Raw genomic sequence first — 117,683 nt, 5'->3', positions numbered from 1 at the left:
CCACACCTGGATCCATTTAGATTAAGTAAATAGACTGAGGCTCCAGAGTAAGGTCCTCAGGACCCAGACCTTAGTTATAGATTAAAGAAGTTAATCACTTATGTCTTTAGATGAATACACACTTACTTGTAGACATATAGCTTAGAAGGTACATAAGCTCTGGAAAACTTTGTAATATTGAGTTGGTCTGGTAGTAATTTCCAGGCCTTCTCCCTGTAATGGTTGCAGAAATAAAACCTCTCTTCCTCCCCACTTGATGTGCATCTCCTTACTGGGCCTAGAGAAATAGCAGCCCCACGCTCAGTTTGGTCCGGGTTCTTCCACTCTCTCTTGCCTGCTCTCTGTGGCCACTGCACTCACTGTTGCTGTTGCTGTTTTGGTCTCTGTGAGGTTCACCTAGTGGACTGGCTGGACATTTCTAGGGGGCACCTCAGATACCTCACCAACTTGCTGGGTCTGATCCTTTAGATTCATAAATTGTGCCAAAATACGAAGTGGCTAATTTACACAGTACTTAGCCAGATGACCGAAGGACTCAGTACCCGAGGGCCTCTAACAGAAAACACAGACTACATTTCCTTTACTCTGGCCCATTTCCTGGGAGTCCTTTCCATACCACTGACACTGTTCCTGTGTAGGCGGGGCTAGAGGGGAGACTAAGCCCTCGGAGTAGCTTTCGGATCAGAGGAAGTCCTGCTCTTACAGTTACAGGGGCTGAATTAAATTCCCAGGTTGGGGCCACCACTTTTTAGTCTGACCCCTGCAGCGCGAGTCTCCCAGAGCCCTTGGGAACTCGGCAGCGGAGAGAAGGCTGAGGGATTCCGCGGGCAGGGAGAAGGGAGAAGAGCTTTGCTCCATTAGGATCTGGCTGGTGTCTCAAGCGCACAGCCAAGTCGCTGTGGACCTAGTAAGGGCTGGATGGACTCGTGGAGCCTCAGGGCGGGGTAGGGAAGCTGGCAAGGCCTAGCCCCGCCTTGGGCTTCTGGGCGCCCGGACTTCGCTCCCGGAAGCCTCGCGCCTGGGAGGCGGGAGGGGGTCTTACTGAGTCCAGCCCCAGGCGCGATCTCCGGGGCCTCCAGAATGGCGCGTTTCGGGGGCGTGGCGGGCCGAGGGGCGGGGTCGCAGCAAGGCCCCGCCTCTCCCCTCTCTGGAGCTCTTAATAATCTTAGCCCCGCTCGGTTGAGGCCTGTCTGCAAAATCCGCACCAACCGGCACCATGCCCATGACACTGGGGTACTGGGACATCCGCGGGGTGAGCGAGGGTCCGCTGGACGGTGGGACGAAGGCGCGGGGGAGGGAAGTGCGGAGCAGCTGCGGGACGGGCTCTAGGAACCGTTCCTCTTCAGGGCGGCCCCCCTCAGAAGGGCCTGCGCATGACGCTGTGTGTGTGTTGAGGGTGGGGGGCGGGCAGAGGAGGCAACGGGTACGTGCAGTGTAAACTGGGGGCTTCCCTGGTGCAGACAAAGTCAAGGACCCTCCATCTCTGACACGACCTGCGGGCCATCTCTCCCAGCTGGCCCACGCCATCCGCCTGCTCCTGGAATACACAGACTCAAGCTATGAGGAAAAGAAGTACACGATGGGGGACGGTAATGGCACCCTCGTGTCCGGGCTCTGCCTCCTCACGCTAAGTTGGCACCAAGCAACCCATGGTGGCCACCTGTGGCTGCCTCTGCAGGCCTCCCCTGCTGGAGCTGCAGGCTGTCCCTTCCCTGAGCCCCGGTGAGGGAGCCCTCTGGCCTTGCATGGCAGAATGCTGGGGCGGGATGCTGGGCCCCGTGTCTAATTGGGATGGGTGTCCCTCAGGGCTTGCCTAAACCCTGGAAGCCTTAGCCGTGTGGGGTCCAGAGCCCTCACCGGGATTCTTTCTCTCTGAACCGTGGGATATGGGACTGAGTGGTCAGATTCTAGATCCACCTGTCTCAGGGGTCTTGCCACTGGCTCCTTGAGAGGGTCCCCGGGAAGGAGGGCTGGGCTCTGGGGAGGTTTGTTTTCATTTCATCTTCCCCACCGCAGCTCCTGACTATGACAGAAGCCAGTGGCTGAATGAAAAATTCAAGCTGGGCCTGGACTTTCCCAATGTAGGTGCAGGGGAAGGGGCGGTTTTGGGGGAAAGTGCAACGTGTCTCTGACTGCATCTCCTCTTCCCAGCTTAGAGGTGTTAAGATCAGGAGTCTTCTGCCCAATTCCTCTCACTCCTGGCTGTCTAAACAGTCCTTCCATGATGTTCTGTGTCCAACCTCATTCGTTCATGTGACAGTATTCTTATTTCAGGCCTGCCATGAGCAGGCACAGTGAGTGCCCGGTGTCCTCTCTGCCCTTGCTTATGGGAAGGGGATGCTGGGGAGCCTGGTGGCCCAACTGAGCTTCCCGGGTTTCCCATCCATCCAGCTGCCCTACTTGATTGATGGGGCTCACAAGATCACCCAGAGCAACGCCATCCTGCGCTACATTGCCCGCAAGCACAACCTGTGTGAGTGTGGTTGGCTGCAGTGTGTGGGGGGAAGGTGGCCCCCTCCTTGGCTGGATTGGGGTGTGATGCTCAGAGTGAGTCTGTGTTTTGTGGGTGGCAGGTGGGGAGACAGAAGAGGAGAAGATTCGTGTGGACATTTTGGAGAACCAGACCATGGACAACCATATGCAGCTGGCCATGATCTGCTACAACCCAGAATTTGTGAGTGTCCCCAGTGAACTGCACCTGGCAGAGTTTGGATTTGGGGCCAGGACTCTTGCATTCCTGCACACACTGGTCTTTTCTTAAGTCCCTGGTACCACTCATCCTCCAAGTGCTTTCCCATACTATCAGCAGTTATTCTCACGACTCCAGTGTCATGTCAACAAAAGCAGAGGCAATTCCCACCAACCTTAGGACACGATCCAGGCATCCCAGGGTAGAAATTCAATTGCTAGATGGTAAAGTTTGTGTTCAGAATCTCCTTCATCTCCTCTGGCCTCTGGCTTCTGTCATGGGTCATTTCTGTCAGGAGGTTCACATCACCTGCCTGCTCCTAGGATATGCAGACTCAAGTAGAAGACTGAGGAATGTAATGGCACCCTCCAATTGCATCTTCTCCTCTACAGTTTTCCGAGTGCTGTCATTGACATGCACAGGGATCCACGGATTTTCATAACAGACAGCTCAGAGGCAGCCAGAGGGCCTTTATTCCTCTCCCTCCTTCCTTTCAACCTGAACTTCTCATCTCCCTGGAAACTAGTCAATGTTCATTGTTTTCTTCTGCCACCGCATTAGAAGGAACTTTCTACTTTCCCTGAGCTCCCTTAGTTCTTTGCATCCTTGATTCTGCCGGTCTGGATCCAGAGGCTGCCAGGTGCTCGGGCGCTCCTGGGGCTGACCCAGAGGCTATTGGGAGGTCAGTGAGGACAGATTCAGGGACAGCATCTCATTCCTCTCTGCCTTCTGATCACTTCAGATAGGGTCTGGCACTCAGTCAGAGTCTAATAAATGCTGATGTATCCAAATGCGGCCTGGGCACTGCCCCAGTTCCAGCTTGGGGAAGATGGCTGCTTGCCCGTGGCCAGCCTGGGCCATCCACAGCCCTGGGGAGGCCACGTCTGTGCAGGGAGCTTTTGTCTGAGGGTGGTGACAGCTGTTTTCTGCCTCAGGAGAAACTGAAGCCAAAGTACTTGGAGGAACTCCCTGAAAAGCTAAAGCTCTACTCAGAGTTTCTGGGGAAGCGGCCATGGTTCGCAGGAAACAAGGTAAAGGAGGAGTGATATGGGGAATGAGATCTGTTTTTCTTCACGTGTTATGGAGGTTCCAGCCCACATATTCTTGGCCTTCTGCAGATCACTTTTGTAGATTTCCTCGTCTATGATGTCCTTGACTTCCACCGTATATTTGAGCCCAAGTGCTTGGACGCCTTTCCAAACCTGAAGGACTTCATCTCCCGATTTGAGGTGATGCCCCCATCCTCCTTTCTCTTTGATGCCCCTTGTTCCTTTCCCTCCTTTCAGATGCATTCCCTGTCCTGGAGCTACACATAGAATAACTCGCACTTATTGAGTACTGGCTTCATGTCACGAAGCGTGCCCAGCACATTATAACTATTGTGTGGAATTTGAATTTTATAACATTCCTACAGGGTGACAGAATTATCTTGCCCATTTTAGAGATAAGGAAACTGAGAATGAGAGGGTCAGTCCTTTGCTCAGGGTCCCAGAGCCAGTGGAGGCTGTGCTGGGCTCCCTGTGAGCCTCAGGATCTATGGGGGGCAGTCAGGGCTCTCCCGTTTGTGACAAAAGAAAAAGCCTTAGGCTTCGCCTAGCCTGGGTTTCACAGCCCAGGACACTTTGGAAGAGGCAAAGAACTTCATGACCACAGATGGTGCAGCAATAGTAGGACTGACACACGGTGACATTGATGTCTAGTACTAAACCCCCAGGCAATATTCATAGCTACCTCCAGAAGCTTTGTATGATTGGACCCCCGTGTGGGGAATTCTGAGAGCCAGGGCTGTGGCTGGAGCTGGATTAGGGTACATATTTGGGTGCCCCTGTTGAAGGAGTTTATGTTGAAATGCCCAGTGCTGGGGCACTTTCTCACTCTACCTCTCTTCCTTTTTTTTTTTTTTTTTTTTTTGAGACGGAGTCTTGCTCTGTCGCCAGGCTGGAGTGCAATGGAGTGATCTTGGCTTATTGCAACCTCCTCTGCCTCCTGGGTTCAAGCAATTCTCCTGCCTCAGCCTCCCGAGTAGCTGGGATTACAGGTGTGCACCACCATGTCCGGCTAATTTTTGTATCTTTAGTAGAGACGGGGTTTCGCCATGTTGGCCAGGCTGGTCTCAAACTCCTGACCTCAGGTGATCTGCCTGCTTTGGCCTCTCTAAGTGCTGGGATTACAGGCATGAGCCACTTCTCTTCCTCTCTTTTTTCCCTCCACTGTTCCACGTGTACCCCCTGTGAGATGAGTACCATGCTGATTTTACTCCTCTTCACCAATCTTCTCCTCTGCATGAGGCAGGGAGTGAAGCACAGTGGCAGACGCATAGATGACCACCCCATCCTGGAAATGAGTGCAGTGAGAGGCCTGCAGGTGGAGCAGCCTGTGAGGTGTGTGTGGCACCACCTGGGTACTGTGCCTGGGGCCTGCCCCTCACTCACGGGGAGCCATCCCTCATCCATGCTGAATTTGTTTGACAGCAGCAAACCCTACTTTAGTACAGATCTGGGAATTTGAGGCATTACTCCAATGGGCTTCTGAGACTAGAATCTGTTTCCCTTTCCCACTCCCCATCAAGAGATCTGCTTGCTCAGCTAGTTCCCATCAGCTTTGGTTCTGGTCCAGGCTTACTGGCCTTGGAGTTATGTAAGAGGTGGTGGGAAGGGAGGGGTGGAGGAGAACTGAGGTCTATGGCTTGTGAAATGCCAGGGTCAAGCAGTTTGAGAACAAGCAGTCCTGGAGCTTTTTTTTTTCTTTTTCTTTTTCATTTGAGATCATGTCTCGCTGTTGCCCAGGCTGGAGTGCAGTTGCGTGATCTCGGCTTACTGCAACCTCTGCCTCCCGGGTTCAAACAATTCTCTGCCTCAGCCTCCCAAGTAGCTGGGATTACAAGTGCCCACCACCACGCCCAGCTAATTTTTCTATTTTTAGTAGAGATGGGCTTTCACCATGTTGGCCAGGCTGGTCTTGAACTCCTGACCTCAGGTGATCCACCCACCTCGGCTTCCCAATGTGCTGGGATTACAGGTGTGAGCCGGATGTTTTTGAATACCTTATGTGGGCATTCAATCCTGGTAAGATCGTGCACAGCACATCTGAGTGTCATGTAGCCTGATCTGCAGCAGGGCTGGAGATGCCATGGGTTAGGGCACAGTGAGATTTTGCTCAGGTATTAGATGGAGAACTTTGGACTTTCTGCTTTAAGGGGAATGATTAGAGCCTAGTCTCGCCTTTCATTTTCTTGTACACTGCCACCCCCATTCCACTTTCATCCAGGTTTTACTGAGACACTCAGTGTCTTCTAAGCCCATTTGTTCTGCTGGAGGTCCCTTCTGTGTGTCTATACCCAGACAAGCCAAGAGCCTCCCTGTGGAAAAGGAGACTGTTTTTGTAGTCAAGGAGTGACAGGGCCTGGTGTGGGGAGTGGTGGGGCAGAAGAAGAGTATTTGGCAGAAAGAGGCCAGAACTGGAGAAAGAGGCCAGAACTGCAGAGAGACAGAACCAGGCTACATTGTAGCCCTGTTGTTCCCCTTACTAGGTATTTATTTATATATATATATATTTATTTATTTATTTATTGAGATGGAGTCTCGCTCTGTTGCCCAGGATGGAGTGCAGTGGCATGATCTGGGCTCACTGCAAGCTCTGCCTCCTGGGTTCACACCATTCTCATGCCTTAGCCTCCCAAGTAGCTGGGACTACAGGTGCCTGCCACCACGCCTGGCTAATTTTTTTGTATTTTTATTTATTTTTATTTTTTATTTTTATTTTTTTTTGAGATGGAGTCTCGCTCTGTCGCCCAGGCTGGAGTGCAGTGGCGCGATCTCGGCTCACTGCAAGCTCCGCCTCCTAGGTTCACGCCATTCTCCTGCCTCAGCCTCTCCGAGTAGCTGGGACTACAGGCATCCGCCACCATGCCCGGCTAATTTTTTTTGTATTTTTAGTAGAGGCGGGGTTTCACCGTGGTCTCGATCTCCTGACCTCGTGATCCGCCCGCCTCGGCCTCCCAAACTGCTGGGATTACAAGTGTGAGCCACCGCGCCCGGCCTTGTATTTTTATTAGAGACAGGGTTTCACCGTGTTAGCCAGGATGGTCTCGATCTCCTGACCTCGTGATCCGCCCGCCTCGGCCTCCCAAAGTGCTGGGATTATAGGCGTGAGCCACCGTGCCCGGCTCCCCTTACTAGGTATTTAAATGTGAGGTAGTTGCTGAACATCTGTTTCCCACATGAGAAATGGTAATAATAGATTCAGCCTTGCAGAGTAGTCAAGTGGATTTTCTAAGCTTATGTTGTAATTTCTCTTGGGTTCAGAGCACCCAGCACAGTGTAGAATCTTCATAAGTGTTAGCTGTTACTGTGGTACAACATTACTTAAAGGAAGTTGGAAGAGTTAACTCCGCAGATCTGGGGACCCTAAGAGGCTGTGTGATGCCTCAGCACTTCAGCCCGCGTGGAAAGGCTGTGGCCAGGGCCCTGACCTGCGGCGTCTGCAGTGGGGTTGTCCCAGCCCTCATGGGCAGCTGACCTTGAGTTCTGGCCTTATTTTCCCCCTTCCCAGGGCTTGGAGAAGATCTCTGCCTACATGAAGTCCAGCCGCTTCCTCCCAAGACCTGTGTTCACAAAGATGGCTGTCTGGGGCAACAAGTAGGGCCTTGAAGGCCAGGAGGTGGGAGTGAGGAGCCCATACTCAGCCTGCTGCCCAGGCTGTGGAGCGCAGCTGGACTCTGCATCCCAGCACCTGCCTCCTTGTTCCTTTCTCCTGTTTATTCCCATCTTTACCCCCAAGACTTTATTGGGCCTCTTCACTTCCCCTAAATCCCCTGTCCCATGCAGGCCCTTTGAAGCCTCAGCTACCCACTTACCTTCATGAACATCCCCCTCCCAACATTACCCTTCCCTGCACTAAAGTCAGCCTGACCTTCCATCCTGTTAGTGGTTGTATCTGCTTTGAAGGGCCTGCCTGGTCCCTCGCCTGTGGAGCTCGGCCCCGAGCTCTCCCTGTGCTGCATGAAAGAGCAGCATTGACTGGTTTACAGGCCCTGCTCTTGCAGTGTGGCCCCTGCCTTAGGCCTGCCTGATGGAAGTAAAGCCTCAACCACATTTGCTGTGTGTCTTGTCTTATTTGCTCCTGGCCATCTACCCAGACTGTCAGTCTGTCTGTCACTGCCTCTTTCAAGGGACTGGCTGGTGATCCTGGCAGTGGTTGGGTTCTAAAAGATTCTGCTGGGCATAGTAAGGTGCTTGAGATTTCTTGCTCCCATTTCTGACAGACTCAGAGCAGGAAGCCCCATGAGGCACTGTGGAAAGGATGTCTCTTTTTGGGCCTGGATCTCTTGATTCATTCATCCAGCCTTATTGAGTACTTTCCATAATTGCACAGAGCTTGTGTCTTATTGAATAGGGACCCCAAGGGGGTGGAATCTCCATCAGAGAGAACCAGGGTCCCTTTTACCTTCTCCACTATATGACTGCATCACTTCTGTTAGGTCTCCAGGACCCAATCTCTGTTGTTTTTCTCAGATGGCTTCCAGGTACCCTCTCCAGGCTTGCTGCACAGCTGTCATCAGGACGTTCTCTCTGGGTTTACTTCCTCTCTTTCCTGGGTACCTGTGAGAGAAATGTCTTTAGTCCTTGCATAACTGAAAGTGCCTTTACATGCTTACTAAATACTCTGGCTGGCGTTTTAGTCTGTTCTCACGTTGCTAACAAAGATATACCCGAGACTGGGTAATTGATAAAGGAAAGAGGTTTAATGGACTCATATTCCACAGGGCCTGGGAGGCCTCATAACCATGGCAGAAGGCGAATGAGGAGCAAAGTCACGTCTTACACAGCAGCAGGCAAGAGGGCCTTTGCAGGGAAACTCCCACTTATAAAACCATCAGATCTTGTGAGATTATTCACTACCATGAGAACAGTATGGGGGAAACTGCCCCCATGATTGAGTTTTTTCCACCTGGCCCCCACCCTTGACACCTGGGGATTGTTACACTTCAAGGTAAGATGTGGGTGGGGACACAGCCAAACCATATCAGCTGGGGATAGAATTCTATGATGAAAACCTTGAGAACTCTAATAGATTTACTCACTCTTTTCTAGAATTGAGCATTTCTGGTGAGTAGGTGGATGCCCATCTGACTGCATTCCTTGCTTTTTAAAAATTATTATTATTTTTTGAGAGGGAGTCTTACTCTGTCACCCAGGCTGGAGTGCAGTGGTGTGATCTCGGCTCACTGCAACCTCCCCTTCCCAGGTTCAAGCCATTCTCCTGCCTATGCCTCCTGAGTAGCTGGAACTACAGGCGGACACCACTGTGCCCAGCAAATTTTCGTATTTTTTTTTTTTTTTTTAGAGACAAGGTTTCACCATGTTGGCCAGGCTGGTCTTGAACTCTTGACCTCATGATGTGCCCACCTCAGCCTCCCATAGTGCTGGGATTACAGGTATGAGCCAGTGCACCTGGTCAGATCCTTTGCTTTTTTACTTAAGCTTTTTCTGTTTGTCATTCTGAGGTCTATAATTCCAAAGGCTGCTTGGGGATCTACAGGTTGATCTCTTCCTGACTCACATCCTTGCAGGAACTTTCTAAGCATAGGCTTCCTCCACCCTGACAGCAGTCCCATATGTTTATCTGCATTGCCTCTTCTTGAAGTAATTTAAAATCTCACTGGAGAGTGAACTGCTTCAGAGTAAGATTCTCATAGCTTAGCAGTTCCTAAGCTGTGATACCAGAAATAGTTGTTGAGTCTGTGGGTCAGGTATTCACGCAAGGCTCAGCAGAGAGAACTTGTTAGAAATCAACAAAGGCCTCTTCTCCAAAAACTATATACCAAAATTACAACTCGTTAAAAAATGAGTCAGAATTTCAGCAAGCATTTCCCAATAGTGAATATCCAAATGGCCACTAAGCTCGTGAGAAGGTGCTCAACATCATTAGACAGCAGAAAGTTAAAAACCCCTAAGATCCTACTGTATCCCCACTAGAATGGCTGACATTGAAAGGACTGACAATTGTTGGTGATTTATGGAGTAACTGGAACTGTCATGCATTGCTGGTGGGAAAGCCACTTTGGAATACTGGCACTGTCAACTAGAGCTAAACATACATCTACCCAGGACCCAGAAATCCCACCCTACAGGAATGAGTCCTAATGGATTCCAAGAGCCATGTATAATGATGCCAAAAGCAGCTTTATTTTAAATAGCCAATAACTGAAAACCATCCAAATTCCATGAATAGAAGAATGAACAAATAAACTGTGGCTTATCAACACAATTCCATCATTCGTATAATGGAATACTTACTCTGCTATAATGAAAATAAACGTGCTAACGCTATGTGCAAAAACATGGATGGGCCTCACAGACGTGTGGAGTGAAAGGATCCAGACAGGAGAAAGGACACACGACCTCATTCCACTTACACAAAAATCAGGAGAGGGAAATGAGTCCATGGTATCAGAGGTCAGATGACTGGTGACCTTGGTGAGAACTGGAAGGTTGCGTATTGAAGGGGCCTGGTGGAGTGCTGCAAGTTTTCTCTCTTTATCTGGGAGGTGATTCCAGAAGAGTATACAAGTGGAAAAGCCTACAGAATAGCACACTTAAATGGCCTGTGCACTGTATATATATTACACTTCAATGAAAAGCATGCATTAAGGCCTGTGCATTATATGTGTATTACACTTCAGTGAAAAGCATGCACATATGTCTTACATTATTTTTGTGCTTGTGTTTGTCTCCCTCATAAGATGTCAATGTCATAAGGGCATGTGTTTTTGTCTCTTCTCGTTCACTGATGTAACAGGTGTTTGCATATCACTTAGGACAGTCCCTGAGCATAGTAAGTGCTCACTGAATAATTATTAAGCAAATTATAGGTTCATCTTAATGGTGTCATTTCAAATTCTCTTTAGATTTTTATTCATGCCTACTTCTTCGGATAGGTGAGACTGGTGTGCGTGTATATGCTTAGATTCTACAGTTTTTTCTCTTTAACATTTTACTTCTTTTTTTTTGAGACAGAGTCTCACTCTGTTGCCCAGGCTGGAGCACAGTGGCTCAGTCTCAGCTGACTGCAACCTCCGCCTCCTGGGTTCAAGCGATTCTCATGCTTCAGCCTCCTGAGTAGCTGGGACTACAGGCATACACCTGGCTAATTTTTGTATTTTTAGTAGAGATGAGGTTTTGCCATGATGGCCAGGCTGGTCTCGAACTCCAGGCCTCAAGTTATCCGCCCACCTCTACCCCTCAAAGTGCTGGGATTAGAGGTGTGAGCCACCATGCCTGGCCTAACATTTTACTTAAAAATCTGTATATGGGCTGGGTGCGGTGGCTCATGAGTGTGATCCCAGCACTTTGGGAGGCCGAGGGGGCAGATCACGAGGTCAGGAGATTGAGACCATCCTGGCTAACACGGTGAAACCATATCTCTACTAAAAATACAAAAATTAGCCAGGCATGATGGAGCTTGCCTGTAGCCCCAGCTACTCAAGAGGCAGGACAATTGCTTGAACTCAGGAGGCGGAGGCTGCAGTGAGCCGAGATCATGCCACTCCACTCCAGCCTGGGCAACAGAACAAGACTCTGCCTCAAAATAAAAAACCTGTGTGTATTGGCAGTCTGTATGCATGCGTACTTCTTACACTAAATGGCCGCCTAACATTAGTTCCTGTGGATAGACTATAGTTTGCCTAGTCATTCTTATGCTATGGCATATGTGGATTTTTCTAACTTATTTATTTGTTTTTAGAGCAGGGTGATCATGTTTCGACTAATTCTTTCCCATTTTTGGTTACTTTGAATAGATCCCCAAAGCACTTACTACAAGGTAAAGCGTGAGACCGGTTTAATGGTATTACAACAGATAATTTGATTGCTCTCCAGAGAGAATAACTTAATTTATGGTGCCACCAGCAAGGTACACGGATCATTCTGCACTATTTTAGACACTTAGGAGATCGTGATTTCATCTTATGACTTTTTTTTTTTAAAAATAAGAACACCTTCACATTCTCTGGCTGGGCATGGTGGCTCATGCCCGTAATCCCAGCACTTTGGGAGGCCAAGGCGGGTGGATCACTTGTGGTCAGGAGTTTGAGACCAGCCTAGCCAATATGGTGAAACCGTGTCTCTACTGAAAACACAAAAATTAGCTGGGTGTGGTGGTGGGCACCTGTAGTACCAGCTATTCAGGAGGCTGAGGCACAAGAATCGCTTGAACCTGGGAGGCAGAATTTGCAGTGAGCCAAGGTCGTGCCATTGCACATTGCACTCCAGCTTGGGCGACAGAGTGAGATTCCATCTCAAAAAAAAAAGAAAAGAAAAGAAAAAAGAAAAGAATACCTTCAAGTTTTCTACCTTCACCTTTTTTGTTTATTGGTTGTACATGTTTCTGCCAATGAATCACAGTCTATGAATCTACTTGTTCGTGAATCTCCTGTATAAAACTCTCCACCCATTCTCTACCGGTGGCTTAGTCAACTCCTGGAGAAAGCTTAAAGAATGATCTTGTGGCAGTCAAGGCTTTTTCTCCCATAGGCACAATGTAATTAATTGTGATTTTGTTCTTGGTTTCCTGTGGCATAATGTGATGGTTAATTTTCTGCATCAACTTGACTGGGCTAAGGGATGCTCAGATGGCTGGTACAATTATTGTGTTTGTGAGGGTGTTTCCAGAAGAGATTCGCCTTTGAATGAGAAGACTGAACCAAGATTTCTCTCAGCAAATGAAGGAGGCATCAACCAAACTGTCAGGGCCCAGAGAGGAGAAAAAGACAGGAAGGGTGAATTTGATATCTCTGACTTGGACATCCATCTCTGCCTATCCTGGCACCTCCACACTCCTGGTTCTCTGGCCTTCAGACTTTATCAGGGCCTAACACCATCGCCTCCCACCCCCACCTTTGTTCTGAGGCCTTTAGACTCACAGTGAACGATACTGCTGGCTTTCCCGCTTCTCTGTCCTGCAGCCAGCTGATCATGGGACTTCACTCCAAAATTGTGTGAGCCAATTCCCACAAGAGATACATAAATTTATAAATAAACACACAAATTTCCTACGGGCTTATCTTAGTGGCGTCACTTCAAATTTTGAAGAACCTTGACTAGTACACATAGGAAAAAAATATACAAGTGGGTCACCATCATCAATAAGTAAGTTTTAAAAAATCAAACACAAGATAAAACGCTGCAGCCTATCTATTACCTGGGTTTTTTTCTATATGGAAAGCACTGTCTGAGATGCCTCGCAGTAAAATCCAAGGAGATTTTGAGGGAAGATACGCTCTTTTCTCCGGGTAAATCTCCTTGTTGATGATCATTATTTTAAAGTCTCCAAAGATGAAAACATCTGCTTGCACATTTTGCCAATTCATTTTAGGTGAGGGTCTCTGGCAGGCTTGGAAGGGTAGGTGAATAGTGGGAAGGGGGCTGCCTCTGGTGACTAGCATCACTCATATCCATGTCTGTGGCAGTCATCAGGTGCTTATTATATATTCAACTTTTGGCCACCCCTCTGGGGGTGTTAAATGCAGGGAGGGTCTAGTGAAGCCATTACAAGTTGGTAGTAACTTGTAGCAACTTTCTGCACACCCTTCTCAGTCAGGGTGGATACCTTTTGAAAATAAGTTCAGTTCATCCTGCCTAGCTTTGCCCCAGCAGCTCTAGAAGAATTACCCCATGGTGCTGGGCTCAGGCTGCCTGGCTCTGGAACAATGTGCTCAGAGCTGCAGGGGAGGCCTGCTGTCTGACTGGCAGAGAGAGTCCCACCACTCCCTACCCTGTACCCTGGAAGACCAGGCTGCCCAGCCTGTCCACCTGGTATTCCATTTCCCTGCCCAATTCTTCTCTCATTCCTGATGTGCAGCTTGATGCCTTCAGGGGCTGCGCCAGCTGAGATTGTCTCTAGGTCCTCCCTTCTGCCAGCTGGTGTCCAGGGAAGTGGGTCCTTTGGCCTCCTTCCTGCCAGCCAGAATTTTGAGGACCTTGTTTCTCCCCCTGCAGCTTTTGACCCTGTCCTGGGTCATAGACTAGAGTTTCTTAAGCTCAGCCGTACAGAGATTTGGAGGGCAGAATTCTTTGTTGGGGGGTGCTGTCCTGAGCATCGTAGGGTGCTCAGCATCCTACCCATCCTCTGCCCACTAATACCTTGGGTGCTTCCTGGTGTTTACAATGAACAAAGTCTCCAGACAGACCTACATGTCCCCTGAGGGGCAAAATAACCTTCACTTGAATCACATCCAGTGGTGTGCTGGATGGATACTAGCACTAAAGAAAAAAAAAAACTCATAATGTAACTCATGTAGTTAAGTCCTTTTTGAAGGAACATTAAGTTAATAATGTAAGTATTAATACTTAATAATGAGTGTATGTATATGTAATTTTTTTTTACCTTTTATATTGATCTAGTGTCAGAGTTTGAGAAATTTGTAGAAAGATTAGAAATGACTCTGATTACTCTAGATCATAACGTTTCCATGTGGGCTTTCTGCCCCCCAGAGTACCCTCTGCCCCTCCTTTTCCTGCCCAGACTTTCTGTCTCTCTCTCCCCCAGCAAGCTCCCTATGAGCACAACACCAATTATAAGAAAAACACCATTTTCTTTTCTCCGAGGTAGCATTCCTGACGTTTGGATTCAGGCTGATAAGTGACAGTGATTTATAATCATTCCCTGTGTTGTCCTTCCCAGGTTAGGTCATGCCTGTAGTTTATGACAATCTGTGTCATCCATGCCATTTTCAAAATTTTTGAAAACATATCCAGCCAAATGCTGAGGATAAAATGCCCTTTTGTGTTGTTGTTTTTCTTTATCACGCTTTTATTACTTCATTCAGAATCTTTAACTCTTAACATGTTTTGGCGTGTTTGTGTTTCTTCCACTTGGTGGTAACATCAGTTAACACAGAGTTTAGAAAAAATGTTTTCACAATTTAAAATATCACTTGTACTACATCTTCTTTCTTAGTTCTGATTTGTATTAACTCATAATTTTATTTTTTGTTTTTGTTGTACTAATGGTCTGTTAATTAGCTAACTTTCAAGAAAATAATCTATTATGTATAAAAGCAAATTGGTTAATGTTTCAATATTTTTCTTAAGGTAACTTCTTGCTTCCAGTTCTTTTACCATCTCTAACTTTGTTCCTGTTCTACGTTCTTGAAATTCTAGTTTGTTTGCCTTATTCTTGGTATCACAGACATGTTGGAAAAATGTTTTCTCAATTAAAATTTGGTAGCATCTTGGAAAAGGTGATTTTTATTTTCTTCTTTTCAGATTGAAGAAAAGATTCTCTTTATTTTGGATTTCCTAAGTTTACCCAAACAATATTTAAGACACTTTAATAGATTTCCATGAAGAAGGATACATTTTATTTTGTCTGTCAGTATTTGTTTCTAATAGATTGGTTTTCAAAATTCTGACAACATTTTACGTAGATTTTCTGTTAATTTGCCTTGAGAATGTAAGAATGTTGTCAGAGGAGACAGAAGGAATTATGAAATCTAGTCCAGTGGTCCCATTACAGGCCCTTGGTAAAATGGGACCCAGTGCATTTTGACTGTCTGGCACAGCGTTGTTTTAAAAATTAGAACTTGTCCACATACAAATCCAGAAGTCCTGGCCCTGTCAGGACTGAAGTTTCTGTATGGTGACAACTGGCTACACTTCCTTCAGAACACTTGCAGCTTCCCTCATCCCTGCTGCTCCCGATCCCCGTCCACAGACCCACTCCCCCGCTGGTGTGATCCTCGTGGCCACTGTGGCCCCTACTTTGGGGATCCTGCTGGTCCAGTCCTTCCCGCCTTCCGCAGAGCTGTACTCCTCCTTCTGAAGAAGCCACCTGGGGCCTGGGCCCCGTCTTCCTGGCTCCTCAGAGTCCTTGCAACAGCAGGCACTGCTTCTCTCTCCTGCACTCAACCCCTCTCCCACTCCACTGCCTCTCAGTGTGCAAATACACTAAGAAGTGTCCCGTATTTTCAAAATCTCTCCACTGAAGTTCCCACCTGATATGTAGTTGGAGATGGGCAAAGTACAGTGTCCTTGAAGCATTGTTTTATTCATAGTGCCTGGAATGTGGTAGGATCTCAACAACTGTTGTTTCAATAAAGGGATGACCAAATATGTGAATACTAATGTAACAGTACCGGTTCTATGTGTTTCAAAATTATTATTCTCATGAGTGTTAGCTTTCTTAAAAAATCGTTTCTTTCAGTTGGATCTAGACATTTTATCTTTCACAGCTCAAGATGGATTAACTCAGAATCATAAACTCTTAATGCATAATGAGAAATATAATGATTCCTAGGGCCAGGCACTTGTGTCTGTGCTGGTGCTGTTGCCTCAGTGCAGGAAAATCTACATGAGAATTCACTTTGAGGCCAAAACTGCTTCCTAAACATGGATACCTACCAGGTATCTGAGCTGGGAGTACTGCCCAGGTCTAGATGGCTGGGGAGTGTTTGCAACAAGGACTGTGCCTTGCCAGCCTCAGTGACACAGTGTCCAAGTGCCCCAACTTAGCAGCCACCTGCTGACCACCTGATTTCTGTGGCCTAATAGGGATGTGATGAAATCTACCTGTGCCACTCAACGCCAATCCACACATTATCCAGGTGGTTTAAAACTTTTTTGATATACTGGGTGTATCTTCTGGAGTCCTAACAATGTTTTAGCTAATTTCAAAAAAAAAATGATTTTGTAGCACAATAACCTTGTTGTTTACATTGTAAAATGATTTCTTCTTAAAGGTCTATCATCTGTTTTCATATATCCATTATTATTTGTAATATCCTTTAAACAAAGCAAAGTCAACCCTAGGCCAAACATTGCACAACTCTTTTGAAATAGTCTCCTTTCTACCTTGAAAGAAGAAAGTTGGCAGGTTGTACATTGTTTTTGTGGAGCTTGTACCACAGGTCACATATCACCGTGACTTCAAAGGCCACTGGTGCCACAGTCTCATACTGAAGAACGCACATGGGTCAGGAGCCAGGTCCAGGTCCAGAATAGTGGATCTGGAGAGGGGAGGGTCCCTGCCTGTGGTCCTGTGGGGCGCCCTCAGGCTCCTCTCTGGCCACCACCCTCTGACCTCCCTCCTTAGCTGGACAGGGTTCTGGCCTCTCTGATGACAGTTTCTATGGCAGGCCAGGTCTCACTAACACAGGCCTCCATAACAACTGTTTCAGTACTGACCGAGTGGTTAAATATTAAAAGCTGAAAAAAAAAAAAAAAAAGCCAGTGCCTTTATACAAAGGCTGGAGTGTAACAAAAGACCACCAAGAGTTTTGCTTAGGCCTTTCCTGGGCCTTAAAGCATGACAAAATAACGAAGGAATTCTTAACAAGACCCATTTAGGATTAAACAAGTTTTACTGTGGGTCTGAAGAAACTCCCCAGGCCTCCGTGATGTAGCAGGAGACAAGATAAGGGTAATCCCGCCCCCGCACCTGGACCCATTTAGATTAAGTAAATAGACTGAGGCTCCAGAGTAAGGTCTTCAGGACCCAGACCTTTGTTACAGATTAAAAGAAGTTAATCACTTATGTCTTTAGATGAATGCACACTTACTTGTAGACATATAGCTTAGAAGGTATATATGCTCTGGAAAACTGTAATTTTGTGGTGGTCTGGTGGTAATTTCCAGGCCTTCTCCCTGTAACGGTTGCAGAAATAAAACCTCTCTTCCTCTCTGGTTGATCTGCATCTCGTCATTGGACCTAGAGAAATAGCAGCCCGACCCTCAGTTTGGTCCGGGTTCTTCCACTCTCCCTTGCCTGCTCTCTGTGGCCACTGCACTCACTGTTGCTGTTGCTGTTTTGGTCTCTGTGAGGTTCACCTAGTGGACTGGCTGGACATTTCTAGGGGGCACCTCAGATACCTCACCAACTTGCTGGGTCTGATCCTTTAGATTCATAAATTGTGCCAAAATACGAAGTGGCTAATTTACACAGTACTTAGCCAGATGACCGAAGGACTCAGTACCCGAAGGCCCCTAAAGGAGAACACAGACCACATTTCCTTTACTCTGGCCCATTTCCTGGGGGTCCTTTCCATACCACTGACACTGTTCCTGTGTAGGCGGGGCTAGAGGGGAGACTAAGCCCTCGGAGTAGCTTTCGGATCAGAGGAAGTCCTGCTCTTCCAGTGACAGGGGCTGAATTAAATTCCCAGGTTGGGGCCACCACTTTTTAGTCTGATCCCTGCAGCCGGAGTCTCCCAGAGCCCTTGGGAACTCGGCAGCGGAGAGAAGGCTGAGGGATTCCGCGGGCAGGGAGGAGAAGGGAGAAGAGCTTTGCTCCATTAGGATCTGGCTGGTGTCTCAAGCGCACAGCCAAGTCGCTGTGGACCTAGTAAGGGCTGGATGGACTCGTGGAGCCTCAGGGCGGGGTAGGGAAGCTGGCGAGGCCGAGACCCGCCTTGGACTTCTGGGCGCCCTAACTTCGCTCTTGGAACCCTCGGGCCTGGGAGGCGGGAGGGAGTCTTACTGAGTGCAGCCCCGGGCGCGCGCTCCGGGGCCTCCAGAATGGTGCGTTTCGGGTCGTGGCGGGCCGAGGGGCGGGGTCGCAGCAAGGCCCCTCCTTTCCCCTCTCTGGAGCTCTTATAGTCTGAGCCCTGCTCGGTTGTGGCCTGTCTGCAGAATCCGCACCAACCGGCACCATGCCCATGACACTGGGGTACTGGGACATCCGCGGGTTGAGCGAGGGTCCGCTGGACGGTGGGACGAAGGCGGCGGGGAGGGAAGTGCGGAGCAGCTGCGGGACGGGCTCTAGGAACCGTTCCTCTTCAGGGCGGCCCCCCTCAGAAGGGCCTGTGCGTGACGCTGTGTGTGTGTGTTTGCGGGTGGGGGGTGGGGGTGGGTAGAGGAAGCGACGGGTGCGTGCAGTGTAGACTAGGGGTTTCCCTGGTGCAGACAAAGTCACCAAGTCAGGGGCCCTCTATCTCTGACACGACCTGCGGGCCATCTCTCCGAGCTGGTCCATGCCACCCGCCTGCTCCTGGAATACACAGACTCAAGCTATGAGGAAAAGAAGTACTCTAGGGAAGATGGTAATGACACCCTCGTGTCCGGGCCCTGCCTACTCCCGCTGAGTTGGCACCAAGCAACCCATGGTGGCCACCTGTGGCTGCCTCTGCAGACCTCCCCTGCTGGAGCTGCAGGCTGTCCCTTCCCTGAGCCCCGGTGAGGGAGCCCTCTGGCCTTGCAAGGCAGAATGCTGGGGCGGGATGCTGGGCCCTGTGTCTAATTGGGTTGGGTGTCTCCAGGGCTTGCCTAAACCCTGGAAGCCTTAGCCGTGTGGGGTCCAGAGCCCTCACCGGGATTCTTTCTCCTTGAACCCCGAGATGTGCGACTGAGTGGTCAGATTCTAGATCCACCTATCTCAGGGGTCTTGCCACTGGCTCCTTGAGAGGGTCCCCGGGAAGGAGGGCTGGGCTCTGGGGAGGTTTGTTTTCACTTCATCTTCCCCACCACAGCTCCTGACTATGACAGAAGCCAGTGGCTGAATGAAAAATTCAAGCTGGGCCTGGACTTTCCCAATGTAGGTGCAGGGGAAGGGGCGGTTTTGGGGAAAAGTGCAACGTGTCTCTGGCTGCATCTCCTCTGCCCAGCTTAGAGGTGTTCGGATCAGGAGTCTTCTGCCCAATTCCTGTCACTCCTGGCTGTCTACACAGCCCTTCCATGATGTTTTGTGTCCCAGCTCATTAGTCCATGTGACAGTATTTCTATCTCAGGCCTGCCATGAGTGGGCACAGTGAGTGCCCGGTGTCCTCTCTGCCCTTGCTTATGGGAAGGGGATGCTGGGGAGCCTGGTGGCCCAACTGAGCTTCCCGGGTTTCCCATCCATCCAGCTGCCCTACTTGATTGATGGGGCTCACAAGATCACCCAGAGCAACGCCATCCTGCGCTACATTGCCCGCAAGCACAATCTGTGTGAGTGTGGGTGGCTGCAGTGTGTGGGGGGAAGGTGGCCCCCTCCTTGGCTGGATTGGGGTGCTATGCTCAGAGTGAGTCTGTGTTTTGTGGGTGGCAGGTGGGGAGACAGAAGAGGAGAAGATTCGTGTGGACAGTTTGGAGAACCAGACCATGGACAACCATATGCAGCTGGCCATGATCTGCTACAACCCAGAATTTGTGAGTGTCCCCAGTGAACTGCACCTGGCAGAGTTTGGATTTAGGGCCAGAACTCTTGCATTCCTGCACACACTGGTCTTTTCTTAAGTCCCTGGTACCACTCATCCTCCAAGTGCTTTCCCATACTATCAGCAGTTATTCTTACGACTCTAATGTCACGTCAACAAAAGCAGAGGAAATTCCCACCAATCTTAGGACACCATCAAGACATCCCAGGGTAGAAATTCAATTGCTAGATGGTAAAGGTTGTGTTCAGAATCTCCTTCATCGCCTCTGGCCTCTGGCTTCTGTCCTGGGTCGTTTCTCTCAGACAGTTCACAAAATCTGCCTGCTCCTAGAATACACAGACCCAAGTACAAGACTGAGGAATGTAATGGCACCCTCGAATTGCATCTTCTCCTCTACAGTTTTCCAAATGCTGTCATTGACATGCATAGGGATCCACGGATTTTCATAACAGACAGGTCAGAGGCAGCCAGAGGGCCTTTATACCTCTCCCTCCTTCCTTTCAACCTGAACTTCTCATCTCCCTGGAAACTAGTCAATGTCCATTGTTTTCTTCTGTCACCCCATTAGGAGGAACTTTCTACTTCTTTCCCTGAGCTCCTTTAGTTCTTTGCATCCTTGATTCTGCCCGTGTCTGGGTTCAAAGGCTGCCAGGTGCTCGGGCGCTCCTGGGGCTGACCCAGAGGCTATTGGGAGGTCAGTGAGGACAGATTCAGGGACAGCATCTCATTCCTCTCTGCCTTCTGATCACTTCAGACAGGGTCTGGCACCCAGTCAGAGTCCAATAAATGCTGATTTATCCAACTGAGGCCTGGGCACTGCCCCAGTTCCAGCTTGGGGAAGATGGCTGCTTGCCTGTGGCCAGCCCGGGCCATCCACAGCCCTGGCGAGGCCACGTCTGTGCAGGGAGCTTTTGTCTGAGGGTGGTGACAGCTGTTTTCTGCCTCAGGAGAAACTGAAGCCAAAGTACTTGGAGGAACTCCCTGAAAAGCTAAAGCTCTACTCAGAGTTTCTGGGGAAGCGGCCATGGTTCGCAGGAAATGAGGTAAAGGAGGAGTGATATGGGGAATGAGATCTGTTTTTCTTCACATGTTATGGAGGTTCTAGCCCACATATTCTTGGCCTTCTTCAGATCACCTTTGTGGATTTCCTTGCCTATGATTGTCCTTGACATGAAGCGTATATTTGAGCCCAAGTGCTTGGACGCCTTCCCAAACTTGAAGGACTTCATCTCCCGATTTGAGGTGATGCCCTCATCCTCCTTTCTCTTTGATGCCCCTTGGTCCTTTCCTTCCTTTAAGATGCTTTCCCAGTCCTGGAGCTACACATAGAATAGCTCGCATGTATTGAGTACTGGCTTCATGCCACAAAGCGTGCCCAGCACATTATACCTATTGTGTGGAATTTGAACTTTACAAAATTCCTACAGGGTGACGGAATTATCTTGCCCAGTTTAGAGATAAGAAAACTTAGAATGAGAGGGTCAGTCCTTTGCTCAGGGTCCCAGAGCCAGTGGAGGCTGTGCTGGGTTCCCTGTGAGCCTCTGGATCTATGGGTGGCAGTCAGGGCTCTCCCATTTGTGACAAAAGGAGAAGACTCAGGCCTCATCCAGCCTGGGTTTCACAGCCCAGAACACTTTGAAAGAGGCAGAGCACTTCAGGACCACGGATGCAGCTGGCAATAGTAGGACTGACACACAGTGGCATTGATGTCGAGTACTAAACCCACAGGCAGTGTTCATACCTACCCCCAGAATCTTTGCATGATCGAATCCCCGCGTGGAAAATCCTGAGATCCAGAGCTGTGGCTGGAGCTGGATTAGGGTACATATGCGGGTGCCCCTGTTGAAGCAGTGTGTGTTGAAGTGCTCTGTGCTGGGGCACTCTCCTTCTTTATCTTTCTTCCCTCCAATGTTCCACGTCTTCCCCCTGTGAGATGAGTAGCACACTGATTTTACTCCTATTCACCGACCTTCTCCTCTGCATGAGGCAGGGTGTGAGGCACAGTGGGAGATGCATAGATGACTGCCCCATCCTGGAAATGAGTGCAGTGAGAGGCCTGCAGGCAGAGCAGCCTGTGAGGTGTGTGGCACCACCTGGGTACCAGGCCCGGGGCCTGCCCCTCACTCACGGGGAACCATCCCTCACCTGTGTTGAAGTTGAGAGCAGCAAATCCTACATTACTACAGATTTGGGAATTTGAGGCATTAGTCCAACAGGCTTCTGAGCCTAGAATTTGTTTCCCTTTCCCACTCCCCATCAAGAGATCTGCTTGCTCTGCTAGTTCCCATCAGCTCTGGTTCTGGCCCAGACTGAGCAGCCTTGGGGTTATGTAAGAGGTGGTGGGAGGGGAGTGGTGGGAAACAGCCGAGGACTGGGGCCTGGAGCTTGCCTGGGCCTGGCCCTGGCCCTTTAGGGAGAGGGAGCCCTGGATCTCTTTGGATTATTTAGAAGTTACATGGGCATTGAATCCTGGTAAGATTGTGTGCAGCACACCTGAGTGTCATGTGGCCTGGCTAGCAGTAGTAGGGCTGGAGATGTGGTGGGGGCACAGGGACACGGGGAGATTTAGCTCAGGTACCAGGTGGAGAAGTTTGGACTTTGTGCTTTAATGGGAATGATTAGAGCCTGGTCTGGCCTTCCTTTGGTGGTTCACCCTTACCGTATTCAGTTTCATCCAGGTTTTGCTAAGTCATTGGGTGAGATCTGTGCTCTCTTCTTGGCTGCACAGGTGTGTTCCGAGCCCCTTTGTTCTGCTGGAGGTCCTTTCTGTGTGTGCAGTCCTAGGCAAGCCAAGAACCTCCCTGTGAAAAAGGAGAATGTTTGTGCAGTCAAGGAGTGACAGGATCTGGCATGGGGTGTGGCTGGGTGGAAGAGGAGGAGAATTTGGCAAAAACATGCTAGAACTGAAGACAGAACCAGGCTATATTCCAGCCCTGTCCCACTTAGTAGCTATTTGAGTGTGAGGAAGTTGCTGAACTTCTGTTCTTCTATATGAGAAATGGTGAGAATAGAACTGACCTTGGAGAGTAGTTGAGTGGATTTTCTAAGCCTGTGTTGTAATTTCTTTTGGATATAAAGCACCCAGCACAGTATAGATCTTTTGTAAATCGTAGCTGTTATTATGGTATAACATTACTTAAAGGAAGTTGGAAGAATTAACTTAGAAGAGCCGGGGACCCTAAGAGACTGTGTGATGCTCCAGCACTTGAGCCCACATGGAAAGGCTGTGGACAGGGCCCTGACCTGCTGTGCCTGCAGCAAAGCTACTTGAGCCCTTCTAGACAGCAGACCTGGCTCTGGCCCCTTCTTCCCACCCTCAGGGTTTGAAGAAGATCTCTGCCTACATGAAGTCCAGCCAATTCTTCCGAGGTCTTTTGTTTGGAAAGTCAGCTACGTGGAACAGCAAATAGGGCCCTGTGATGCCAGAAGATGAGAGGGAGGAGCCGACCTTGCTGCCTGCGACCCTGGAGAACAGCCTGACTCCCTGGACCCGCTTCTTCCTTTTTCCTTCTTTCTGCTCTCTTCTCTTCCCCAAGGCCTCATTGGCTTCCTTTCTTCTAACATCATCCCTTCCCGCATCGAGGCTCTTTAAAGCTTCAGCTCCGCACTGTCCTCCATCAAAGTCCCCCTCCTAACATCTTCCTTTTCCTGCACTAACGCCAACCTGACTGCTTTTCCTGCCAGTGCTTTTCTCTTCTTTGAGAAGCCAGACTGATCTCTGAGTTCCCTAGCACTGTCCTCAAAGACGATCTGTATGCCCTGCTCCGTTTGCTGGGTCCCTACCCCAGCTGTGTGATGCCCAGTAAAGCCTGAACCGTGCCTGCCTTGTCTTGTCTTATTCCCTGAGGCTCCCTTGACTCAGGACTGTGCTTGAATTGTGGGTGGTTTTTTGTCTTCTGTTGTCCACAGCCAGAGCTTAGTGGATGGGGGTGTGTGTGTGTGTGTGTTAGGGGTGGTGATCAGGCAGGTTCATAAATTTCCTTGGTCATTTCTGCCCTCTAGCCACATCCCTCTGTTCCTCACTGTGGGGATTACTACAGAAAGGTGCTCTATGCCAAGTTCCTCACTCATTCAGCGCTCCTGTAGGCCGTCTAGAAGTGGCATGGTTCAAAGAGGGGCTAGGCTGATGGGGAAGGGGGCTGAGCAGCTCCCTGACAGACTGTCTTCTTTCACCCTGTCCTGATAGCCTTCCCTGATCTAGATATCCTTTGTCATGACACTTCTCAATAAAACATATCCCACCGTATTGTAACTCAATCATAAATTTATTGAAGAGAAAAGCCATGTCTTATTGAACTTTTTACCTCTAGTATCATTCACAGTTCCTGAAATATAGTAAATGTTTAATACATGTGAAAATTTGAAAGAATTCCCTCAAGGGAAGAGTCTGCCAACCTGTACAGTCACTATTGGGATTTAGAGCTCTGGATAATAGTTGCATTAACCAGAGAAGATATAGGATAACGTTCAGAAGATTTTACATGTACGTGTCTTAGAGAATGAGCTAGTAGCTCTCTGTAACTTCAGCTTTAACAGCTGCTAGCTGTCCTTTGAATAGCTTAACATGAGATGGGGAAGCCTGGTTTGTTGGGTCACACAGTAGCAATCTGTGTGGTCAGCAGGTGTCAGTATTTTATATGAAGTCATCCGCAAAGGAGCAGGACTCGTTGGATAACCATCTGATGAGCAGGTTCCTCCAACAGTGGCTGGATAGTGGAGTTGGGCCTTGGTAAGGCCCAGCCTTGAGACGTAGCCCAGAACAGGGAGATTTTGAGGAGAGTCTTGTGGGGCCGTTGTCCAGATGATCACTGCCTGCAGCTGCACTTTAAAAGGGAGCAATAGGTGTAATGTTAAGGTCATTAAGAAGTAAATGACTAATTTGCTGGGCACAGTGGCTGACTCCTGTAATCAATCCCAGCACTTTGGGAGGCCCATGCTGGTGGATCGCTTTAGTCTAGGAGTTCAAGACCAGCCTGGGCCACATGGCAAAACCCTATCGCTACAAAAAATACAAAAATTAGCTGGGCATGGTGGCGCTCACCCAGTTACTCAGGAGGCTGAGGTGGGAGGATCGCTTGACCCCGGGAAGTAAAGGCTGCAGTAAGCCAAGATCGCACCACTGTACTCCAGCCTAGGTGACAGTGAGCCCTTGTCTCAAAAAAAAAAAAAATTTGAGCAAAGTTAGAATCTTATGAAACTGGTGAGAAAAATTAGTTAAGCCAAATATTTATGAATGCTTAACTTCAATACAGAAGGGATAAAAATAAAAAGGAAAAAGTAATAGAAGTTAGGAGTTAATACGGTGATAAAAGATAAGTAGATAGTATGAAAATATTCAACAAGTAAAATAGACAGATCTAGAACAGACATCAGCAAACACTTTGCAAAGGGCTGGTAGTGAACATTTTAGGCTTTGCAGGCCAATGGGCTCTGTCATAATGACTCAGCCTTATCATCATAGTGTAAAAGCAGTCATAGACAATGCATAAATGAATGGTGGGACACTGCATTCCAATGGAACTTTATTTACAAACACAGGTGACTGCAACAAAACAAAAACTGAACAACCTGATTCAAAAGTGGGCAAAGGATTTGAATAGACATTGCTCCAGAGAAGATATAAAAATGTCCACTAAGCACATGAAAAAATGCTCACTATCACTCATCATTAGAGAAATGCAAATCCAAACTCTAACGAGATGCCACCTCACACCCATTAGGATGGTATCGAAAAGCAGAAAATCACAAGTGCTGGTGAGAATATGGAGATATTGGTGCACTGTTGTGCACTGTCGGTGAGAATGCAAAATGGTACAGCCACAGTGGAAAACAGTATGGCAGTTCCTCAAAAAATTAAACATGAAATTACTATATGATGCAGCAATTCAATTTCTGAGTACACACCCAAAAGAACTGAAAGCAAGCTCTTAGAGAGATACTTGTACACCCATGTTCACAATAGTATTACACAGCTAAAATGTGGAAGCAATCCAAGTGTGCATCAACAGAGGAATGAATAAATGAAATATCATGTATATATACAAAGGAATATTATTCAGCCTTCACAAAGAAAGGAAATTCTGACATATGCTACAACATGGGTGAGCCTTGAGGACATTATGCAAGATGAAAGAATCCAGTCACAAAAGGACAAAAACTTTATGATCTCACTTATGTGAGATAGTCAAAAAACATCTAAAGAGAAAGTAGGAAGCTGATTGTCAGTGGCTGAGAGAATAGGAAAATATTTTACGTGTATAGAGTTCCAGTTTTATAAGATGAAAGGAGTTATGGAGCTAGATAGTGGGGATAGTTGCATAACACTATGAATGCATTTAATGTCAGTGAATTGTTAACATGGTTAAGATGTTAATTTTATGTTATGTGTATTTTACCACAATAAAAAATAATAAAACCAAAACAGAACAAAAAACAGCAGGTGGTGGTAGTTTTCTGATTCCTGATTTAGAAGCTCAAAAGTGCATAGTTATATTAAAGGTAAAATATTACATTTGAGATTTGAAAGGTGATTATCAAAGAAAAACATTAACTCAATCCTTAAAAAAGAGGGAAGATGTGGTAAACAAAGAGAATTGCAAATGAAAATGATTTTCTAAACACCGTGGTCAAAATTATAAAAGATAAAAACATACATTTTAAAGTCAGAGACAGAAGTAGTATAACCCATAGACCTCACACTGAGCCACCAAAAAGGATAATCTAATGGTGGCTAGAACCTAGCAGAAGTCCTGGACCATGAGATTGTTCGGTGCCTCGTGGCAGTGCTCATACAGTGTTCAGTGTGTCTCCCCCTTCTATTAATAGAATAGAATCAGAAAATGAGATGTGCTCAGAAAACACAGCGGCCTGTGTTGGTGGCTTGTGCATTGATCTGTAATCATCGGTTGTTAATTACAAATTCTATGCCTTCTATGTACCCATTACCCTTGTGTTAGCAGAAAAAGATAAGCTGAAAGAGACCCCAAGACAGCAGCTTATAGAAAACAGTTGATTCTCCTTTTGTGTAACAGTTCTACAGGGAAGAGTCCAGGTTGTTGGGAAGCTGTCCTGCTTCGTGAAGTTACTCAGGGACTGGAGCTCCTTCCATCTCGTGCCTCTGTCATTCCTTAGGGTGCTTCCTTATCTCCTTGGTTGGAGCTGTATTGCCCAAGCCAAGGAAGCAACTTTCCATTACGCAAGTGAGGCCGAAGTTGCCCACATCACAACCATTCACATTCCATTGGTGAGATTCAGTTGTGTGGCTATATCTAGTTGCAAGGATAGATGCATATTATAATGGAACAATGGATTTTGGTAGCCACTTACATCTCTCCCACATCCAGAAAAGTAGAGATAAAGGTTAATTAAACCCAAGTTTAGGAGAAATCTTGGGTTTGAGCCAGTGTTTCAAAGCAGGTAGGATAGAGGCTAAGGTATTAAAGATAAGATCTTTATCTTCTGCTAGACCTGAGGTGCGTGGCATATCACTTAGAATTCCTTGTTGCTAAAACAGCAAAAGAATTTATTAGCCATATCAGGTAGCTCACTGAATCCCCGGGAGGGCCAGGGAGTTGGCCTTGGAAGCTGGGTAGCCAGGAAATATGCCTAATCATATGTGGGATTATTCTAGAGAAGGCACCACAGCCATTGCTGGGCACCAACACCAGAACCCCTACCCATGACATGTGGCGCTGGATACCAGTCTCACCACTGCTGTCTCCAAAATCCTGATCCCTCCACCACTGCCCTTCTCATAAGAAAACAAAGAAGCAGGGCTTGCTTCTTTAAAACTGAAGTCTTCCACCACTGTGTGCAATTAGCAGAGTGTGGGGCAGAGGCCTTTGCCTCAGCCACAAGGGAAGCTGGAAGATCAAGTGGATTAGTTCACATTAAGTTCTGCTATATATAGCCAAATAATAGCAGTGGCTTAAATAGGACAGACTTCTATTTCTCATGTAAAAAGGTGTTTTGAGGTGGACAGTTAAGTGCCACTAATGTCAGCTTCACAATGGCCTTAGTGACTTAGCTTCTTAACTTTATCTTCAGCATGTGGTTTCCCTTCTCCATGTCACCTCTTTGTCCAAAGTGGTTGCTAGAGTCCAACCATCACAGCTGCATTCCAAACAACAGGAGGGAAAAAGAGGAATGGGAGTTGCTCCTTCCCTTTTAAAGAAACTTCCTAGAAATAACATACACCATTTCTGCTTATCATCATTGGTTAGAACTTAGTCACATTGGAAATGACATCTTTTGTCTGGGAAGTAATGTGCCTGGGAGAAATGAAGATTCTATGACAAAAGAAGATAGGGAGAATGGATATTGGGAAAGCAGTCTTCTACCTCAGGAAGGTGGGACTTCTAATGTGAGAAATTCCCCACCTATAGGAAGAGTGTTAAAAAGACGCAGATGAGAGATACCTAACAAAAACATTGTTTTTCCACATGTACATTTCCATTTATTACCATAACAGTCACTACTATAAAATGCTCCTGCTTAACATATGCAACCATGCCTTGTACAAATGAAAACACATTCACCCTCTTTCTCCCAAAACAGAAACTAAGCAAAGTGTCATTTCCTGCATCCACTTCCAAGTTTGGAATCTGCGGGTAATGTTCATATTGATATTTTGAAAACGAGAGACTAAAGTGTAAAGTTAATAACCCCCAATTTGGGCAGGGTGTGGTGGTACAGGCCTGCAGTCCCAACTACTCTAGAGGTTGAGGTGGGAGGATCGCTTTAGGACAGAAATTTGCAGTGAGCTATGATTGCACCTGTGTATAATCAGTGCACTCCAGCCTGGGCAACATAGCGAGAGCTTGTCTCTAAAAAAAATAATAATAATAAAGGATGAAAGAAAGAGTAAAAACAGACCCCAATTCACCCTCTATAAAATAAATGAAATGGGAAGTGGAAAAAAGGGAAAAATTAGGTAAGCCTATATGATACAGTAGAAAACAGGCTGCACTCAGATTTGCAAACAAGCTGTTTTGCGTTTATTTACAATGCTTATAGAATGCACTTCTTCGGTGAAGGGACTCTGAAGAGATATTGTGTAATAAGACTTATATACTAAGCATTGATATGAACAACCCAAAGTCACTCCTTGGATTGGCTCTTGTCTCCATCCCTCTGTGACCCCACTCAGGTTTACTGTCATCCCACTTTGTTACCCTACATTTTTTTAGGCTCATGTGGCTTGTGTGGAATGGTGAGGGAAACTCTTACTGATGACAGAGACACAGAGACAGACTGGCCACTACCACATGGTAACCTAAGACTTGGAAGCAGTGAGTGAGAGTGGTCCATTCTGATGGGTTCCGGAACAACTCTCTCTGTAAATGTTAATTGTCATACTCCTTGTAAACAGATCTGGTTTTCCACAGAGGACTCCACCTTTTGGAATAGCCCCAACAAATCCTCTCAAAGCATATTATGTCCAAAAGGCCCAACAGACACCCTACATTCCCTGCATATCTTTAGTTCTCTTCCCAGTTGAAACAATTTTTTTTTTTTTTTTTTTAAGACAAGGTCTCACTCTGTCGCCCAAGCTGGAGTGCAGTAGTGCAATCATGGCTCACTGCAGCCTTGACTTCCTTGGGCTCAGATGATCCTTCCACCTCAGCGTCCTGGGTTGCTGGGACTACAGGCACATGCAACCATGCCTGGCTAATTTTTTTTCCTGTATTTTGTAGAGATGGAGTTTTGCCATGTTGCCCAGGCTGGTCTTGAACTCCTGGGCTCAAGTGATTCGCCTGCCTCTGCTTCCCTCCACCTCCCAAAGTGCTGGGATTACATGCATGAGCCACTGCGTGCGGCCTGAAACATAATTTTGGAAAGAAGCAGATAGGGTCTTGGTCACAGTTCAAAAAGAGTATCTGTTAATATAATTGAAAGTGTTGTACCACAGAAGATAAAGTACAGGCCTATTTAATAATTCTAATTTTCCTTCAAACTTCCAATACAACATGAACATTATTAGCTGGTGTGTTCTATTCCTATTATTTTGCATCATGGAAAACATCTCCTGTGAACACTAGGTTGGCCCGCTGTCTCCAAGTCAGGCCACACAGCAGCACCTATTCATTTAAAATTCAAATATACACACACCCATTTAATCTTTTCTTCCGGATTTAAGTCTCACGTGTCAGTTATCTGTAATTATTTCCATTGTAAACCCCATAAGAACATTAACAGCCAATCCCTGTTAGTTTTCAGAAATGTTTCATTCCAATTTAGCCTAAGCAAGGAAGAAATAAGCCAGACCATGAACTTGTAAACCCAGAAAATCTGAGAGAGGTCCAAGTTAAATCAGAAACTTTGCCAAGGTTGAGGATGTGCCCATGACACAGCCTCAGAAAGTCCTTGACAACATGTCCCCAAGGTGGTCGGGGCACAGCTTGGTTTGTAAATATATATAAAAGCTATGGCTTATCAATATATGTAAAAAGTACATTGGTTCCATCCAGAAAGGCTGGACAACTCGAAGCAGGTGGGGGCTTCAAGTTGTCCCACCTTTCCAGACCAAACCAATGTACTTCTTTATATATATTAATTGATGTTTCATGTCTCTCTAAAATGTATAAAATCAAGCTGTGCCCTGAACACCTGGGGCACATGTTGTCAGGACATCCTGAGACTGTGCCACCGGTACTCATCCTCAACCTTGGCAAAACAAACTTTCTAAATTAACTGAGACCTGGCTGGGTGTGGTGGCTCACACCTGTAATTTCAGCACTTTGAAAGGCCGAGGCAGGCGGATCACCTGAGATGAGGAGTTCAAGCCTAGCCTGGCCAACATGGCAAAACCTCATCTCTACTAAAAATACAAAACTTAGCTGGGCATGGTGGCAGGCGCTTGTAATCCCAGCTACTTGCTTGGTAGGCTGAGGCAGGAGAATCACTTGAACCTGGGAGGTGGAGATTAGAGTGAGTGGAGATTGTGTCATTGCACTCCAGTCTGGGCAACAGAGCAAAACTCCCTCTAAAAATAAATAAATAAATAAATAAAGACCTGTCTCGGATTTTCTGGAACTTGTCTCGCATTTTCTGGGTTCACAGGAGGAATCTCAGATAAAACTGTTTTAAAGCTGAGCTCAGCCATGGATTTGTGCCATCAAATACCTATGAGTTGGGTGATCCTCTCCCCTTGAGGTTCCAAGGTAAACTTGGGGCTCCTGGGCCTGTCAGAAAGTGACATTCTTTACCTACCACAGGTGGACAAATGTATGAGTCCAGTTTCCCAAGTGGCTTTATTGGCTCCATAAATCAAGTTTGATTCCTTAAAGAAAAGCATACCATTCAAGTTAAAGCTTTGGTAAAATAAGCAGTTTCTCCAACTGTGTCCTGTTACAAATGAAAACAGATTATTATTGTGTTGGGAGCCGAAAGCCTGAGGGTTTTGACCAACTCAGCATTCCACTGGAGGCTATATGATCAAACAGCAAACTGTTTATCATGAATACAGAATGTGAGCAAACTTGCATCCGTGCCTGCCGCCAGAAGGTATGCTGAGGGTAGTCACTCCCTGGTGCTGTGCTCCTTGAGGTTATCTACTGGGACATCTGGAGCCTACTGTTCAAATAATGCAGTCATGCAGGCCTGCACTAAGTCAAGCAGTTGACCACAACCATCCCTTTCTCCCTATCTCCTTTACTCAATAAATATGAAGGGCTCTAAAAGCTCAGGGCCCTTGTTCACTAGAAGCAAGGACCCCCCTGACCCCCTTCTTCCAAACATACACTTTAGTCTTTGTCTTTATTCCCGCTTTGGTCCTCCTTTGTTCAGTCCAGCAAGGTCCACAGCAAAGTGGTGCCTGAAAACAGGGATTTGAGGACATGAACAAAGAAGGTCTGCTGGAGCAGAGGAAGTGAAATTGACCAGATGAACAGGGACCCTGGGATGAATCTGCTGGCAGTGGATATAAGTCCAGTGCTCTAAAGAAGTACTGGGAACAGGAATTTTCTGAATCAGGGTAACATGGGGCAGAATTTGTCTTTTGAAGAAAAAAATTATGTGCAGTTGCTTAAAGTTCTGTTGAAACAGCCTGGAGCTCAAGTTAATTCGCAAACATTAACTAAGCTTCTGCAGGAGGTTATTATGCGTAACCCATGGTTTCTGCAGGCAGGCACTCTTGATGTGGAAAATTGGGACAGAGTAGGAGAAGGATTGAAACGGGCTCATCAAAAAGGTCTTAAAGTAGACCCTTCTGTTTTTTCTGCTTGGGGTTTGGTTTGCACAATCCTACTGCTGCTGTCTCCTTCTAATTCTGTCGGACAACAGGAGTCAGGTTCTGAGTCTCAAGAATTAAAAAGATTATTTATTCCTCTGACAGTGCCTATTGAAAATAATGAGCAAGAGAAAAGGGAGGAGATTTGGCCACTTGCTAAGCAGGAAAAAGGAGAGGAGAATTGGCCTCTGCCACCCTCTCCAATAACAGAAGTAGAAACCCCCATACAAATAATTTTGCGTGCTGCTGCTATGGCTGGTGAACCTTTAGGACCCTGTGCTTTTCCTGTTACTGTAAGGCCTGATCTGAATGACCCACAACATCTTTTACATGAACACACTCTTGTAGAGTTTCAATTATAAAAGATTTAAAAGCTAGTGTGGTTAATAATAGAGGGCAAAGCCCATTTACTATAGGGCAGTTAGAATCGGTGTTTGGAGCCATGTGCCTTCCACCCTTTGATATAAAATATTTGGCTCACACTTGCTTATCCGCCAGTGCATATCCGACATGGAGTTTAAATTGGCAAGAAATGTGTGCAGACCAGGCTAGGCAGAATCGCACCGCTGGTCAAGGACACATTACAGAGGAAATGCTAACATGTAGTGACCCCTTTTCAGATCTGGTATAACAATTAACACTCCCAGAGGCCACTTACCACCAGTCTGCCTTAGCCACCAAATGTGTTTGGAGCACAATTCCTGAAGAGAGAGTTCCAGTGCAGACTTTTCTACATGTTATGCAGGGATCACGGGAGCCTTATGCACAATTTATCACATGGCTGCAAGAGGCAGTGCAGTGTCAGAACAGGAGGACAGGGGATTGATCTCCCAAGGGAAGTCCCCCAATCCAAGTCACGGCACCAAATGTCATGCGCATCCATGTGAGGAGACCACCAAACAGGCTTTGTGTGAGCAATAAAGCTTTTTAATCACCTGGGTGCAGGTGGGCTGAGTCTGAAAAGAGAGTCAGCAAAGGGAGTTTAGGGTGGAGCAGTTTTATAGGATTTGGGTAGGTAGTGGAAAATTACAGTCAAAGGGGGTTGTTCGCTTGTAGGCAGGGGCGGGAGTCACAAGGTGCTCAGTGGGGGAGCTTCTGAGCCAGGAGAAGGAATTTCACAAGGTAATGTCATCAGTTAAGGCAGGAACCAGCCATTTTCACTTCTTTTGTGGTTCTTCAGTTGCCTCAGGCCATCTTGATGTATACGTGCAGGCTTGGGCTCAGAGGCCTGACAGTTTAAATAGCTAAATGTACATCATCAGGTACAAATAGAATGTCTGGTGAGCTAGAGGGAAATTAAAAATGGATTTATTTGCCAATTGAACATAAAATTATAGAAATTTATCATTGGATTGCCTAAGGAGACCAATTTTATTTAGATAGGAACTACCTATTTTTTTAACTGGATCTCTGAGTTCCGGGCAGAACCCACAATGAATCCTGGGTCTCCAAAAATGGAGAATTATTATGAGGCTAGAACATGTGATGCTTTTACTGTGCACTTAAAAATTTTTTTTTTAAACAAAGACATGTCTAAGTGTCTAAACTATATTCTTCCTTAACTCAAGAGTAGCCTCTGTTGCAATAAATATTTTAGTTAAAAAATCAGGTGAAAACAGAATTCAGTCAACTCAGAAGAAAAAAACTTTTGCTCAAAAAAATACAAGGTTCTAGAAGAGAAAAACAAAAACAAAAAGGCCTTTTAAATACGAATATGCACTTATGCACACACACATATCTTGGATGATAGCTTTTAATTAAGCTGACATTTAACCATTGAGCTCCTTTTTAAAAAAATATTTTTAAATCTCATTACTATATTTCAGCTAAGACAAATTGCTGCTATTTCAGAAGTACCAAGTATCAAACCAGCAAGGGCTTGATTTAGGAACCAAACGTGTCATAGTAGAAAAAAAGAAGGCAGAACCTTAGCTATTGAACTGCAGTGTGGGGAGCAGCCAATGCTTTCAATTTGGTCTGGCTGGCAAAAAGTGGCCTTGTTACATAATAAAGTCCCTTTAATAGTCAAAATAAAAAATCTTCCCTCTTTTTTTTGTTTCCTTTTCTCTTTCCTCTTTTTTGGTTTCCTTTTGCTGGCCATTTTTCTCCCCCCCACCATACCACCTTTTTTTTTTTTCTTTTTGAGATGGAGGCTCACTCTGTCACCAGACTGGAGTACAGTGGCGTGATCATGGCTTACTGCAACCTCTGCCTCCCAGATTCAAGCAATTCTCCTGCCTCAGCCTCCTGAGTAGCTAGGACTACAGGTGTGTGCCACCATACCCAGGTAATTTTTGTATTTTTAGAAGAGACAGGGTCTCACCATGTTGGCCAGGATGGTCTTGATCTCTTGACCTCGTGATCTGCCTGCCTCTGCCTCCCAAAGTGCTGGGATTACAGGTGTGAGCCATCATGCCCGGCCTATGCCACTTTTTTTTGTGTGTGTGTGGGTATTTTAGCCACTTCAGAGGCTTGTTACCCATAATTTAGAGTTCCCCTTTGGATTTGACCAAGTCAGGATGTGTGTTGGACCCAAAATGTGCTGCTTGCAGACCTAGCTTTTCAGGGCCGTTACACCCTGAACCAGTTTGGTCCACCTGTGTTGCAGCTACCTGGCACAGTGTGCCAGGGGCTCAAGGTGTGGGCGGAGCCAGCTCCTTATATGCACCTGCTGGCTGAGATTAGGCCCTAGGTATGTTCTCCTGAGGGGAAAACCTATTCAAAGCCGCTGCAGGTCTTAGGGACCTGTGTTCCTCCCAGACACCTTCACATGATTCTCAGTCACCTGAGAATGCCCCGAAAGGCCGGGAGCAAGGTGCTCTTATTTCTTCAGAGTGGAAGATTCCACACTCATGAGGTACAGGGTTTGGAGTTGGTCAAATCTGGTCAGGAAAGGACCAAAACACACACACACAAAACCCAACAAGACAGAAACAAACAACAAAATAGTTAAGCAAAACTAACAATGATCACACAAATTATATGATTTCTGAATGCTCTAAGTGTAAGCAGAAATTAACACCAGCTGGTTGTTAATGCTAACTTTAGTCATTTAAAAATAAGTTGCCAGACAGAATCCCAAACCAGTTTCTTACCTAGTGATGTGTCTCAGGCTGTAGACTGCTCTCTACAATCCTAGAAGCAGGAAAAAAAGCCTCATCTTCCCTGTTAGAAGCTAGCTCAAACTCCATTAAGGAGTTTCCTGCCTTCCATCATCATGGAAGCAGGAAAACTTGCCTTCCTTGTTGGAAGCAAGTAAAATTCCAAAGAAAAGAGGAGTTGTACAGGAAAATAAATTTTAGATCTCGACCAAATTTTTGGAAATCAGGGATTCTCTGCAGGGGGTGCTCTCAGACCTCAGCAAATTGTCCTGTTGGTTTGAGCCATAAAGTTAGCTCATGTTGGTACCAAGCACCAATAGGAGATTTGTCAAAGGTCAGGGGCATCTCCACCCAGAATCCCTTCATGGTTACCAAAATGTAAACCCAGAAAATCTGAGACAGGTCTCACTTAATTTAGAAAGTCTATTTTGCCAAGGTTGAGGGCACGTGTCTGTGATACAGCCTCAGGAAGTCCTGATGACATGTGCCCCAGGTGGTCGGGGCACAGCTTAGTTTTATACATTTTAGGGAGACATGAGATGTTAATCAATATATGTAAGTTGTACATTGGTTCCATCCAGAAAGGCAGGGACAACTCAAAGCAGGGGGGAGGGCGTTGGGCTTCCAGGTCACAGGTAAGTGAGAGACAGATGGTTTCCTTCTGTCTCTGATTTCTGAGGCCTTTCCAAAGGAGGCAATCAGAATATGCATCTATTTCAATGAGCAGAGGGATGGCTTTGAATAGAATGGGAGGTAGGTTTGTCCTGAGCAGTTTCCAGTTTGAATTTTCTTTTTAGCTTACTGATTTTGGGGGCTCAAGATATTTTCCTTTCACAAACTCATATAACCTACTCTCCAGCCTCAGTGCCTTGCTGATCCTCTGAGACCTCCCTGAACATGAACTTCAGTTCTGACTCCAGGTACTTCTACCTGAACTCTCTGTTTTAAGACAGGGCATTCTGTTTTTCTGGGTTCTGTCTCTCAGTCAAAACAAAGAGGAATTTTTTAAAGTTCCTTGAGGGCATTAGGCATTTACCTATCAAGCAAACTCTTCTTTTTTTCTTCCAATTCTCAGTAAATGACAGGAATCAGTGCACAGTTGTGAGTGCCTACTTTGTGTCAGGCTCTGTGCAAGCACTAAATATAAAATTTTGCATAAGAAATAGTCTCTGCTCTCAGGCAACTTATACTTTAGCAGCAGAGACTAACATCTAAATGAACAACTGGAGTTGTGTGTTAAGTCCTGATCGAGGAAAGCATTGTACCCTGTGGGAACAAAAATTTAAAATATGTGCATTTAAATTAGCCTGTGGGAGGTGGAGAAATGTCAGTCAGGATAAACCAAATCCTAGTGGGTTAATACACGCTTATTTCTTACTTACCCTTCATGCCGGATGTGATCAACAGGGGCCGTGCTCTTCGTAGTCTGTTAGAGACCTAGGCCGATGGAGGCTTTAACTTGGCACCTGTTCTGAGTCTAGACAACTGTGGTAGTCAGATATGGTGACTTACTCGCTGGCTTTTAAAACTTCTGCATGGAAAATGTGTGTAATTTCTACTTATGTTTAATTGGCCCAACAAGTCAGGAGACCATATTTAAGTTAAAGAGTGTCATGAAGCTTTCCCAATGGGAAAACAATCAGAAATCTTTGGTGACCATCACCACAGGGTTTATCAGATGTGACTTCAAATCTGATTTGAAGGCTAAGGGAGTTGGGGGAAAAGCAAGAGGCAGAGGGGACAGCATGTATTAAAGTGTGAAAATATAAAAGTGAATGTGGTGCGTTTTGGCAATTTATATTTATAAATTTATGTAACATTGATCTGTTTCAAGTGCTCTAAAATATTTTTTTTTGAGACAGAGTCTCGCTGTGTCACTTAGGCTGGAGTGCAGTGGCGTGATCTCAGCTCACAGCAATCTCTGCCTCCCAGATTCAAGTGATTCCCTTGTCTCAACCTCCCGAGTAGCTGGGATTATAGGCATGCATCACCATGCCTAGCTAATTTTTTTATTTTTAGTAGAGATGGGTTTTGCCATGTTGACCAGGCTGGACTTGAACCCCTGACCTCAAGTGATCCATCTGCCTCCACCTCCCAAAGTGCTAGGATTACAGGTGTGAGCTACCACGCCTGGCCCAAGTGCTCTAGAAATATTGACTTCATTCTCATTGTAGCAGGACGAGCCACAGACAAGAACCCCTCAGGCACTGAGTTGTGGAAGGAAAGGGCTTTATTCAGCTGGGAGCATTGGTGGACTCACATCACCAAAAACCGTGCTCCCTGAGTGAGCAATTCCTATCCCTTTTAAGGGTTTATGACTCTAAGGGGGTCCAGGTGAGAGGGTCATGATCGATTGGGCAAGCAGGGGATATGTGACTGGGGGCTGCAGGCACTGGTAATCAGAATGGAACAAAATAGGACAGGGATTTTCACAGTGCTTTTCCATACAATGTCTGGAATCTATAGATAACAGAACCAGTTAGGTCAGGGGTTGATCTTTAACTACCAGGCCTGGAATGCAGCACCAGGCTGTCTAACTACTGATTTCATTTCTGTCTTTTCTTTAACTCCTACTTTTTCTTTGAGGCAGAAATTGGACATAAGACAATATGAGGGGTGGTCTCCTCCCTTATTCCTCCTCTTTGAGAATCTCATTCATCAGTGGGAGTTCTCACTTTCATCCTCACTACCCACGTCTTCTTGCAAGACAGATCGATAGTGATTCATATAGTACACTTGTGCTGAAGCATTATGGTGAGCTAAGGTAGTGATGAAGCTTTTTATCATTTGAAGAAGTACAGGTAGCAAACAAGGGAGCAGTAAACAGGTTCCTATTACTATTATAACTCCTATTATAAGAGTTTTAAATCTTCCTAGTGCTGGGAACCATTTTCCAAACATGGCCTCAGGATCAAATCCATGCCACACTTGCGCGGGCACATGTGCCAGTTTTGTCATATCTCTAAATATGTCTTCAACTACTTGCCCTTAATCATCTATATGTAGACAGCAATTAGTAAGGCTAAATTTCCCACAGACCCCTCCTTCAGCTGCTAGCAAGTAGTCAAGAGACAATCTATTTTGATAGATAGCATTTCTCATCTGAGTTTCTTGCTGGGCCAGAATAGTCAAGGCTTTGCCGGTTTTATTAGTGATTATTTCTAAGACAGCTTGTAACCGTATGATTTGGTTGAGCATGTAAATGGGGGTCTGGCATCCCCATGAGACATCTTGTGCCCAAGTAGCAGGCCCATAATATGGTATGATTCTCTCAGGGGGCCATTCATCATCTTTCCAGTTTCCTATAGCTATGCTTCTCTTTTTGTGGGAAGCATAGACAGGGAAGCCCAGGAGCTCACCTGTTTTTACAGGCAGTAGGAGGAAAGATGGTTTAATATTGCCAATAACACAACTACTTGCCCACTTGTCGGGTAATTTGGCATAAGCTCTATCCAGTGTAATCCAGTGGGGGCTGTCCAGTCCCTATGGGACTCCAGTTGGGTCCACACGGTTTGCAACTTTGGGAATTTACTAAGTGGATTTCTTTCAGTGTGGTTTGAACTCCACCAGGTGGCCGTTTTTGTAGTACTATTATACAGTTTTTGCCCAAGGCAGCTGGGTCTTCCCACAGGAAGGGTGAAGTCCTTCCTCACTCTTGCAGTGCTGTCTAATAATTGAGGTTTTTCAGATCCCAGAAGTTGCCAGTCTCTTATTTTAAAAATGGTAGTCATAAGGGGCCCAGATGGATTATAGCACACATCAGGCTGGTCACTTCCTGGGCTATATACCTTGTATAGCATTATACAAATAAGTTCCTTTTAGAGTCCTGGTACGCTTATAATAACCATAAAATAATAGGACTGTAGCAACCTTTTGTTCTACCTCAGTGACTTGATGTATATACTGGAAGCAGTCCTCAGTCTGAGGAAGGTCAGTTGAAGTCTTTACTGTACAAATCCAAATTTTAAGGAAAGTGAGTCCCATGATGATTCTCCTCATGCTTCGGCAATGCGTAGACCAGTCAGCCTCCAGGTGTGACTGAAGCAGGGCTTGTCGTCCTCCTCAGAGTCACTTTGCAGGGGTTGTCCGGGCCTGTTTTGCCTCCCATGTTTCAGCCGCTACAGGTTTCACACAGCTGTGGTGCATCCAGGCTGGGATTCCTTCTACCTTTACAGCCGTGGGGGGTGGGGGTCAGGATGATGGTCTGAGGTCCTTTCCAGTGTGGCCGCAAAGGGGCTACGTTCCAGTCCCTGATCCACACGCGATCACCTGGAGAGAAAGGGTGAACTGGGGAGAATAAGCTGATGGGACCCCTCTCATTTACCCAAGTTGAGATTGTCTGTATAATTTTTCCCAAAGCCTGTAGCTGTCGCTGTAACTCAATTTCACCTGACTCTCAGGGAGTGCCTGGAAGTCCCCGTAGTATAGAAGGAGGCCTATGATACAGTATTTCATAAGGGGAGTATCCTGTTTTCTTAGAAGGGGTGCATCTAATTTTAAACAATACCATAGGAAGGGCCTGTATCCATTTTAATCCTTTTTCCTGATATACTTTCCCTAAACTATTTTTGATAGTTCGATTCATTTGCTCCACCTTTCTGGAACTCTGAGGTTGGTAGGCAGCATGTAGCTTCCAAGTGATTCCTAATGCCTTTGCTGTCTTCTATACCAAGTCAGCCACAAATGCTGGCCTGTTATCTGAGCCAATTCTTAAGGGCAGTCCAAACCTAGGAATAAGATCTTGGAGAAGCACATGGGTTACTTTGTAGGCCTTTTCAGTTTGTGTTGGATAAGCCTCCACCCACCCAGAGTAAGTACACACAAGAACCAGCAAATACTTGTTACCTCCACATTTCGGCATTTCTGTGAAATCCACCTGAAGATCCTCAAAAGGAGCCACCCCATCAGCTTGTATGCTGGGTGGAACAGTGGGGCCTTGCCTTGCATTGTGCTGTTGGTGAGTAATGCACCATTGTGCTAGTGCTGTGGCAAGGGCTGGCAAGTGTGAGATGTAGAAGTACCAGCCTAACAACTTTTCAAGTGACTCTTCACCTAGATGAGTGGTTTCGTGCGTGGCCAGTACGATTGTGGCTCCCAGCGACTGCAGCACAGCTACCCTCCCATCTGGCAGTCTGATCCATCCTTCTTTTATTACTTGCCCCACTTCTGCATGGAAAGTCTTTTCCTTCCTTACCATAGGTAGGTGCCAGGTCAGGTGTTTGAGGGAGTAAAGGGGCTGCTACCGATGCCTGGTAAGGGGTAGATGCTGCTTTCGGAGCTTCTGAATCAGCATGGGAATTTCCTAAGGCCACTGAGGTGGAGGCTCCCTGATGTCCCCTGCAGTGCATGACTGCCACCTTCTGAGATTTCCACACTGCCTCTAATAATTGTAGAATTTCTTGTTGATATTTTGTGTCCTTTCCCCCAGAGTTTAACAGGCCCTTTTCCTTAAATAATGCTCTGTGCACTTGGAGGGTTAGAAAGGCATATTGGGAATCAGTGTAGATGTTTACAGTCTTACCTTCACTGAGTTCTAGAGCCTGAGTTAAAGCAATGAGCTCAGCCTTCTAGGCTGAAGTGCCCTGTGGCAACGGTTTGGCTTCAATGACAGCATCCAAAGTTACCACCACATATCCTGCACGTCTTTCTCCTTGTGGGTTGATGAAGCTGCTCCCGTCCACGTATAACTCCCAGTCTACTGATGCCCATGGCTGGTCCCGAAGGTCAGATCTGTTAGAATAAACTGAATCCAACACTTCTACACAGTTATGCTCGACCGGGCTCTCTGATACTGGGAGCAGGGTGGCGGGATTTAGGGTGTTACAGACTTCGATGATTATGCGGGGATTTTCACATAGCAAGCTTTGGTACTTGGTTAATCTAGCATGTGTTAGCCAATGATGTCCTTTGGTATTCATCGAAGTTACCACAGCATGGGGGGCCTTTATATTCAGGTTTTGCCCAAGGGTTAGTTTATCTGCTTCTTGTGCTAACAGGGCCGTCGCTGCCAGGGCCCTTAGACATGGGGGGTCAGGCTTTGGAAACCCTGTCTAGTTGTTTTGAGAGACAGGCCACTGGCCTTGGCCGGGGCCCCACGGTCTGGGTTAAAACTCCAACTGCCATTTTTTCTCTTTCTGACCCATAGAGTGTAAAGGGCTTTATCAAATCTGGTAGTCCCAGGGCTGGGGCTGACATAAGTTTTTCCTTTAACTCACAAAAGCGCTTGCTGTTGTAGAGGACCCCATTCAAAGGGCTCCTGATCACCCCACTTTGTAACCCCGTACAAAGACTTGGATAGTATTACAAAGTTTGGAATCCATAATCTGCAAAACCCCACAGCTCCTAGGAATTCCCTTACTTGCCTTCTGGTTTTAGGTTCCGGCAGGCTGCAGGTGACCTGCTTTCTTTCTGACCCCAGGCTGCACTCCCCTTTCTGAATGGTGAATCCCAGGTACTGTACCTGCTGTCTACAGGTCTGAGTTTTCTTCTTGGACACCTTGTACCCACAGTTCTCCAGGTGCCAAAGCAGGGCATCCCTCCCTTTTGCGCACCCGACTGCCGTGGAGTGTCCCAGCAGAAGGTCATCTGTGTACTGGAGCAAGACTCAGTCTAAGTCTTTAGCAGGCAACTTTTGCAGGTCTCGAGCCAGGGCCTCCCTGAAGATAGTAGGGGAGTTCTTGAACCCTTGGGGAAGCCAGGTCCAACTGTACTGAGTAGTGACACCTGACTCCGGATCTTCCCACTGAAAGGCAAACAGCTTCTGGCTCTCAGGAGCTAGTCTGATGCTAAAGAAGGCATCTTTTAAGCCCAGACAGGTAAACTAGCTGTCCTCAGCCAGCAGCAGCCCTAACAATGTGTAAGGGTTGGGAACTGTTGGGTGCAGAGTCACTGTAGCTTGGTTGACCAAGCGCAAGCCCTGTACTGGCTGTTAGTCCTTGGTCCCTGGCTTAGGGACAGGCAGGAGGGGTGTGTTCCATGGAGACTGGCAAAGAACTATAATTCCAAAGGCTTTTAAGCACCTGAGATGAACCTGGATTCCTTTGAGAGCTTCTCTGGGAATCAGATACTGCTTTTGTCTAATTGGCTGGGCCCCAGGCTTAACTTCTATGAGTACGGGGGCTTGGTCGACTGACAGTCCTGGAGGATTATCCTCCACCCATACTTGGGGCCATCGCTTAGCTGGTTTTATCTCTTGGCCTGGCTTAGTTAGAAAAAGTCTCCATTCTTCTTCCCAGGGGACCGTAAGCGCCATGATAACTCCTGTTCCCGGTAACTTTAGCTGTAAAGAGCCCTGTTTTGTAAAGGAGATGGTGGCTGTCAGCTTGCTAAGCAAGTCTCTTCTCAGCAAAGGCAAGGGACAGTCAGGCATGTACAAGAACTGGTGAAGTATTTCAAGTCCCCCCCACCAAGCAGGTCCACAATAGAGAGAAAGCCTGCTTAGTGGAAACTCCTGTTGTTCCGATTATATCAATGGTTTTCTTGGATAAGGGGGCAACCGGGGTGGTCACTACTGAATGTTCAGCACCAGTGTCGACCAAAAACTTAATGTCCTTGCACCCAATTGTAATCTTGACCATGGGCTCCTTGGGGGCACTTGAGCCTGGTCCCCTTCAGTCTAATAGCCCTTCAGCCAGATTGTACAAAGCTCCCTTGTCTTTATCTGAGGTCTTTTGCTCCGAATCATCTTGCTTTTCCTTCAGTTGGGGACACTTATCTTTCCAATGTCCTATTTCCTTACAATAGGCACATGGGTTACGATGCAAGCATGGCGGATTAGATTGGGTATTCTTCTCAGATCTCCTCTTTCTCTGTCCTTTTGGGGGAATTCCCCTAATGGCCACGGCCAGTAAGTCGGCGTTTGGCCTGGTCTGGCATTTGCCTTCCTTACAGCTTTCTCTGCAGCTTATTGCATCTCTATTCACAAACACCTGATTGGCTATTTCCAGTAACTGCAAGGTATTCATACCTGCAAACCCAGCCTGTTTCTGCAATTTTCTCCTGATATCTTCCATGCTTTGACTAACTAAGGCCATGTTAATCATGCATTGATTTTCAGAGCTATCTGGATCAAAAGGAGTGTACCTACGGTAAGCCTCACATAGTCTTTCATAGAATTGCACTGGACTTTCCTCTTTTCCTTGGATGACCTCAGAGACCTTATTTACATTTGTAGCCTTTTGAGCCCCTTTCTTTAGACCTTCTACCAATGCCTCATGGTACCGTCTTAGCCTCTCCATGTCTGGTCCCTTGTTCAGGTCCGATTGGGGGTCTGTTCCTGGCAGCTGAATTCTTATATATGCTTGGGGGTTTTGGTAATCGGGTGGGGCATGATCCTCTAGCCACTTAGTTGGCCCCTGGAGCACCCTTCACCTTTCATCTGTATTAAAGAGGTATATGAGCAGCTGGTGGCAATCAGCCCAAGTAGGATTATGAGTTTTATAATAGTTTAGAGCAAGTCAATTAAAACTTGAGGCTTTTTGGTGTAAGATAGGGTATTATTTTTCCAATTGAGGAGGTCAGCAGAGGTGAAAGGTTGATACACAAAGGCATGCCTTTCCACCATGTGTCCGTCCTCATCTATCCCAGTATATCACTGTTCTCTCAGGGGCATTTGGATTCCAGTCTTGGGCCGTAAGCGAGCTGCCAAGGGAGGAGTTTCTCCCATGGCTTCACTTCCTCTTTTGTCTACTGTGGGTGGTCTAGGAGTGTGGATATCTGGTGGAGGTGTAGGTGCTGTGGGCTCAGGAGTGGGAAGCCCTTCCTCTCAATAAGGAGGGGGCACTGCTGGTTCCAATTCCTGCCGTGATTCTTCTGGTGTTGGATCGGACAGGACTTTTGGCGCCGACTTCCTATGGCAGGTGAAGTGAGAACCTTCCTTAACTAACTGTCCCTTTGCTACTAGTACTTCTGCTGCCTGTCCTCTTAACCACTGTGGGGGATCTAAAACTAGCTGTAACCAAGAATCTATATACATGAACTGATCTTGTTGCCCTGGCTTACAGGTTCCCCTGTGCCATACCTTCGAGGGAAGGGACCTGTCCAGGCTTCCTTCTGATGGCCAACCCACCTCTAATGCTGGCCAGTCTATCTCACACAAAGTTCTAAGTTTTCCTGGTGTCATAGTAACTCCATAGTCTTCCTTAAATCCCTTTTTGAAAATTTCCAATGTAGTTCCTAGTCGGGTGGGCTTACTTTGTGCCTGACCCATGTTTCCTCGAGACAAAACACCACACTCACACTACACGCACACCACAAAACAAAGAACGGGTAAAGAGGGCACACACACACTTTTACAGTTTACACCAAACCAGAATCAAAACCAAAATCAGAGTATCAGGAAATCCAAGCCAGGTCAAAACCAAAACCAAAGTATCAAGCAATCCAAGTCAAGTCAAAAACAAAAACTAAAGTGCTGGTACAGGCACGTCGTGGGTCATCAGGCCACGCTTCCTCTCAAATGGAGTGCGCAAGTTCCAAAGAGCAGTCTTAGCAAGTTTCAGATGTCCAGACTCCAAGTGCCAGTTCCTTCCCAGTGTTCAGCCACTGCATTGCTCCTCCACGGGGGCCTGCCACGCGCTACTCTGGCGAGGCGTTCCACTGGGGCAATTGCCTACCTGGGAGCACTCTCAGGATCCGCGTCTCTCAAGCTGGCCGGAGTCCCCTGCAGGGATGCTCCACAGGGCAGGCCTAACCACCTAAGGGGCTGCCTCAACCATCCGTTAATCACCTTGATTCCTGTTCAGGGAACCAAGAAATGTAGCAGGACGAGCCGCAGACAAGAACCCCTCAGACACCGAGTTGTGGAAGGAAAGGGCTTTATTCAGCTGGGAGCATCAGTCTCCAAAACTGAGCTCCCCAAGTGAGCAATTCCTGTCCCTTTTAAGGGCTTACAACTGTAAGGGGGTCCGCTTGAGAGGGTCGTGATCGATTGAGCAAGCAGTGGGTATGTGACTGGGGGCTGCATGCACAGGTAATCAGAACGGAACAGAACATGACAGGGATTTTCACAGTACTTTTCCATACAATGTCTGGAATCTATAGATAACAGAACCAGCTAGGTCAGGGGTTGCTCTTTAACTACCAGGCCTGGAATGCTGCGCCGGGCTGTCTGACTACTGATTTATTTTCTGTCTTTTCTTTAACTCCTACTTTTTCTTTGAGGCAGAAATCGGGAATAAGACAATATGAGGGGTGGTCTCCTTCCTTATCGTAACAACCTTGTGAGGGAGGGTTCATTTATCAAAGAAGACACTGAGCACAGGAGGCCACCATTTACCAGGGGCAAAGCCAGGATCTGAACCCAGACGGCTAGGCTCCAGAGTCCGTGCTCCTGAGCACCACACAGTGCTGCTCTCTTGGAAATTCAGAAAGACTGGACCCAGTGCTCCAGGGCAGCAGGAGGAGGGCACATGCCAAGGATGTCACTGGGAAGGGAGCAGAGGTGAGGTTGTGAAGGTAAGCCTGAGAAGACAGTATGTTTTCCTGAGGTCTTAGAAGCTACTAAACGTCTTTAAGCAGGGGAGTGACATGAACAAATTTACACGTCAGAAAAATTACCCACTGAATTTTATGTCCTTCCCTTCCCCCACCATCCATCTGAACTCCCTAAGTCCTCTTTTTCTGCGTGGTTCATTTGCTCCACCTGTCCTGCAGCTGAAGGATAAGGAATGTGCAATTTCTATACACAGTCCAGGTGTTTTCATAAGTGCTTCTTAAACTGGCTTTAAAGGGAGATCGGTGTCCATGCCTATCCCTGTCCCTCTCTCCTTTCCCTAGTAACAGTGAAACAACTCTATAACAAACTTTCTTTTAATCACATAAGCTATTTCTTTCTGAACGAGAAATGCCCAGTTGCTCAACCTTCAACAATGAATGCAAATGAGTTTCCCTAATACTTTTGGGGAACTGCTCCACCAAATCTAATGCACCTGTTTCAAGTTTTCTTTTAAGCCCTTACTGATGGTACTTGTATAAAGCCATCACTATTGTGCCTCTGTGCCTTGGATGTGCCCCCAGCCACCCCCTTACATCTGCCACTTTCTTGAAGGCAGCCATTGTTACAGCATTCTTTTCTTGGCCCATACTAGAGTTAGAGCTGGGAGCTGATTGAGAACTGGGGATCCACCTCTCTTTTGGAAAGGATCTGTTCCTCTCAGTGGCCTTCCCTGCTTTCTGGGCCAGTAAGGTCCAGGTTTTGCATAACTGTTGAGTGGATTTTCACTAACAAACATAATAATTAAAAAAATTGAAACATGTGATTTGCCTATCTGATCTGTCCATCTGGAATTCATGTGAAATACATTTCACCTGCAGACCTGGGCTTTTTAAACTTCTCCCTTGCAAATTGCTCATTCCCTACCTTGCTGCTTTCTCCTGTCATCTGTCTTTCCCAGGATTTTTTTCTCATAGGACTGCAGGACCAATCTCCTGTTTCCTTCCTTCTTCCCTTGTGGTGAACAGACTCTAAGATGGCCCCCATGATCCTGCCTCCTAGTACTCATGCCCTTGAGTGTGGGTGGGGCTGGTGACTTGCTTCTAATAGAATAAGAACAGGTGATGGGATGTCACTGCTGTGATTAGATTACATAGGACTGTAGTGTTCTTTCTTCCAGGAGACTCCTTTACTAGCTTTGGTGAAATGGGTGGCCATGTTGAAGAGACCCCTTTTGCAAGGAACTGAAGGTGGCTCTAGCTGACAGCCAATGAGAAATGGAGGGCATCTGTCCCACAGGGAACAAAGAACTGATGCTATCAACAATTACACAAACTTGGAGGCAGATCCTTCTCCCACTGAGCCTGGGGATGAGATCAAAGCTCTGGATGACACACTGATTGCAGTTTTCAGATGAAACCCTGAGCAGAGGACCCAGTTCAGCTGTGCCCAGACTCCTAATCCACAAAACTTTGAGACCATAAACATGTATTGTTTTAGGCTGCTAAATTTGTGGGAATAGTGTAGAAGTCTTCCTTTGCCCCCTGGAGTATGGCAAGGTTCAGGCTGTTGTCCCATGACCGTGAAAAATTAGGCACATGGACATGGAGAGTGAGTAGGGCAGAGTAGAATTTATTGGGAAAAAGGAAAGCTCTCAGCAAAGACAGGGGTCTTGAAAGCAGGTTGCCAGTAAGGCATCTGTGTTCTGTGTCTTTTATGTGGCAGAAGCTGGGAAGTCTTCTGTGGGTTTTGCCCAGATGAGAGAAGTAACATTTTCTTCTTGGGGTGCTACAGCTGTGCATGCCTAAGGTTTGCCAAAGGGACTCCATCTTGGTTATTACCCATGAGTGCCTAAGCAAAACCCATGGGGGTGCTAAAACCACAATGCTAATGTCATGTTTAATGACATTATAATGAGCTGGGTTAAATTAGGGACATTTAGGCTGATTTATTGTGTCTGCACCAAAGTGGGGATGGTCACTTCCGAGCAACATCCTAGCTTAAGGGTAACTTCTTACATTTTTCCTATTAACTGTAGAGGCAGTATAGGCGCTGTCTTGCCGTTGTTCTTGTGAACATCGTTCCTTTCTATCCCTTCTCCTGAGACCCTCCCTCTCTATGTGCCTATCCATCCCTTAACTACCTCCTCTCTCAATAGTGTTACACAGCAATAAATAATGCATTCCCTTTTTGATTTCTGGTCATATCATCGATCTAGCCCCAGGGGCATCCTCAATTTCTCTGGCCTGACTTAAATACACAAGGGTAGAGCATACCGCTCCCCCACACTATGGAAATTATATCAATAGTTATCAGACTGAAAAACTTCTGAGCTTTATACCTCTTCTGGCCAAAGGCTCCCCATGCCCAAGATACTGGCCTGAACACCTAATCCCTGCTCACAGGGGGTGGCAAAACATGGCAGTTGAATTGTCTGCTTAGCACCTTCTGTCTGTAACACTCCTCCTGACATCACTGGGTATCCCTGCCATTTGGGCCCTCTGACCATCACTAGAGAGATCCTTGGCTTCTGGTCCATAGGGGATGGCAATCTGGCCCACAGGCCTGTCTCTGAAGTCTTTTCAGACTCTGTTCTGTGAAAGGAGAGTGGTGCCAAGTCATCTCCACAGGAGTCAGTGTTTCTTAAGTTTGCTTTCTTTTCTAAAAACTAGTTTCTACTACACAAGCAATGCATGAGTACATTCTCTTAGAAGAGCAAGTCTTAGCCTTAACTTGGAAATGCCCTTTAACTTCCACCATGGAGTCTGGGCCTTTATCCCACTTGCCTGTAGTAAGCCTGTTATGAGTTTGGTGTTTCCCTCCAGACTCTTCTCTATGCTTGGAGATCTTTTTTATTTTTTTAAGAGACAGGGTCTTGCTCAGTCACCCAGGTTGGGGTGCAGTGGCAAGAACACAGCTCACTGCAGCTTCAAATTCCTGGGCTCAAGTGATCCTCCCACCTCAGCCTCCTGGGTAGCTGGGACTATGCATGAGCAACTGTGCCCAGCTAATTAAAAAATTTTTGGGGGGAGACAGGGGTCTCACTATGTTGCCCAGGCTGGTCTTAAACTCCTGGCCTCAACTGACCCTCTCACCTCAGCCTCTGAAGGTGTTGTTATTACAGCTGTGAGCAACCACACCTGGCCTGTTTTGGGGATCTTTGCATGTTAGTTCACACAGTTCAGTCTCATTCTTCTGTTGCCATGTGGTACTCCATAGTATTGACAGGTATTTACATGGTTTCCACTTATTTGTCATTACAAACAATGCCACAGTGAACATCTTAGTATATGCCTCTTTGAGTGAGTTTTTTTTTTTTTTTTTTTGAGACAGAACAGAGTCTTGCCCTGTAGCCAGGCTGGAGTGCAGTGGCGTGATCTCGGCTCACTGCAACCTCTGCCTCCCAGGTTCAAACAATTCTCCTGCCTCAGCCTCCTGAGTAGCTGGGACTATAGGCACATGCCACCATGCCCAGCTAATTTTTGTATTTTTAGTAGAAACGGGGTTTCATCATGTTGGCCAGGATGGTCTCAATCTCTTGACCTCGTGATCCGCCTGCCTCAGCCTCCCAAAGTGCTGGGATTACAGGCGTGAGCCACCAAGCCCGGCCATGGATGAGTTTTTATAGCATGGAATTGCTGGGTCATAGGATATGATTTAAATTTTAGAATTGTCCTCCAAAGTAGCTATACTAATTTACAAGTTGACCAGCAGGAAATGCATATCACTTTCCTAAGCCTTGCCAACACTTTAGATACTTTTTACTCATCGGGTAGAAGGAAATATGGTTTCTCACTGTTGTAATTTATAATTCCTTACATTATAAACATCTTTTAGACATTTTTGGCCATATTTCTATTTTATAAATTGTTCATCGATTTTGTCCATTTTTAAAAACTCAATTGTCTTAATGATTTATAGGTCTTTATATAATCTTTATACTAGTGCTTTTTGTCTCACTTATTATTTGTGGGTGCCTTAGGAAAAGTTGCAGAATTTGATCCTATTCAATTGGTAACTCTTTCCTTTGTGATTCTGTTATTATTTAAAAAAGTAAAAGAATAAAGAATGGCTACTCCACAGGCAGAGCAGCCTATGGTTTTTTCTTTTTACATCTTTAAAGAAACTTCTCCTATCCTGTGGTCACAAAAATTCTTACATTTTCATCAATATTTCAACAACTTTGTGTTTAATGTTGGGCCTTAAATTCCAGATTAATTTTAGTGAATAGTGTCAAGTGGGGCTCTATTATTTTTAATGAGTAAGCAATTGTCCCAACTCTATTGGCTAGCCCACCAGTCTGAAATACTGCCTTTATCACACTAAACTCCCAGGTGTACACAGGATGGTTTCTGAACTCCAGTTAAGTCCATCAGTACCACAGTTTTACTTGTGTTATCCTCACCCAGTCTTCACAGGGACTCCAGTCCCATTTAACACACCTGCTCTCTCCAACTGTGCAATCTCTTTTTTTCTAGTAACCACTCTCAGGGCTTGGGCATGAACCTACAGCCCTTGAACTCAGTTGGGGAGTAGGGAAATGCCAGCATCACAGTGGTTCAATTCATATCTTGATGATTCTCCACATATTCTTTTTCCCTTTTAGCCTTTATACCCAAGAGAAATTCAGCTGGACGCCAGTAACGTTAAGTGCTATTTATTGAAAAGAGCAAAGAAAGAGTGCTGACCCCTTAGGGACAGGATGAAACAAAACAAGCTCTGCAAGTCTGCCTCCTGCTCAGCATATAGGCTTGTTGCCCCACTGGGCCATCTTGTTGTTGATGGGCATCTTGAAGAACTGATCAGACTGTATGTAGGCAGCGATTTTCTCCAAAGCCTGAAAGGAAAATACACCAAATCTTATAAAGACTCCAACCCAACAGATGCATAGCAGAACAGCAACATTCACATGTTGCCTGCGTCTACCTCCTCCATTTTTTGTAGACAGTGCCTTCGAGGTATAGAAGTCAGGCTCTTCCCAAGACTTAAAGGTCTAGAGGTGTCCAACCATTGATCCCTTTAGGCAAAAGCCGGGGAGGAATCCTCCACAATGGGATCCTGCAGGTCCCAGGGGAGCCTGTGAGTGTTTTTATAAGAGAAAGGTGCAGGAAACGTCACCTCAAAACGGCACATGAAAGCCTTCAGGTTTGGGAACTCATCCAGGCACTTGGGGTCAAATATACGGTTCTGATCCAAGATGTCATAGGTGAGAAAATCCACAAAGGTGAGCTAGAAGAAAAGCAATAAGATGCTTAGGTCTGAGGAGCAGTAGCCTGCAGAGACAGAGAGGTATCCTCTTCTTTTCCCTTCTTCCTACCTTTTCCCCGGCAAACCATGAGAATTTCCTCAGAAACATGGAGAATTGTTTCAGTTGTCCAGGTAGCTCTTCCAAGTACTGAGGCTTCAGTTTTTCCTGAGAGGAAAAAACAGAATGAGAATAGTGGTGATCATCTTTGTAGTTAATCAGAGCACAGGCCAGTGATGGACATTTAGTAGCCCCTTCTCTAGGTGGGTTCTCATTGCCTTCACTTGAGAAGGCAGGGCGGGGAAGGAGGAGTTTGGAAAGAAGAGGCACCAGCACCAGAATTACATGACAAAACAAACCAAAAAATATAAGTTCTGTTTCTTATTCTAACAATCTGGGTTGGTGGGAAGGTAGCAGCAGCAGAATGGAACAGACATAACCCTTGGGTTCCTAAATACCCCTTTTTCTGATACTCCATTCAGCAGATGTGTGCTAAGAAAACTCACGTGGTCAGAGCTGTAACAGAGCCTTATCAATTGTGTGCGGAAATCCATTACTTGGTTCTCTATGATGTCCACTCGAATCTTTTCTTCTTCAGTCTCACCACCTGTAGGCCAAATGACAACAAATCACCCTTGGCATCATCCACTCTCAGACAAACTACCAGCCTGGGGTCCCTCACCAGCCCTACCCCACTCACACATGTTGTGCTTGCGAGCGATGTAGCGCAAGATGGCATTGCTCTGGGTGATCTTGTTCTTCCCATCCAGGAGGTAGGGCAGCTGAAAGGAAAAGGACGGGACAAATGAACAACCTACCTCTCTCTCGATTCCCTACCTCTCTCTCCTGGGGAAAAGAACACTTGCAGGGCAGTGAATGAGAGAGAGAAGATGCTGTGTCAGGAGAAAAAAGAAAATAAGTAGAAGGTAGCAACTGGGTCCACAAGATTCTAGATAGGGGTTCTTAAATTGGTGTGTGTATGTGTGGGTGTACGTGCATGCCATGGACCTTTTCTCAGAATAAAGTTGTTAAATGCATGAAGCAAAATAGATAACTTACACAATCAAAAAATATTTTTAAAAATTCAAATAGAGTAACATGTGCCTATTAGTGCATTAAATAGCAAGCAGATGTAATGACTAACATAATCTCAAAGTAAATAACATTATATGTGTGGGCGGTAAGCCACCCAGGCGCCGAGGCAAGAGACCGAGGACATGAGCTGTTCCAGTATAATAAAATATAAAACAAGGATAGTTATACCAGATATAGATCTTAGATATGATTATATATGAATATCATTAATCATTAGTTTGTAGCAATTACTCTTTATTCCAATATTATAATAATCCTTGCTCTATAATCATAACCTAGGAAAAACCAGGCCATACAGAGATAGGAGCTGAGGGGACATAGTGAGGTGTGACCAGAAGACAAGAGTGTGAGCCTTCTGTTATGCCCAGATAGGGCCACCAGAAGGGCTCCTTGGTCTAGCAGTGACACCAGCATCTGGGAAGACGCCCATTGCCAGGCGGACCATGGTCTAGCGGTAGCGAAAAGTGTCAAGGAACAACACCTGCTACTTAGCAGACCTGGAAAGGGAGTCTCCTTTTCCCCGGGGGAGTTTAGAGAAGACTCTGCTCCTCCACCTCTTGTGGAGGGCCTGACATCAGTCAGGCTTGCCCGCAGTTATCTGGAGGCCTAACCGTCTCCCTGTGATGCTGTGCTTCAGTGGTCATGCTCCTAGTCTGCCTTCATGTTCCATCCTGTATACCTGGCTCTGCCTTCTAGATAGCAGTAGAAAATTAGTGAAAGTACTAAAAGTCTCTGATATGCAGAAATAATGGCGTAAGCTGTCTTTCTCTTTGTCTCCTCTCTCTCTCTGCCTCGGCTGCCAGGCAGGGAAGGGCCCCCTGTCCAGTGGACACGTGACCCACGTGACCTTACCTATCATTGGAGATGACTCACACTCTTTACCCTGCCCCTTTTGCTTTGTATCCAATAAATAACAGCGCAGCCAGACATTCAGGGCCACTACCGGTCTCCGCGTCTTGGTGGTAGTGGTCCCCCGGGCCCAGCTGTCTTTTATCTCTTTGTCTTGTGTCTTTATTTCTACACTCTCTTGTCGCCACACACAGGGAGAGACCCACCGACCCTGTGGGGCTGGACCCTACAATATGTATATATTTACTTACATGCATATAAGTATCACTTAAAATATCTGCAATGCATGTAATAGAATATGAAACTACCTAATTTCAGGCTGGGCACAGTGGCTCATGCCTGTAATCCCAACACTTTGGAAGGCTGAGGTGGGAGGATTGTTTGAGCCCAGAAGTTCAGGATCGGCCTGGGTAACATGGCAAAACCCTGTCTCTAACAAAAATACAAAAATTAGCTGGGCATAGTGGTGTGAGCCTGTAGTCCCAGCTCCTTGGGAGGCTGAGGTGGGAGGACTGGTTGAGCCTGGGAGGTTGAGGCTGCAGTGAGCTGTGATTGTGCCACTGCACTCCAGCCTGAGTGACAGAGTGAGACCCTGTCTCAAAACAAGAGAACAAGAAACACACAAAAAAGAAAATACCTGATTTCTACTAGTGACAAAGTGACAGACATGGCTAATAACCAGTGTCACTTATTGTCTCTCTTCACAATAAAAGGAAATAACTTTTGCTAGTGGTTAATGGGGATGAAAATACATATCCATCCAGTTCAAGGACCCCTGAATTCTATTTATTCTATCCAGGTTAAGATCCCCTATTTTGCATCCTTCTGTACCAGGCAGGAGGCAAGGATGGATATACTTGAAGGCTTTCCCTTCTGCCTGCCACCTCTACTAAAGCCACTTACATTAGGAAAGTCCAGGTCTAGCTTGAATTTCACATCCAGCCATTGGCTTCGATCATAGTCAGGAGCTGTAAGAGACAGAATTAAGTGGGACCCAACTTCCTTAATACCCCACCTGACAAGAGCGAAAGATCTAAAGAAATGACTTGGTCCCAATACCTCAAATTCTCAGGCCCCAAAAGCATAACCATCGAGCCTCTGAGCCCTGTTTGGTTAAGCATTAAGACGGGTTTGGGCTGTGTTAAAGAGAGAGCCCCCAGTTCCAGATAAAGGATGTGTCTCTATTTATCCAGATTGGGGCAGACGTCCCACCCGGCCTTGGCGCGACGCCACCATCTTCTGGGCGTAAGAAGACCAGGGCAAGTGGAGGGCCAGCTTGGCTGCGCGGGCACTCGGAGCGGCATTACCTTCCCCGCACGTGTACCGTTTCTCCTCGTAGGAGGTATCCGTGAACTCCAGGAGCAGGCGGATGGCGTGCGCCAGCTGGGGAAGACAGCGGTTCAGCGACTGCGCAGCTCCCAACCATTCCCAACCCCCGCCCGCTAACGTCCCCCGGCCTGGGGCTGCCGAGCCCCTGCATCCTCCCGGGGCGGTGGTTAATTGGCCCCCAGGCCCGGCTCCGGCGTGGTCTCCTCCGCCCCTCCCCACAGGGCCCGCGATCCCAGAGGCTGGGCAGGGGTCGACATCCGTGGCTCGGCAGCTCGAAAAGGCTCCCGGGTAGAGCTGCTCTGATCGCGGACCCAGAGACCCGCCCTCTCCGCGTCAGTCTCTTTGACCGAGCGGCTCTACCGTTGAGACGGCACTCACCCCACGAATATCCCAGTACCCGAGAACCATAGACGACTCGCACGACATGGTGACGGGCCTCCGAGCCTTCGAGGACTGGGGAAACTGTGAGCGGGAGGGGCTTTATACCCGACATAAGGGGGCGGGGCCCACGCGCGGGCGCCCTGACTCCGCCTCCGCCCCGTTCTCCGTCCCCTCCCTCCGCGGCTCCACAGGGCCGTGCGCAGGCGCGACTTCTGCCGGCGTTGGGGTTCAGGGCCTGGCGACCCCAAGGCGGGACCCAGGCAGGAGCGCTGCAGGCGAGCAAGGGACCCGAGGTTGAGGCTCCTCCCTTCCCCGCGGGTGGGAGCCAGACTTCATTCATTAATGGTGCCAGTGAAGACGCGAAAAGCACCACTAGCCAGGCAGTGGGGACCCTAGTTACCCAGGGAGGGCGAGATTCGCGCCGTTTTTACCGAGCCAGCCGGGGCTGGAATGAGGGATAGGGAGATTGGGGCAAGGCCGGAGAGTGGGACCAGCCTCTGACCACACAGAGCAGAAGATTCCCCACAGACCAAGCTCCCCTCTCTGTCAGTCAAGGACCTCTAAAACCTGACCCCAACATGCTTTTCCAGTCCTATCTCTCCCTCAGCCCGTCACAACTTCATAAGCCAGCCCAACCCAACAATACTTGCTGTTCCTTCTACACACACTTGCGTTTCCCACCTTGGAGTGTTTGCTCTGTGATCCTCCTGCCTGCATCCTAATTTCCACAGCCTATCCTTCCTCAGCAGCCTTGCTGAAATGTCTCCCTTCTCTTTGAAGCCTTCTCAGAACCAACCTCTATCCTGGCCAGAAGAGGTCTCTTATCTCGAATGTTTCCTACCTTTGTTTTATGGGCTTAAGTAATTTATGGATTCCTTATTATAATTTCCTCCTCCAACCCCTCCCACTTCCTAATGCTCACGCGTTTAGGGAAATTAATCTTGCCTCTTTGTGTAGGGTGGACTGGAGGAGGAAAGGTACTACCATTTTTCATTCATTCATTCATCTGTCCAACAATGTTTAACATGCCTGTTATGGACAGGCACTGTTTTAGGTGCTGGGGATACAGAATTGAACTCAACAGTCAAAATCCCTGCCCTCAGGAAGTTTACATTCTAATGGGGAAGAAATAAACTAATATATAGTAAATATCTAGTAAGTCAGATGGTGATACACATCCTATGGAGAGAAAATCGAGAAGAGAGATAGGGGGTCTCAGGGTGGGAACTGGGGGAGTCCCAGTAGGAAGGGGATTTGTGTTTTTAAAGGATATGTTCATAGAAGGCCTCACGGAGAAGTTAATCTTTAAACAAAGACCTGAAGGAGGTGAGAGATCAAGCCACTCTGCTGTGGGGGCCACCATGGGCTGATATATATAAAACAGAATAATTGCTGTTCCTTTTACAAGCATGTTTGCTCTGCTCCTGCCTGCACCCTAATGTCCATAGCCTATCCTTCCTCAAGTAGCCTTGCTCAAATGCTCACTTCTTCCTTGAAGCCTTCTCAGAATCACCCTCTATCCTGGCCAGAAGAGTTCTCTCCCTCTCTTATCTCAAATCACTTCCTACCTGCAGGAGACAGGGAGAACTCCAGGAAAAGGGAAACAGCAAGTACAGGAGCGATCACTCTGTAGATTGTGTTTGAAACTAGAGACTAGATGAGATCACCATGGGAGCGTGAGTAGCAGAGATGAGGTCTAAGGGTTTGAGGTGCTCTGGCATATCAACATGTAAAGGTTAGGGAAAAATGAGAGCGAACCAGCAAACTAGTCTGAAAAGGAGTGGCCAGGGAGGTAGGAGGAAAACAAAGTATTCTGGAAGCCATGTGAAGATGTTTAAAGGGAGAAGTGATCAACTACGTCAAGTGTGGCTAATCAAGTAAGATGAAGATGGAGAATCAGTGGTTGAATTTAGGAAAGTAGGGGTTTTGACCTTGACAGAGCAAGAGACCTGCAGGAGGCCCCTGTGGTCATGGGAAGAACTAAGCTTCTGAATTTCGGCAGGGCCCATGCAAATGAAAAGGGGCACAGATTTGCAACAAGGTTAACTCGGGAGAGATAGGATTCTAGTTGACTGTGGAGGAGTGACAGAGGAAGGAGTCCTGAGTTGCTCTGAGGGTTCTGGTCAGGCGTCCACAGCACAGCCCACAGGGCAGTCTGAGCGCCTAGATCCCCTTGCTCAGATGTGGGAAATCACATTTGCCCATCAGTTCAACAGAAGCAAGATTGGGACTTTTTAAAAGGGCATTTTGCTAAACAGAAGAAAGGAAAAGAGTACAAACCACATGGACAGGTGAAATTTATAATGCCTGTGTCTCTCCTCCCAAGAAAGCAAAAGGCCAGTCACAGATTCACCTGAGGTATAAGATTAGCATTTATTGAGCACCTATCATATGCCAGGCAATATCTAAGTGTTTACGTATGTTAGCTAATTTATTCCAATTTAAGCTTCACAACAACTTTAGGAAGTAGGTGTTATGCCCATTTTCTAGAAGAAGAAACAGGCCTGGAGCAGTTAGGGTAGTTGCTCCTCTAAGCTTGAGGTCCCACAGATGGTCTGGGATTCAAACCTAGATCTGTCTAATAATGCAGTTGGTGCTGGTTTCCCTGCACTTGGCCATCTGAACAGCCTCTCGCCACATGGCAGTCTTCTTGGGAAGTCTGGGGAACACCAGGTGAAAACAGTTTTTTCGGATCCTGGACGGTTTCCCTGCTTCTAGGCTCCTTTAGCTCTGGGAGGCAACAGAGGGTGATGGGTTAATACCTCCTCCCCCATCCCAAGAAATTAACTTTTCTGGGTAACTTTTGCCCTTGACAAGCCACACCCAAAAAGGGTCTCACCTTTTCTCTCTTTTGTGAGGGAAAATTGTTGCTTTCCTATTCTGTTAACAGCTATGAGAGATGATTTTCTGAGGCCAGGAACTTAAGGGAATGACATAGGCCATCTAAAAACAGGGCAGTCTGGGGCCCAGACAATGTTAGGGTCATGGACACATTCAGCTAAGAGAGATTTAAGGGAACATCTTAAGAACCCTCAAATCTATAAGTACATTGGGCCTTATCTGTTGACTAAATCAATAAAAATATAGCTACTGGTATGTAGAGAGGGAACTCCATTGAGATTAAAGAAAGCTACTTTTACTAAAAAATATAAGAAGCTATGGACAGTTCAAACTCTTTGCTTAACCCTTGAGAAAACAGGGACCCAAAGAGTGGAATGACTTGCTGGAGTTCACCCAGCCGACTGGTGCCACTGACCAAAGCCTACAGCTGTCGGTCCTGGTGCTCTTTGCTACTGTGAAGTGGTGTGCCTGCAGCTGTGCTGGGTGCCTTGGAATATACTGAGAGACGTGTGTGCGAAAAAGATGGTGAGCATAGCTTTATTTTGGAGTTTGTTTAGAAAGAGAGTCAGGAGAGCTTGGACCTTAATTCTCAAATTCTGATTCCCAGCTCCAGGTTGCTGTGTGAATGTCTACTCACATTCAAACAATCTGGCTCAGCTTGTTGCTGTTTTCATGCCAAGTGTCCCAGCCCTTCCTGCCTCCCTGCCTTTGTTCTCCCTCAGGCCCAGAAGAAGCTGCGAGGGAGGCACATGACAAGCTTGAAGATGCTTTTATTGAGAAGAAGAGGGACTGAACAGATTCTTGACAAGCCTAGGCATAAATGCTCCAGGTTTGGGAAAGAGATAAAATAAATAGGTGGTTACTGGGGAGGCTCCAGCACGGCCAGAAGGGGCACTGTTTGCTTCAGCCTCTGGGCCTGTCCATTGTTTTTGCTGTGTGAGCTGGGGTGTGGGGTTTGCTGCAAACTGGGATCCAGAAGAGGAATTCTCAGGGCTCTAATGGGTATAAGATCTGCCATCTTGCATCAGCGGGGCCTGGTTCTTGGAGGTGTCTAAGCTGGTGCCTAAGGGCTTATCTGAAGAAAGAAAAAGATTCAGATGAGGCTGGTGGCAGGTGAGGGATCTGCAGAGCTTATGCCACCAATAAGCTTGGAACCTCAAGGTAAGCCTGAATGCATGAAGCTAAGCCCCTGGGGGAATATCCTGTGCCCAGCACCCGCCACACTCAGTTCTGCCCCAGGGCTGGGCCTGCAGACTTTCCAACTGGCACTCTCTCTCACCCAGGAGCACCAGACACCCCCAGGTTGTCCTCACCCCCAGCATCCTTCTGACAGCCTCCAGCCGGGACAGGATTCGTGGGGCCTCCTGTGGACATAGCATCTGTAGCTCCCCAGGTCTTATGCGAAGTAGCTGGCTCCCTGTCAGGGACCCAAGTGTCCTCACGGTGCTGTGAACAAAACAGCAGTCATCTGTGGTGGGCTGGAAGGACCCTGGGCCTGAGCATTTGGGTAGAGACGGGGCTCTTTGGGCTCGGAGGTTGGGGTTACAGAAAAATTCATGGAGTAGGCTATCTGAGAGTGAAGGAGTAAAGTCAGCATTTGGCTTCAGCCAATTTCAGAACTTCCAGGTTTGAAAGAAGTGCTCTGGGAGAGAATCTTCTGGCTGGGGAGGGGTGGCTAAGCTGGCAGCTGGGGTTCTTCCCGAGTCCACTCCCTTGATCCTTGCTGCCTTTGCCACAGCAGGGCTCCCCACTTAATCTCTAATCTAGGCTTGGACACGCCTCTGCTCTGTCCTCTAACTCAGCAGAGACAGTGCTGGATCGGGGTCATGTACAATGTAGGCCAGGTTGTATGTTCTGAGTCTCTGGGTTTCCTTGGTTAGCCCTTTACAAAGTTTCTCCCTCCACATCCTGTAGGGCCAGGCACTCACGCAGTGGAGAAGTTCTCTGCCTGCAGCCAGTCTGTGACCTCTTCAGGCCTCGAGCTAAGTCGAAGCATTGGAACCTAGAATCAGGGGGAACCAGGGGTCAGAGTCCATCTCATCTCACAGCCAACCACAGCCCCTAACATCTGGGTCCCTTCTCCAGGTTCCCATCAAATCACTTCTCTTACTCTGTGGCTTTCTGGTCTGGCAAGGAGCTGATCTTGTTCTCTGCTCTGGCACCATGATAAAGTTGGCACACACTAAGCATGTAGTAATACGGTCCGAATCAAACCAAGACTATCTCCTCTGCTTGCCACTGAATCCTCCCCACCCCCACCTCCAACTCAAGACTTAGGGCTCTGGATAGTCCAGGCTGGGTAGTACCCGAGGGGGTGACTGGCCCTGCGTCCCAGGGGTCCCCGGCTGTAGGGGCTCCAGGATGTTGCTCGGAATGTAGCCGCTCTGTCCTGCCTCGTTCTTTACCAGCCACCACCGCTTGCTGTGGTCCAGAACCTGCCAAGAGTCACCACCTCAGTCCCCTGAGCCTCTGTCCAGCCAGCCTTCCCTCCCGACACAAGGCTTTCTCCCTCTGGCTCTTTCCTACCCTCCTTCTCCCTCTCTAGGCCACCCACCTTGGCAGCCCCATCCCTGGACCATCCATCCTTGGCTGCCTGTAGCTCCCACCAACCACCACCTCCTTTTCTAGCCTGTGGCCCAAGCCTCACCTCCAGCTTCTCTCCCTGGACCACCGTCAGTTCCCGTGGGTTCCTAGCTTCAAACTCGTACAAGACTTGCATTTTCAGGGCTGGCTGGAGAGGTTTGGGGCTGGAGGGCCTGGAGTTGGGGTCCCCAGGCTGAGGGTCATGGTTGTGTGTCTTCTCCTGAGGAAAGTGTGAGGTGCTCCCTAACCTATGACTTCCCCCCCTAAGAAACAGAGTCAGGAATGGCTGGAGAATGGGGCCTCAGAAATTGAGCCTATGTCCCAGCCCTGAGAGTCCCCCCAGGTATCTCTGGCCTGCAGTCTGATGGTGACTTTTGGGTTTCTTTAGAGTTTGCTGGCAGGTCAGTGTTAGGTGGGGCTTTCTGCAGGCAGGAGGGGTCTGAAATGTCATTGATTTCTGAAGACATTTCCGGGAGTGGAATTTTCTACATCTGAGCTCTGCCCTAAGCACTTTATACTTGAGTATGGGAAATCAGAAGCATGTGTGCGTAGTATCATGAGAAGAAGCAATGGGAGCCTAGGAGGGTAGAACACTGTTTTTCACCCAAGGTAGGAGAGGGATGTCCTCGTACATGTTTGTCTGGGTAAAAGAGACCCTCTTGGCTCTCTTAAGATGTAGAGAGCCAGAGATCCAAAGGAACTGCCCTGTCCCTCCCTCCCCAGGACCACGCGGTCCCTATTAAGCCCAGAGCATACCGAAGGGAAACAGGGTCCTGGTATCCTAAGGGTGCCTGTAAGGGACAGAACAGAGAGTGAGTAAGAGCAGGAGGCAGCCAGCATGGTGGGAGGGAGCTGGGGTATCCGACCACAGGCATAAGCAGCTCACACACAGCTGCCTCCTATCCCCTTTCCTGCCTCCCCCAGTTTACAGATACAGGTACCCACATGAACCCACCCACCCACTACTTGGAGATGGGGCCTCAGAAATTGAGCCTATGTCCCAACCCTGAGAGTCCCCCAGAATATCTCCTGTTTGCAGTCTGGTGGTGACTTTTGGGTTTCCATGGAATTTGCTGGCTTGCCAGTGTTAGGTCACACTAGTTGTGTGACCATGGTTTGGATGGGGAGGGTAGAAACTAGCTAGAGACTAGGGCTGTGGGTAGGGCTGTGTGCCAAGCTCCCCTTACTTGGCTGGAGGGCTCCGGAAGTTGCCAGTCATCCGAGAATGTGGGTTGGTAGGGCAGGGGCTCATCACCTGTCCAGTCGGCCCTGAAAAGAGAAACAAAGCTGAGTTCACATCCACTCCGTGAACTCTGATGCCAGCCTGTGGGATGCGGAGAGGGAGGGGACGACAGGGCCTAGCCTCAGGAATCTTTTGGCTAATAGGTGACATGGTCCACGTGCACAGATGAAAGGCCCCAGGACACCCACAAAGGAGCAAGCAGTTAAGCCTGGACACGTCCCACGGTGCAGGTGTCTGGGGGCCAGCCTCACCTCTGCCCATGAGGTAAAGATACACCACCTCCATAAGAACATGATGGACACTTCATTGCCCTGATTGGGCGTTTGGATTAAAGTAGTAGAACTACAAGAGCTTTTGGGCTGGACAACACCCCAGGGGTCTTGTGCAGTATTTTTCTAGGCTGTTTTTAGTTTCCCAGCAGCAGATCCTTTTCTTTCTAGCTAAATTGTCTGTGGATTTCCACCTGGTGAAGTAGACGGCAGCTGAGCTGCTCTCGTTGACTCTGGGATGGGCTGGTCCTTGCCTCTCAGCCTCCCTCTCGCCCATTGCACAGGGCCCAGGAGGACTATGCTGTTTGTGGCCTTCAGGCTTGCCCTGCTTGGAATATTTTCCACTTGTCTGCCCAGGGAATGCCCATTCATTTCCTTGAAGACGTTCCCCTCCTTGCTTCACTGGGGCAGAAGTAAATATTCTGCTGAACTTGGTACATCCCTGGGTATTGCTCTTCTCACACTGCATTGCTCATGATTCTTAGCTCTTTGTTTCTTACTATATATAGATTTCCTTGGGGGCTGTATCCCTAGTACAGTGGCTGATACATAGGAGGCAGCTGTTAAGTGTTTATTCAATGGGAACAAAGGAATGATTCCCTCTTCTCAATCTTCTTAATTGTTTCCTTCTGTGCCTTAGAAACATGCTTGGGTCTTGACCCTAATACTACTCTGTATAAGCTGTCATCCTGTTACTTTCTTCATACCAAATTTCTTGAGAATGTGCCTATATCCTCTGCCTGTATATTCTTGTCTCTTTTTCTTTCATTATTTCTGCAACCTGGTTTCTACCTCTGCCATTACTTTATTGAAACTAGTCCATTTAAAATCCTGATTGCCAAATCCAATGGCCTTGTATGGTCTCCGTCCTTCTGGATGACCACAACATTTAGTGTTACTGATAGCTTCGGGTCAATTTGCCAAAAATCAAGTTATCTGAATACAATTTGCCTGAAATTCAACTCTTTTGAGGGTTTTTACATTTCTTTAGGTATTCTAATTTCTGTGTTTCTGTCTTTCATTTATTTCTGGTTATGTTAAGAAATTAAAAAACATCTAAGGGCACATCTGACAATATTACATTTAAAAGTATTTATCAATTGTACATCATTTTATGAATACTGAAGTTGTTTTGCATCTGCGTGGGTATTTAAAAAATGATATGTGCTAATCTGTTTTTCTAAGGACTCAAATTGTAGAAGCAAGGCTGGGTTTTGAAACACAAAATGGTGTATTCGACATGGTTATTCAATGTTAAAGTGGCTGAATGAAAGAATTTGAGGCCCTCTTGTTTGAGTCTATTGTAGAACCTCTGTTTTCCTCTCCTGCTACTGCTAGACAGATACCAGAGCTACTCCCATAGACAGTGGGAGCCCAGCACAGCCCTAAGAGCTGTGAGACTGGCTTATTCAGGTACTTTTAGTCCCAGGGTTTTGGACAAGGGAACACTGGTATGACATGGGAGGTCCAAAACTGATAAGTAATTTCATTTTAGTGACTGCACAGAGAGTGCATAAAAATAGATTGTTATGGGTGGAAACAACCCACCTGTCCATCAACAGATGAATAAATAAACAAAATGTGTCATACCCATAACAACGGAATATTATCCAGCTATAAAAAGGAAGGCAGTTCTGATAGATAGTACAACATGGATGAATCATGAAGGCATTATTTTAAGTGAAACAAGCCACATACGACAGGACGAATATTGTATGATTTCACTTATGTGAGATTTCTAGAACAGGCAACATATTCTCATAGAGACAGAAAGTAGAATAGAGGTTTCCAAGGGTTGAGGAGTGGATAATGGGGAATTATTGTTTAATGGGTACAGAATTTCTGTTTGGGATGATGAAAAAGTTCTTGAAATACTGTACATAATGGTGTTGGTGGCACACATTGTTAATGAACGTATTGCCAATGAATTATACACTTAAAATGATAAAAATGGTTAATTTCATGCTATGTATATTATACCATAATAAAAAATAGATAGTTTTGAACTATAATTCATGTCTTCAGACAAACTGGACACAACATTTTCTAAATGGGGCTGAATTGAAAAGAACTGGCCATGGCAGGGTGCGGCATCTCATGCCTGTAACCTCAGCACTTTGGGAAGCTGAGCTGGGTGGATCCCTTGAGCTCAGGAGTTCAAGACCAGCCTGGGCAACATGGTGAAACCCCATCTCTACAAAAAAAAATATAAAAAATAGCCAGACATGGTGGTGGCACACAGGTGGCACACCTGTGGTCCCAGCTATTCGAGAAGGTGAGGTAGGAGGATCGCTGGAGCCAGGAGGTGGAGGCTGCAATGAGGTGAGATCATCACGCCACTGCACTCCAGCCTGAGTGCCAGAACGAGACCTTGTCTCAAACAAAACAAAAGTGGTTATTAGGCAAGTAACTCCAAGAAAAGACTCATTTCCCTGTTGGCTTTTCTGCTTTTCTAAAGCCTTCTCTCTTGGTTTTCATCCCTCTGCTCTTCAGGTTCTCCTTAACCCTCTGGAATTATTCTCTGCCTTCTTAACCCTTTTTGCATTTGCCATGTAGAAGTTTGCCAAGGCCCTTGCCTCTTCTTTCATGGAATAGAGCAAACTATGCTTGTCAAGGTATGTTCAGGGGCTCCCTCTGGAGTGCTCCCCAGTAGCTGTGCCTCTAGCCATCACTTCCGGTCATCCCCTCTCAGCTGCCCGGCCACCAGGCCTCTGCGGAATGTTCCAAGGATGCCTCAGCTCAGCGTGCCCAAGCTGGTTCCTCCCACTCTCCTGGCTCTCATCCGTTTGTTTTTTTGTTTTGTTTTGTTTTTTGAGATGGAGTTTTGCTCCTGTTGCACACACTGGAGTGCAGTGGGGCGATCTCAGCTCACTACAACCTCCGCCTCCCAGGTTCAAGTGATTTCCCTGCCTCAGCGTCCCAAGTAGCTGGATTTATAGGCATGCACCACTATACCCAGCTAATTTTGTATATTTAGAAGAGACAGGGTTTCACCATGTTGGCCAGGATGGTCTCGAGCTCCTGACCTCAGGTGAATCGCCCACCTCGGCCTCCCAGAGTGCTGGGATTACAGGCATGAGCCACCGCACTGGCCCCGTTAGGTTTTTTTTGTCCAGCTGCCCATCTCACAGTTACCCCTGCAGGGAGTATCTCTTTCTCTCTTAACCCCAGGCTCATTGGTTGCCAAGTCTTACTGATATTACATTTGCAGCATCTCTTACGTCAGTAATTCTTAAATTTGGGGCTGGATTGAGACAAAGTTTTCACTTTGTCCTTGACAAAAATGAGAAAATATTTTAGTAGAAGGTTGCCGTCTCCCTTTTCTTGGGAAAAACTGTTCTTTTTTCTGAGATAACATGTTTCAGTAGTGGGTAATGGCAAGTGTGCACTTTTCTTTTGTTAATAAACTGTTTGCACTTAGCCAAATAAAAAGTTGGGAACTCTCTGTAGAGTCCCCCGAGTAGCTCTGAAATATTTCTGGTTTGTGACAATATAGAGCCTGGCCACCTCTGATGTCCTGCCTGATGCCTCCATGCCCCTCACCCCCCGATTCAGTTCGGGCCTTGTCTTCACTCACCGGCTAGTGGTCCAGGCTGGGCCCAACCCCATCCAAATGTTACTCTCAGGTGGGCTTAGACAGGACTGTAGCAGGTTGATGGCTTTAGGGGTGAGGAGGGGTGAGATCACTTGGGCTGCTAGGCCAGCCTCAGGGCATCTGGCCAAGATCTAGGGGAGAGATGGAAGGTGTCAGGAAGCCTAGGCTCCCACAGGGCCCAGTGAGGGTGGGAAAGGCCCAGAGTCCCTGGCTTCCCACTTTTGCAATGGTAGGATGTTACCTCCTGCAAGTGGCCCCATCTGCCTCGGGCCTGCTGCTCCTTCCTGTCTCCCTTGGAGCCTTGGTGTCCTTGGCTCTGACCCCAGCTCATCTGGTTCCACCCTGGCCCCTGCTCCCCCGTCCCTCTCCACCAGCCTCCTTTCCTCCCTCTACTCCTTCTTGACTTCAGCCTATCCCTCGTCACCACCCTGTCATCCCTTGACTCACGAAGTTCAGGGACTTGAAGAGCATGTGCACGAGCTCAGGGGCACTTGTCTCCTGCAGCCAGGCAGCCAGCCTTCCCTGGGGACACAGGGCAATACCTGTCACCACCCTTCACGCCACCCCATCTTCATCAGGGCACCATAATTGTTTTATGCCTTGGCTGGAAGGCTGGCACTTCCCAAAAGTCCCAAGAGGGGAGGGGAGGTTCTAGGGGGAGTAGATGGAGAAGAAAAAGGCTTGGGATGGTTGAGTCCAGATAGCAGAGGATTACTGGGGAGGAAGGGGAAGAGGAGAGGCCTGGTGAACTTGTGGGGAGCCACCTACCAGGAGGTTGAAGCTGTACTTGATCTTCTGGAAGCAGTCGATATACTGTGCCTCGGTGAGACCTGGGAGAAGGGGCCAAGGCGGTAGACCAGAGATCACCCCGAGACACCCCTACTCCTCTTCCCTGGCCCTCAGTACTCACCTCCCTGGTCCTTGTTTTTTTTCCCAAATTTCTTCTTCCTGCTGGTCTTTGCCTGGGCCTTCTCCAGCTTTCCCATGAACAGCTCAATGTCCCTTAGGACATGGTTCAGCACTTCCTGGGCCCCAAACAACCCATGGCCTTGAATGGGCAGTTGGGCTCACCCTAGAACTCCCCACACTGCCCCCCGCACCCCTCCCCTCCACAAGCCCCAGCCTCAGGCCCAGCCTGGAGTATAAACAAGCCTAGGCCCTGGCCATCCTGAGAGCCTGGCCTCCTAGAAAAAGAGGGAGGGTTGGTGTCCTTCCTTTTCCCAGGCCCAGAAAGCCTCAGCAAGCTCAAGACCATCCGCAGTTACCTCGTCCCTCTCTGGGTCCTCGGGGGAAGAGGACCGTCTTGGAGGAGGCAGAGTAAAGGCATTTGGTTCTCGGGCACTGGGGTGGCGTGGCAGGGGCCTTGGGGATGGCGGGAGGCCTGCAATGTAAGGGGACCATGGACCTAGATCTTAGATCTTTGACTTTTCATCGAAACCCTCTCCTCCACCTGCCCCCATGCCCCAAACTTACTATGCTCTAGGGTCCTCTGGTGGGGCTGTTCTGGAGGGAGCCCCCGCTTCAGATAGAGTGCCTGCTCCATGGGGAGCGGCCTTTCCATAGAAGGCCCCCTCCATCTGTCCTGGCCTGGCTGAAGGCCTCCAAGTTGAGGTCTGCTGAGGACATGGTAGGGGCCACATCTTTGACAAGGTTTTGGGAGAGAGGCCCTCCCCACACTTCTGCTCCAGGACCCAGGGGCACCACCACCTCTCTCCAGGAGTCCCAGCCCCTGCTCCCTGGTCTCCTTCTGGACCCACCCCTGACTCCACCCTGCCTCATCTGCCTACCCTCTGGGCCCCTTGGGTCCCATCTCAGTCTCTGAGGATGGTCTCTAGTGCCCCCCGGGCCCAGCCCCTTGCCTATGCCCACCTCTGTCCCGGCTCCTCCTCAGTCCAGGCCCAGGTTGGTTGGGCCACAACCTCCTGGGTTCCCCAAGATATGGGGTCAGGGTCTGGCCCCCAAGGCTGAGCTGGGAGGCCCCATAGGTGGGCTGGGCAGAGGCTGCCTACCTTTGATCCAGCTCTTCCTCCAGAGCCTTCTGCAGGCTGGTCCTCAGTCGCTCTGCCTGGGAAGCAGCAGTCAGGCAGGCTAAGTGTGTGTGTGTGTGTGTGTGTGTGTGTGTGCGCGCGCGCACATGTGCGGTGGGGTGATGATTGATGAACCCCACCCCTGACCAATCACCCCTGACCACTCACCCCCACTTCCTGGCACTGGAAGAGCAGAGTGCTAGTGCCTGGCGGGCCCGGCTCCTGCACAGTGATGGACAGGATGGAGTTGTAGGAACATGTGTTGAGCGCCACATTCATGGCCTGGATGCTGTCCAGGCGGTAAGAGTCCAGCTCCTCCTGGGTCAGGTGGAGAGGTCAACTGTGAGGCCACCAAGAGCCAGGTATGGCTTCTGGGAGCTCCTGACCAGCTCGTCCTAGCCCTTTGGTGGCCTGGGGCTGTGGTGTCATCTACCTGACTCTTGTGCCTCTGTCCCCAGCCTCTGTCCCCTATCTCTTCCTAGGCCTGGGTGTGTGTTGTATGTGGGGAGAGTGGCTGCCCTTTGGGGCATGGAGGGTGGAGTTCAAGAGCTGGTGCTTGCTTCCCCACAGCCCAGGCTGGCTATCGCTGGGTTTGCTAGGAAGGCTGACCTTGGTCTCAATGTCCAGCAGCTGCAGCCAGCCGTCCCTGACCTGCAGGATCAAGTCTTGGCTCCACACCCGGCCCTGCGCATCCATCTCCAACAGCTTCTGCAAGGCATCCTTGGGCTCCTGGACTCTCTGACTCCCCTGCTTGCATGTCATCAAGTGCTGCAGGGAGAGGGGAGTCCTAGGACTGGGAGAAAGCCCAGAGAGGGGGACCACAGGTGTGCTGGGTAGAGAAAAGCAGAAGAGGAAGAAGACGTGTCCTCGGCCCCCTTGAGGTGGGAGGTTCCAGGCCTCAGATCAAGCAACTTTCCAGGGCCAATGTGAGGGACGGTGTCGAAGCACTGGGGCCAGGGATAGGGGCTCCGAGTCTGAGTCTGAGGGGCTGCAGGAGGGGTTTGAGGACTCTGGAGGAAGGACAGGCATGGCCTTTACTAATCCAGGCCAGGTGAGGCAGCTGGGTGGTGGCCGATGTGGGCTCCAGCCACCCAACAAATAACTCCTCTGGAGGGGATACAGGACCCTCAGATTCTGTCCCTGGCTTCCTTTGTTCCCTTTGGGAACTCAGTCCCAGCCCAGTCTTCCTTCTCACTCACCCAGCATTCCTGTCTCCTTCTCCCTGGTTCACGCCTGGAGATATCCATCGTGATCTCAGTCTCTGCTCAAGTCTTTGCCTACTGCTAGGCTGACCATTCAGGAGTTTTTTGCTGTTATCCACTCTCCTTTAGGAGCCCCCTCCCTTCTCCCAGCCAAACACTACCTTCACAAGGCCCCTTCCACCCAGGCTTCTTGTGGTAGGGAGATGCAGCCTTCCTCCTGCCCCTTGACCCCACCCCCCTGCCCAGGGCCCAGCTCTTCTCCCTGTGTTCGCACTGCCAGCATGTTCAGGGGACCCTGGCATCATGAGCAAACTCCATCCTCCTGAACATGTCTCCTCTTGCTCTGCCTGCTGGGCCTACAAGAAGCCTGTTCCTAGCCTCCACCCTACAGAGAAGCTGAGTCCTCCTGGCCTTTCCTCGGCTGGCTGGGGGAGCCCTGCCTCTGCTGCCCTGTGGGACCTGCAGACCATCGCCCCAGCTCCCTCCCTGCTTGTTCTCCAATGGAGCCCTAACAAGTGGTGGCCAGGACAGGATGGCTTCTACCCTAGAGCTCCAGCCTGACCCTGTGCCTGCTCTCCCCACCATGCACTTGTAGCCTGTGCTTCGCCTTCACCTTGGTGTCGACAGCCCTTCAGGCACCTAAATCTTGCAGTGCCTGCGTCATCCTCCCTGGCAGAGCCAGAGACTCCATTCTCACCTTGGAGCAGCCTTGGAGCTGCTCACACTCACCCTGGAGGCTTGGGCCTAGGTGCTTCCCCTCTCCAACAGTGGCCCTCTCAATCCCCCACAGGGCCCAAAGACCCCACATACTCCCGCCTCCAGCCATGCAAGGTCTTGGGCAATGGGGCAGTGCCCTGGGGACTCGGGCAGCAGGGGGTTGGGAGACAGGCGAGGGTAGGTGGGTGGGTGGTTGCAGGTGCTTCTTATCCCATCCCGCTGCTGCTTTTTCCTGTCTGGGGACAGGACACTCACCCGCTCAACCTCCAGCCAAGCCTGCTCTGCTCAATCTGACCACCCCACCTCCTCCCTGACACTGAGCAGATGCTCTGGCAGGCTTGTTGGATCTGAGTCCATGGGACATGGTTGGGACAGGCTGTTGGCTTCTGGGGCAGGGACTTGTGTGAGGTGTCCATGTTCTGGCAGGGCGGTGGGCACATGGGAACACTTGGGTTTAGTTGGACACTGCCTGGGGCTGCAGAGGTACTCACCTCCACCCTGTGCTGCAGGAGGGTGGGCTCTGAGGTGAGGTTCTGGGAGTACTCCTTCCGATGCACTACAGGGACACAGAGCAAGGGGCGGGAGGTGGGCAGAAGAGCGAGGTGAGACTCAGGCAACTGCTGGGGGCAGTTGGTGTGAGGAAGGGGGAGTGGAGGATGGGATATTCAGGGGGCTCAGTGGGAAGGCATGGGAGAGGGGCCTGCCAGGAGCTTACAGTAAATGGCTCTGCTGCTGGGCCTTGACATGTTGACGCTGCTGAGGACGGCTCCCTAGAACCTAAAGTGAACCAGAGGCAACCATCAGAGCTGGGGAAAGGGGTACCAGGCATAGCAGGGCAGGACAGTTGCTATTGCTCTGACTGGGGGCCTCTGGGACCAGACCCAAAGCCCCTGGCTCCAGGGGCCCTTTCCAGAGAGATCTGCAGCCAGCGTCCTCCACTGAGGAGCCCTCCATCTTGGCTGGGCCTGGAGGCCCCAGGCTGAGGGAAGGGAGGGTCAGGGAGGCCACAGCATGGCTGGGCCTCAGGGAAGGCTCTAGGCCTCCCATTGTTTGGCCAATAAAACTCATGCCAAGGAGCCCAGGAAACTTGGATGGACAGGGACCTGCGTTCAGATCCTGTCTTGGGCCTGGGTATGAAAGATGCTGGATGAGCAGAGGGTTCTGTAGCCGACCCCACCAGAGGAGGCCCTCTTGTTCAACCCTGTTTCAGTTCTGCAAACTGAGAGGACGCTGATGCTGGCTCTTCAGCTGTAGACCCTCTGGGAAGACTGCATGCATGTGTGTGTGTGTACTTATGGTGGCACTGCCGGACTCGCCAGTGAGCTGACCTCCCCGAGTGTCTCCCCAGGCCTCCTGGCTCTTTGCTTTTTGTACTCTGTATCCTCTGCCCAGGTCCCCTCCTGACCCCAACCCTTTAAATTCCAGCTCAAAAATCACCCTCTTGGTGAAGCCCTTCTGGACCATCCAACCCCACCCTGCCCAGGGTACCCTCCTAATGCTACACTGGACCATGTACATTTCTCTCCAGCAACAATAGTCAAAACAGCCACCACAGTGCTGTGAGCCTGGTGCTGAGCCCCTCACCAACATCCTATCAGTTCCTCCTCACTGCCGTCCACTTGTACTTACTTGGTGCCATGTGCCTAGCACTGTTCTAACGGCGTTACCTTCAGTCACTCTAATCCTCAAAACAACATCACAAGGCAGGTCCTGGTATTGTCCCCATTTACCATATGAGGACTCTGAGGCTCAAAGACGGTAACAGGCCTGAGGTCACAAATGAGTGCTTAATAGAGAGCAACCCAGATCTGTCCGATTGCAAGCTTCACGTTTTAATGGTTTATAAACATGCCTCTGCCACTGGGCTGTGCGCAGTCACAGAGGGAGTCTAGGGAACATACATGTTGAAATGGAGTGGAAATAAATGTGGTGTGTGTGCCGGGTGGGGGTGGTGTTAGTCTGTGCGGGTCAAGGGTGTGTGTTATCCGAATGAGGTTTGTGAGTATCCACATGTCTACGTGGTACACCTCAGTTGTGCAGAAATACTGGACTACCCCAGGTAACATGTGAGAGAGCAATCCACACCCTTGTTTATTAGGACTGTTGTGAAAATGACATAGGATCTGATAAGATGACTCAGTGTGGAAGGAAATAAACTGCCAGTGAACAATTAAGGGGATGTGGAAGGGATGGCTGGATCTCTGGTTTCCTTGTTTGGGAGGACCCCTTTTCTCTCCAGGGGTAAGGCGGGGCTAGAAGCCTGTTCCCCTTCCCCAGCCTCCCCCAACCCCCATTGTAACACTTCCTGCTTCTCCATGTTCTCCATGTGGAAGAGGAAGTGAGGTCTGCCCCTGGTCAGCCCCACTCCCCACTCCCTCAACACCCGGGCGGGCCCTGTAGGGCCCTCTGGGTAGGTAGGTCAAGGTGGGGAAACAGCTGCCGCCAAAGATTCCCTACCCCAGGAAGGGAAGAGGGGGCTGGCTTGGCCTGCCTTGCCCCTTAGGGGTAGGGGAGCTGTGACAGCCTAGTTTCCCCCTTTAAGGCCTAGATGTAGGGGTTTGGAGCAGGGAAGGCCATCACCTCACAGACCCTGGGGCAAGCATCCCAGAGGCCCTTCCGGAGCCTGGACCTCGCTCTGCTTTCCAGCCCACCAGCCAGCTGCTGAGTCCCAATCCCCTCCTTGGGCTTGATCCCCTGGGCTGCAGCTGGGAACAGGCTGGAGACCTGGCCTGGGAAGCCACTGAGTTGCCCCCACCTGCCCTGGGATCCCCTGTGACTGGGCTGGGCCCCGATCTTCCCTGGGGGCCAGGCCCTTACCTGGGTGCCAGTGAAGGCCGGGTACCTGGTTCCTCCAGGGGGCTGGTCTTGGAGCAGGTGGTCCGGTGCTGGTGGTGGAAGGACAGCGGCTTCTCTGCTAGTGGCCACAGGCAGAGCCTGCCTTTGATGAGGTTACAGAGGCAGCCACGCCTGTGCTCTTTGGACTCTGGTGGGTGGGGAGGCCTCCTGGCCACTAACCGCTCAACATCAACCTGGACCTGTGGCAGTGTCTGTGCTGACAGGCGTCCCCAGCTTAGCTAGAGGCCCCTGCTTCCCCGTTTCCCCCACTGCTAGCCTTGGGGTGTGGCCCCCTCTTCCCTCTGCCTTTTAGGTGCCTACTCTGGGGAACAGGTCAGCATCAGGCACGGGGCTGGGACCAGAAGGAGAGAGCACGCATGGCCCAGAGTCTGGGTTCTGTGGTGAGGGCACAGGTCGGCTGGAGGTGGACTCCAGGCTTGGGGGAAGCTGTGGGCTGGCGTGTGTGCCATGCCTGTGTGTGGGTGGCACCCATAGGTGTGTGATCCTGTGTGCCTGGGTGGTGCCTGTGAGCAGGACGTGGATCTTGTCAGAGAAGATGGGGACTGAGGCACAGAGCCACATGGGGCATTACATGGAGCGCTGAGATTCCCTCTGGCAGGGCCCTCATTCTGTCCCTACTGCTGTCCCTTCCAGCAGGAACCCCTTTACCGGCCCATTCTCACTCTTCCACTCTCTTTCCTTCTGTACCCCATCTTGTGCCCAGACCCCTGGTGGATGCCTGGCCAGCTTCAGCAAAGATGGGAAATGGAGGCCTGCATCTATCTCTAGTTGTAAACCTACCCACTTCCCGCACTCTATGGTATCGAAAAATCTTTCTTAGCACTCAGAGTGGGCCAGGCTCCCCTGCCCTCTGGGAACTCACGGTCTAACCAGCGAGGCCAGGTATAAACAGAAACCAGGGAGCAGGGCAGGAGGGGAGGCGGGGGCGGGGGAGTGCCAGTGAGCCTCGGACCCTCATGGGCAGAGTGCAGGGCCCAGGTGCTGGGCCCTGTGATGGAGTGTCCTGTGGAGTCTGAGGGCTGGAGCACTCCCATCTTTAGCTTCCCTGGAACTATCCCGGGATATCTCAGCCTTCTCTCCCATCACCACCCAACCAACACTACCCTGGATGGCCTGGAGTCCACGAGTCAGATCCTAGGGAGGTGCCTTCCCTGTCTGGGCTGTGTGTGTCCCTGGGAGAGTCCAGTGGGCAGCCAGCTGCTGGGGCCCAGGGATCAGGTGCCTGTGAGGCCAGCACCCAACCACAGCCCCATGGGAAGAAGTTCTGGGGTTCTGTTCCCTGGGTCTCCATCTTGTGGCCCTTCAGCTTCTTTTGGGATAGCACAGCCTGTCCCCTCATTGCCTCCCCCAACTCGATGGAGGCCACAGTCATATTTCACCCCAGCCCTGGCTTGGGGCTCAGGCAACACCTCATTTCTGCCCAGCTCAGGCCAGGCCCGTCTTTCCCACAGGACCCTCCCCAAGTCAGTGTGAGCACAGCAGGGACTCCCGGGGGGCTCTGGGGCAAGGTGGGCAGGGGCAGAGAAACAATGAGTGGCATTCACAGCACCTCGCCCTCTGCAGCGCCCTTTAGGGGTGCCCCTGGGAGCAGTGTGGGTCTCCTCAGACATAAAGCCTTTGTGGCCTGGGTGGGTCTGGGGCCTGGGGCCAGGTATTGGGGACATCTGCTTCTGTGGAGCCCCCTCAGGGAAGAGGGACATCAGGAAAGAGGGAGAGGCCAAGCTTCCCATACCTGGGGACTTGGGGCCATAACTGAAGCTTCTGCACAAAGCTCTGGGTGCCACAGCAGTTCTTCTGCAAAGGAGTTCGGCTGAGGCACCAGGAGCTGGGACTTAGGTTGGAGGGGAAGGAAGCAGGACTTGAAGGGCATCTTCTTGAAACCGTGGGGTTAAAAGGCTGTGGGACCACATTCATTCATTCATTCCACAGCTTCCTGTAGAATTGAGGGCTTCCTGCCTGCTAGGCACTGTGAGACGTGCTAGGATCCCTCTGGAGGGCTTAAAGACACCTTGGAATTCAAGCTGAGTTCATTATTTCTCAGCAAACCATCTCACCTCTCATGCTCCCATCTCAGGGAAGGCATCAGCCCCCAACCGTGTGTTCCAGCAGGGAGGGGAGTCCTCCCTGAGTCCTCCCTCAATCCTCACACCCGATGGACTACCCTTCCTGAAGTCCCAGCTCTGTGGCAAGTCCTAAGGGTCCCCCCTCCTCTCCACCCCACTGCGACTGTCTTCCTCAGACCCCATCACACCTTCTGTCTTTGACCCTGCGGCCGTCTCCTCACCCACGCCCTCGCCTCACTCTTGTTCTCATTGATCCTTACTGGTTGCTGGTAGGGAAGCTTTCTTAACTGGAGATTTGATTGTCCACTCCTCTGCCTAAAACCCCTCACTGACTTCCCGCTGCTCACAGGACAAAACCCAAACTCCTTCTCAGGGCAGTTGAAGTCCTTGATGAACTCAAGTCTCCTGCTTCTGAGTCTGGCCTTATCTTCCCCCCAACTCCCTGCCCCTTGTACTTTATACTCAGCTTGAGGCATGGCTTGTAATTCCTTGAAGAGTCACGCCCTGGTACCAGGCTGGCTGCTGTTCTGTCTGGAATTCCCCGTGGAAACACTATGGCTTTATGTCTCCTCCTTCAGAAGCCTTCCCACTGCCCAGGGCTGGTGGGGCTCTGGCCCGTGGCTTCCAGATACCTTGTACATGTGTCCCTCTGTTACTGCATGTATCACATTGAGGGGGATACCCCCATGACTAGGGTCCCTGTGGGGAAAAGAAAGAGAGATCAGACTGTTACTGTGTCTATGTAGGAAAGGAAGACAAAAGAAACTCCATTTTGATCTGTTCAAAGAAAAATTGTTCTGCTTTGAGATGCTGTTAATCTGTAACTTTAGCCCCAACCCTGTGCTCACAGAAACATGTGCTATATTGAATCAAGGTTTAAGGGATTTAGGGGTGTGCAGGATGTGCCTTGTTAACAATATGTTTACAGGCAGTATGCTTGGTAAAAGTCATCGCCATTCTCCATTCTCTGTTAACCAGGGGCATGATGCACTGCGGAAAGCCGCAGGGACCTCTGCCCAAGAAAGCCTGGGTATTGTCCAAGGTTTCCCCCCACTGAGAGAGCCTGAGATATGGCCTCGTGGGAAGGGAAGGACCTAACCATCCGTCAGCCCAACACCCGTAAAGGGTCTGTGCTGACAGGAAGGGGAACATCACACTCCGGGGACTGTTGTGGGGTGGGGGGAGGGGGGAGGGACAGCATTAGGAGATACACCTAATGCTAAATGACGAGTTAATGGGTGCAGGAAATCAACATGGCACATGGATACATATGTAACAAACCTGCACATTGTGCACATGTACCCTAAAACCTAAAGTATAATAAAAAAATAAAAATAAAAATAAATCCTTTCAGTCTAAAAAAAAAAAAAAGGGTCTGTGCTGAGGAGGATTAGTAAAAGAGGAAGGCCTCTTTGCAGTTGAGATAAGAGGAAGGCCTCTGTTTCCCGCATGTCCCTGGGAACAGAATGTCTCGGTGTAAAGCCGACTATTCATTCTATTCTGAGATAGGAGAAAACCGCCCTGTGGCTGGAGGCGAGATATGCTGGCAGCAATACTGCTCTGTTACTCTTTGCTACACTGAGATATTTGGGTAAAGAGAAACAAATCTAGCCTACATGCACATCTGGGCACAGTACCCTCCCTTGAACTTACTTATGAACAGATTCTTTTACTCACATGTTTTCCCGCTAACCTTCTCCCCATCATCACCCTGTTCACCTGTTCTCCCATCGCACTCCCCTTGCCAAGATAGTGAAAATAGTAATCAGTAAATACTGAAGAAACTCGGAGACCGGCGCCGGTGCAGGTCCTCGCATGCTGAGTGTGCCGGTCCCCTGGGCCCATTGTTCTTTCTCTATACTTGGTCTCTGTGTCTTATTTCTTTTCTCAGTCTCTCATCCCACCTGAGGAGAAATACCCACAGGTGTGGAGGGGCAGGCCCCCTTCAGGTCCCTGAGGACCCAGATTGTTTTCTGCCGCTGTCTAGAGGAGAGAAGGCCTTGTAAACAAATGCACTGTAGTATGCAGGCATGAAGAACCCTACTCGGCTTGGGGGTGTCAGGGAGGACTTCTCAGATGAGGGAATGCAAGGGCTGACCCTTCAAGGACACAGGAGTTCAGCCAAGAGGTGAAGTGGGCAGGGAATTGCAGGCAGAGGGATCGCAGTCCTATTGGATGAAGCGGCCTGGGGAGAAGATGGGTATGGCGTGAACTGTGTGTGTGCACGCGTGTGTCTGCGTGTGCCTGTGTGTGTGGCAGGGAGGTGGTGGCAGATGACAGCATATGTGTGCCGTCATCACCTGGTGGTGAGTAGAACCATTGAGTGGTTTTGCATGGAGATGCAACAAGAAGACTGCTGGGTCTTCTGTCTTCTAGAAGACACTGCCGCTTGCTGGTTCTCAGCATATAAAGAGACCCAGGTGCACAGGCTTTAGGCTAAGGGGCCAAGGAGCCCCTCCCACCACCCTGGCCTGGGCCAGGAAGCAGGGTGGGTTCTTTGGCAGCTCCAGAGCAGGCCCTGGTCAGAACTGGGAAACTCTGGAGGGCTCTTGGGAAAAGAGCTCCGTGTTCATGGATGGCCATGCAGGAGGTAGGGCAGGGCCCTGGCATTCAGAGGTGAATGGGTGCCGCCTCACCTTCAGAACCAGACCTCAGAGCAGGGTCCAGCCAGCCACCTCTTACTGGTGGACTGCGTGGATGAGGCGCAGCCTCAATGTCAATCAGGGGCTGATTGACAACTCCTCTTCTCCCCAGGCCGCTTCATCCAGTAGGACTGCAATCCCTCTGCCTGCAATTCCCTGCCCACTTCACCCCTTGGCTGAACTCCTGTGTGTCCTTGAAGGGCCAGCCCTTGCATTCCCTGAGTCATGGTGGTCCTGTCCAGGGGCTGACACCTGGCCCTGGGGCTGCTGGGGAGTCACAGAGACAGCCCCCATCCCTGCCCCTGCTTTCCCCAGCCCTGGCACAGGGCTTCTACGAGCCAGGTGGAGACATAAACAAGAGAGATGATGTCCCTCCCTCGGAGCTAACCTGCCAAAGTAGAAGAAACAAATGCATCTGAAGATAATCAAGGTCCTGACAAGTGACAGGAGAGAAATAAAGACAGTGAAGTGGATGATGGCATGGGGGTGGGAGGGTGTTTGGAAGCATGACGTCGGAGAAGGCTTCTCTGAGGAGGGGAGCTTCAAGCTAAGCCAGGGATGGGAAGGAGCCTGGGAGAGGGGGCCAGCAATGTGAAAGGCTTGCAGCTGGGAAGGAACAAGCTGGCAGAGAGGTGACCGAGATGGGGTGGACAGAGGCCAGAACACACAGGGCTCCGTAGACCATGGCCAGGAGCCTGGCTTTTATTCCAAGGGCAGTTGGAAGACACGGAGGGGTTTTAAACCGAGGAGTGGCATGATTGGATTTGTGTTCTAGTCACAACTCTGGCTGGGGTGGGGAGAATGGGCTGTTGTGGGAGTGGGGGTGGACTCAGGGAGACCACAAGCAGCTGCTGCAGGGAGGGCGGTGAGGCCTGGACAAGGCAGGGGAGTGAGGATGGAGACTTAGGCTGCAGGTGGAACGGATGGGACATGCTATGGATTAGAATGGGGGTTGAGAGGGGAAAGAGGACCTATTAGGACTCAGGTTTTTGGCTTGGACAACTGGGTGGGTTATGGTGACATCTGGTGAGATGGGGAAACCGAAGAGAAGAGGGATTGGGAGGCGGGGGGAGATGAAGAGTTTCTGTTCCATTCTGGGTGGCCTCAGTTTGAGAGGTGTTTTGAGCCTCTGGGTGGAAGTAGCAGGAAGGCAGGGGCAGGTATGAGTCAGAAGCTCAGCAGAGCAGGATGACCACATGCAGGCATTCAGAAGCATGTGGAGAAAGATGATTCAATGATGCGGGGAACGTTTGCAGTGTAGAAAACGGTAGATACTTGGCAGCTGTAAATACACGAATAACATTCAGAGACCTAAGACTCACGAGATCACATGGGGGAAAGTGTATAGATAAAGAGAAGTGGGCTCACGACTCAACCCAGGCGCTCCAACATTAAGAGATTGGGAAGGATGAGGGGAGACTAAGGGGCTGCCAGTGAGCAGCAAGGAGAGCTGGGAAAAGAGAGTGTTTCAGGAAGGAGGGGTGGACACCTGGGCCAGGTGCTGCTGGGAGGTGGAGGAAAGGCTACCATCTGTGTGTTTGTGGTGGGGGCTGGAGCCAGCTGGGGACGGCTGAAGAGTGTGAGGGTGAGGAGGTGGGCTGTGAGTGAGTCGCCGAGTGTAGACAGTGGGCGTGGGAGGCTTTGCTGGGGATGGGATGGTGGGCCAGGGATGAGATACCAGAAACTTGTTCAGATGTGTTCAGGGTGGAAGACTTGGCATAATGGCTAGTGGGAACACGCTACTGCAGAGACAGATGAGACAATAGAGATCCTGGGCACATGGCAGGAGGGTGGTCTCTGTGAGAGGGCAGGGGAGAAGGTGGGCTTGTCTCTGGAGCCTCTGGTCAGGCCTGGGCTAGACTCTGCCATGCTGCCCACCCATCCACCTGCCTGCCCTCCCCGATAAAGGCAGACAAAGGGCGAGTGCGTGATTTGAAGGCAGGTGGGTGATTTGTAGCCCCACAATTACAAGAGGCCCAGTGGCTTGAGTTTTCAGGAAAGAAGGCCAGGCCTGATGTGCTTCCAGAAGCTGCTCTGTCCGGGGATGGACTGGGGTTGGGATCTCAGACCCGCCCCCATTTTCCTAGCTCTTCTGGGTGCCTCCATTTCTTTAAACCCCAAATCTGAAGCCAGTGCTCAGGGCTATGAATTCTCCTGCCTTTTCCTCATTGCCCTGGCAGCTGATGTCGGTCCAGATGTTCTCAGTTCTCAATTCTGGGCCTTGGTTCTGCACCTCCCCAGCCCTGGATGCCCTGGGTGATTCCTACGCATGCCCCCTCCTTTCCCTCTCTTCTGCATCCCATCCCAATCAGGTAGGCAGTCCCAGGAGCCTGGATTACCCCCGCCCCACCACCCTGACAGCCCTGGAGGAAGGGACCTCAGGGGCATCTGGAAAGCCCTTCACCAGAGGCCAGCCTTGGACTGGGCTTAAGAACAGGCTTCTCAGGAGAGCTGGGCTGGAGAGGACGAGAGGAACCCAGGGCCAGGCTGGGAGGTGGCTGCTGAGGAAAAAGCAGCCTCCAGGAAAGGCAAGCCCTCGGAGATCTCAGGGGAGGGGCTTGGTTGGGCCCAGCTCAGTCTATGTGGCAGGTGGGGAGAGACAGGGAGAGGCGGTCCTATCACCATGCAGGACCATGCCCTGGGCCCCCTTCCAGGAGCTGGCAGCACTGAGGCTTCTTCCTGGGCCGGGCCTGGCCAGCAGCCACGGGTATGGAGGGGAGAGGGCCTGACCAATGCTGCCCGCTCCCTCAGACACTTCTGCTCCTGCCCCCACTTTAAACCACTGCCCAAGACCAACACAGTGCGGCCATTCAGATCCGTGTGGTGAAGGGATATTCAGTGATGTGGGAAATCTCCCCATTAGCCTTAGATGAAAAAGACAAGTTACAAAATGTAGATCTTAGTTTTGTGAAACAAGCAAACACACAAACAAATAGGTAAATTGAAATCATTTAAATTGAAACAGAAAAATCTAAATGAAACCTGTAATCATAGACATCTAAACAGGAAACATTGCAATTATGTAAATACCCAAACATAGAAACATTCATGATGTAGTATGTGGTGAAAAAAGCTTCTTACAAGTTGGTAATATTCAATTTTGTTAAGAAAAGTTGTAATGAAAATCTAAACAAAAAGTGTCTTGAAGAAGAGACACGAGAAGAAAGAATGTTAGTTATCTTTAGATGTGTGTCTGTGTTGGGATGAGGGGACTTCTTTGTGGTTTTACTTTCTTTGTGCTTTTCTATATTTTCCAACTGCTCCCCAAAGAACATGTTATGGTATTTTTGTAATCAGTGCATCTCCATTCCCACGTCACCCCACACAAAATAAATGGTAATTTTTAAAGTAAGAAAACAAGACAAAAATGTCCCAGAAAGGGACTCCTTCTGCAGCCCTGGGACTCTGTCCTGCTCCCGAGGGGCTGTCAAAGGGTAAGAACAGTGGCCCCGGGACTGGGAAGGCCAGTAGGAGGGCTCGGCTCCCCTCTGATGTGTGGCCCCTTTGTGGTCCCAAAGGCGCTAGGCTATGTCCCTGAGGAATTCCTAGGTCTCAGGCCAGAGCCAGGCCTCATCCCAGTTGGCATTGAGTGGTCCTAGCCTTCCTGAGCTTCGGGGAGGTGTGCATGTGCGTGTGTGTGTACGTGGGTGTGTGTGTAGGTGTGTGCACAGAGCCGGCATGGAGGAGTCTGGGAGCCCCTCCTTGGTTTCTTGGCACCACACCCGACTCGTATTCCCAGGTCAGCACAAAGCAAGACTTCCCCTCCAGGATTCAGCTGCCGAGGAACCCTGCTAGGGACCAGAAGCTCATCACCTCCCCAGCAATGTGGGCCATGGAGGGTGCTCTCCATCGCACAGAGGAAGTGGTTCAGCGTCAGGAACACTGGGTGTGAATCCTATCTCTGGCTCTTAGCCATGTGGCCTTGGAACCTGAGTTCTCTGAACTTCGAGTTCATCGTTTGTCAAAAGGGATGATGATGACTGCATGGTTTACATAAGACAACTTGGTCACATGTCTGGAGCAGGGGAAGGGCTCCATAAACAGGCTCCTGAAAGTCGACCTCCCTGTAAAGCCTTCCTCTGCTGCTAGCCATCCCTGTGATGCCACCCAGAATAGATCTGATCCCTCTGAGGCACCTCTTCCCCAGGCAGGCTTTCCCCAGCTCTTCTGCCACCCTGGATAGCAGGCTGACCAGGCTTGCTGCATCTTCTTCTCTCTAGAGTAGTTTCTCAAATGCCTGGCTCCATGGGACTGCCTGGGAAGCCTGGTTGAGAATGCAAAGTTCTAGACTCTATCCATGGAGAGTCTGATTTAGGAGTTCCAGGAAGGAGCCCCAGAATCTAAATATTTATAGTCTCCCAGAGGTTCTAATGGGAGCCCATGCTCTACCCGCTTCCAGTTGGCAATGTCCTGCCTTAAGTGTCACCCAGAAGTGACCAGTGCCAGGCTGCCACCCGACCAGCTTGAACCTGAGAAGTCATCCCTCCAGCTGCCCCTGCTCTCCCCACCCAGCCTCCTGGGTGCCCCAGGGGTGTGCTGTGCCACAGCCAGGCAGTGCCACTCCAGAGACTCTTGCTCTACAGTGCTCTCCCTGAAATTAGGCAGCAGCTGGAGCCAGGAGCTCTGGCCTCCCCAACTCTGCCCCTCAGTGGATTCTGTGCCAGGAATATTCGTCCATATAGAGACCTGTGCAGACAGCCCAAAGGGCTCCCAGAAGGAGCTGGTGAGCTTGGCCTGTGGCTCTGCTGACCTTCCCATCAGGCTGAAGGGGTCCCGCCCTGTGAAGAACATAGGCCACCAAAGATCTTGTCCTGAGAGGCCTACCCAGAATTCCAGAACCATCCCCAGTGGAAGTAGGCAGCTGTGGAAAAGTAGGTAGGGGACCACCCCTCCACCAGTGATCTGAGATCCGGAGGCCCTCAGAGAAAATGCCAGGCCTCTCCAGCCCCGAGGCAGCTGGGAGACCATGGGGAGGGTGGTGACCTCTGTGATTCAAGGCAGGCATCCACTGTGTCTGGCCCTTCAGTCCTCTCAGAATGTGGCCCTCTGGACCGGACGGGGCCAAGGGAGACCCACCATCCCTCAATTCCCGACTCCCTGAGGCCATCCCTCAGACAGGGTGCTCACAGCCAGCCAAGGCAGGCCCTGTCTCAACTGTTCTGACCATTAGAACATTCTTCCTTAGGCCAAGCTCAGACCTGCATTCCTGGAGCATCCCTGCAATGTGCCCCTCTCTGATGGCAAGGCCTTCAGATATTTAGAGATGGTATCACGCCCTCCTGGAGCTGCCCAGAGACCATCAGAGCCAGAGCCTCTGGGTTCAAATTAAATTTTTGGGACTTCAGTTTCCTCATCTATGAAATGTAGACAACCATGGCCTCTATTTATGGAACGCGTGCCCTGGCCAGGTATTGCACTAGGCATGTCACGTGCCTAGCACATATACGTTTATTAAGGCTTCCAGATCCTTGGCCAGACCAGTGGCTCTGGTTCCTGGCTGTCTGTGGAGAGGTGTGGGCTCCCTCTGCTGGAAATAGTGAATCGCAGTCAGGATGGGAGAGGACAACGTTGAACTGCACTCTGGGTGGGAGGGACCTCAGAGATGACCTGGCCCAACCTGGTGTTTTACAGATGAGGAAACTGAGGCCAAGGGTGGCCACCTCACTGGATGACCTCTTTGAAGTTTGCCTGTGTAGGTCCCAGATTGGGGCACTCTCTCCCGCCCCCCAACCACGTGCTGCAGAGAGGAGCTGGGCAGTTCGGTTCTAATGGGCTCCCTGACTTCTGAACCTCACTTTCCATTCCAGCCCACCTCATCCCTCTGGGACTACTCGGTGGAGTGGTGGGAAGGACACGGCCAGGATGCAGGCACAGGGCAGGGGCAGGGGCTCGGGCTCCAGCTGTGCACTTCCTTCCCCCAGCAAGCTGCAGTTCCAGGGAAGGTCCTGAGGGCAAGGCAGGAGGTCAGGAGGGCGGGGGGTCAGGAGGGCTGGGCTGTGGCATCCACCCACCCACCCCATGCCTGGGAAGGACAGAGCCCACAGAGCTGGGGTCTCCCAGCCGGTGCCACTCAGGGAAGCATAAGGGAGCTGCACAGACATCTAGGTCCAGCCTGCATTTGCTCATCCAGCTGGTAATATGACTGATGGATAGAGAGGTCCAAAGGGACTTCCATTGGGGACACTGGCAGACTTGGAAGATTCTGGAAACTTGTAGCTTCTCCGTGCTTGCTGTTCATGGTACTAGCTCTCTGCTAGGAGCTATGTGATGTGCTTTATGTTTATTATTTTTCTTTTTTCAGATGGCGTCTTGCTCTGTCACCCAGGCTGGAGTGCAGTGACGTGATCACGGCTCACTGTAGCCTCCAACTCCTGGGCTCAAGTGATCCTTCCACCTCAGCTTCCTGAGTAGTTAGGACTAGAAGGGTGTACCACCACACCCAGCTAATTTTAAACTTTTTTGTAGAGACAGGATCTTGCTATGTTGCTTAGGCTAGTCTTGAACTCCTGGCCTCAAACGATCCTCCTGCCTTGGCCTCCCAAACTGCTGGCATGACAGGCATGAGTCACTGTTCCTGGCCTCTTTTCAATAATACTACAAGGTAGGTATTATTAGGTCCATTTCATGAATGGGGAAACTGAGGCTTGCAGATGTAAAGAAATGGTCAAGTATCTAGAAGAGCTGGCATGAACCCATGTCCTCTGACGTGAATGCCTTTTCACTAACTGCATTGCCTCTCGTCTGTTCTTGTCTCTGTACCCTCAGTAAATAGCCATGGAGCTCCTAAAAAGAATGGGACCTTTCACTTGACCTCCCTTCTCTCCCTCGCCTACTGCCCCTGAGCAAGTGCTTCAGCTACAGCCTGGGAGCCGAAGATGCCTGTGTTGATGCCTCCAGCACCCTGTCTCTGCATCTCGAATCCAGCCACATGACCATCTCTTGCCCACCTTTGGCCAGTGTCCCTGAGACATTTCAAGTGCATCATGCTGCAGACGGGCTGCTGTCTCCACAATACCACGCTTCCCCTGTGTCCCCATCTCAGTCTTTGGTCCCACTATCCACTCCCCACATGCAGCCATTGAGTCCTCTATTTTTCTTCCTTAAATCTCCAGAATCTGCTGACAGTTTTACTTCTCTGTTGTTATTGCTTTAATTCAGACCCCCCCACCCCGCCACAATCCTTTACTTCTTATTCCCCCACACCCTCCCGAGGCTTTCCCGCCATCTCCTTTCCAGGGGATACTCCCTTCTGATCTCTCTCCAGCTCTGCCCAACAGAGTTTTCTAAAATTCCGATCTGCACATGTCACTCCCTGGCTTATAAATCCTTCAGTTGCTCCTATGCTTTAAAAGAAAATCATACACCTTGACTTTGCACATGGCATTTGAGCTCTGCCTCTGCTGGTTACCAGGTCTCACCCTTGTGCTGCAAACCCAGACACAAAGACAACCCAAAGCTCCCTGAGGGCACCTGCAGCACTTTGCCTCTCCACACCTTGCTGCTGTGTCGGCCTCCTTGCTTTCTTTGCTTGGCCAAAGCCTCATCTTCCCTGCCATCTCACTTCAAACATCTCTGCCTCTAGAAGGCTCCCTGGACTCCCCTCACTCCTCAGCTGGTTTGGGGGTTGTGATCTGAGATAGCACACCTCTTCTTATATCTCTGTCCAAAACCTTAATGTAAGACATTGGTGAATACCTTAATTTTCTCTTCCACTAAATGATGTTACTTTGAGCAAGTTTTATGTCTTTTTTGTGTGATACCCACAGTCAGGCCAGTGCCTGGCACCTAATAGGTGATTGCTGAGTGAGTGAACAAGTAAACAAATGAATGAGGAAGGTAGAAAGGAAACAGAAATGAGGATATCAGAAGTGGCTGGGAATGGAGACAGCAGCCTGGAAACCTGGAGGAGGGGTCAGCATCCCTTGGTCACAAATTTCTCTCCTACCTGGCTGACATTAGGGGGACTCTGCGCTCTTTCCTGCCTCTCCCTGGCAGACTAGTGACTCCTGGACACCAGTACTGGGAGGGCAAGGGGCCTGGAGGCTGGTCAGAGACCCACAAAGAGACCATCCTTCTCCCTTCCCAAGGGACACTGCCAGCCTCTGCAAGAAGACTACCCAAAGGCTGGTGGATGGCATGGAAACATGAGTGCTGGAATGCGATTGCCTTTCCCGCCCAGCACTGATTATGCACCAACTGTGTTCTGGGTCCTGTGCTGAAACTCTGAGCTTGTGCACATTCCAATGTGATGCCATCCTTTGGCTTAGTTTCAGGTGAGACTAGGGCGGGCACAAGCCACAGGTGGCAGGATTGAGCTCTGGGCAATGAGTGCCAGGGGACAAAGGTGAGGATGCCGGGGCTGCACAGTCAGCAAGGAGGTGGAATTTGGACTGGGTCTTGAAGCAGAGTGGAAAGGCAAGGGCATTGCTGGCAGGAGTCATGGCCTTTGTAGAGGCTGGAGGTCAGGACACACAGGGACAAAGAACAGCTGGTTCACCTGGGCCTCAGGCTTTGGGATGAAGTGGTAGGAAATAAATTTGGAGAGAGGCATTGGAACCAGGTCCTGGAGGAATTTGCTAGGCCAAAGAGTTTGAACTTGAACCAGAAAGATGAAATGCGAGGCTGGGGTGGATCTCACGGGGCCAGCCAGGTAGCCCCTGGCTGCTTCTTCCCCGCCTTTCCAGTTAAGGAGCCATTCCCTGCACTGGCCAGCAGGGGGCAGAACAAGCTCACGTTCCTTTAGCCCAGGCCTTCCCGTCAGGGCTTAGTGTCCAGGAAGAGACCTGGAGTGGGTGTCCTTGGAGAGTGGGGAGGAGCACCAGGCACAGAGGAAACAGGCCAGCTGTGCATAGATGGGGGACCCGGGGAGGCTGGCTAGTCTGTGGCCATTGAAGCTGCGTGGTCTGGTGACCTGACCTGGACAGCCCTGGGGTGAGCATCCACCCTTCCTGGGCCTAGGCTCCCTGGCGCTAGCGCAGCTTTCCAACAGTGCGCCCTTGCCTTTGCTTTCCCCAGCCCCTCCTTCCCAGTAGAAGAACCCTCGTTCCCATGAGGTGTCTGAATTGGGCCTCCCGGCACACCAGCTCCTTTAGAATCAAACCAAATCCAGGAATGTGGCTAAAGAGAGTCTCTTTCCTCTGCTCACTCCCTTCCCTAGAGAGGATGAGGGAAGGTTTTCGGGCTGATGACAAGGTATGCATGTGGGTATTTGACTAGCATTATTCAGCAGCTCCTGTGCTAAGGACAGGGACATGAAGACAGAAGTGCATTAGGCCGAGGCACCATTACGCTCAGGGTCCCCAGCCCACAGAGTAAACAACTCCGTGACTCAGCTGGCAATGGCTGGAAGGTGCTATGAACACAGTGCCGTGGACGCCCCGAGGAGGAGGGAACACCCCTGCACAGTGAGGGTTGCAGACGCTTTGACGAAGCTGCTACTGGATCTAGGCCTTGAAACATGGGTAGGATTTCACCAGATGGGAAAGAAGAAGGGGCATCTCCATGCAGGAACCAGCACGAGCACAGGCACAGGAGTGGGGCTGTGTTTAGACAATATCGGTGAACAAGATACAGTTCTATATGCGTTTCCATGACCACTTGTTATATGACAAACATTGTGCTATGATATTTATATTATTTCCAATTTTCAAATCAACCCTTAAGTTGCTATGATCCCCTCTTTACAGGTAAAGCGTCTGAGGGTCAGAGAAGTGGCATGAGAGCCCCGGTAAGGAGCATAGGAGCTGACATGCTAGTCCCGGTCCCTGTGACTCCACTCTGCCTCCGTAAGATGGAAGTTAAGGAGTGTGCATGGCAGGGGTGGGTGGGAAGGGCTGATGTTGCCACAAAGACCAGCAAAGTCCTTCTCTCCCAGGGGACGCTACCCTTGGCCCCAGCATCTCTGGCCAGGCTGTAAGATCTTCTGGTCAGAAACCTTTTCTCAAACAGCTATTTGCCTTTTCACTTTTCCTTTTCCTTTTAGGAAGAAGTTCTTGTGCAAATTTCATTCTTGCGGATCAGAGATTTTGTCTGGGCCTGGGTCACAGACAGAGAAGGAGGGGCCCTGAAATAGGGTGAAAGGAGGAGGGGCTGGGCCAGATCCCCAGGGGGTATCAACCTGCCCTTGCAAGCCTTGTGCTGGTATTTAAAGGTTGGCTTCCAGTCAGGTGCAATGGCTTATGCCTATAATCCCAGCATTTTGGGAGGCTGAGGCAGGAGGATTGTTTGAGGTCAAGAGTTTGAGACCAGCCTGGGTAACAAAGTGAGACCCTGTATCTGCAAAAAGAAAAAAAATTAGCTGGATGTGGTGGCGCATGCTTGTAGTCCCAGCTACTCAGGAGGGTGAAGTGGGAGGATCGCTTGAGCCCAGGAGTTTGAGGCTGCAGTGAGCTGTGATCATGCCGCTGCACTCCAGCCTGGGAGACAGCAAAAGACCCTGTCTCTAAAACAAATACATACATAAAAACAAAGTTTGGCTTCTTTTCCCAGTCTCCATTTGTCTCCTCTGTCTGGGTGGGATGGAGTAGCTGAGAGGGCAGACCTCCTGCCACGAACTTCCTCTTCCAGATAGAAGAGAGGCCTGCTCCTCCAGGGCTCCCCTCCTCTGAACCACCTCCCTTCCTGGTCTCAGTAAAGCCATTCCCACATCTTCCAGTGGTCCCTGTGTTAGTCTGTTCAGGCTGCTATAGCGAAATAGCATAGACTGGGGAGTATATAAACAACAGAAATTTGTTTCTCACAGTTCTGGAGGCTGGGAGGTCCAAAATGAAGATACCTGTAGATCTAGAGTCTGATGGGGGACTACTATCTAGTTCATAGAAGGCGCCTTCTCACTGTGTCCTCACATGGTAGAAAGGCAACACAGCTCTCTGGCATCTCTTTTATAAGGGCACTAATCCATTTTATCAGAGCACTTACTCACCTCACAAAGGTCCCATCCCTAATACCATCGCCTTGGGGTTAAGGTTTTTTTTGAGACGGAGTCTTGCTCTGTCGCCCAGGCTGGAGTGCAGTGGTGCGATCTCGGCTCACTGCAAGCTCCGCCTCATGGATTCCCGCCATTCTCCTGCCTCAGCCTCCCGAGTAGCTGGGACTACAGGCGCCCGCCACCACACCCGACTAATAGAGACGGGGTTTCACCATGTTAACCAGGATGGGGGGTTAAGGTTTTAACATATGAATTTTGGGGAGGCACAAACATTCAGACCATAGCCTTCTGCCCTGGCCCGCCAAAATTTATGTCCTTATCACATGCAAAGTATATTGATTTCGTTTCAATAGTTCCAAATATCTTAACTCATTCTAGCATCAACTTTAAAGTTTAAATCCAAAATCTCATGTAACTATCAAATAAAACAGATATAAGTGAGACTCAAGGTGTGATTCATCCCGAGGCAAATTTCTCTCCAGCTATGAACCTGTGAAATCAAGCAAGTTATGTGCACTCAAAATACAATGGGGGAGACAGGTGGAGGATAGACATTCCCATTCTGAAAGGGAGCAATAGGAAGGAAAGAAGGGATACCAGGTCCCTACCAAATCCAAAACCCAACAGGGCAAACAACATAAAATCTCAAGGCTGGAGAATACTGTCTGCCCTCTGGACACTGGGGTGGGGGTTGGGCCCTCAGAGCTCCAGGTGGCCCTGCCCCCATAGCTTTGCTGGGCACTGCCTATGTTCCATCTCTCACGGGTTGTAGTTGGGTGCCTGTGGCTCTCTCAGGCTGGAATTGCACACTGGTGGGTCTATGGTCTGGGATCTTGGTGTTGGCCCACCCCCATGGCTCTATTAGGTATTGCCCTGTTGGGGACTCTCTGTAGAGGTCCCACCCTTGCCATAACTCTCTGCCTGGTCACATAACTGAGGCTCCTAGTGGCTCCAATCTTCAGGATCTAGATGAAGGTAGCCACGCCCCCACAGCTCATGCACATTGACAGGGATGGCACTTCATGGAGCTGCCAAGGTTTATCACCTGTGCCCTGCAGAAGGGTGGCCACCTTAGCCTGTGTTGTACCTAGGCCCACTGGAGCCATACGTGGGGTGGCCAACGAGTACTCTGCTAAAGTGTGGGGAGTGGAGCCTTGAAATCTTTCTGTCCCCCAAGCCCTTGCACTCTGGGCCTGTGATGGGAGGGGCAATTCTGGTAATCTCCAAAATGTTTTTGGGGACAGCCTTCCATTGCCTTCATCAATAGCACCTGGCTTCCCTTGAGATGGCCTATCCATCCCAATCCATTTCTCAAATCACTGTGGGGCTACATTCTTGGTGTTTTCTATGAACACATTTTCTCATTCTTTTCAATATAGATAGGTTGAGAATTTTCCAAAATTTTAAATTCTGCTTCCCTTTTGATTAGCAATTCTATCTTCAGATCATCTCTCTCTTCTCAAATGTTACTATAAGCACTCAAGAGAAGCCAAGCTGCACCTTCAACACTGCTTAGTCATTTATTCATTCAAATATCCCATCGCATCACTTACAAATTCTACCTTCCACAAAACACCATGACACAAACTTAATGCAGCAAGTTCTTTACTACTTTCTAATAAGGATTGTCTTTCCTCTAGTTTTCAATAAAACATTCCTCATTTCTGAGACCTTATCAGAATGGCTTTTACCATCCATATTTCTACAAATAGACTGTTCATGACCACTTAGGTAACCTCTAAGAAGATTGAGGCTTTCTCTACAACTCTCCACACCACAACTGCTCTTAACAGTCCATTCATGGCAATGGTTAGGCTTTTTCTAGGATGCACTTCCAAGCTCTTTCAGCCTCTACCCACTGTCTAGTTCCAAAGCCACTTCCACATTTTCGGTATTTGTTACAGTAGCATCCCACTCCTGGTACTGATTTTCTGTTTTAGTCCATTCAGGCTGCTATAACAAAATGCTATAGACTACGTAGCTCACAAACCACAGAAATTTATTTCACAATCCTGGAGGCTAGGAAGTCCACAATTAAGGCACTGGCAGATTTGGTGTCTGGTGAGGGAATGCTTTCTTGTTCATAGATGGTACATTTTTGGTGTGTTCTCACATGGTCAAAGGGCAAGACAGCACTCTGAGGTCTCTTTTATATGGTCACTAATCACCTCACCAAGGCCCCACCACCTAATGCCATCATCTTGGGCACTGGGAATTTAACATATGGATTCTGGGGGTAGGAGGACACAAACATTTACACCAAAGCTGACTCCTTCTCAGCAATCATCCAGTCCTTTTAAATTGGGACACTAACCTTTTTCTTGCCAGCGATCATTTTAAAAAATCAATTTAAAATAATAAAAATTATAGTAAATACCATAATAGCAGAGAAGGATATGTAAAATTAAAAATGTTCTACCCATCACGCTTTTCCTTTGCCTCATCTTATTCCCCAATGAACCACTCTTAACAATTTCTTATTTATCCCTAAGATATTTCTATATATATATATATATATATATATATATATAGACAAGCACATATAGTTACAAGTCACTATATGTGCTTTGTAAAAAATATATACAAATGGGAGCATATCATAACCATAATGTAACCATGTTATTTTGCAGCTTGCTTTTTTCACTTAATGTCAGATCTTGGACCTCTTTTTCGTGTTGATATCTGTAGATCTACTCATTTTTTTTGTAGTGACTATAAAAAGTTCATTGTAAAGATGTGACTGACCAGTTCCTTTTTTAATGGAGATTTATGCTGCTTAGGTTTTGCTAAGGCAAACAGTTCTAAGATGAACAACTATGTTTGTAAATTAATTGCCAGCTGACTAATAATGTGTGTGTTTAAAATGTGAACATGTGTTCCCAGATTGCCTTTCAAAAACACTATAACAATTTATAGTCCCACTAATAGTGTATGAGAATGCCCATTTCCCTATATTTGCACCAACACAGATACTATCAAACTTATAAATCTTTGCTAATTTGACAGATGAAAAATGGTAAAAATTTAAAAATTTTGAAAATTTAAATGCCTTTAAAAGTAAGGCTGAGCATTTAAAAAAATATATCTTGGCTATTTAAACTTCTTTTTCTTTCTTTTTTGTGAATCCCATGTGTAGAGGGATTTTTTGAGACGGCTAATCTTTTTCTCATTGATTTGTAGAAGCTCTTTGTGTATTAAGGAAATGTGTCTAAAATTCATTTTCTTAGTTCTTTCACTACAAATTCTATGTTTGAAAAGGTTTTGTTAAATAGCAGTTGCCGAGTTATTAGTTCTTTTTCTGTTTTCTCCATCTGACCCATGTGTACTTAACCTCAAATATTTATCTGTACAGATAGCCAATGTTTCTGCATTGAGTTGATGTAATTCCAGCCAAAAGCAAAGCATTGGAATTTTTGTTAATCCCAGAAATCTCACCATGGCTAAACGTAGAGTATCCATTGGTTTTCTGAAATATTTTAAGTGGTTCAAGGAACCCTGGAGGCCTGGGGCCCTGGATGGGAGCCACAGCCTCTGATTTAGCCCTTTAGCTAGCACTTCCTTGGGCCAGCCCAGCTCACTCAAGCCAGCAGTGTGGTCAGCACCTGTGTGCACCCCTCTGGCCAGCTGTGGATTCTTCTGTTCTGGTGAATGGGCTGGGTGTTTGCATATTTTCCCCTTTGTTTATAGGCACTTATAGGTGTTAGTCCTTTTTCCCTTTAGCAGATGGTCCCTGAGGCAGGACTGAACCTGCCCTAGGCCAGCCCCAGTGGGACTTTACTGGGGGTTAAGGAGGAGATGGAGGAGTGCGGTGTGGGGTGGACAGAATGGGGCTCACCCTTAGAGCCTCCCAGCTGGCCCCCACCCCCGCTGCCCATCCTTCAGCCTCCCTACTTCCTTGAAGAAATGTTGCCAGACCCGTGTCCTGTTCCCTTAAGAGTAGGTGTGGGCCTCCAGGCAGATTGGGAGGGGGTTTGCAGAGCCCCAGATTGGAGAGTGAAAGGCTGGACACCACTCTCTAAATGTGGACCTATGTGTCCTAAGTAGGAGTTAGAGGCATAGATGGGTGGTGGGGAGGGGGTGTCCTGGGAAGGGGAGGTAGCTTTCAGGCTTCTGGACACTCACCCCCCAATCTAAAGGCAGCTTCACTTTGTTCGGGATTGTGTGTGGGGTGAGGGTGGTAGTGCTGAGCTTGCAGGTGTTGGGGTGGGAGAAGAAGAGAGGCCGGAAACCTGCTCCTGATTCCTGACCTGTCTGAGCCTCTGAAGCTGACTTAGAGGCTTCCGGGTTTGTTTGTTGTTTTAACCCGGGGCTGACTTTTAAGAGACTGCCACATTCCTAAGGGATTGGCAAGTGAAGGTGATGAATGGGGTTGGCAGGAGGCAGAGTCTGAGGAAGTCAACAAGAACTCCAAGTTGACACCCGGGAGCCCAGGTTCCCAGTGCCGTGGCCAGGCGTCCTGTCAGAGGACTGGTACCCCCGCTGACCCTGGTGGGTGGGGAAGGAGACCTGGGGCTCTGAAAAATCCCCTTTCTCTTCCCATGAATGTCCCCCAGCCTTCCTGGGCTGCTCTGTGGGCATTAGGGTTCGCTCTGTTCTTTGCCTCGGGTCACAGCTCTCCTGCCCCACTGGGGCGACCCAAGCCTGGGAGTGGGCACAGCAAGCGTAAGGGCTGAGGCTGGCAGACCTGGGTCTGTTCCCCTGGAAATATGCCTCGGTGGCAAATGGCTCCCCAGAGATGCCTGAGCTTTTTCTTTTCTTTCTTCCTTTTTTTTCTTTGCTTTGTAATTAGTATATTAAGGAGACAATACATTTCAAGAATTACTTAAATTCTGATACCCAGATTTAAGCATGTGAACATATGATGAGACCTTTAAACATATAATTAAAGCTATTCATCAGAATTTGTTATACTACCAACATTACAGTTACTTTGGAGCGTAAGTCAAATGGTTGAAAGTAATCCTGTAACATACCTAAGGAACACCTTCCTATATGATGCATGCAAATTCCTTCTCCATGTAAAGGTCTTTTCACTTTAATTTCTACGTTACTTTTTCTTTAAAGCAGGGCTGGTGAGATGACGTAGACTGTGCCTGCTCTGACTTCCATGAAACCTTATTTCATTGGCTCCATTTGCCCCGCCTGAGCCCAAATGGAGTCTCTGAGGAGGGAGCGAGAAACAGCTGCTCATTCTTCCAAATGTTCTGCTTTGGTCTGCAGGAAAATCATCTCACTAAATACACAAATCTATCTTGACAATGCAATTGAAAGGTCCACCCATGTACAGTGCGATGCAATAGGTGTATTACTCCCGTTTCCTCTATCCCGGGCCCCGGCAAAACCATCACAGCCAGACTGAGGGGACAGCAGTCCTGACATTTGGGACATGGTAGTGAACAAGCGGATGAAGGGCAGACTTGGCCACACACAGGAGCTGACTTCATGGACTGGTTCCCCATGTGTAAGTGGGAACCTCTTTGCTCAGGCTGCTGTGGAGATAAAGTCCCAGCAGGTGTAAGAGTCCTCCGCAGGGTCCTTCAGTCGGGAGCAGCTCAGCCCCTACGCTCTTACTCTCCTGGAGGCCCTTCTCTCACCTCCTCTGGGAGCTAGGTCCTTCCAGCCAGCCCTGACCATCAGGCCCCTCTGGATATGACTTGGCTGACCTTTTTTCCCCTCCATAAAATACTTGGGTCTCGAAGTCCCTTTCAGCTCTGAAGTTTGATCACTGACTCAGGCCTGGGTTGCCCAACTTAATAATTTTGCAGGCTGGGTTCAAGGAGTAGGCTTGTGCCAAGAACTCAGGACACAGTTGTCTCGGTGGGAGAGGGGTCCAAAAAGGCTTGGAACATGGAAGAGGCATGGGCTTCCTGCTGGGAGTGAGAGAGAGGGAGGTGCTTGATGGTAGTTGACCTGGTGTGTGTGTGTGTGTGTGTGTTGTGTGTGTGTCTGTGTGTGTATGAAGTGAGAAGTAGTCTCTCAAAATAACATTTGTCCCGTTTTCTCATTTTTCTAGAGCTGGCTGGATTGAAGCAGGGTTTGTCTTAGGACCGCCAGGAGCATGTGTGTGTGTGTGTGTGTTTGTGTGTGCTGAGGGTAGACGTGACAAAATGTAGCCCTTGAGAAGGCCATAAAACAAAGGCTTCTCAATTTCTCTGGGGTTATTTAGGGATATTTTATGCCTCTGCCATCCACAAAACCAAGGGCTTCTATTTAATTCATTCTTTCAAGGAATGTATTGAGCTGGGCCCAGGAGGCTGTACTGTACGTCCAGAGGCTGGCCCTGTGCTGGGTACCAGAGATAAAGTAAGAATAAGATGTGATTCCATGCTCCTCTGAGTCCACGGTCCCGTGGCACAATGCAGAGTGTGGGGAGCCCCATGCCTGTGTGGCTGTGGGGTTGGGGGCTATGGTGGCCCAGAGAGGAACTGCAGGAGGCTCCACTGCCAAGGAGAGCTTGAACATGCACCAAAGACCAGGTTGGCACCAGTGCAGTCCCCACAGTGGGGACAGGCACCACAAGCCGTGGTGCTACTGGTGCAAACACTCAGAGGCATGAAAGAACACAGGTGATTGGAGAACCACACGTAGCATGGGGTAGCCAGACCCTTGGGGACAAGGACAGCGGGGACAGATGAGAACTGAGGCCTTGGGGGCCTGACTGAGGAGTTTGGATTTTAGCCTGTGGGCAGGGGTCCTAAACTCAGCTGTCTGCAGGGACCAGAGTGGGAGGAGAGGCATGAAGATGCCAGTGCAGAAAGAGGTTGCCCTGGGGAAGGCAGGCCTTGTCCCCTCTGTTCAGTCATTGTCCCAGGTTGGGGGGCAGACCCAGAGTAATATATCACCTAACTCTTACAGAGAAGCTGGCAATCTGGGTTTTTACATGGGCACATTTATTTTTAAGTGTTAGCAATTAATTCAAATTTAATACATAATGAAACAAAACACATGGCTCAGGCCCATCAGGAAAGGTCTGGGTTCCTGATTTGGCGCCCAGGCGCCTGTGTGTGGCCGCTGCCTATGACGGTGGGGGATGTGCCCACAGCTTCCAGGCGGGAGTGGGTGGGTTAGAGTTTGCTTCCTGTGGTGGCGTTCTGAGGAAGGCTGTACAGACAGCTAGAGTGGACAGAGGTGGAGAGAGCAGTACAGAAGTTATGGAAAAATCTCATTCTTCATTCGTTCATTTAACAGATGTTTACTGAGCACGTGCTGTGTGCCAGGCACTGTGTTAAGCAGGTGCTATTAAGGGACACCCAGCCTCTTTCCAACCCACAGATCAAGGTCCAGGCTAATTCTGCCATGGCTTCTCAGGCCTCCTGTCCTTTCTTCCCAGGCTCTGAGGCTACACTTCTTGGTCCCAGGCCAAATCTGCTCTTTGCAGGGCCTCCTGAACTCCAACACAGCCTTTTTTCTGGGTTTTGTGCCCGCTCCAGTCATGCTCTGTCCTCTTCTTCTCTGGCGTTTATTGCTCCTCACAGCTCTGCCCTCTGCACACCCATCCTTCAGCGCCTGGGTGTGGCAGAAGAGATCTCCTCCCCCTCAGCTCTCCTGCTCTTGACATCAGCAGGAAATTCACAGAGCTTTTACTCTGGATCCAAACAAACACTCATGTGTTCATGCATCTAGCTGAGAGCCCAACCTGGGTCTGGGCTGGCCTGGGAGCCCTGGGAGATACAAAGGTCCTTGTCCTCAAGGCACTCCCAGGTAGAGGGGAATAAGCCCTGTCTACCACCAAGAGCAAGACCACTCAATACCCAATGAATGGTCCCCATGAGCCAATGGCAGCCGTGGAAATATAGAGACCCAATTCTTAGTGCTGGGTGCTTAACTTTCATGGGCTCATGGGTGCTTCACCACCGCTCATTAAGGCCAGCTCTATTATGGTACTATTTCACATTTGAGGAGACTGAAGCTCAGAGAGTTGACTAAACTGTCTGAGATTGCTTAGCTATCAGAGGCAGCACATTGGTTTGACCCTGGGGTGGTTGACTGCAAGCCCGCTTAGTGCATGGCCATTTCAGGAGTAGGATGTGAGAACTGGCAGGGATAGGGGTGGTTGTTGGGGCACATCCCCAGTGGGCATCTTCCTGGACTTTCTCCAGGATGGGGAGTGATTCCACACAGGCTGACATGGGGTGTGATGGGCCTGGCTGCTGGCATGTGGCCCCCCCAGCAGCGCCCTCACCCTTTGCTGGCCTCTCACCCTGCCCCCTCTCTGGTCTCCGATTCTGTGGCATGTGCCTCTCTTCTCCCAGTTTATCCCTCCTCCTCCTCCTCCTAGACAAAGGTAGCCCTGATACTGTGAGTCAGGATGGATTGGGAGCCAGGGTCATTAACTCACCTGGGCCTGTCAAATGGGTGTAAGCACTGATTATCCTGCAGGAATCTAGTGGAACTCAAACCACTGAAGATTACAGAAGGAAACTACTATAAATATTTAGAGGCATGAGTCATTCATTCATTCAGCAAGTATTTATTGAGCGCGTACTCTGTGGCAGGCCCTGCTCTGAATTTTAGGGATATTGTCCTGAGGAAGACAGCCTTAGCTCCTGCCTGCATGGGGCTTACAGTCTAGAGTGGGGTAGGGGGCAGACATTCAATAGCCATGCAGATGAACACATAGGTACAAAGCAAACTGTGTTCAACAAGATTGTTAACAGGGATGGAGCATGGGTCCACAGGCTTTCCTGAGTAAGTGGGATATCAGCTGAAGGATGACAGGTCAGCCTGCACAGGGCAGGGCAGGGCAGGGCAGGGGCCCCCAGGGCGTGAGTGCAAAGCCCTCGAGTAGGGGACAAGCTAGAGGGTTGTGATAAGGCAGCATGGGCCGGGGCGGTGCGGGGGGAGGCTGGGGGGCTGACTGGCCAGACTGGGCATGGTCTTGCAAAAGAGAGCTATTGAAGGATTTAGTTTAAGTGGCTTAACAAAAATAAACCTCTATCTCTTTGACCTGGGTCTCTAGAGCTTCTCCTGCCTCCTTTGCCCTCAGTGTCCATTCTGTGTGGTGAGAAGTTGGGCTGGGGGGAGGTGTCAGCCCCCACCCCCTTCTCGGGCAGAAGGGCAGCTGATTGAAAGCAGATGTCTCACCCTGGTGGGGCCCAGCCTGGCTCCCCAGTGCTGACCTCAGACCTGCACCGCTGGCATGTCCAGGCCGCAGACTCTCTGTCAGCAAAGCCGCATCCGTCCTGCAGAGAGACGGTCACTGTGGCTGCCCACACCCCCAACCCAGCAATTTCCCTACCACGGTGAGAAACCTCCCGTATTCCGGGGCTGGGGCCCAGCCTCCTCCTTCCAATTGCCTGGGGGAGGGAGAGACAGCAGTTAGGTTCTTGGAAAGGAACTAGGTTAGAAGAGGTATCTGTCACCCCTGCCCAGTTCCTCGGCACCCCTGCACTAGCACAACGCCAGAGGAGGCCACCATTATCCTGTTCAGCATGTCCTTGGCTCTGGGCTAAGTGCTTATGTCTTCCCATTTAACCTTCACAAACAGCTTCACAAACGGTTGGGAGGCCCAACCGTTAAGGCAGTGTGTGACTGAGGCTCAGAGAGGACACCTGGTCACACGGCTGGTAGGTGCAGAGCTGGGATCTGAGCCCAGGTCATCAGGTCTGAAGTCCGTGACCCCAGTGGTCCTCTGCAGGGGGCACTGGCTGTTGCTCCTGCGCCTCTCAGACACTCCATGTGCCCGTTGCGCCTGAGGAAGCCCAGGTCAGCTCCAGGCTGCTCGTGCCTCCAGGGGCCTGCGTCTTGGCATAGGGCACCAACATGGGCCCAGAGAGTGCTGGCGCGGCCTCTAGGTGGTGGCCTGGGCTCTGGACATTGTCAAGGGCAGTGTGCTTGCCGTTGAATCAGTTTGGACCATGCCCAGGAGTCTCTTCACAGAGGGAACACCCCTGGGAACCACCCCCCATGCACCTGCCCTTTCGGGGCTGCTACGTCCATGAGGCCTCTGCTCCCCGGCCCCCACCATGCACCTGGAGGCATTCAGCAGGCTCTACAGCTTTCCCAGAGATGCCTCTAGTGTCCTGCAGCAACCCTGGTGGCCACTTCCCTCACTGCCCCTTACTCTCAGGCCACCCTAGAACAGTACTCTCTTTCCTCTGCTCCTACAAGGCTGCTCCCAGCCCATCTGCAGACCTATCTGCCTCACCCCTGGCCGTTTCCCTGGTCTACTTCCCCTTCTCTGCCCATCCCAGCATCTCTGCCTGATCCCACCCCCTCAGAGAGATCGTTTTGCTCTCAGTCAGTCAGCAAGCATTTATTGAGCTGTAGAGACATCCTGGCTGAGAGCTCAGGCTCTGAAGCCTGACGCCTGGGGCTACAGAAATGAAACCCTCCCATCCCCTGCTCACCTCTGGTGCACCTGGAACATAAAGAGAAAAGGCAAAGCCTCCACCGCTGGATGCTCGCTTCACTTTGGCTACTCCCTGCTGCCTAGTTACTGAGAAGAAAAAAAATATGGCAGGAAGCCCCATATAGACCATTTTTTCCCTCTGTTTTGTGCAAGAGTTACCTTGGTAGTCCTCAGGTGACTCAGCACTGGGGTTTACAATGGAGGGTGGGTCTGGGGGTGGCGGAGGGGAGCAGCTTTCTGGGGACTTTCAGACACAGGAGTAAGGAGGCCATTTGTGTTTTGGGATCTGTAAAGAAGGAGCTCCAACCCCAGTGTGGATCCTGGGGAAGGAAAAGGGACTCAGACTCTGACCACAAGGGGTGGACCCAGAAGCCCCAGCAAACCGTCAGCCATCCTCGGCCATCCTTGGAGTCAGCCCCCAGAAGATGGCCTGTGTGGTGCTCTGGTTGGCACAGGACACTCAGCCTTCTGACCACATGGGAGCAGTTATCAACAGGTGCCACCTCAGTGGGAACAGGTCAGCATCCTGGTTCTCCGGGCCGAGGTGCAGAAGTTGGAGCCTCCACCTCCCCCTCCACTTTTTGAGTACATGAGACCTGGAGGTTCTTGGGCAATTTGAAAGGAGAGGAAGATTCCAGAGGAAGGTATGTTTTTCTTTCAAGTATAGTAAATTAGGTCTAGATGGTTTTAATTGAAATTATACAAATCGAAGAAATGCAATAGTATTTGTACCTCCAATATCTGCTATCACTCAGTGGTCACAAAAATATCAGTTCCTATTTATCAGAAGCTTATGGTATGCCAGGTCTCCCATTTACATTGTTTTATTTAATCTTCATGACAAGGTAGGTACTTTCTGTCACCATTTTACAGATGAGAAAACTGAGGCTCTCTACAGAGAGGTTAACTAACTTTCCCAAAGTCACACAGCTAGCAAAGCTGTGGATTGGGCTTATAACCCACATGTCTTTCACTCCAAAGTCCTTCAACCACAAGTTCCACTCTATTGCTCTGTCTGGGGGTTCCCTGAATCTGTGGGGACCCCAGAAGATATGGACCTGCAGGGAGAAGCCATGGGATCTGGAGGCCCAAGGCCTAAGGAGACCGTGGGGCCTCCTTCAGGTAACTGTCTTCGGCAGTAGCTGGATCCCATTACACTGTGGAGAGCAGTCTTTAGAAAGCCACCTTCTCCTGGGCTGCAAAGGAACAGGGTGACCACAGCCTGTGAACCCTTGGGGCCCCTTGAGTTCCCACTGCCTGCCTGGCAGGGTTTCACAAATGTATTGACGTTGACAGGGCAGCCTGTGTGGAGGGTGCAGGAAGCCCAGGGGCCTGTGGCTGCCAGCATTGCTCAGAGTTTCCGCTGAGCTCTTCCTGCAGGGCCCTCCTCAGGGCTCTGCTAGCCAGCGCCCCGTCTTGAGGCCTTTGTGGACCCCAGCTGGCTCTGAGACAAGCTCAACTGACTCCAGGGCCTCCGAAGGGCTAGGAAGGCCCTATTTTCTGGGTGCCAAGCCTTGGGTTAGCTTCAGAGGCCCCGGTGATAGCCCCAGGATGTCTGAAGGTTTCTTAGGACCAACGCCACCAGGTGGGACAGAGGCAGTGCTACTTCCAGTCAGAAGATCCAAGTTCCACTCTCAGATCCAATACTCGCTGGTTCTGCAACCTTAGGCGGGTGTCTTTCCCTTCCTGAATTCCCTTCCCTATCTACCTCACAAGGCTGTTTAAAACCCTTGGCAAACAGGAAAACACTTGGCCAGTATTGCTGGCCCTAGTAAGGCTGTGGGCTGACTGTGGGCCTGCCCCTAATTGGTCTTCCCACCTGGAAACTAGTGAAGAGGCTGGACTTACGGGTTCCAGAAGAGGAGAAGGGCACTCCAGGAGGAGGGAGGGCTGAACCCAGGCACAGAGTTCAGAACACACAGGAATGGATTGAGCTTTGTGCCAGAAACTGTTCTAAGCATTTTACACATAATAACTCATTTACCTCTCTCATCGTTCCCATGAGGTAGGCATTACTTCACCCCATTTTACAGATGAGGCAATGGAGGCACAGAGGGGTAAAGTAACTTGCTCAAGATCACGTCGCTAGAAGTGGGGAGCCAAGATTTGAACCTGGGCAATCTGGGAGGAGACCACGAGTGGAGGCAGCGGTGGTGGGACTGGAAAGGTTGGGAGAAATGCCAGGGACTGGGCCGCATCTGCCCTGCCCACTGCTGCAAGGCCAGCGCCCAGAGCAGTGCTTAGCACATAGTAGGTGTTCTTAGCCTGTTCCTGATACATGAGCTCTGCAGGTGTGGCTACCTTGCTTGTCTGGGGACGCTGACATTTCACACAACACAGAGAGGTTGGGGTTGCTGCCTCTGCCTTTGGGCTGAGATTTAGCCCTTTTCAGTGGGGCTATTGGACCCCTACAGCAGGAGGGCCCCTCATAGGAAGGCAGAAATTTAAAATCATTCCTTAATCTCCCTCTGGCCCCCTCCTGTTAGGTCCAGCCTCGCCTCCTGTACCTCCCTGGGGAGTGTTTTAGCTCCCAGAACTTGGGATCCAGGTGGGCTGGGGGGCTGGGGGAATGCAGACAAACTTGGAGAAGCATGTTTGCTGCCGGCAGAGGCTGCTGAGAGACCAGCCTGTTTGCATGGCTGGAGCGCTGGGGGCTGGTGAGAAAGGAAGCTTCCTACTCTGCAGCACTCAGACCCCACTAGGAATGTGGCTTGGGGCCAGGATCCCTCTGGGCAAGAAAGGATGACTCGGCAGAAACAGCGTCTTGGCCCCACAGGACAACTGGAGCCGCTGCCCTGGGGGCTGGTGCCAAGTGGCAGAGCTGCTGAATTAATGACCCCTCCACCTCAGCTTCATCTCCACCCTCCCATACCTCATCCCCTACTCCCACTCCCCCAGCCCTCCTTTAGAAGCCGTTCTCTGGGCTGGGGTTTTAAGACTCTCAGAGTGGCAAGAACTGGCACCCTCCACCAACTTTCAGACAGAATTGGGAGGCGCCCTGAGGCTGGAATTGATAACTGGTGAGGGGAGGCAGCCAGCCTTCCAGGCCCTGCAGGCCTGCCAAGGGAGTCCAGCATGGGGTGAGGGGTGCATGGGGCGGTGGTGGGAGCTGGCCTGGGGGGGGCCCTGGGGAATTCCAGCCCAGGAGAGCCAACTGGAAGCACGTGTGTTTAGATGGGCATGGAACACATAAAGCTGCTTCTTCCAGCCCAGCTTCCCAAGGATTAAAGATCTCAGGAATCCTGGGAAATCTGTCTCCTTGTCACCAGAGGCCCCTCAGGACACAGGCTCCCGCCCCACTTGCACCTCAGGTCCTGAGCAGAAGTGGATGATGATGGTGGTGGTGAAAATGCGGATCTTGTGAGAGTCGGGGTGCAGCTGCTAGCGTTCATTGTTTCCCACACATCCTGCTGACCGCTGTTACCTGTTTAATCCCAGGTGTTCCTCAGGGTAGCCTTATCAGGTGGATAGGTACCAGTATTACCCTCATTTTCTGCAGAGGAAACTGCCTTGCAGAAATGTAAGTAGCTTGTCCAAGTTCACTCTGGTTGTGGCAGAATATATTTCCAAGACTGGGATCTTAAATGCTCTGCTTGATCCTCTACCCCTTGGAGGAAGGAAAAAGGGTAGAGTTCCTGTGGCTCTGCCCCCTCCCCTGGGTGCCACGCAGTGACTGAGGGTCACCAGGGTCTGCCCATGGAAACGCTGACCCTTTCTAGGAGGCATTGCAACATCCAGCAGTTTCCTGCGCAACTATCATAGGGGGCTTGGGTCTGGTGAGAAGTGAAGATCCTGAGATTTGGGGCTAGAAGACATGAGCCTGTCTCCTGACTTACTAGCTGTGTGACTTTGACTCTTAGCTTTGTCTCCCTGGACCTTGGTTCCCTCACCTATAAAATGGGGGAGAAGAATACAAAAACTTTCCCTCCGCGACCTGCCCCAGGGAGATAAAATGTAGACCCTAAGTCCGCTGCAGCCAGGGGGCCTGAGCAGACAGAAAGCAGTGGTGGGTGGCGAGGGTTGAGAGGGGAGGAGATCAGGGACAGGGGGCAGGAAGGGAGTGTCAGGGGCTGGTGTCACACTACTAGGCTCCCAGGTCTGGAGAGAGGCCAGCAGAGATCAGGATTTCCTTTCATAACAGATTATGGAACAGCTACTTTGCACCAATCCATCTGCCTGATAGAGATCATCTGGGGGTGACCCAGCAGCCTTTGGTGAAGACACAGAACAGAACAGCTGCATCTTCCCAGGAAAATCCCATGGGCAAAACAACTCTAGGTGCCAGATAACAGCCAGTTTTTTGCAAGTGCCGGTTTGCTGACTTCCTTCTGTCCTACTCTAACCTGGCTTCTGTTAGTTGACTGGTTCCTGTTGCCTCAGCAACAAAGCAATAATGGAGGTGGGTGTGAATGGCTATGTTAAATCACTTAATTATTGCAAACAGGCACTCTGCCAAACGGGGGTGGTTACAGCTATGTTAGACTTAGTCACTGCCTGCAACTAAATGTAGCTGAGATGGTCGTAAATATGCACGAAATAATAGACCACCAACAAATGCATCTTGGTTGACTGAAGAACCTTTGGAATTATGAAGACATTAGACTACAACCATTACAGTTGTATCGCTGAGTCCATTTTATTATATTCAAAACCTGTGCAAACCAGTCATTTACATAGGATGTGTATGGCGAGGCTACCTGTTACCCAATCCTCAACTCTATAACGTTTTATCAATAACAGCAGGTCCGTTCCGTTTAGGCTGTTATTATGGCTCTCTCCTGGAACATCCTGTAGTGGTTGTTTTTTGGAAACATCATTTGGTTCATAATCTCTTAGCAACAGGACTTTGAGGGCCAACGGCCGACGTATAAGCCCAGCAAGATGATTGTGACTCGTGGGTAGGCAAACCCACAGCAGCCAAGTCCAAGCACTCTCTGATTATGGGTTTAATTGTTTTAGGTCATTGAACGTCATGGGCACCCACTGTGGGTCAAACTGACTTTGTTATCTGCCAGTGAGCATTTGCCAAGGCAGCCACACACCCAGGGCCCGAGGAGAACTTCCAGAGTCACTGAGTGCCCCAGGCGTCACAGCTTGGTCTTTTGGCTGCAGACCCTGGAGTGCCTGATGGGGAAGAGGAAGAAAGGAAGGAGGATTTATCTCACTCTGTGTGTGCCTGGCCCTTCACCTCATCGTATCCTCACAGCCCCCTGTGCAGCAGTGTTAGGACTGTCTTGCCAGGCTGCAGGTGAGGAGACAGCCGCTCAGACTAGGGAGTCACTGGCTGCACTCACAGGTGCTCACAGGCTGGTAGAGGCAGAGGCAGAGGCAGAGGCAGAGGCAGAGGCAGATGCAGGATTCTGATCCAGGTCCTCCCGAGTTCACAGCCTCTGCTCTTTCTGCTGTTTCCATGCAAACACCCACGCCTATGGGGACAGCTGGGTCTTTCCTGGATGTTTGGTCTCCATAAGATTCTGTTCCAGAGTGGAGCATGTGAGGGTCATTGCCACAGACCCATTCAACATGTCAGAGGCCACGCAAACAGTATATACATCTGGCGCCACTGAGCCCAGCACTCACAGGCAGCCTGCGGCCTGCCTGCCTGCTCTCAAAGTTTGCAATTCTCTTTTTATATGAGTTCTTTCTGGTCCCTCCCAGAGATTGAGACTGTAGTGTGCCATCTGTATTTAGTAGGAATTCAAAGTTTTAAACATAGCTACCACTTTTTACTATGAGCTGAGCACATACACACCACTATTTACTCCTTAAAACCTTGTAAAGATGTGATACTGTTGTCCCTGTTTATAGATCAGGAAATTGAGGGTCAGAGTGGTTGCATGATTTGCTCTAAGTCACAGAAAACAGGTTTATTTTTTATTTTTTATTTTTTTTGAGACGGAGTCTTGCTCTGTCACCCAGGTTAGAGTGCAGTGGCGCAATCTTGGCTCACTGCAAGCTCCGCCTCCTGGGTTCACGCCATTCTCCTGCCTCAGCCTCCAGAGGAGCTGGGACTACAGGCGCCCGCCACCATGCCCAGCTAATTTTTTTTGTATTTTTAGTAGAGATGGGGTTTCACCGTGTTAGCCAGGATGGTCTCGATCTCCTGACCTCGTGATCCACCTGCCTCGGCCTCCCAAAGTGCTGGGATCACAGGCGTGAGCCACTGCGCCCAGCCTGAAAACAGGTTCTTATTGTGATACTCACAGCCCACCCCCTGCCCTGCAGCTCCATTACTCCTAAGCCAAGGTGGGCGCCCGGAGAAATATGCAGTTTTGTGCTTTGGGGCCCCGCACTCACAGGGGCCTCTTCCAAGGCCCTAGAAATCTATTCAGATGGTCACATATCTTTGTAAAATTTGCAAAGGTTAGATATTTTTATCTTCTTTTTATAAAGGAGCATCTCACATCCCCTCATTGTATAAAACTCAGTTTCCACAGAACCTAGATCCAACCTGCTAGTGAGTATATACATTGAACATTCTACCTAAGAATTTACTCTTCCTTCTAGCCACCACTACTTAATTTTTTCTCCTTAGCACTTTTCATGAATACACATATACTTTATGTATTAACCTTATTTATCATAGTTGTTTTGTTTTGTTTTGTTTTTGAGACAGTGTCTCGCACTGTTACCTGGGTTGGAGTGCAGTGGTGCGATCTCGGCCCACTGCAACCTCTGCCTCCCAGGTTCATGCGATTCTCATCCCTCAGCCTCCTGAGTAGCTGGGACTAAAAGCGTGTGCCACCATGCCTGGCTAATTTTTATATTTTTAGTAGAGACAGGGTTTTGCCATGTTGGCCAGGCTGGTCTCGATCTCCTGACCTCAAGTGATCCATCCACCTTGGCCTCCCAAAGTGCTGGGATTTTAGGCATGAGCCACCGCGCCTGGCCAATCTTATTTATTGTAGATTGTAGGCACTACTCAACAAGTTTTTTTAGGTGAATGAATGCAGCCATCATCCTTATACTTAAAAGAGTCCTGTATCATAGACAGAGCCATGATTATTTTCACATTCTAGACAAAGACGTGGAAGATGACATGCTCAAAGACACCTACTAGCAAACCTAATCCCTTTTCTATGTTCTGAGCTCCCTTTGAATTTGGCCATGTCTCGGTTTCCTCTGGCCATGACATCATAATTTACTCATAGACTAGACATCAGCTCACTAGTGTTTCATCCTTGACTCTTCTCTTAACAAGTTTCTCTTTCCCTCCAAATTTTACCAACCACCTCCCAAATATCTCTTGAACTTTAGCACTTCTATCTCCACAGCCCCAACCCAGAGAAAGTGTCCAGTAGCCTCCTGACTCCAGCCTTTTCCCCTCACAGCCTCCCAAGGCTTATCTGATCGGACAATCTCCTGTTGGCATGGACCCATGGATCCTCATTTCTTAGGGATTGTATTTGGAGTCCTCAGTCCAGCCCACAAGCTCCGCACTGAGTTTTGTTTTGTTTTGTTTCAGTTTCTCAAATTCAGTATCTCCTTTCTGACTCAGAGCCTTTGTACATGCTGTGTCCCTTTCTGATGCCGGAACATTCTTGCTCTCTCCTTTCCTCCTATCCTACTTAGTTTTTACTCACCCTTCTGGTCTCCAAGATAGCATTACTTCCTCAGGGTTACCTTCCATGTTCTCCCAGCTTGGGTCAGAGCCTCTGTGAATGATTTTTACAGCTCCTTATATATTTCTGCTTAGAACTGATTACAACTGTTATTAAACAACAGAACTGTTTGATCTGTTGTAGCAACCTCTCCCCTCCACCTTCCTCCTCAGCCAGGCATAAGCTCACAGAGAGCAGAGACTGCGTCTGCCTTGGTCTCTGCTATATCTTTGTTGTGTTTGTTTGGCCTAAGGAATAAAGATGTTTGTATGTGCTGGGTGCAGTGGCTCACGCCTGTAATCCCAACACTTTGGGAGGCCAAGGCAGGTGGATCACCTGATGTCAGGAGTTGGAGACCAGCCTGGCCAACATATTAAAATAGAAAAATTAGCCGGGTGTGGTGGCAGGAGCCTGTAATCCCAGCTACTTGGGAGGTTGAGACATGAGAATCACTTGAATCCAGGAGGCGGAGGTTGCAGTGAGCTGGGATTATGCTACTGCACTCCAGCCTGGGTGACAGAGTGAGACTCTGTCTCAAAAAAAAAAGATGTTTATATGTAACCTTCCAAAGTGTTTCACATTAGCAAGCAGCAGCACTCCATGTGGTTATTTAGCGACGCAGGTCCTTCCACGCAGTGGCTTGTCATCCCTAGGACTTGAGGCTGGGTCAGTGCCACATTTGGGTTGAAGCCAGCAGGAAGGGGAATTGGTTTTCTGGGTCTTGGCTTCCTTCCGGTGGTCTATTACAGAAGAACAAACCACCCCAAATTTAGGGCTGTAAAACACCAACCATTTCATTATCTCCACAGATTCTATGAGTCTGCGAGGAATTCTGGGGGAATTTGGACAGAACACAGAGAGGGTGGCTTGTCTCTGCCCTGCAATGTCTGGGCCTCAGCTGGGAAGACTCAAATGGTTGGGGGCTGAACCGTCTGGAGGCATTTTTGCTTACCTGGCACGTGGCTGGAAGACTGGGCTTGGCTGAGCCTGCACCAGAGTACCAACACGTGGCCTCTCCAACATGGTGGCCTCAAAGGAGTTGGGTTTCTTTTATGATGGCTCAGGGCTCAAGAGTGTGTGTTCCCAGAGAACAAGGTGAAGCTACATAACCTTCTATATCCTAAGCCTCAGAAGTCACATTTCTTCCCATGGTACTCTTTGATAGAAGACTGCCCAGGTTCAAGTGGAGGTGTCATAGACCCCCACCTATTGATGGGAAGAGAGTCGAAGAATTTGTGGCCGTATTTATAAACCACTACAGCCCAGAGGGGCATATGCCAATTTTACTCACATTCCACCTGTGAGAGTGTAGTTATATGTCATCTAAATGCAATAGGGCTGGAAAATGCTGGCCCTACTTAGACAGTTTCAACTGCATTACAAGGGAAGAAGAGGCTGGGCACAGTGACTCATGCTTGTAATCCCAGCACTTTGGGAGGCTGAAGTGGAAGAATTGTTTGAGACCAGGAGTTCGAGACCAGCCTGAGCAACATAGCGAGGCCCCATCTCTTCAAGAACTAGCCAGATGCATTGGTGCACCTGTGGCCCCAGCAACTCAGGGGGCTGAGGTGGAGGGATCACTTGAGCCCAGGTGGTTGAGATTGTAGTGAGCTGTAGTGCCACTGCACTCCAGCCTGGGCAACAGAGCAAGAAGACTCTGCCTCAAAAAAAAAAAAAAAAAAAGAAGAAGAAAGGAGAATGGATTTTCATAGACTGTTAGCAATCTGCCACAGTCACTCCTCTGGCCACCAAACATCTATGTGTCTCACTCCCCACCTATGCAATACACTTCTCCTAGGGGGTAAAAAATACCAAATCCCAGTGATGGGATCTGCTGTTGCGTATTTGTTGAACAACTAACTGACTGGATGTTGCAGAGCAGCTGTGTCCAGCCCATCCATTATGAAAATGGGGTGGGCAGAGACAATGTTTTCTTCTCTTTTCTTTTCTTTTTTTCTGAGACAGAGTCTTGCTTTGTCGCCCAGGCCGGGGTGCAGTGGCATGATGTCGGCTCACTGCAACCTCTTCCTCCAGGGTTCAAGCAATTCTCCTGCCTCAGCCTCCCGAGTAGCTGGGATTACAGGCACTTGCCATCATGCCTAACTAATTTTTGCATTTTTAGTAGAGACAGGGTTTCACCACATTGGCCAGGCTTGTCTTGAACTCCTGACCTCAAGTGATCCACCCACCTTGGCCTTTCAAAGTGCTGGGATTACAGACGTGAGCCACCGCGCCCAGCCAATGTTCCATTTCTTAACCTTGAGCCTCGGGTGGACTAGTTCTAAGTGGGGAGGCAAAATGAGGTAGCCTCTGGCCTGTGAAGAATGGAGAGAGATCTGCATCTCCCTTTGTCTTGGCACTTAATTCAATCATTTACAGAGTGGGAAACATGAATAAATGCTCATTGAAAAGAACATCTATCTCATGCTGCATCCCAAATTAATTCCAGATGGATCAAAGAGTCACATGTGAAAAATAAACACAGGAAAGGCTAGAGGAAAGGCATAGGAGCAGACAGTTCACAGAAGATAAAAAAAAAAGGCCAGTGGTGGTGTGAAAAGACATGTTCTTGAGGATGTGGGGAGGCAGGAACTCTCAGACATTGTCGGTAGGTGTTTAAGTTGATCATTTTTAGATTTGGTAATAGCTTTTGAGGTGTCAAATGTTCCGTACCTTTTTATCGAGGAACTCCTCTTCTAGGTATTTATTCTACAGATACACAGTATTCCCACAAGTGAGCAAAAACTCTGTCAAAAATGTTCAGGCCGGGTGCGGTGGCTCATGCCTGTAATCCCAGAACTTTGGGAGGCTGAGGCGGCTGGATCACCTTAGGTCAGGAATTCGAGAGTAGCCTTGCCAACATGGTGAAACCCCATCTCTATTAAAAATACAAAAAGTAGCCGGGTGTGGTGGCACACGCCTGTAATCCCAGCTACTTGGGAGGCTGAGGCAGGAGAATTGCTTGAACTCGGGAGGTGGAGGTTGCAGTGAGCCAAGATCATACCACTTCACTCCAGTCTGGGCGACAGAGCAAGATTCTGTCTCAAAAAAAAAAAAAAAAAAAAAAAAGAATGTTCAGTGTACGCTTGTTTAAAATAGCAGAGTAACTGGAAACCACCTAAATGTCCATCCATGGAAACATTAAATCAAGTAGAATTCCATGCAGCTGTTCAAAAGAATAAGCTAGATTCAGTAGTATTGATATGGAGAAATGTCCAAGGAGCACTGATAATAGGAAACAAAAGGCAAGCTGGAGAGCAGTATGGATAACATAATTCCATTTGTGTTAAGAAAGAAAACAAGTCGATATAATTCACAAATATAAAACAATAATACCTGGAAAGATTTATAGAAGCTTTGACAGTGGTTTCTTCAGGGGGAGTGAGTTTCATGCTGGGGGTAGCAGGAGAATTTTATCTTTGTGCTTTATACCTTTCTTTACTGTACAATGGGTTATTTTACAATGTACATCTAATCAGTTTTATAGGAAAATCAAATTTAGAATAGTGATTATCTCAAGGGAAGGAGGGAAGAGAATGAGACAGAGGTTATAGGGCCCTTTAACTGTATTTCCAATATTATGTTTCAAAAAGAAATTGCAATGGTGAAAATGGTCAATTTTGTGTCAGCATATTTTACTACAATAAAAAAAGAAGAAATTGAAGCAAATGTGGCAACATGTTAAGAATTGCTAAAGCTGGGCTGGTGCAGTGGCTCACACCTGTAGTCCCAACACTTTGGGAGGCTGAGGTAGGAGGATTGCTTGGGCTGGAGTTCAAGGCCAGCCTGGGCAACATGGTGAGACATGCCTTTTCAGAAAAATGTAAAAATTAGCCAAGTGTGGTTTACTCAGGAGGCTGAGGTAGAGGGATTGCTTGCACCCAGGAGTTTGAGGCTGCAGTGAGCTATGATTGTGCCACTGCACTCCAGCCTGGGCAACAGACCAAGACCCTGTCTCAAGAAAAAAAAAAAAAAAAGAATTGGTAAAGCTGGTTGGTGGGTACAAAGATGTTCATTCTATAATTCCCTATGCTTTTCCAAATATTTGTTGCATTTCACAACTTAGAAAAAGAGTTTAAAAATTCATTCAACATAACAAGATAAAGTAAATTAAAAAGAAACCAGAAAAAAATGAAGCAAAAGGAAAATAACAGCAGTAAAACAAAAAACTTTATAACCCATACTAAATGTATTAGAAAACCTTTTAATTAATTAATTAATTAATTAATTATTTTAGTCTCATTCTGTTGCCTGGAGTGCAGTGGTGCCTCCGCCTCCCAGGTTCAAGCAATTCTCCTGCCTCAGCCTCCCAAGTAGCTGGGATTACAGGCATGTGCCACCACACCCAGCTAATTTTTGTATTTTTAGTAGACATGGGATTTCACCATGTTGGCCAGGCTGGCCTTGAACTCCTGAGCTCAAATTATCCACCTAAGCTTCCCAAAGTGCTGGGATTACAGGTGTGAGCCACCATGCCAGGCCAAATAACTTTCTTACAAGCAGCTGGAGAAATTTAATCATTGTCTCGTAGGAGGTATAGGAACTTCATGTTTCTCATTTTAAGCTCTAGGAAGCACTTTAGTCCTGGAGCTTACAGTCAATCTGTAAGAAACAGACAGATTGTTGCTTAGAAAAGCTCAATTTACCAATCCAGCATGGAGGCTGGATTTCAGTGCAAACCCGAGGTGGGTGAACAGTTCAGAGCCGTTTCTCTGGGTGCAGATGAGAGCCACAGAGAGCTCTGGCAGCCCAGGGGAGAGGAGGGCTGGACGGATTTATTGCAGAGGGCCTCCCTGGGCAGAGGATCAGAACAAGGAAAAGGATGAGGAGCTGACCACCAGGGAAGCAGGTGCTCCCCGTGGGCCTCTGACTGAGCCCTGGTCCTGTATGCTTGGCCCTCCTTTCATAGCATGGGGCATTTTGGGTGAGTGAAGATGCCTCCCGATGGTTTGGCTCCCAAACATTTGAGTCTTCTCACCCGCCATGGTCTTCACCTCTCTGCCCCTTCCCCTGGCCTTGCCCTGGAGAGCTGGAAGAGCAGTAAATCAGTGGAAGGGGCTGCCCCCACCCCAAGGCATTCACACCCTTCCCTGGCCCATTTCCCAGCATAGGTCACAGGCAGGGTCTTAATCTGCTGCACCTGCAGTTCTTTGATCCATTTTGGTTTCTTTTCTTTTGAAAAACTTTGACCGCAGTGCAATCTTGACTCTGTTGCTTTGAAAACCCTCTTCCTGTGAACTTGTGATGCCAGTGATAAAGAAAAGGGCAGAGGGCTGCGGGTCTTACCAGGGGCCTTTGTTATGGGCGCTGAAGGGGAATAAATATCACAGGTGGGCAGAAGGTGGGGCTGGGCCTGGAGAGGTTCTGAGGGCTTGGGTTGTTCGGGCCCTGGGCTGGGGACATCCAAGGCCAGGCGGCTACTTGCTAATAATCAGGCTTCCCAAGTGCCCTGGAGCCCAGTGGGGCTGTGAGCTTCCTCCCACCTAGATGCTACTGTCTAGGGTGCATAAGAGGATCCCCACACTGGGGAAAGTGAACTCAGCACTGCCCAGTTTCCTACCAGCTGGGCCCACAATTCTAGGCAGAGCTGGGCCTCCTGGTCTAGCTGCCTCTGCCACCCTGAGGGCCGACGCTGCGCTGCCTACAGGACTGCTGTTGCTGCTCTCCAGCAGGGCTGAGAGGTCAGGCACCCCACCCTCCCACAGCTGCAGGATTGGGGTGTGAGTGTGTGGAGAAAGGGTTTCTGGGTTCCATTCCTGGCAAGGACTCTAAGACCTCCTGAGCCAACCTCTCGTCAGTGATTGTTCTGCTGCCCAGGGCTTCTGGGCTGGTGACTGGCTTCTCAGTGGCCCCTATTTTGTGTTCTTGTTGCTGACTCTTGGAAACCAAATCCACAGCCAACCAGCCTGTGCCTTCCAGACTCCAGGCTGTGACCCTTAGATACATGATTGCTTTTCAAATTTGGAACAACCAAAACATAAGCATACTCATCAACACTCTTGTACAGAGAAGGAAACTGAGTCAGGATTGGGTGTCTTTTTCCAGTCTGCCTGCCAACTTTCTCCACCTTGCTCTGCCCCCTAGGACTGTGGGAACTACGTCTATGGGTGCCCTTACCCTCTGTCTTGGTCACTGGGGAGCGCTGATAGCTTATGGGAAGCAGAGAGGAGAGTGAGGTCAGGGCACTTAACCTCCTGCGGGGCAGCCGCAGCCTGGCTGCATCCCTCCATGAGGCCACAGCTGCTGCCAGGCAGCCCTATCTACTCAGCTCCAGAGCTCTGTAGGTCTGGTGACCTCCCCTGGGATCATCAGGTCCAGCAGCAGGACAGCCTGATGCTCTTGGTCCAGGTTCCTGCAATCCTTTTCCAAGACTTTTGACAATAGTCTCCTTATTGAATACTTCTCAAATCCCCCAGTTTGAGTAGGTTGACGGCTTCCTCCTGGGACCCTGCATTAGCCATACCATCCAGCCAGTTGATCAGCAAGGACTCCTGGGTCTGCCGAGTCACTACAGACTGCAGCTGGGCTATAGGAGGGGGCTCCCCTTTCTAATTCCTGTTCTTTTTTCTAGCTCTGCTCATACCCTCATCCATGTACCCCCTATTTCCCTGCTTTGCCTCCTGCCCCAACCTACAGTGCTTCTCCTGCCAGATGTCTGGGGATGTTTAGAAGATGAGAGTCACAGCCAAACAACTGCTGCTCCACTGCAGCCACCCTGATGCATCCGGGAAGTGGTGCTCACTGGGATCTGAGTTCTTAGGCATCATAGGGCAGTCATAGAGGCCCTGGACCCTTGAGACAGGTGTCCTGGAAGCCAGTGCACGGAAGCAGGGTGATTTCACATTGCTGGAAGAGTCCTCTTCTCTGGGGACCCTTCACCAGTAAAACCCACCCACTTACCTACTCACTCACTTGCAATTCAGAGAGGCTGGCTCACCACCAGGCCCACCCCAAGGGATCTGTGTATCACTTCCTGTGACAGGCTGTCCCTGGCCTCTGGCGGAGGCTGGCTGCCCATCATATGCTCCCAGCACATCCCATCTCTCCTCATGTTGTAACCCTTATCACACTGACATGGCTTGTCTGTTGTCCCCGTCCACCACTGTACCTGCCACAACCTGGAATCCCTCGCACCTGGCACAGTTCTGGGCACACAGAGAGGGCTCAACAAATGTTTGTTAAATTAAAATGGAAAAAAAGGTATTTCAATCAATACTATGCAGGTTGCTCTTCCTGTATCTAGGTGGCCAATGAGAGAACAATGACCAGCTCTGCAGCTGCGGTCCTAAAGAGAACACCAGCCTGCCGAGTCTGGAGACTGGGCTCTGTCCCTGCTGTGCCTCATGCTAAGCGTGTGCCTCTGGTCCAAGTCTCTGAGCTTTAGGTTTCTCATCTGTAGGTTGGAGATAGTACTTACCTTAGTTTTCTATTGCTTCATAATAAATTATCCAAACTTATGGACTTAGAACAGCGCACATTTGTTAGGCTTAGCTGGGTCCACTGCAGGGCCGCAGTGAAGGTGTCAGCCAGGGCTGGGTTCTTCATCTGGACGCTCAACTGGGGATGGATCCACTTCCAGGCTTATGAAGGTTGTTAGCAGAATTCATCTCCTTGTGGTTGTAGAACTAAAATCTTTGTGATAACTGTTGGTGGGGGGCTGCTCTCAGGTCCTAGAGGCTGCCTGTAATTCCTTACCACAAAGCCTCTCTGTTTGCCCCTTCATATCATGGCACACACTTCTTCAAATTCAGCAAGGAAGAAAATGATGTCTAGCACCAGTCTGCTAGTAAGCCCAGGTCTTTTTTTTTTTGAGATGGAGTTTTGCTCTTTGTTGCCCAGGCTGGAGTGCAGTGGCACGATCTTGGCTCACTGCAACCTCCGCCTCCCAGGTTCAAGCGATTCTCCTGTCTCAGCCTCCTGAGTAGCTGGGATTACAGGAACCCACCACCATGCCCAGCTAATTTTTGTATTTTTAGTAGAGATGGGGTTTCACCATGTTGGCCAGGCTGGTCTCGAACTCCTGACCTCAGGTGATCCGCCCGCCTTGGCCTCCCAAAGTGCTGGGATTATAGGTGTGAGCCACCGCACCTGGCCAAGCCCAGGTCTTTTATGGAATGCTTCATGAATTTGCATGTCATCCTTGCGAGCCCACGTCTTTTATAGTATAACATAATCATAGAAGTGACTTCCCATTCCCTTCGCCATATTTCCTTGGTTAGGAGCTACTCACAGGTCCTGCCCTATTTGAGGCCTGGGGGTCACAGAAAGGCATGGACATGGAGTCACTCTAGAACTCTAGGAGCTAGAGTCTGAATCCTACAATGCTAATCTCTATCTCATAGATTTCTGGAGAGAATTAAGTGAAAGAATGCCTGGCACTTAGTAAGAACTCAGGAAATGTCACAGAAGGCAGCAGAAGCAGCTGTCTTTACTTTGGCCCACTTTGAAATGTTGGCTCACAGCTTGTCCTCAGTCTGCACCTGCCCTGTTGCTTCCACCACACTGCTACGGTCACTTTTATCACGTGGCTGGATCTTGAAGGCAGTTGAATTTGCCAAGTGGTATTAACTGGAACAACCAACAGGTGTTATTATCATTTTAATTAAAAGTTCTTGGAAGATAAGAACCCATCTTACCAATGTTTTCAGCCTCTGGTGCTTAGCTTGTTGAGCTTAGGATGTTGGCTTTAGCTTGGTTGCTCTGTAAGTATTGAGCCATTGCACCCACTAGAATGATGCAATTGAGTTCAGAGCCACAGCCTCAGGGGACAAGTGATGGTTGGTGGGGAGAAGGGAGCAGGCATGGGTTGGATGGGCAAGTTAGGTGACAGCTGGGAGGAGCAGGAAGAGTCTTGGCAGGTCTCCGAGTCCAAATCCTGCCAGGGGAAGCGCCTCGGCCCTGCCGCCATGCCCACCCACCCTCCCAACTCCTGGCTGCTCCAGACTTTCTTCCATTCTTTCTGTCCAGCTCCCCTCACACCCCTGCCCCCAGAGCAGAGTGGAGTGCAGTGGCGCGATCTCGGCTCACTGCAAGCTCCGCCTCCCGGGTTCACATCATTCTCCTGCCTCAGCCTCCCGAGTAGCTGGGACTACGGGTGCCTGCCACCACGCCCCGCTAATTTTTTGTATTTTTAGTAGAGACGGGGTTTCACCGTGTTAGCCAGGATGGTCTCGATCTCCTGACCTTGTGATCCGCCCGCCTCGGCCTCCCAAAGTGCTGGGATTACAGGCATGAGCCACTGTGCCCAGCCGGACTCTGTCCCTTCTAATGTGGGAATAGAAGGCTGATTCTTTCAGAGACATAGAGCTTCTGGGCCGGGAAGGGCCTTAGGCTTGGGGTCAACAACTGTCTTTAGGATGCAGGTGAGTTGTGTCTATTGAGCACCTACTTGTGCCACTGGGCTCTGCACTTTACATACTTCATTTCCACCATTTTTCAGTCTTCAAGGTGGATAAACCAAAGCCCAGAGAGGGAAAGCGGTTTTCTCTGGTCACGTAGCTGCTAGGTGGCAAAGTTAGGACCGGAGTTTCGGTGACCTGAGCCACTGGTCCAGGATTTCCTCTCTGTGACACTCCCTCCTGCCCAAGTCTGTGGGCCCCCTGGTGTCGGTAGTGGAGTGTGCCTGTCTTGGCCCTAGCCCGGTTCTTCATATAGGCTGCTCTGACTCCCACCCACAGTGTCTTCCTTCCCGCCACCCTTCCTTCCAGAACTTGGCTCCAGCCTCTTACCAACTCCGTCCCACATCCCTCACCCCCAGCCTGGCCCAGAACCAGCTGGGGCAGATGGTCCAGACCCTGAGTGTATTCTTTCCCGGCAGGGACAGAAGCAGTTTGAGGCTTACACATCTGGGCAGCTGTTGCCCAACTTTGATCTGCAGGAAATAAGCCAGAGGGATCCTTCCTGTCACTTCTGGGCCAGACCCCGGCCCTGAGAGTTGGAGTCTCCTCAGAGAGGCAGAGGCCTTCCTCAGCTGTGGGAGGGGGTGGTGGCAGCAAGAAGCTAGGGTACTGAGTGGGTGGGGTCACCTGGCCTGGGACTGGGGGCAGCCAGACTGGAAGCTCACCCTCCCTCCTCAGGTAGAAAAGTGGAGGACAGAAGCCCAGAGGCAGTAGCCCAGGGCCAGGCCTGGAAGAGCCTGTAAACATCTGAAACTGTCAGTTTCTTCCAGGGATGTTTTTGTTATCACATCTGATTTCCCTCAAGGAGTCAGTGGTAAAGCCCTTACAAAGCATGTCTTCAGGGTTAGAAAAGAAGCAGAGCTGGGTTCCTGTGTTCCTTTTGCACCCAGATGAGGTTTGGGGAGGGTGGAAGCAGGTGGCCAGGGCTGGGAGATGCTGGCTGTGCTCCTGCAGGGTGGAAGGCAGCCTGGGTCTGGGTCAGGGTGGAGCTGAGACTTCGTTAGCCTGGGAGTCAGCTGTTGCGAGGGCTCAGACGGGTTGGCATTCCCCCAAAGCCCAGACTGGCTTCCAAGAAAACACTCTAAACGTGGTCGGTAACGGCGGGGAAGAGCACCCTGCAGCCCGGCGCCACCTCCTTTCATAAATGGGAGCAGGTCTGGGCTCCTCAGGAGCAGAACCTAGCAAAGGAGGATGCACACAGCAGGCACGCACACACCTGTCACCCACCACAGGACATAGGTTGCAGACCCCTGACCTTCTTGGGCCTGTGCCTGTGCCAAGAAGATTGGGGGTCTGCAGCCTATGTTCTGTGGGGGATGACATGTGTGTGCATGGTCCTGAAGAATCATACACAGCCCCACCCAGCCACACACAGCCACCCACAGCCACATGCACCTGCAGGCATGCTTCATCACACTCAGCACCACACAACCACTAGAACACACATAACCACAGGTGATCATGCCTAACACACCATGACATACAATCACACAAAACCATAAGGCACCAGGTGCAATCACATTCAGTCCTCCATCTGCGCTCAGTCACAGCTGGACATAGTTACACACAGGGATTCTGAGTCACATGCAGTCACACACAGACTTATACCACTCCACACAACCACAATCACATTCAACCACACCTATCGGCGCATAACACATATCACAGGCAATCACACATGACCAGTACAGTGGCGGGCAAGCATGGGCCGTCACAGGCCATGGATGGTGCTTTGACACAGCAGGGGGTCAGGGCCTGGGGAGACCTTGTTCTCTGAATGGGGGTTGGTGAGGGCCTGGCTGTGACTAAGGGACAGAGGCATCCATCAGCCATTAGACAGTCCACTTCCTGGTCACCCCTTCAGAGCGGTGGAAGTTATTCCCCCCTCCTCCCACCCAGCAGAGCATTCCTGGGTCCTGATGCAGTCTCCTTGGCCTCCTACCTCCCTCTCCCCTGGCCTTGGCTGGGCCGCTGGCAGGAAGCTTGGACCAGCCAGGACTATGGTGAGTCAGCAGGGAAGGGCTCAGGGAATGCCAGGCAGGTGAGTGACCCACAGGGCCTGCAATTGATGGGGCTTCTGAGAGTGGGAGGGCTGCCATTCGTCATCGGGGGCTACCCACTGGAGATCATCCACCCAGGGGATAGAGGGTTATGGGCATGGGACCAGGTGACGATGGTAATTTCTCAGCCAACCCTATATCCAAAGCCTCTGCTCTTGGAAAACTCCCTGTACAGCTGTCAGGGTCTATGCCCTCCTACAGGCTGAGCTCTGGCCTGGGCCTCTGCTCCCACACGGTCCCCAGCTAGGCTCAGCCTGGAACAGCCCTGCATCTCCAGCACTACACCCTGCCCTCTACTGTCACTGACTCACTCATTCATTTAGCACTTTGCGGAGCACCTACCACACCAAGATGCATGACAGTGCCTTCAAGTAGGGAAGATCGCCCAAAAGATGATTCCAGAACAATATGGACGTGTAGCGACAGAGATATACACATGTTATTGTGGAAGCTGCTGGGATTGACTGCTTTGTGAGCCCTGGATGGCCAGTCCTTGCTATGGGGGCTGGGATGGCTGCTGACAATGGCGACCTTCCACAGGCAACCCAGCCAGAAGGGGCTGAGCCCCTCCCAGGGAAGGCACTAGCGGGCCTGACAGTTAATTATAGAGCACCCCCCTTTTTTTTAAGGAAGTAACTCAATCCACTTTAATATTTAGCTAGCATTTATGTTACAGGTCTATGAGGGAAGAAGTATACTGGAAAAAAGAAGAAATACATTTTTTTTCTCATTCTGAAAGATTTCGTTTCTCCACAAGATAGCAAAATATACAAATACATGCAAATGTGTGCATGCGCACGTGCACACAACCCACAAAAGTACTATCTGTG

At 49.3% G+C, this 117,683-nt stretch overlaps 4 protein-coding genes across 10 annotated transcripts; 2 read left to right on the top strand and 2 right to left on the bottom strand.

Moving 5' to 3' along the window:
- The first annotated feature begins 1,048 nt into the window (after positions 1-1,048).
- On the top strand, positions 1,049-7,782 carry GSTM1 (glutathione S-transferase mu 1). 2 transcript variants are annotated; one of them, XM_030824885.1, is made up of 8 exons: positions 1,049-1,252; positions 1,461-1,589; positions 2,017-2,081; positions 2,392-2,473; positions 2,574-2,674; positions 3,625-3,720; positions 3,808-3,918; positions 7,241-7,782. In XM_030824885.1, the coding sequence occupies exons 1-8, from the start codon at positions 1,081-1,083 to the stop codon at positions 7,328-7,330; spliced, it is 846 nt and encodes a 281-aa protein (XP_030680745.1). In that variant the 5' UTR covers positions 1,049-1,080; the 3' UTR covers positions 7,331-7,782. The 2 variants fall into 2 exon arrangements, with proteins under 2 accessions (XP_030680745.1, XP_003267968.2); XM_003267920.2 differs by having other exon boundaries at positions 1,143-1,252; positions 1,514-1,589.
- Positions 7,783-18,296: 10,514 nt separating this feature from the next.
- Positions 18,297-23,642, top strand: GSTM5 (glutathione S-transferase mu 5). The gene is given in 9 exon segments (XM_030824884.1): positions 18,297-18,371; positions 18,650-18,725; positions 19,152-19,216; positions 19,527-19,608; positions 19,709-19,809; positions 20,765-20,860; positions 20,948-20,977; positions 20,979-21,059; positions 23,138-23,642. Coding segments are annotated over 9 exon segments (657 nt in total). The 5' UTR covers positions 18,297-18,335; the 3' UTR covers positions 23,228-23,642.
- A 23,544-nt stretch (positions 23,643-47,186) lies between these two features.
- On the bottom strand, positions 47,187-55,275 carry GSTM3 (glutathione S-transferase mu 3). Of its 2 annotated transcripts, NM_001367605.1 has the most exon segments (9): positions 49,746-50,416; positions 50,698-50,808; positions 50,897-50,992; positions 51,331-51,431; positions 51,525-51,606; positions 53,672-53,736; positions 54,076-54,151; positions 54,476-54,747; positions 55,190-55,275. In NM_001367605.1, coding segments are annotated over 8 exon segments (678 nt in total). In that variant the 5' UTR covers positions 54,524-54,747; positions 55,190-55,275; the 3' UTR covers positions 49,746-50,317.
- A 2,796-nt stretch (positions 55,276-58,071) lies between these two features.
- Positions 58,072-71,893, bottom strand: EPS8L3 (EPS8 like 3). 5 transcript variants are annotated; one of them, XM_030824881.1, is made up of 19 exons: positions 71,773-71,893; positions 69,671-69,725; positions 69,447-69,511; positions 67,646-67,804; positions 67,205-67,354; positions 67,019-67,074; positions 66,483-66,622; positions 66,275-66,390; positions 65,920-66,034; positions 65,778-65,839; positions 65,457-65,531; positions 64,992-65,140; positions 61,090-61,171; positions 60,659-60,693; positions 59,967-60,075; positions 59,626-59,754; positions 59,248-59,321; positions 58,633-58,765; positions 58,072-58,394 (listed from the first exon to the last, which is right to left on the bottom strand). In XM_030824881.1, the coding sequence occupies exons 2-19, from the start codon at positions 69,699-69,701 to the stop codon at positions 58,383-58,385; spliced, it is 1,692 nt and encodes a 563-aa protein (XP_030680741.1). In that variant the 5' UTR covers positions 69,702-69,725; positions 71,773-71,893; the 3' UTR covers positions 58,072-58,382. The 5 variants fall into 5 exon arrangements, with proteins under 5 accessions (XP_030680741.1, XP_030680740.1, XP_030680742.1 ...); XM_030824880.1 differs by having other exon boundaries at positions 59,967-60,165; positions 71,773-71,891; XM_030824879.1 differs by having other exon boundaries at positions 58,073-58,394; positions 59,967-60,165; positions 66,483-66,625; positions 71,773-71,887.
- Positions 71,894-117,683: the final 45,790 nt, after the last annotated feature.

This window comes from Nomascus leucogenys, chromosome 12 (assembly GCF_006542625.1).
Source record: "Nomascus leucogenys isolate Asia chromosome 12, Asia_NLE_v1, whole genome shotgun sequence".
Lineage (NCBI taxonomy): Eukaryota > Metazoa > Chordata > Mammalia > Primates > Hylobatidae > Nomascus > Nomascus leucogenys.
The sequence above is the reverse complement of the archived record's forward strand: the minus strand, read 5'-3'. Positions and strand labels throughout refer to the sequence as shown.

What these genes read in the sequence shown, in the direction of transcription:
- GSTM1 (XM_030824885.1), top strand. Translation starts at nt 1,081, where the DNA reads ATGGCGCGTTTCGGGGGCGTGGCGGGCCGAGGGGCGGGGTCGCAGCAA. An exon ending in GGTACTGGGACATCCGCGGG is followed by an intron (nt 1,253 to 1,460) that starts GTGAGCGAGGGT and finishes TCCCTGGTGCAG; the next exon opens with ACAAAGTCAAGGACCCTCCA. An exon ending in TCTGCTACAACCCAGAATTT is followed by an intron (nt 2,675 to 3,624) that starts GTGAGTGTCCCC and finishes TTTCTGCCTCAG; the next exon opens with GAGAAACTGAAGCCAAAGTA.
- GSTM3 (XM_003267925.3), bottom strand. Translation starts at nt 54,590, where the DNA reads ATGTCGGGTATAAAGCCCCTCCCGCTCACAGTTTCCCCAGTCCTCGAA. An exon ending in GGTACTGGGATATTCGTGGG is followed by an intron (nt 53,737 to 54,475) that starts GTGAGTGCCGTC and finishes TGTCTCTTACAG; the next exon opens with CTCCTGACTATGATCGAAGC. An exon ending in TAGACCTGGACTTTCCTAAT is followed by an intron (nt 51,607 to 53,671) that starts GTAAGTGGCTTT and finishes TTTTCCTTTCAG; the next exon opens with CTGCCCTACCTCCTGGATGG.
- EPS8L3 (XM_030824879.1), bottom strand. Translation starts at nt 69,701, where the DNA reads ATGTCAAGGCCCAGCAGCAGAGCCATTTACT. An exon ending in TCCTGCAGCACAGGGTGGAG is followed by an intron (nt 67,805 to 69,446) that starts GTGAGTACCTCT and finishes CTCTCCCTGCAG; the next exon opens with CACTTGATGACATGCAAGCA. An exon ending in AGGGCCAGTCACCCCCTCGG is followed by an intron (nt 59,322 to 59,625) that starts GTACTACCCAGC and finishes CCCTGATTCTAG; the next exon opens with GTTCCAATGCTTCGACTTAG.